The sequence below is a fragment of the Ceratotherium simum genome, chromosome 17 (assembly GCF_057802395.1).
Source record: "Ceratotherium simum simum isolate JZ-2026a chromosome 17, ASM5780239v1, whole genome shotgun sequence".
NCBI classification, from domain to species: Eukaryota; Metazoa; Chordata; class Mammalia; order Perissodactyla; family Rhinocerotidae; genus Ceratotherium; species Ceratotherium simum.
In genome coordinates, this window is record NC_141916.1 from 5545700 (window position 1) to 5689878 (window position 144179).

General features: G+C 40.7%; 1 protein-coding gene across 1 annotated transcript; it reads left to right on the top strand.

The window, feature by feature from the left end:
* Positions 1-5898: 5898 nt before the first annotated feature.
* WIF1 (Wnt inhibitory factor 1) lies at positions 5899-72195 on the top strand. The gene is made up of 10 exons (XM_004429370.3): positions 5899-6361; positions 6837-6976; positions 43901-44009; positions 55234-55374; positions 56276-56371; positions 57343-57438; positions 61466-61561; positions 66989-67084; positions 67583-67678; positions 71346-72195. Exons 1-10 carry the CDS (start codon positions 6214-6216, stop codon positions 71465-71467), a joined length of 1140 nt encoding a protein of 379 aa, XP_004429427.1. The 5' UTR covers positions 5899-6213; the 3' UTR covers positions 71468-72195.
* Positions 72196-144179: the final 71984 nt, after the last annotated feature.

The window sequence follows — 144179 nt, forward strand, 5'->3', positions numbered from 1 at the left end:
CTGTGCCCATCTTCCTCTATTTCGTATATGGGACTCCACCACAGCATGGCTTGATGAGCGGTGTGTAGGTCTGTGCCCGGATTCAAACCTACAAACCCTGGGCAGCTGAAGCGGAGCATGTGAACTTAACCACTACACCACCAGGCTGGCCCCAAGAAGTTCTTAATTTTAATATAGTCCAATTTACCAATTTTTTCTTTTATGGTTAGTGCTTTTTGTGTCCTGATGAAACATCAATTTTTTTATTTCTTAAAACATTTTTTAAAGAAATTTGATGAAATGCAGTTGACATATAATAAACTGCACATATTTAAAGCATATAATTCACTAAACTTTTGGCAGTGATGGATAATGTACATTATCTTAACTTTGATGATAGTTTCATGGTTGAATACATATGTCAGAATATAAATTTTAATAGTTCAATAATATTTCATCCTATGAAAGTATTCTAATTTGTTTTCCATTCCTCTAATGTTGGGCAGTAAAATTGTTTTTCTTTTTTTTCTCTATCATAAAAAATGTATAGCTCTGTTCAATGTCATAGGGATGAAACTGCATGGACAAACAGGAAATAATGGATATGCTTTGTGGAAGACAAGATATGCCAGGTTGCTTGACAATGCCATCCTGAGAGGAGCGAAGAGCAAGAGTGTGCCTGGGAGGCTGAGGAACACTCATGCTGTGTGGAGCCTCAGTAATGAGCTGTCACGTGTTGTGATGTGCAGTTCTTAAGTGATAACGTATGCAAGCTGCATGGCAAGAAGTGCTGGCCTCGGGTGGTGACAGCTGCCTACTTTGGGAAAAACTGACTGAAGCAGGAAAGAAACAACCTTTCTCTCTTCCTAAAAATGTTTTTTAATTACAAGAGTGTCTGCTCATTTTTTTAAAAATCAGGAAATATTTGGACATAAAGTGAAAATCATTCCCTAGTCCCAGTCCCACTCCTCATAGATAACCCCTGGAAATATTTTGGTATGTAACCTTGTAGACATTTTCTATGCAGAGTTTTATATACATATAATCTATATATATATATATAGTTTGTTTTTTAGAAACAGGACCGCATTAAAAATAATGCTTGGCAACTCACTCTTTTTACTTACCTTCTTGGGACTCCCTTTCCACACCAGTTTGCTACAGAGTGCCTGCTCCCCTCCTTCTCCAAACAGCTCAGGGTGCGGCTGACATGCCCCAGTCTCAGTCCCAACACCTGTAGTCCCCAGGGTAGCTCCAGATGAGATCAGGAGGCCGAATTCCCAGTAGAAAGGCAGCGTGCCCAGCACTGACATGATCCCCCCTACAGCAGGCTTTGCCCTTGTTCCTACACAACCACACTTCAGGATGAGGGCTGGCTCCAGACCCCTCAGGCACCTTCCCCCTCCCTGACCCATGGCCTCTCCTCCAGGCCATGAGTAGAAAACTCAGAAGCCCACAGAAGCCCAGCAAGTCAAGTAAATGAGTACAGCAGGCTGGGTAGAAGAGCATTATAACCATAAGAAGTGGAGAGCACCAGCCCTGTTTGAATGACAGCCACTGCTCACACCACTGCTTACACCGTTGCTCACACTACCGCTCACACCACTGCTCACACTATTTCTCACACCACTGTTCACACCACTGCTCACACCACTGCTCACACCACAGCTCCTACCACTATTCACACGATTGCTCACACCACAGCTCCTACCACTACTCACACGATTGCTCACACCACTGTTCACATCACTACTCACACCGTTGCTCACACCACTGCTCACACACTGTTCACACCACTACTCACACCACTTCTCACACCACTGCTCATACTGCTCACACCACTGCTCCCACCACTGCTCCCACCACTGCTCCCACCACTGCTCCCACCACTGCTCACACCACTGCTCACACCACTACTCACACCACTGCTCACACCACTGCTTGCACTCACCACTCACCACTCACACACATCCCCTTCTGAAGAGGGAATATTCCAAGATTCCTAAATGTTCCTTGAAGAAGCGATGAGAAGCCAGAAAAACCCTTGAGAAGCTAGAAATCCAAATTTTTATGAGAAATCTTCTGATTTTCAAATGTCAGTAGCTGAATGTTTTTGAATATATCTAGGTCTTTACTTTTTATTTTTAAAAATAAACTTTATTTTTAGAACAGTTTTAGATTTACAGAAAAATGGTAAAGATAGTGTTGAGAGTTGCCATATACCCCAAACCCAGTTTTCCCTATTATTAACATTTTACGTTAGTATGGTATATTCATCACAATTAATGAGCCACTATTGATACATCATTATTAATAGCATATTCAGATTTCCTTGGTTTTTATCTGATGTCCTTTTTCTGTTCCAGGATCCCCTCCAGGATACCACATTACATTTAGTTGTCATGTGTCCTTAGGCTCTCTTGGCTGTGACAGTTTCTTAGAGTTTACTTGTTTTTGATAATGTTGGCAGTTTTGAGGATTACTGGTCAGGTATTTTGCAGAATGTCCCTCAATTGGTTTTTTTTTTGATATTTTTCAGAAAAACCACAGAGGTAAAGTGCCATTCTCATCACATCATATCAAGGGTACCTGCTGTCAACAGGACTTATCACTGTGCATGTTGACCTTGATCACCAAGATGAGGTCATGTTTGTTAGGTCTCTCCCCTGTAAAGTTACTCTTTTTTCCCTCTTTCCACACTTAACTCTATGAAAGGAAGTCACCATGCACAGCCCACACTTATGGTTGGGGAATTATGCTCCACCTTCTTCAAGACAGTGTCTCCCCATAAATTACTTGGGATTCTTCTCAGCACAATCTTCCATAACCAACTCCTACCTACCTTTTTGGCTTTATCCAGCCACTCCCTCTCTCCCCATCTCTGGGCTCATCACCCTGTAGATCAGTACCTGCGGATCCCGAAGGGCACCATTCTTTCTCTCATCTCGTTGTTCTTGGCTATTGCTACTCTCTTTAGACAGACATGTCTAAATTTAGACCAGACATCCCTGGACTCTCTCCCCTGCATGTTCAATTCCTCTTTAACCTTCAAGACTGCTTCCTCAAGTACCCTGTATCCTAGGAAGTCTTCCCAGAATACAGTCTGCATTAGGGCACTTTCCTCCAAGTCCAAAATACCCTGTGCTATGTCCCCATTATGGCATTCATCCCTCTCTATTGTTCATTCTTAACATTCTCCTCTGTTATACTGAGAGTTTAAGAGGAGAGGCTGTCTTTTTACCTGCCTTTCTGTCCCCTGTGCCTGTACAGTATATACATAAGACACTAAGTCAATGTTTTTTGAATGAATGAATGAATGAATTAAAAAACTTGCAAAATCCCAGCTATGAGATTTCTTCTTTGAATTTCCAGTCCTTCTGTCTTGTCAATTATCACCATATTCTGCCTTTTGTTATGGTTACTTGGGTACTTGTCTTACTCATTGTAATAGCTCCAACAGTCTTCAAGGGCTGCGAGCGTGTTTTGTTTTTCATGTAGTTTTGCAACGTTTTTCACTGCCTTTGTCTTTCCTATAGTTTCTATGACACTCTCTTGCACAAAATAGGTGTCTAATAAATCTTCCTGGAATGAGTGAATGAGTTAATGAACAAATAAATGAAGCTATCTGCAAATGTAATTGATGAGAATGAATTATACAAGGAAAGGAAGGGTAATGGACTGGAAAATAAATATTGTTACATTTTTATTTGAGTAGAGGAATTTAAAAACATGAGTTTGCTCTAAGTGAAAAAGCCACTTTTCTCCTTAACAACAAAAGGGAGAGTAAGCCTGATTCAATTCCTAGATGGACCTTCCTGCCCTGCCCCCCGCCTCCCCAAATACACACTGTTACTCTTGAAAATAGCTGACTGGTGTACAACATAACATAAGTTCACTCCTTCCCTTTAAAAAACAAAGAGCTCAAATCCAAGATTTTTTAAATAACATTTTTCTCTATCATAAAATATAATTTTTCTAGGTGTCCACTGCTGGGGAAAAGTGATCAGAGACCAACTATTCTGGAAGGAAAAAAAATCCTTACAGCAAGATATATTATTACCATTATTATCAACACCAAATTCAACTACTGTGGAAGAACCTTACTCAGAGGAAGTTGAATCAGGAGAGAATTTAGTCCCTCTTTTTCTCTACCAAAAAGTGAATTTCATGAAGGATATTTCTCAATCAGTATTTGATTAGAACAACCTGTAGAGGGCGTCCTTGCACCAAGAGCCATAGGGATTTGAGCAATACTGAGGGAAAAAAATCGTCGATTAAAACCACACTTTCTGGAGTAAAAGAAAATGTCTATTGTGTTGTGAAATTATCTTTAACCGGGAGACAATTGGCATTACAATTGTTTTAAAAACCTGAAGTGTTTTAAGGTTGCCCAATGTATACAAATACATTACATAAATGAATATTCACTGAAATAAAAACTAATGAAATCTTTGAAAAGAGGTTAATATGCTTATTTTAAAGGAGGAATGGCTATGAAGCTCTGGACGCAAACAGACTGAATTAGGATCTACTTCTCAGTGTGAGGTATAGTAGGTAAGAGAATGGGCTTTGAAATCAGAGTGCCTGGGACAGGAAGCTGACTCTGCCACTTACCAGCTGGGCAACCACATCAACTCAATGGACCTTTTTGAGCCTTGTTTCCCCATCAGTAAAATGGGAATAATCATAGTACCTACTTAAAAGAGTTATGAAGATTAAGTAAGCACTTAAAAGTCCTTTTAAAATTAAGACATTGCAAGTTTAAATCAGTCATGGTTAGATGTCTTTTTAAAGTTCAACAGTTGTACAGCCGAAAATATTTCCTAACTGGAAATGAATCTTCTGCTCTCTTTCCTAACTCTTTCCTAACCGAAGGCACGCACATGTTCAGCTTCTCTTCTGTTGTTTTTATCTGTCCTGCTCTCTGGAGGTGTCCACTACTCTACAAAGGACGGAGTCAAACACCACGCCCAGCCCCAGACTGGATCCTTGGGGCATTTGTCGCAGCATCTGGGTGCTAAAGAACAAGGAGGGGTAAACAACCCTTTTCTGAGTCTGAAATCTTTCTAAGTTTTTAAGAAACATTTTGCTTCCGTTTTCTTTGCGCATCCAAGAGACTAGGCAGAGGGCACGTCAAGTCCTTTCTGCTGGGGTCGGGTGGATGTGTTCGACTGCCGCCCACTGCCGGCCGACTACGCTTCCCCCAGGCAAGGCCGGAGCCTTGGTCTCGCCCTAAAGCGCCCGTGATTTCAGGACCAGCGTGGCGCGCCTCCAAATTTCTTGAAACATCAGCAAATATGAACATATTCGCGACTTTGGGAGCTCTAACCCGACAAGGCCAGGCACGCCTGTAATCCGGAGCCCAAGGAACTCTTCCTGGCGCTGCTGGGCTAGCAGGGAGAAGAGCCTCCCCAGCTGTTCAAGCACCTCCCTGGTGTCTGACAAGTGCGCAAGGAGAGCCCTTCGCCGGAGACCAGCCGAGCGCCTGCCCTCAGGCACCACTGGACGGGGGCGTCTCGGGTTTTAAATGCCTGGGAACGCGCCAAAGGTCGGCGTAGCGCGGATCCGAGAGCACAGGCTTTGCAGAGAGAGGAATGACAGTGGCGGAAAGGGAGAAGTGGAGGACCATGCGTCTCCATTTTAGCGCCGGGGTAGACCTGGGAGTTATCATCACCATCATCTGCGCTCACTCAAGCCCTGCCGTGTCAGTTCACCCGTGTCCTTCCACCCACGCCTCGCCTGGCCGGAGGCAGAGGCGAGTGACGTCCCAGGGGACCCATTGAGCGCCCTCCTCCGCACGCGCCCCCTCGGCGCGCGCTGGCCCTCGGCGCCCCGCCCCGCGCCCCCGGCGCCCCCCAGCGGCGGCCGGCCGGCTCGTCCCTCCCCGCTCGCACCTCGCTGGCGCCCGCCCTTCCCGCTCTTCCTCGCCGCCGTATTTAACCCTCCGACTCTTGGCCTCGCCGCGCGTGCTGGCATCTCCTGCCCTGCCAGGCCCGCGTCTCCGCCAGCCCCTCTCCTCCCGTGCCCCCTCCTCGTGCCCAGCCCGCGCGCTCTCCCCCGCCCTTCTCCTCCCGCTCTCCCGGGCTCACTCGCATCCGAGCTCGACGGCTACACGCCCAGCCGTCGAGGCGGGAAGAGCTTGGGCTGAGGGAGAACTTCACGACTGCAGGTTGGGTAGGTGCAGCAGAAGACGTTTCCGCGGCGAGAGCCTCCAGCAAGGGGGTCCGGAGTAGCATGGCCCGGAGAAGCGCCTTCCCTGCCGCCGCGCTCCGGCTCTGGAGCATCCTCCCGTGCCTGCTGGTGCTGCGGGCGGAGGTCGGGCAGCCGCGGGAGGAGAGCCTTTACCTGTGGATCGACGCTCGCCAGGCGAGGGTGCTCATAGGTAAGGCTCCCGCGCGCAGCACCTTCCCCTGCCTCTTCTCACTCTCTCTCCAGCTCTTCCACGAAAGAGGGAGAGATGCGTGCCTTTAAAACTTAATTTCCAGGAAGATTACTCCCTCCCTTTTAATTGGCTGTTTTCCACCTGAAAGCGTATAAACTTCTCTCTCAAGAAACCAAAGCTGCTCTAGTGTTCTGATCGTGCTGTTGCTAGTTGCTACAACCCTACGTTTTTAGGCGGACCCAACATTTGTTAAAACCAGTTAACTCCACGTCTACTCCTTTTCCCTGAAAGCTTGTGCCTGTTGGCATCATTCTTACCACATTCAGAGGAAAATTAGTTGGTATCAAGGCAGGTGCTTTGTGAAAAGAAAAGACTCATACTAATTCTTTGGTGGGTTTGTTTTTGCATGCAATTTCTGATTTGGATTCTCTAAGTCCACCTAGTTTGAGAGTTTTGTTTATTTTTTTAAAACCAGGATTTGAAGAAGATATCTTGATTGTTTCAGAGGGGAAAATGGCCCCTTTTACACATGATTTCAGAAAAGCACAACAGAGAATGCCAGCTATTCCTGTCAATATCCATTCCATGAACTTTACCTGGCAAGCGGCAGGGCAGGTAAGTTCTGTTATCCAGAAGGGGTGGAGAAAATGACCCTTGAATATTTCCGCTGCCTGATGGCAGGTAGAAATAATACTGTATAATGTGTAATCTGGTACATTTTTACAGTTTTTGAGTGATTGCTCATCTGATCTCCAAAGCAAGTAAAGCATTAACTCCCATTTATTTACACATGTCACATAAATTAAGGATTCCCCAAAGAAAAGGGTGAGCAATGTGCCTAAGCTCACTATTTTGATAAGACTAGGTGTCTTCAGGCTGCTGGAAATATAAAGACCTCAAATATCGATATCACTTCTTTCTGTGATCATTGACATTAGAATTTAACATAATATTTAAAAAGACTTTTTTCCATAGTATATACTAACCACTTGTGACATTATAGTTTACAACAAATTTTAAAGTCAATAAGTATTTTTGACATTGTGCATTTGAAAAAATTGGTATATTGACTGTTATTCACTGAAACAGTGTGAATGCTGTATATTTCTGGTAGAAGTTCAGACTCAAAAATGGTCATGTAAGAACGTTTGTAAAATATTGACAGGCTATTGATTTTTTTATGTTACCATTTTGCTTTCGTATGGAAAAAGAGAACTGCAATATATTTTTATGAAGCATTCCTTTGATTTCTTAACACATTAGCATCTTTTGTGTGTTACCTTTCATACACTTTCAGTATTACATAAATGACTTCTATCTTTGGAAAAAAAGGGAGAACAAATGTTATGTGAGTTTAATTTCTTTTGTGCAACTGGAGAATTTACTCTCGAGGACAAATGGTAAGTAAATTCTTGAGCTCATTAGTTGGTAAAAATGTGTCTACTATGAAAATCATTGTAATTATAATTAAAATCACATTTTCAGGTCTTTTTTATTCTAAAATTCCTTAAATGGCTATTTTCATGAAGAATGTGATCCAGAAAACACTTTATTATAAAAAGTAACTATTTCGAATTGAGAAACCACTCTGGTTCCCTTATAGTATGGGCATGACCACTTAGCTGTCTTTTTTCCCTTAGGTCTGTTCTCTCATTTTTCTTTTCTAAACTAGATCAGATCTAGACTCTTCAACACTTCCATTGTCATAAAAAAGTAAACGTTTTGGATTCACCAAAGTTCATAATGGGAAGGTCATCTATTCTAATACCCCCATTTTGCAGATAAGTTCACTGAGGCTCCTATTGCTCTATAGGGAGGTTATTCCTTTTCTTCCTACAATTCCCTCTTCATAGGTACTTTATGGACAATTAATTTTGGAATATTGTGAAATCAGTAATAAATCCATGAAGAGTCTTTTTTTATTTCCTTTTCTTTAACCCTGAATCTATTTGCTTGTGTTTGACCACTTGTCAGATGGGATCAATATTAATTCTGTGCTTTTAAAAAGGAGATCTGCTTTACCTATACTTCTATGGATTCATAAGAACCACTGGGAGGTAGCTTGACTTGCACCCCCAAACCCCCCGGCTGAAAGGGTTTGGTAACTGTAGGAGAAGCAGAAAGGGTCGATAGCTCTTATTTATTTATCTATCAATTTATTTATCTATTTATTTTTCATATGAGTTTGTCTTCTGAAGAATGGAATTTGAAGCAAAAGCTTAAATTCCATATTATCTCCCCTAAATGTTTTATAGCATATCACATGTTTGCAAACATTGGTGTATTGCTGAGTGCAAAATGGATTGCATATCACACAATCTCAGGAATATTTCTTGTAGCAGATTAGAGAAGATGGTGGAATTGGCATGAAGATGAAGCTTCTAGCATCTTTTTCTCTCCTGTTTCAGTGTTGATTACCCATGTAGATTGTCTCATTATGTAGGACAATGAGGTTATCTTGCTCTCTAGCTCAGGCTGCTCTGAGTAGGTTACCACAGGGAACTACGTGAAATCTGGTGTCTGTTTTTCTTAGGGGGGAGAGGAGTGATGGGGTAGGATCCACACAATACCAAACAGCAAGATGTGTTAGAATATTATACAAATTTGACTCAGTAAAGTTATGTGATTCCAGCACCATAATTTTTGAAATGCATGGAAATTTTGAAGATGGGAAAAATAATGACTTCAGTACCGACTGATTATTTTGAAAGGCATCTCTGGCTAAAGCCAAACCACATCAAAACATCTACATGGAAAATGAACAGTTCATTCCATTATCTAGTTATTTCATCCAAATAATATCAAACATTTAGGGATTTCAACACAAGCAAAACACATAGCTGATTAATGAAATTTTAAACTTAATATTCAAGAGTTTTGGCAAGACATGGAGAAAGTTAAAATCACTTTAGTATTGAAGACCTAGTAAAGCAGTAGGTGTTATCTACTTCCAATAAATTACTAGTCCAGTAACCCAAGGTGTTCTTGGCACCCTTTAAAAGAACTTTCATGATCTACTTCAAACAAATGCAAATAAAAATTACAGTGAGATTCGTTTCCCCACATCAAGTTGGTCAAGTTTTTTAAAAGTATTTTTAGTGTATGCAGAATTGTGCATACTCATATGTGGCTGATGCCCATGTTAGCCTTTTTTGCAGGGCAATTTTATGCTGATGGCAAAAAGCTTAATTATATCCTTTGGGAAATTTTGTTTCCAGAGATTCATCCTAAGGAAATAATCATGGATATGAATACACGTTCAGGTGCAAGATTGTTCCTCATTGTGCTATTTATAAAAGTGAAAACGTAGGTAGAACCTATAGCTCCGGCAATAGTGGGAAGAGAATACGGTGAAGCGTTAATAGAATATTCTAGATATCTACTTGATGCCATGGAAAGATGTTCATGACAAATTAAGTCAATAGTCTATATCAGTACATTCTTTTTGATTCCATTATGAAATATGTAGGCAGACACAGGAAAAAACGTCTGATCCTCCAATGTGTCAACATTAGTTACATCTGCATATGTTACGTTTTGGCTTTTCCACAAAGAGTGCATATTGATCTGTAATTTTAAAAATTATTGTACATTAAATATGTGTAAAAAGTTGTACTTGAGAATTTAAAATTGTATAACTGTTCTATATTACAAATAGTTTTCTTCTATTTATTATCCGGTATCATTTTTACACTACACATTACTCAACAAAATGGTAAAACAAGATGGTTTTCACGGCTGATCATAACTGTGAAGCCCAAAGAGTTCACTAATTCTTGTCTAATTCTCACCAGTTTCTTTTGAGTTCTCCAAAAATCTGTTTTGGAAGGCTTTCCTGCCTGAAATCAGATTACCTGACCTCTTCCTACCCCTGAAATCCTCACTTTCCATGGAAAATCCTGCCTCCACTTTATCTCCCATTTAAAATATTCATTTTCTGACATACCCCTTCTCAAGGCTTTCAGATGAGAGAAGAATTTCTACTAAAGAGGCTTAGGCTTAAAAGATTTTTAGTAATTAAGGGAAAATACTCTTTATTACTGTATATAATTTTTAATAGCTGGTATTTTTCAATGAAGCATTCCTTATTCTGATTTTTTGCTAAATTTGAGACAGGTAGGGGCCATGAGCAACCATTCTGGTTTTTTTAACTATGCGCTAATTAAACATCTTATTTGGAAAATAACCCTTTCTAAACCTAATGGCTTTCAAATAAAACTTTAATGAGAAGCTTTCTTAGGCAAATCTGAATTCTAATATTAGGACACCACTGCTGATTGCTGTATGAACCAATTTGGTATAAGGCCAAAAACTTTGATTTATATAGATCGTATAAGTAGATCTTTATTTATAAAGATCATATAGACTTGATCTTAGTAAGTCTAATATATTCTGTCACCTACATAAAGATGCTAAGGTACTGTGGGCCTATAATAGAGCATCTCTTTTTATGTTGGCTTTTTTAAGCAGTGGTGATGGATTTATGCTGAGCCATCTATTCTAGTTTTCCAACCTCCTTGTGACCAAATGCCTGGATTTCTGAGATGGTTGGCAAGGGTTGGGGTGAAATTTGTGTCTATGGAATAGAAATACTCTGGGTGAAGATAACTGGCCAATATTAACTTCAAACCCACCAGCTGGATTCCTAAGCGAGCACTAACCACCTGTACCAACAGGTCCGGATTTATAATAAGCTTTTTATCACGTATAGTGGTCAGAATTCTTATAACCACTGGAAGTCAGTGGTGTAGCTTCATTTTTCTCAATTTCAAGATGTTTAAAAACAAAACTTAAAAGTGTTGGGCTAGCCCCGGTGGCCTAGTGGTTAAGTTTAGCACACTCTGCTTTGGTGACCGGGGTTTGGCTCTCGGGCGCAGACCTACACCACTCGTCTGTCAGTGGCCATGCTGTGGCAGCGGCTCACATACAAAAAGAGGAAGATTGGCAGTGGATGTTAGATCAGGGCGAATATTCCTAAGGAAAAAAAAAAGTGTTGCTGTGGATACAGGAAAGGAAGAGAGAATTCTGTCTGCTGCCCTGGGGAAGTGGGTGGTCATGTGTATATTGTGGAACAATTGACCTTGTTGGGTTAAACTGCAGAAACATGCTCCTTTGTTTCAATGTATGACCATTAAAATGGAAAATACTAGATATGCTGAAGATACAGTGTATCAAGTGAAATATTTTCCAACATGTAAGGTTAATTACAAACACATGCATAATCCTTACCAGCTCCCTATCAATTAAAAAAAAATTCTTGAATTATTGAAAACTGCCAGAAATAATAATAATACAAAATCAAGTATAAGGAAAGCTCAAGAGCTTTGCCTGGATAGTGGTATCTTTGTGAATGATTCCAGTCAGAAGCACTCAAATTCAGCTTTAAATGAGGAAAGTACCATTGGAAAATAGAAAAGTCAGAAACAGGCCATTTTCCTGATAACTGACTCACATTTTTGTGAATTTTAAAAAAAAAAGTAGAATCACTCTACTAACATGTTTCTGTGATATCAACTGGATAATCCAATTGTGTCATTAAAATGCCCCTAAAGCTCCAGACAGCTTGTTTTCGCAGTGCGGTGTTGGATACCATGTAACAGCAGTTCCGCTGAAGTGCCTGCAGTTTGCAGTCTCAGGTTTCCCACTGGACTGGTTGAGTGAAGGAGTCTTGTGTTAAAATGTTTTTCTCCTTGCTTTCTCTCCTTGACAAAAATCAAAGAAAAACAATAGAGGGTGATTTTCATTGAAGTACTTCCTGTCCCCCTTCAAAGGAACTGCCAAATACCCTTGAACACCTCCTCCAACTCTGAAGTTATGGTAACACTTATTACTATTATTATTTAAATCCCCTAATGTGTACCGTCCACATTTTTTCCTAATGGAGTTACGATTGTTTTGGTAATCACAACCCAAGTATTGCATGCCTTCACACTCCTGGGGTTTGCCCTCATACCTTCGCGGTGGTTTTATGTCACTAAATGGAGGAAATGCCTCGTTTTTTGATCCCTGTCCCATGGTTTCAAAGGAAATTTGTGAATATGTTTACATACTGCGGGCATGATTTTTTTAAAGGAGGTACTCATATCAAAAGCACGGCTTTAAACCTTTCATGTTGAGATTCTGCTCTGCTGTGGTATTTTGTATTGTGATGTTGTGGACATGCCACGAGGGATCAAAGAGTAATTCTGTGGAGAGCCCATTTCATTTAGCAAAGCAGGCATGTGCCAGCCATCTGTTGTATCTGCTGATAGAAAACAGCAGTAAGTTTCTCAAACTTTTGCCAGGAAAAAAAAGGCTTTATTGCTTAGAGGAGATGAGTTACAAGGTACCTTGTAAGCCACATCTGGTTCTCTAGCGACTTACATGGCATAAATGTAAACTCCGCTATGTCTTCCTTACACGGCGGTGTAAAGGCACGTAAACAAACCCTTCACCACCGTCCTCCGGGTTTATTCCCGAGGTAAGATGCTCGCACAAATACAAAGCTTTAAAATTGTTGTGGTGAAGCGGAAAGGAATGATTTTCAAGACAGCGTTTTGTTTTGGATTGAGCTCGTTTAATTTAATGTCCCTGATGAATAGGATGGGTGTTGTGCAGCAAAAACTTTGGGGATTAAGAGTTGAGTGCAACTGTCCTTTGTCCTGTAGCCGGATCTCTGGAGGAGGCGTTGTCAGATCAGGGCTTCTTTTGCTGCAGAAATTTAGCCAACTTGCCCCATTTGCCACCCTGGGAGTAACTAGTTTCCGTTCCACAAACCCTTAGGGGATGGGAAGTTGTTCTCCCACGCAGCCTTTCTCTCTGCCTCAGGCACTCAGCCAGTCAACAAACACAGACCCTGAGTTAGTCACAGAGGACACAAAGAGGAATAAACACGGTCCCTGCCCTCAAGGAGCTCATAGTCTAGGAAACAAATATTCATCACACTCATCCAAATGAGGTTAGAAAGTGTAGGACTGACTGAGAGCACAAAGAAGGCCACTCTTTTCCCCGCCTGGGCACGAGGAGGAGGGAACCGGGAGGTCTTCTCTGAGCTCCCCGAGCAGGTGGCATCTCAGTTAATTCCTGCAGGATGGGTAAGCATCCATCAGACCAGCAAGGGAGGAAAACGCCTTCCGAGTGGAGAGCTCAGGATGGTCCAGTGCGTGGCGTCTAAGGGGAAGGCATGTTTTTAGTGATCGTCACGGGCCTGTATCTCATCTGAGAGGTAATGGAAATTCAATGAAGGAGATGTCAAGGTCAAATAATGGAGAAGCGTTCTGGGGGAGGAGAAGAAGGTAGAAACAATTCAGGGAGGTTTCTTTCTTCTCCGCTGCAAAAAGAATGCACCCAATATTTTGCAAGTTTGTCCCAGGGATGTATTAAGTAAATCTTTGGTTTATGTGTTGGGTGGACAGTGGCTTTTCCACAACCAACATTTAGGTCTTCTCTCTTACTAAACCTTTGGAAGAGTTTGTGATGATTAGTCTCAGCTCCAGGTTAAAATTTTTTTAGGTGATTAGGACATGGAACTATATAAAATCACTTTTTGGGGCCGGCCCAGTGGCATGGGGGTTACATGCACGCGCTCCACTTTGGCTGCCCGGAGTTCGCAGGTTCAGATCCCGGGCGCGCACCAAGGCACCGCTCATCAAGCCGTGCTGTGGCAGCGTCCCATATAAAGTAGAGGAAAATGGGCACAGATGTTGGCCCAGGGCCAGTCTTCCTCAGCAAAAAGAGGAGGATTGGCATCAGATGTTAGCTCAGGGCTAATCTTCCTCACACACAAAAAATCACTTTTTGTAAGTGCATAGAACTTTTTAAAAAAATCAATTTAATTTTCTAATGGAACCTAGAACTTTGAACTTAATGTAAAAGGAAGTTTAAATAAGGAAAATACTATGTTAATCTGAAAAAGAATTGACTTAGCATCTATTCTCAGCTCCTATGCTACCTTTCTAAGTATCAAGAAAAGTACAGTAAAAGTATGGAAATTACACTTGGCAGGTGATCCTTCAGTTTAAATAGTGAGAGACTGGACACTGGAAATGGATTTATTTAAAATAAGCTGGCTTCTTCAAGTATTTGGTTTTTCTTTTAAAACTTGTTAGTTCAAACTCTAAAGTCATAGGACAATTTCTGTTCTTCCCTGTTTTTCTCAGATAGACATATGGATGTCTGTCCTTCTGAGCGGTACATTTTGTCTTCTTTTTGGATTTTATGGATGAATCTGATGAAAGAATCTTGGAAATTGCCAGGCATCTTTTGAAACCCATTCACCTGAACAAAATCTCATAGGGCAGCTGTGTGTGTGGGCCTGGGACAAAGGGGCGGGCTCGGGAGGGAGTTCTTAGCTGGCAACATGAGAAAGGAGATGAAGTCAGTCCTTGCTTAGCTGTTTTTGGCCAGAACCGAGGTCGTGCCCTAAGGGCAAACAGGATAAAGAACCAATTCTGTGCCCTTGAGAAAATCAGAAGCTAAGGGGAGAGGCAGATAGATAAACAGGTCGTAGTAGTAACTCCTGGTAAGTGGTGGTGTGGCAGCACTGAGGCCCTCCCAGGAGATAGTGAGAGCACAGAGGAGAAGTAACTCCAGAGCTGAGACTGACTATTGCATTAGCCAAACGAAAACGTGGAAGGGGGAAGGTTTTTAGGGAAAGGAAACAGCTTAGGCAAGGCATCGAGACCGGAAATACGTTGTCTGGGGAGCTGGGACTTCCGTGTAGCTGGAGTACATGCACAAAGCAGGGAGTGGAGCTGCAGGCAGGGGCTGGTTTAGAGGGCTTGTCCAGCGTGTTAAGGTGTCTGGGACTTACTCTACAGGCAATGCTGAGTCAGTCCGTGCAAAAGGATAAAGCCGAGGACAGTAGGGTCAGACTTACATACGTATTTAGATCCTCCTTCAGCCGGATGGAAGACAGCTTTGAAGGGAGTCAACTGCAAGGAGTGAAATCAGGGATAATGAGAAACGAGATCAGGGATGAAGAGAAGGGAAAATGGGTTGGGGAAACATCTAGGAGATAAAAATCTGAAAGTCTTGGTGCTAGGAATCAGGAGTGCCTCATTTCCCCCACTCTCTGCTTCACTAACTTGGCAGTGGCCATGTTAGCCTTTCTGTCCCCCACCCTCAAGCTCACCCTTCCTGCCTCAGGGCCTTTGCACATGAAGTTTCCTCTGCACTCCTGCCAGATTCCTGTGTGGCTTGCTCTCTCATTTCCCCCATGTCCTATCAAATGTCACCTCCTTTTAGAGACTTTCCCTGACTCCTCTCTCTAAAACAATGACCACCCCTCCATCACTCTGGGTCTCTTTCTCTGCTGTATATTTTTCCATGGCATTTAGAATAATAATAATACTTGATTATATTTGATTTTAATTGTTTGACTCTTCCTTCAAATGTAAACTCATGACAACAGGGACTTTGTCCTGTTCCCCACATAACTCCAGGCCTTGGAACAGCTCCTGACACACAATAGGCAGCTGATAATTATTTGTTGAATGAATGAATACATGAGGTAGGTCCCATTACTATTCCCGGTTGATAGATAAAGCAACTGAGACACCGAAACGAAGGAAATAGGTCGTTAAGTGGCAGAGCTGGGATTCAAACCTGGGCAGCTGGGATCCAGAGCCCTTGCTACATAGAGGTATGAACACAGAGTGAGCTCTGGGAACACAGAGGAGGAGCTGAAGAAGTAGGGGAAGGCTTCACCAGAGAAGATACAATGATTAAACTGGGACTTGAAGGATGTGCATGAAGCCATTTAATCAGCTGAGCAGGAATGAGGCAGGAAGAAAGGCCATCCCAGGCAGAGGCAGAGTGCATTCTGGGAAAAGCTCATGGTGCCCGAGACGGGGGCTTGACGTGTGGAAGGGAGACTATTGGGGGCCAGAGAGGGGGGACATGAGGAGATGAGGCTGGACATTTGGTAAGGGTCAGATGGAGGAACTCCAGAACCCATGGAAGGTTCACTTAACCCAATTCTTTTATCTGTGAGAAAACAGTTTGGATTACCTCTAAACTCCTTCCAAAGTCTAAAATACGATTCTGTCTCTTAAGTAAAACCTTGTCAGTCGTTTAACATTAATGGTAATATCTTTATATAAACTACAGTACCTGTCTCTCTCTTTTTTAAAATCAAGGCCAAAAGATTCTTCTTATTTGGAAAAATTGTCTTATTTGTTGTCAAATTTAAAAGATTCACCTCAGAATACTCCCTTATTGATCCTATGTTAATAATAACAGTCTGTGCTTACACAGTGCATACTCTGGGCTGGGCACTGTTCTAATCTCTTTCATCAGATCCTCAAAACAACTCTGAGGTAGGCACTATTATTATCCCCAATTTGTAGATGAGGAAAGGAGGGCATGAAGAAGTCAAATTACTTGCCCAAAACTACACAACAAAGAACACTAATGTACACGTTTATATACTTCAGAGATCTTCCTTTGATAACTTTTGGAATATCTTCTCATTCCAAAAAATAACAATTCAAAGAACATTTATCAATGCTTACTGTGTCCGAGGTTCTGAGAATATAAATTTTAATTGATCTAACTGCCTTCTAGGAATTCACCAGCTGGTGGTGAAGACTGTGGCATCAATAAGGCAATCATAATAATTGTGATAAGTTCTCAAGGCCAACATGTGCTGTTGGACAAGGCTTTTCATTGCATAAGGGAACCTGACCAGAGTGGCAAGTCCAACCCCACCAAGCTGAAATCAGCCCACAGTTCACTTGTCAAGTCTTACAGCCTGACACAGAGCTGCCTCTGCCCAAAGGGGACACTTCTACCCAATTTGCACAGAGCCTTATAAGGGCTAGCTGTGGCCCCCACTAATGCTCTAAGAAAAGTGCTATGGGAGCCTTAAGTTGAGGATTTTACCATTGATCAGGTAAATGTACAATTACTTATATTCTGGAGAAGACATCTCAGAGGAGGTAACATCTAAACCAGGTCACAATAGATGTCCAGTAGGCAGAGAGTAGCCAAGGCAGGTGGGGTGGGATGGGCATTCCAGGTCTACTGAATGACCCATAGGGAGGCACACAGGATTGAGAATCATTGGCGTAGCTGGAGAATGACAATTAGTTCAGAATGCTTAGGGTTTATGGAACGGACCTGAAGAATATAGATCTAAAAAAGTAAGTCAGGAAGATTATGATGACTTCTGTATGCCATAGTTGACTTGTCTTATAGAAAATGGGGAGCCATTTAAAGTTTAGAGGTAGATGATAATGTCATACCTGTATGAAGGATAACGTTAGTGGCAGATGGCGGGTAGATGATGGGGTGCCTGGCTGAGGACTAGAAGCCAATTAGGAAGATATTTAAGACACCACAAGAAGTGACAAGGGTGTGAACTAAGGCAGGCACTGGGGAGAGAGGAAGGAGCAGACTCCAGTGGTATCTCTCAGGGTAATTGACAGGACTTATTGAATGTGTTGTTATGGAAATGAGGGACTGGAGGTTGACTCGGAGATGGTTGGGCAGATAGTTATGTCCTAACTGAAAAATTAATTACAGAGCAAGAGCAAAACAGTTTGAGGTACAAAGATAGTGGGGTCAATTGGAAATTGATGGACAAATTTTCTGCTGAATATTCAGATGACAAAGTCTGGTATACGTTTAAAAACTTGAGTCTAGAGCTAAGACATGAGGTGTAGAATAGAAAGACTGATTTTGGAGACTTCCGATCCTTCTCTTTCTGTCTCTTCCTTCCTTTTGACCTCAACTCAATAAGTATTTAGTGAGGCCCTACCTAATGCCAAAGCTTGTGCTGAATGCTAAAAAAACAAATGTAAATAGTATATGAAGCTTGTCCTCAAGGAGATTACAGTCTAGTGTATAAACAGGAACAAAAATAACAATAACACAATATTAAACGTGTTATAATTGCCATACGAACAGGTGCTTTGAAAGTCCTGAGGAGGGGAGCATTAAGTTTGTTGGGAGACGAGTGAATTATCTGCACAGGGTTCCTGGTGTTCTTCAGGGCATCTCCTGAGACTTGTAAAACTAAGATATGCACATTTCAACAATAGCTCTGCTTAACTGCATGGCTTTTATGGCTTGAGATGATTTGGCCTGATAATTCTGCCTTCCACTTGCCATTATTATTTTTTTTTGGAAGTGAATATGACAAATGTCACTATACCACTAGATGACAGAGCAAGTCGGCTCTCCCAAGTTAAACCTCTAGAACTACTGTTGAGGAAACAGTCTGTAGGACCTGAAGATAGGCCTGACTAAACCTGCATTGCAGGGCTTGCTAGGATGCCTCATTTCCAAGGGGGTATTTCAGTATTCATCATGGATGCACCACTGGGAGGATTCACGTCTGAAGTCAGGTCCAAGTAGGGCATCTTCTACTTAAGGCATCGACCAGATGGATCCCCAATAGACTTGTGGAATTATGCTGGTATTTGGCTTTTGAGTACTTGTGAAGCCATTTGATTCCTATCATTTGTAAATTCGATCAATAGTCCTATTTCCAGTTGGAACTTGATTAGGATTCAAGATTGTGTTTCTATTGCTGTCACTTATAGCAGTAGCCAGCAGATGGCAACGTAAAAGTTACTTCTTCGTGGAATTTTCCACCTCGACATTTTTTTTTCTTTTCTTTTTTTTATTGATGTCTTAATAGTTTATAACATTGTGAAATTTTGCTTGTGCATTTTTGTTTGTCAATCACCATATACACGTCTCCCTTCACCCCTTGTGCCCACCCCCTACCCCCATTGCCCCTGGTAACCACAATACAGTTTTCTCTGTCCATGTGTTGGTTTATATTCCACATATGAGTGAGATCATACGGTGTTTGTCTTTCTCTCTCTGGCTTATTTCACGTAACATAATACCCTCCAGGTCCATCCATGTTGCTGTGAATGGGACAATTTTGTCTTTTTTTATGGCTGAGTAGCATTCCATTGTGTATATATACCACATCTTCTTTATCCAATCATCAGTCATCCACCTTGACGTTTTTTTAAGGCTGTAGAGTGCTCTCTGTCTAACAGAGACTCATTTGTGGGGTACTGTGATCTTTATGTAACACATTTCGATAGACCATTAGTATATTCAGTAAGTTAGAAAATAAATTCTCAAATTCAGTGCCACTGAAAGCATTAAAACTCATCATATGTGTGAGAACTCATCCTAAATAACTAAAAATGTGAATGATTTCCTTATACACCGATTACCTGTTTCTTCCTTTTAAACAATTGCTTGATTTCAGGCAGGAGTCAAGTTCTAAGTTACCTCTCCATGTTCATCCAATTTTTTCTCTGCCTTCTCTGGCTGTATCTGCTATGTCTCTGGCTATATGTGCAAACAGCAGAGTTGGAAGAGGTCCTGGAGCTCATCCACCCCATCAAGCCCAACCTTTCTCTGAAGCATCCATGAACTGTGGTCTCTCAGCCTCTAGCTGAACGTGCTGAGTGACAAGGAACTTATTATGGCAGATTTTTTAATAATTTTGATTGTGTTAATCACAGAAAGTTGTTCTTCATAATGGGCTCAAAGCTGCCTTCCCAGTGTAACTTGAATAACCCAAGAGTCTACCAGTCTCTGGACTCACATTTGGAGAGGCCTACCTTGCATTTATACCCTAAAGTTTGCTGACTTGTCCCCTCCACTGCTGATGGAGGCCCTCTGGTTCATTTACTCCTACTTCTTCCCTAGCAAAGACCAGCTACTTCTGAGTTCTTAGAAGGGCTCTGCACGTGCCATCCTGGAGGGAGATGTCTTGACCTCCCTGATGAGAAGGCTGCTCCTCAGGTCCAGGTGCAGCCTCTCCGTGCGCCATGAGACCCAGTTCCCAAGGGGCCGACCTGGGCTGCATTCTCCACAGGCCTTAGGGCCTCAGAGCAGCTTGGTGTTCTGTGCGGAAGTGGAGAGTCTATCCCTTTCCTCAATCTGGCAGTGAACTTTGTCACTCGGTACCTAAAGCAGATGGCTTAAGACCCTGCCCCCAACTAAAGACACTGACATGAAGTTCCTGCGGCCCATGTTCCCAAAGAAGTTAGGGCTGGTCCTTAGGGCCAAGCCTTAATATCTTTCAGTAGGTATGAGCATCTCTACCTCCTGTCCCCTCACTCCCCAGGCACCTGCATAAACAAACTCCCTGTTAGCAGGTTCCCTGAATCCCATGCACGCCAAGGGGTGCCACAGACCACCAGAGACACAGCCAAATGCAAAGCCCGAGTTGAGGCTCCACTGGCATGGCTCGTCACATCTAATTCCTATCCTTGGTCCTCTCCCTGACCTCTGGAGCTGGTGGGAGTATGTTTTAGCCTCTTTCTGATTGGCAGAGGACAGCTCACAGCCTCTTCAAGTTGTCTTTCCTCTGTGCCGACAACCCCAATTTCTTCAGCCACTTCATGTAAGTGGTCTTGCATTTCTTCAACCTGACTCCTAAATACTTACCAAAAATATAAAATTGTCACAGATTGAATTTACTGGTGCTTTACTCTTCATACTCTGAGGAGAAAAGAGTTCCTTGCTGGAACTGGAGATTAACTTTCTTCTAGAATTGTGAAATCATCTTTTGGTCTATAAACCTTGTGTGATAAACTTAAGGAAGAAGAAGGGAGGGGGCAGAAGAAAAAGGAGGAAGAGGAAAAAGAGGAAAATAGCCAATGCTTATTAAGTGTTTTCTACGTCCAGTCATGTTTCCTCATTATCTAGTTTAATTCTCTCAACAATCCTATGGGATAAGCACTACTAATATTCCCATTTTACAAAAATGGGGACTGGGGCACGAAAGGTTGAACAACTTGCCTAAGGTCACACAACTAATGGGTCGTGGAGTCAGGATTTAAACTCAGGTGGTCGGACTCCAGAATCCATGATGAAATTGCAACTTAAACTCTGAAATCAAGATTATCCTGAATCTGCGGCTTTTATGACTTAGATGTTTTATTGCATGCATGCTGTGTGTTGTGGAGCATGAGTTAGAGAAGAACCCTGACAGTAAGGGGTCACATTGTTAGAGCAGGTTAAAATAACATGGCTTTAGTAAATATTAGGTTGACCCACTTGAAACTGTCATTTTTAGTAGGTCAAAATGCTTGAATTTCCTGTGATTTAACCTAATAATAAGAACTGACATTATTGGACGTTTACAGTGTACCAGCAGCTCTTCTAAGTAATTTACGTGGATTATTCCATTTAATACTGGGACCAATTCTGGAGCTGACGGTACTGTTTTCAGCTCCATTAAACATATGAGAAAACTGAGGAGCAGAGATATTAAGTAACTTGCCCAAGATCATACCTTAGTCACCTGCAGAGCCTGGGTTTGACCCCTGGCAGTTGGATGCCAAAGTAGGCATGTGTATGTGTATATTATTTCATCTCTTATATTATACAAGAGTAGGCCAATCTGTCATCCAAATCGATTTCTAAGGAATCAATTTCATTAAGAGGGTCCTACCTTACAAGGCAAATATCAAATCATCTAACTCAAGGTCTAGTTCAGAAGCCAAATAGAACTAATACAAAATCTACTTGACCCCAGACTGGCTGAATGTCTTGGTTCCCAAAGTTTGATCATTAAACTTACCTGACTTCTTAGATATCTGCAGGCTTGAGTTGGGTTGTCCAGGGTTTGAGGAAACATTTACTCATCAACTGAGGGAGAGAGTGTAATTGGTACAGCTCTCTTGATTTGCACCTTTCTGTATTGCATAAATAGTTTAAAGCATGCTTCATTTATGTTATCTCATCAGGTTCATTCAGTTTTCCCAATAACTGAAAAGTCACGCATTAATGCAACTGTGGATAGCTAAATTTGAGGAAGACCTGTGATAATTCACGGTGAGTGCCCTTTAGCCAAAAGTAAAATAATTCACACCTGATCCTTAATAGCTGTGCATTTTTCTATAATACATAATAGATTTGTGTGTTTGTGACTTTATAGAAACACTTTTGCCTTTCAATAAAAATAAATAAGGGCCCATTTAATAAATACTATTTAAATTATAAGGAAACATTTTCAGTGGAAAATATAAGTGGATTACCATTCCGTTCCACAGTAAGCATAGAAATAATTACCTGTCATCTGTTTTCATACTTGGTATTTCAGATATTTTTTGCCATCAATTCCTTGAAAAACTCTCTGTACCCAAGACTTTTCTAGAATGGCATTTACATGATTGTAGAAAGTTGTTCCTGCAGTATAAAACACTTCAAATTAAGAGAGGCGGTTGAATCTGCCTTTTGAGTGGGACTTGGGGCCAGGACCAGGGTGCTTGTGTGAACCAGGAGTGAGCACCTCCACAAACTTGTGCTCTGGGTGCCTTGCTTGCCTCCTCCTAGTCCAGGCCCTGAACATACTGGAGAACACAATGTGTGATGGTTAATTTTATGTGACTTGACCGGGACACAGGGTGTCCAGACATTTGGTCAAACATTATTCTGTATGTATCTGTGAGGGCATTTTGGATGAGATTAACATTTGAAGGGTAGACTGAGGGCGTTCAGCCCTCCTCAATGTGGGTGGGCCTCATCCAATCAGTTGAAAGGCTGAATAGAATAAAAGGGCTGACCCTCCCAGGAGTAAGAGGAAACTCCTCCTGCCTGCCTTCATATTGAAACATTGGCTCTTCTTGGGTCTTGAGCCTGCCTGCTTTCACACTGGAACTTACACCATCAGCTTTCCTCATTCCCAGGCCTTTCGACTCTGACTGGAACTGCACCACTGTCTCTCCTGGGTCTCCACTTGCTGACTGCAGATCTTGGGACTTGTCAGCCTCCAGAATCACATGAACCAATTCCTTATAATAAACCTCTCTCTCTATCCATCCATCCATCCCTCTATCCTGTTGGTTCCTTTTCTCTGGAGAACTCTGACTAACACACTATGTTTCATGTTTTCTGTCTTAGCTGCCCAACAATGGGATTTCTATCAAAGACAGGCAGGGGCCAGCCCCGTGGCGTAGCGGTTAAGTGCTCGCGCTCCGCTGCTGGCAGCCCGGGTTCGGATCCTGGGCGCACACTGATGCACCGCTTGTCGGGCCATGCTGTGGCGGCGTCCCATATAAAGTTTAGGAAGATCGGCTTGGATGTTAGCTCAGGGCCCATCTTCCTCAGCAAAAAGAGGAGGATTGGCATGGATGTTAGCTCAGGGCTGACTTCCTCACAAACAAAACAAAACAAAACAAAAGACAGGCAAATAGCAGCATGGGCCAAATCTTGATCAACTTCAATTCTTGGGGCCTCTGTTTCTCCAACTACTAAAGAGAAATAATTAATTTACTTTTTATAGAGGCAGCAAAATGGAGTTGCACAGTGTGTACAAAGTACTTGACATGTAGAAGACACTGAAAAAGTAGGGGCTTTTCTCCCTTTTGTATAAATGAGCTCTTAGAGCTAAGTGGGAGCCATGAGGCCAAAGAAAGGTAGTCTGCCAGATGCCAGGCTGGGGAGTCTGCTGGCAGGATGCCCGAATTCCACTGTCAGTGACGGCGTCCCCCTCTCTGAACTCAGAGTGTCACACTGAGGTGGCCTCCGGAGACCTGGCTTCCAGCCCGGCTCCCACACCATCTATCTGCGACCTCAGACAACTATTTCATTTTCTTTCTCGTCTGTAAAATAGAGGGCTTCCTTTCAGGTCTAAAATGTCTGTGATTTATTATTAGTCATTATCATTTCTGCATTGTTCTTGGTTTTGAGTTTGAATTCACATCACAGAAAGAAAAACAACTTGGATAATATGGTTAATTGTAACAAAAGATAAAACAAACTTTGAGCAGAATTAGCTTTTCAAAATACTGTTCACCTGAATAATGCTAATAAAATCTACTAAAATCTATTTTAGGCAACTTTTCTCTAGTTTTCCTGTTAGCTTGGTTTCAGTCCATTCAATCTGACTAATAAACTGACTTTTGGAGTTAAACTCTGAAGCAGGTAGACGGGACAGCTCTATTGCTAATACTTACTCTTCAAGACCTTCTTCCAAGAGTATCTCCTTTTCAAATATTCATAACATTTATTCCTGGCTTGACTCATTACAAAGAACTCAGAAATCAACTCTGAGATTTTGTCTCTGTTACAAATTGAGGTTTTTACATTGCGAATTCTCTCTATAGTAATTATAACTTGTGAAACCCATTGCTCTCTCAGGAACATAAACTGGACTTCATTAGAGTTTGCAGTACTTAATTTCCTGGGTATAACTATTTCTTTTTATGAATCCTTACAGAGTTTTATTTTAAGTTCATTACTTTTTTCCATCATAAACTAGTGCACCCTCTAAAAATTTCTGGAAAATACAGAAAAAGAGAAAGAGAATGGGGGAGGGGAAGTCATGTGTAGCTAACCACCTAAGAAAATGTTCATATTTTGGTGTTTTTCCAGCCAGTGTTTTCCAGTGAAGTAATAATTTGTGTCCTTTGTTGTTTGCTTAAGGGCAATGGGGCGGTTTCCTATGTTATTACTTATTCTAGAAGCATGATTTTTTAACAGCTACACAATATTCTGTGGTTAAACATTCTCCTGTTTAGATTATGTCTTTAGATTGTTTTTCACTCTTATAAATAACGCTGTGAACTGCAACTTGATGCATAAAACTTTTTCTGTATTAGGATTACTTCCTTAGGACTGAGTTCCAAAAGCAGAATTTCTGAGTCAAAATGTCTGATCGTTGCACAGGCTCTTGGCACATACGTTATTGCTGAATGGCTTGTAATGGCTATTCCATACTTCCAATGGAATTGTGCAAGAATGTCCTTTTTAGTATTCTTTTGTGGCTTTTTTTAAACCTCCAAATGAAGCTTTGCAAATGATGCAGACGGTTGTTGATTTGTGCCTGCATTTTTGTTGAGTTCTGACAAGTTTATCTCAGTGGGAATTTCATACTGTAGGGGGCAGTGAGGGATCAGTAAGCGGCTCTCCTCCCTTTCCGTGCCGGGATGTTAAGGTCGGTCAAAGTAAAAGGCTCTGCAAACGGATGTTTATTAATTGTGAAGGTAGGACTCTTCAGATAGATAGCAATTATAAATTATGCCTCTAGTCTACAAATACAGAACTATTGGGTGATTTCCAAAGAATAAAATAGGTAATTCCTTTTTCACGTAACAAGGAAACACATTTTCTAGTAATTTAAAATGAATATGAATAAACATTTATGTGAGTTTCTCTGAATGTTTCATATATATATGTAGGTATATTTATCCAGAAATATTTTAAAATAACAGTGATTGGAACTTTTTTCCATAATACTCTTTAAAATTTTTTAAATATATTAAGTAATTTATTCTCCCAACACTGAATGGTGTTATTTCCTCAGTTTTCATAGGAATGAGGCAGAGTGGGATTAGCAAGGAAATCAACTTAAAGGCTTAGAGAGTTATTGTCAGCAGTGGCTAGAACGTAGCACTTTCTAAGAAGAAGAATGATGTATTTGCTACATTTATCAAAATAAGGGAACTCTAAGCAAATAAATATGCTTTTTTGGGTGCTCCATTAAAGGGGAAGACAAATTAATCTGCTAACCAGAGCTCCCAGAGCTGTACATGCAAATGGGAGAAAGGGAAAGAGTTAATAGAGGTGAGTCTTTAAGAGAAAGTACTCAGGCAGCCAAAGACCTGGTTTTGCTTGAACTAGCAGTCTTGATATCTGAGTAAATACTCTGCATTTCAGCCTTTGAAGTGTCTGGTAACTTCTGCTGATTTTGCTCTCTGTGGAATAAAACGGTTCAGGGGAAAGAAAACAAAAAGCCTGGTAGGTAGACACAAATTACTGTTTATAAACTGCTGGCATCTCTGCTGCAGAGCGTCTTCTGCAGCCACTTCAAAGACAGGAGCCCTCACGTGCTTCTTTGAGCAAAATCTCCCGTGGTGAGCACGTAGCAAACAGAAGGGAAATGGGCAGGTCTGACAGAGGGAAATCATTCTCAACCATCCTGTGGATTGTACTAAGTAGTCTCATCAACTGGTTATCAAAATGTATTCATGCATTTTGAAAACATCAGAAACTGATAAAGGCAAAAGGTGCATCCAAGGATGTCTGTGCACCGAATTTCCAGGTTTGCAAGTGTCTCTGAGAAGGTTGCTCATTAGGTCTGAGATCACTAAGAGCACAGAACTAATATGTTGAGACATTAAGAACTAACTCTCTACGGGCCCGGTTCTCTACCTAGTTATCTATGCAGAATGAACCAGATTCCTCCCAAATCCTTGGGACTCTGTGTTAAACCTTGGAAGAATTTGTCAAGGGCTGCCTCCACTTAGATTCATAAACTCCTAGAAAGGAAGGAATCTTATAGATTCCTTCAACCACCTTATTTTTCGGATGAGAAAACCGAGGACCAGAGATGATGACCGACTTTCTGAGGATCACAGAGGGAGTTACTGACAGAGCTGGCAAAGGAACACCTATCTTCTGACAGCCAGAGCAGAGCTTTCCACTTTGTTTCAGTCTGAAACTTTACGCTGTGAGAAAGTGCAACATCACCACATCGCACTTCCACGGTCCCATAAATGTGGAAGGAAAGAATTACCTACAGTTTTTCTCCCGGAGTGGAGTGTGACGAAGTCTGTTGATCTGTTTTTGTGTTATCCAGTCCAATACACACACACACACACATTAATGTTCCCTTTTGAGGCAGTACCTGGAAGGGCTTGTTACAGGCAACTGCTTGGTTCTGGCTGTGATACATTTCCCCCGGCACAGTGCCCAGGACATGTAGGTATTTGATAGAGGTGGTCCCCCAAATCTCAGCGAAATATCAGTGTTGGGTTTTTCTCTTTGATTTCAACATCAGCATAATGGAGATGGTTGGCAGGGAGGCAGTGTGGTATCATGGAAACCATGCTGGGCCCGTCCTGATGGATGGGCCTTGGAAATACAACTTAAACTCCCTCGCCCTCAGCTTCCCCACATGAGCTCCTAGAATTTTTCCAGCTCTAAAGTGTCACATTCCGTCATTTTACCTTAGAGGGGCTTTGTGAAGACTGACCTGTTTACAAAGCCCTCTGAGATCCCGTATTGTGGAAATTCCAACAGCATCAAAAGGAAGTACAGAAACAGATTTTTCAATGAGAGTTGAAAAGTGTTTAATAGTTAGATAGTATATATATCTTTAAAAATAGCGCTGTTTTTACACAGCTTTGAAAAGTTAGCCTGAGCCTCTGCTAATCTATTTCTAAAAGCCTGGGTACGTAGATGGGCCTTGTCTTTTATCCACTGCCTGTGGAGGAAGAAAGACATTATGTTAGCACAGTGTGTACTGACAGTTAGGTTCTGTTGTCCTCTTAATTCATTTTAGAACATTGACTCTTTCCGGGAGATGAGTTCTTTCCCCCAGAATCCACCAATCCTAGAATTACAACCCCTCTCCCTTTCCTTCCTTCTTCCATTTAATAAACATGATTTTTCCGCATAGTACTACAACTTCTATTACTTTAATTTCCTCTGATAATATCACCCAAAGTGATATGGCACAAACAAAGAAAATTGAGGGAAAACACTAATGACGGAAATACACAAGAGATAATGCCATGGTGATTCTAGAAAAAGCTGATGGGAAGAGTTCTGTGGAAATACTTATTCTCTGGGAGGGAGATAATTTAGAAATAAATGTTATGGAAGGATTTGATTTTTTTAGAACAAAGCAACTTTAAAGGGATTGGGAAGAGTGATACAGAGTAGCATGAAGAAATGATACAGTTTGGGAGTGGAAAAAGTAGACAGTGCATCAATCCAGAGCAGGAGTGGGGAGGAAATCTCGACAGGGAGGCTGCTTGTGAATCCGAGAGTTTTAAGGTCAACAGTAGATTAGCAGAGCCAGAAGGGGTCTCAGCCTCTGACAGGAAGCATGCAGGGCAGATCTTTACCTTCTGCAAGAACTCAGCCATCATCTTTGAAATCCAGAGTTTCAGCAATTTGATGGCCCACACTTCATATCCATCCAGAATCTTCCTTGCTACAGTGAAACCTCATTTCTTTGGTTGTACCTTTAAGGACTTGAGAACAGCAGCCCCGTAGCAGGAATTCATTTACATCAAAATAAAACTGGTTTTCCAGAATGATGTGTAAAAAAAGAAACCCGTCAAGAACTATTGACAACAATGAACTGGGATGGGAAGAGTAATCAATCTGAACACTTAATTTTCAAAAACACTGCTTTGTAAGACTTTTTAAATGGTTTCAATGAACTTTTGGTCTGTTTTTCTGAATCCTTCTTATTCATTCATGTCATTTAAAATAGATACGAGTATTACATCTAATGCATGGCGTGAGGAAAGAATTTTACCCACACTAAGTTTCATAATCAAGTGGACTTTTTCCATATAGTATAAAATTGCTAACTCATATTCAGCTGGTGGTAAACTAGGATTTTCCAGATCTGAATGGCCTAGTGTCAGTTGCCGCATTATACTTTAGCAATTGGCTTTTCACCTCTGCAAATGTTATTCTAGTTTTAATTGTGTCGTATTTTAATTGGTTAAGAACATTTGGCTACTTCTGTCTTCCAGAGTATTAAAACCTGCTTAATGTAAGAAAATCTACAGCTTTTGTGGATGTCTTCACATTTTGTTTATAAAAGTCACTATTAAGAATATCTAATAGATTGGTTTCCAAGACCACTCTGAATGAAACACCACCCAGTGTGTTCACCAGCAGTGATTTTGACCTGGAGGTCAGCTGTCCACTGCTTCCCGTCCTCTCTTCTGAGGAAGGGCATCAGTTTAGTCACTGTTTGCTTCTCGTGCCTCTATGTTGATGTTTAGATTGTTCTTCTGGGTATTAAGAGAGCCGTGGAGATACTGATGCTGACCAGTCTATAATTTCCAGAGCTATCTTTTTTTTTTTGCAAAAAAGAAAAAAGATGAATATAGGAGACCCACTTCTCAGTGCCTTTTAGTTTCCACACATTCACACAAATCATGATTCAGATCATATCCACCTTGCTGATTTTCGTACATCCAGTTTTCCCATTGATCTCTTTCTTTTCCTCTTTATGTAGCCTGTTATTCTCTATCACAACTGGGGACCAAAACCAGCTCACTGATATTTTCTTAAAAAACAGTCCAACTGAGGATATTAAAAGCCTGATCCTTCTCCCCTATGGTGTTACTGGTCATCTCTGATCATCTCTTTTTTGTGTGTGTGCAAGACATTTGAAATCACTTTAGTAAAATAAAGTTGGACAACTGAAATAGATTGGTAATAGTTAGTTATGGTCTCTGCCTTTAAAATTATAATCAAATAGAGGAGATTTGGGGCCAGATATCGCGTTTTGATGTAGATGAGTACAATGAACGCATTGTGAGTCAGTAATGCAAATTTTAATTTGAAAGCTAGTAACATATTTACAAGTGAAGTTCTATATAGTGGCAGTACAGTCACAAAGATTACTTTAGCAGTGCTATTTTGAACTAAGGAATCTAAAAGTATATAAATTTTCTGGAAGTTAGCTTTGGCAACTTTCACATATGTTCCAAAAGAAAAAAAAATTTCATGATCTCAGGTAACAAAACTGAATAAGATGACTCTGGGGGTGCGGGGGTAGTAATAGTTGTGAGGAGGGTCCGAGATGCAAAAATAACTTCTTTGATGGGTCCCCTCTTTATTTATTGCTTTTGGCTTTATATACTCATCTCTCTTTAAAGATCTGATGTTTAGTCCAAAAAGATGGGACTAGTCTTTATTTGGATATCTTTTATTCTGTCGTTAAGTGTTACTTCAATTCAGACTTCTTTGTCCTCTTAGATAGATCAGAAAACTCTGTTGGTTTTTTTGTTGGTTTTTTTGTTTTAACTGCTGTGGCCTTGGGTTTGGGTACTTTTCTTCCCAAATCTTCTCTTGCATGCTTACTTCTTTTTATCCCAAAGTGAAGCCAATTAAGGTATACTAAACACTCACATTTTAAATTTAGTAATAATGTAATTTAGCTTAACCAGAGAGAGAGAGAGAGATAAATATAAATCATAGATAATGTAGATGATGACATAATGGCTTCCTAGTCAGGTCCCAGTCATTTGAGAACTTCACACGAGAGCACACCTTTGCTAAATGAATATATTTTCCACTTATGTTTTTAACAATGATTTGTTGGAAAAGTCTTTTTTTTCCCTGATATATTTTTTAAAGCACACAAGCTATGTAATTAAGTAAAATGTTACTGGCTTTTATTAAATTGCTTTTCACTAATGAGTGTCTATTGGATTTGGGGGAAATATTTATCCTTTTAAGCTTTCCAAAAATCCTGCCTGTTAGTACCCACACCCTAGCTTAGGGGCCTGAAGAGTTCAAGGCTGACAGTAGCTGTGAAAAGTTTCATAGCCTTTTAAGAAAGTTCAACGGCTGTGTTTGGGAAGATATACATGTATTATGCAAGACTGCTAGCTAATGCAGAGATTGTAACATATGGAATTCATAAAGGTCCAATTACAGGACCGTCACTGTTTGCCATGGTTTTAACTTATGTAAGTTATTGATTATACTTTCATGAGATCATAATCAAAAGGTTATTCTTTGGTAATGGTGTGTTAGAAGAGCTTTATCCTGAACTTCAAAGCCGTCCTCTGAGCTCCAAGAACAAAGGCTTGGAAGTCTGAACCAGGGCCAGGATCGGTCTGTGTGAGTTAACGACGTTCCAGGCCATCCGGGAGCCGAATCGACCCATCCACGTGCATGAACTTTCTCTCATCACATCAGATCAACAATCATCAGTAAAAGATGACAGTTGATTCAGCTTTAACGTGCCTTTTTTTAATGAATCAGCTTGACTAACTGCGGTGTCTGCTCACATCTGTCCCATAACCGTTTATTTTAACTGTAAAGTACTGTCATTCACTGTGCTCTTGGAAGAGAGTGATTATCATTAACTAGGTTTACATCTAGGAGGGGGAAGTGCAAATACTAAAGAATTTACAGGAAATAATGCTTAGAAATGAGAAAAAAATAAATAATATACGGTAATTAAAAAGCAATAAAGGAGAGTTCAGATTTGTCCTAATATTCTGGCATGTTTTAAGTGGGCAGAATAGAGAGACTGTGAGGTTGGCCAACATTACAAATGGAAAATATGCTGCCCCCTCTTTGGCTCTTAAAATCCTTATATAGGGATCTAGAGATGAGAATAAAATGGAGGGAGTAAGTTGTGGGGCTCTCTGTGGAAAGAGCACCCCAGCGGAAGGCACAATTAGTGCCAAGTCCCTCAGGTGGGAGTGCACCTGGCTCATTAAGGAAGCAGCAGGGTTGCCAGTGTGGCTGGACCAGAGTAGGTGGGGAGCCATGGGTAGGAGCATCCAGCCAAGAAGTGTTACTCTCTGTGAACTGAAGCTTATTCATTCAATGCAGCTGCCAATATGAAACTGTTTTTTTCTTTTTTAAAAAGCTTTTTATTATGGAAATTTTCAAACATACACAAATATAGACAGAATAGAAAAATGAACACCCATTTAACCATCACCCAGATTCAAGAATTATTAACTCATGGCCAGTCTTGTTTCAACTATACTTCCCACCCACTTCCTCCCTCTCATAGTATTTTGAAATAATCTCAGATATCAGATCATTTTATCTACAGATGTTTTAGTATGTATCTATAAAACATAGGAACTTTAAAAAAAAAACCTCAAAACTATTAAAAATAATTTGCTAATGTAATCAAATATACAGTTCGTGTTCAGATTTCCAACTATCTCATAAATGTCATACGTTTTTAACAGTTTGTTTGAATGAGGATCCAAATAAGATCCACACGTTGTGAGTGGTTGATAGGTCTTGAGGTCTCTTTCAATCTGTAGGTTTCCCCTCCATCTCTCTCTTTTTTTATTCCTTCAAATTTGTGTTGAGGAGACTGGTTTTTTTTTTTTTTATAATTTTATTTATTTATTTTTTCCCCCAAAGCCCCAGTAGATAGCTGTATGTCATAGCTGCACATCCTTCTAGTTGCTGTATGTGGGACGCGGCCTCAGCATGGCCGGAGAAGCGGTGCGTCGGTGCACGCCTGGGATCCGAACCCGGGCTGCCAGCAGTGGAGCACGCGCACTTAACCACTATGCCACGGGGCCAGCCCAGGAGACTGGTTTTTGGCTTGTCGAGTTTCCCACAGCCTGGATTTTCCTGATAACATCTTTGTGGTGTGGTTTTACTTGTTCTTCTAGCCTCTAAATTTCCTGTAAATTAATAGTTCAGTAAGACATTTCTAATTTATTTTAAAGCTAAAGAAATAAGGCAATTGCGATTTTGCCTATATATGCTAAATTGAACTGTAAACCCACATCTGCAACAAGCAGAAAAGGAAAAGATTTTCTTAAACGATTTTCTTTTCTCCCTGTACCCACAGCACATGGCTGATGTCCTTAGCTGGTGGGAACCCCCTTGATCACGTTCCTCCAGCCCCAACACCCAGAAATCCCCAGGCTGCCCCTTTCTACCTATGGGTTCTACCATTGTCTGGAAACTTCTGCTGGTATGCCCCCCCAGTAAGGGACTCGCACATTGATCCTGTTAACAATGACTACCATTTGTTGAATGCTTACTGTCTGCCGACGTTTGCTACCTACCTTACGCACATTTTTTACTTTAATCTTGGCAACAACGCTGTGAAGTGGATGCTGGCCTCCCTTCAGTTCCCCAAGCCGCCCAAGTCCTGTCAGAGCTCATGCACCTGATCTGTCCTCTGTGGAAAATGCCACCCCCTCTTTCACCTGTTGAACTTCTGCTCATTAAGCGGATCTCAGTTCTGTCATTCTTCTCAGGCAAGCCTTTCTTGACCCCCAAGCTAACTTGAATTACATTTTCTCAAAGCACTACCTACTTCTCCTATGAGGCACTTTATCACAGGCTTAACTTTTTAATTATTTGGTTTATGAGCAACTCTCTTGCAGCCTGCAAGCTCCACAAGCACAACTACTAGGTCTGTTTTCACTCATCCTTGGCATCGTAGGCATACACAGTGCCCACTGCCTGGCACACTCAATACGTATGTGTTGATAAATAGGAGGCTAAGACTGCCCAAGGCCAGCTAATAAGCAGTGGAATTGGAATTCAAGCCAAACTGGTCTGACTGTATCCCAGATTTCACCCAAATTCACCCCAGCCTGTGGATGTTATTATTTGGACTGTTAGCTGTCTCTGTGGAGACCAGCACAGGACCAGGTTGGTCTCCTTGAGCATGGCCCCATTATCCCCCATTTCCTGCTGACTTGTGATTGGGTCCCCATGTCTACCTTTCTTTCTTAAGGCTTCACATGTATGCTTGGGCTTCTGTTTTATTTAAAGTCAGAAATTTCATGACTTGGACTGGACATGCTAAGAGGTGATTTACCTAATGTTTTTTAGGATATGACTAATTTGACTTAAAGCTTGTATTCATTTTTTGTAAACAGTTTTTGAGCCACAAAAAATATGTTAGTCATTGGGGATTCAAATAAGAATGAACAAAGTCCCTCCCATAGAGGAGAGTTTAATGGGAAAGATAAGTAAATAGATTGTTACTATCAGTACAATAGTCAAGATAAAGGAGAGGACAGGAAAGAAGCATCTGGAGGAGGAAAGTTTTACCAAAGAGGTGACATTTCACCTGAACCTAGAGAAGTAAGTCAAAGTTTTCTTTGTAGACAAGGGCAGGGAGTGGACATTCCAGCCGTAGAGTAGGGAGGTTTTACCAAAGAGGTGACATTTCACCTGAACCTAGAGAAGTAAGTCAAAGTTTTCTTTGTAGACAAGGGCAGGGAGTGGACATTCCAGCCGTAGAGTAGGGAGCCGTAGTAGGAACCCTCTCAGGGTTCATGAGAGAGCATGGCGGTTCGGTGACTCAAAGCTTGCTGTGGCTGGATCAAAGACTTGTAAGGGAAGACGTGAGAAAAGAGGCTGGTGGGCAGAGCCAGATACAAAGCTGTAGCTAAACTCTTCCTTGTGATTAGAAACCATTAAGGGTTTTAAGTAGGGGCAGTGATGTGAGCTACTTGGTATTTAGCAAGAAAAACTGGATAATAATGTAGATTGGAGGGGATAAATCTGGCGGTCATGAGTTAATAGGAAGATACATTAGGAGACAGACAGGAACGTGGGTGAGAAATGTCTGAATTTTGGTAGTAGCAATGGGAAGGAAAAGAAGGGATAGATTTGAGAAATCAGTGAAGTTTGTGGACGTGGTTAGTGAAAGAAAAGTTGGTCTAGAAAGACTTCCAAGTGTGTGTCTTGGGCGATCAGGTATGTAGTGCTTGCTATCTAAAGAAACAAGTGAACAGATTCATTGGGACGGTAATGAGTTTGGTTCAAACATGTTAAGTCCAAGGGGAGATGTCTGGTAGACAGCTGTTATATGGGATATGAGTCTAGAGCTCAGAAGAAGGGTGAACACTGGAGGTAAAAATTTGGAGGTCACTGAAATATAGGTGTAAATTGAAGTCATGGAAACAGATAAGATACCCCAAGAAGAGCACAGAAGCAAGAAGAGCAGACCAGAAGTTGTTTCCTGGAAACATCAACATTTAAGGCAGTGGTTCTTAACTTTTTTTTGAGTCATGGTCTCCTTTAAGAATGTGATGATAGCTTGGATCTACTCTCCCCAGAAAAATAGTTGTGTACATATGAACACAAAAGCTATGGATTCTCTAGGGGTGCATGGGCCCATATTCAGAACTCTTTGTAAGGTACAGCTATAGAGAGAGAAGCATGTGAAAGTCATTAGATAAAGATTGATCAGAGAAGGAGAAGGAAAATTCAAAGAGATTGTTGAGGGCCGACCCCACGGCTTAGCGGTTAAGTGCGTGTGCTCCTATACTGACGGCCCGGGTTCGGATCCCGGGCACGGAGTGACACACTGCTTGTCCAGCCATGCTGAGGCCGCGTCCCACATACAGCAACTAGAAGGATGTGCAGCTATGACATACAGCTATCTACTGGGGCTTTGGGGGGAAAAAAAGGAGGAGGATTGGCAATAGATGTTAGCTCAGAGCCGGTCTTCCTCAGCAAAATGCGGAGGATTAGCACGGATGTTAGCTCAGAGCTGATCTTCCTCACAAAAAAAATAAGAGAGAGAGAGATTGTTGCTATATATAGATCAAAAAAGAAAGAGAAGTTGATTGTAATACAAAATTTCAGAGAATACAGGAGAGATCAAGATGAAAAAGTATTCAATATGTTTAACAACTTGGAAGTCATCAGCAACCTTTTATGAAAACATTTTAATAATAATGGGAGCACAAGCCATACTGTAGTGAGCTGAGGACTAATGGGCAAGGAAACAGAGGCCGTGAGTATGGACTCCTCTGGAAGCATTGTAATGACGGGAAGGAGGAAAGATAGCCTGGTGGAGATAGGGTTGGGTTTTTAACCTTTTCATCACATTAATATCCATGAGGACAGTTGACAAAATCGAAGGAGCCAGTCTCAGAGGATATGGGAAGGAAGCAAGATTGAATGTGGATATGGCCTATTTATAGGTGGATGGAGGAAAAGTTCAGAGAATTCATATCTAGCAATCTCTGTTTTCTTTGTGAATAGGATATGGTCATCAGTTGAGTGAAGATAGCAGGAATGGGGCAGAGGACTTTGGGGAAACTATGGAATGGTTGTGTGTAGGAGAAGGAAGAGACTAGGGTGTTTAAAAGAATTGCTCAGGGGTACTAGGGGGCAGTTGAAGTTGGCCACATAGATTTAGCCAGTCCTCCGATTATGGATTTTCATCATCATTGGTCTCCAGGAAATTGCTTCAGTTCTGCCTCAGTTTCTCTTTTTCTTAAAGAGGATGAATGGTGCATGTCTGAGTAACAATTTTAAAATAGCAAATATCTAGAGGAGCTTAGAAGATTAAAAAGATTAATTGTGCTATATATTCTAGACAATGGCTTTCTCTGAAGTATAAAAAAATTTATGGTGATGACTGTTATTTGAATCATCTGCTAGTAAGACCAGTTCCCTAAATTTTGGACTTTGAAAATCTGTAACTATGAAGTTATAGACTTTTTTTTTTCTGTTTAGCTCTTAGATAGAACAACTGGTCATTGGAGGATGTCTTGTAACATAGTATTCTGATACATGAAATTGCAATTATATGAACAAAGAAGTCAAATTAAGGTGTATCTTATAACCTTTACCAAAATAGTTTAATGCATTTTTTCAAAACATAAAATTAAGGGGAATAGTCTGTTTTTTCTGGTTTTTATCAAAGAAGTAAGTTAATACTGTCCAGGTGTATTCAATAAAAAATGTATTAAAGAATTTCAGAAAACTACCTGAAGCTAAAACTAAGAAAAATATGACCTAATATTAAGTATTTTGAAAGCCATCACTGAGAATATCTCCTGACATTTCTAAGTCAGTTGAAATTCTTCAAACACTTTTTATCAATAGAATGAAATAAAAACACCACCCTTAGAGAAAACTATACATTATAAAGAACTCTGAAAGAAATGGGACATTAATTTTGCCCCTTTTGAGATAGTTATATGTGCTACCCAAATTTATTTGTACATTTTATAAATGTCATTCTGTCCTAAAAAATGTGATGTGCTGAAATACACCGCCATGTGAATTGCATGGAGATAACAAGGGGATGAGATGCTGATGGAAAAAAAATGCACTGCATGGGGTATAAGGGTAATTACTCATAATAATTCAATAATTAATATTAATAATTCAATAATTATTATTAATTTAATAGTAATTAAATTATCATTAAAGAAATAGCTCTTAGCACAGTTCTCTTTTCCCCCCGTATAAATCAGTACCCAATGATTGCTTCTGAAGCTTTAAGAAAAGAAGTATTCAAATATAAATCTTAAGATGAGAAGAAAAAAATAGGAAAAGTACTTCCTTTCCTTTTTCAGAACTGAAATCTCCCTCTCCCATCTCCTCAAAAATACCTGTACCTACACTGCTGATTTAGTATCCCTTCCACATTGTCCAATAATTATTCTGCCTTAGCAGCTAAGAGAAACTTGTAGCTGTGCCCCCAAGTTCTTCCACACTGTTTCTTTTCCATACCTCTTGTTTTGACTGTCCCTAGTCCCCAAAGTGCCAGCCACATCACTTGTAAGGAAATTTTCTTTCCTCGGTCCCTTAACTTGCCCCACCGAATATTGCCCAGTACTTTCGTTCTTCCCAGTGTCCAATTTTTAGGGTGGCATTGACCGTGACTTTGCAAATGCTTGAATTAGGGCAGGCTCACCATGAAGAGGAGGTACTTGTCCCGGAAGCCTTGGAGTAAAGAGGAACAAAGCTCCAGCAGCCCCGCTGCTGCCTACGTTGCCCTTTCCGTGGAAATTTTGGCAGTCTGGTGAAAGCAGTGTGCTGAACAGGGGCTGTATTTTCTTGAGAGCACACTTAATCTTTATACTGATACCCTTTTTTTCAGTCTTTAGAAGAACTGGAAAAAAACCTTTTCCATTCCCCAACGCTTTGCCTTTCTACTTCCTTGCTACCCCTCCCTTAAAAAATAAAAATTAAAAAAAAACCTAGCTTTTGGTTTTATCTGATACAAAAATAGCAATTTTTGTCTCTATTGCATTGCTTTCCTATCATTAGGAATCTTAAGAGAGAGTGACTAGCCAATGGTTTGTCAGATAGCCTGTCTGTTTCTGGTTTGCATGAGCAGTAGTGGTTCCAAACCCTCGGAGGAAAAAATGGAAAATGTCTTTAGATATTTCAGAGTCATGTGAAGCCAAACCATGTGATCTCCAGCCAGTTTTAGTTTACAAAACTCTCTTGGTCCCGGATGTGTTTACTTGGAGTTTCAGTTTTAATATTACCATTATATTCCAATAACTTCACTCCCTCAACCCAGCCCACTGACTGTGTGGTCTAGGCTAGTGTGTGTAAAAAGGATTACTAGATCAGAAGAACTGGGCTGATAGAGATTCTCTCTTTCAACAATGTGCATTTCAATTGAAGCCAGGAGCGGTGAAATAATAACTGCTCTGCATGAGAAGGTGCTTTTCCTTTTTGCTTTTGAAACAAGTTCTTCTTAGAGCCAGTTTCAAAAGAAGGCAGGAAAAAAGTCATTGTTGATATTGCACAGATATGTCATAGTGACACTGCAATTGCATATTGTAATTTACAGAAAGCAAAATTTATATGTCTATACAATTTTACAAAATTTATAAACTTTTAAATTTATATAAATTACATGTAATTACAATTATATGTATGTAACTTATAGAAGAGACCCAAGTGGGAAACATGAACCAGAAGAGCATTGGACAAAGTAGTGTTTCTTAACTGGATCTTGTCTACACTATCTGCTTACATTCTTTCTGGGAGCTTCATTGCCAAGGTTTTGCCCCCCAGACAAGCATAAAACAGTTACAGACTACACAGATTGGCTGCATATCAAATGTCGATGTTGGTTTGATTGCTCTCTTTTTCAAAAATGTTCTCTATTCTCTATGTACGCTGCGGTGACTGGCCACACAGCAAAGTAAAAGAATCTTTTGACCCATAAAACTATTTAGCAATTGCCAAAACAGAAATGCTACTGCTGCCTGTCAGTAGAATCAGAGGCTAGTGCCATTTCACCACAACAGTGTGTTCTGGAGTGCCTTGGGCTGATGCATCTGGATGCTTCTCAGTAGGTCATTCATCTATTCAGCAAATATTTGTTAAATACTTTGCTTGTGCACAATGCTGAGTGAATCTCCATTAAAGTCTTGGAAAAAAATAATGCCATTCTTAACCACAAAGAATCCAAAAGGTATATGAGAATACATGATATACACACATGAAAAGTTTCATAATAATACATGGCAGTATATGTTTAAGGGCCCAGCTGGTTTAAGTCCTATTGCAGGTCAGTTAGGTGAAAACACTGGAATAGACACGGCTATGGTATGTTCAGAGCAGGCCAGTTGAGCTCCAGAAGAAGATCCCTGTTGGGGAAGAGTAAGAAATAATGGAGGGCCGGCCCCGTGGCTTAGCAGTTAAGTGTGTGCGCTCCGCTGCTGGCGGCCTGGGTTCGGATCCCGGGCGTGCACCGACGCACCGCTTCTCCGGCCATGCTGAGGCCGGGTCCCACATACAGCAACTAGAAGGATGTGCAGCTATGACATACAACTATCTACTGGGGCTTTGGGGGAAAAAAATAAATAAGTCAAATTAAAAAAAAAAAAAGAAATAACGGAAATTTGAAGGCAGACTGTGGAGGACACTTAACAGGCTAAAGAGGCCTTATTCTGGAGATAAGGGGAGACAGGAAAGGATTGTGACATGGCAAAAGTGATGTCTTAATTAGATTTATCGGTTATATTATGGCAGATATTTTAAAGAGGAAGGCAAGAGGAATATTTCAGAAAACATTCTAGTAATGCCAACGGGAGAGAATGAAGGCTGGGTTAGGGTGGAAGCAGTGGGAATGAAAGGAAGGGACAGAATTGAAAGACATTATAAAAAAAGGATACGATTTTGGTGTCTGGCTTTTGGGAGATGAGGTAGAGGGAAGAAACAACAACTCTGAGGTTCGGTACCTTTGTCGTTGGACAAATGATGATACTGTTGACAGATATAAAGAAATCAGGTGAGGAAGCTGGTTTGGGAAGATAATGAATTTGGCTGCATGCACGCAAGCGTGGCCACGAGGCAGTGTGAATAGTTCACGTAGAGCATCATTGCCCAAAAGGAAGTAGTTCAGTCTGTGAAGGTGCGTGAGTTTCATGACAGAATATAAAAGGAGATGAGCTGAGGTCTGAGTCTTAGCGATTTTCTGTGATCATGAGCTGAGAGGAGGTAAGTTAATGAGGAAATGCCAGAAAATCAAGACACAGGAGGAGAATCAGCAGAATGTCACAGAATCCAAGGATAACGAGTCTTGAGTTTGAAGGATGAAATTTTGCAGAGAGGTGACAAGAAAGAATGCTGAGGGAGAATGAGAGATCTGGCAATTTTCGGTCTAGACATTCAGGCGTCAGATTATTTTAAGCATTGGGCTCGCTTGTTTGTTTTGTTTGAGACTTTAACACTGAACTATTTTCCTTTCCTGGTTATTTTAGTAGATTTCTTCTTGCTCTTCACATACAGTGTAGGAGCTATTTTATATCCCTTTAGTAATTCTCATACTTAGTGCCTGGCTAATCTGAACACACTTGTACACTATAATAATAGTAGATGGTGAGAATTAAATGAACGGTAGTGGAGTATAGAAAATGCTCAACAAAAATTATCTGTAAATTTTTAAACCTTAAGGCATCTGTATGTTTTCTATCTATAAACCACTTGACATTTTCTTTGTGACAAATATGATACCGTTATTCGTTTAGTGTTCTCCCATGAGCACGTAGGTCAGCATCGAGATACATGAAGTTAAAAGAGGTTTGAGAGTTATGGTTTTATGAAGAACCTTTGATTCTTAACTCAGAGGCTCCTGCAATTATTGTGCTTATTAGATTAAGTATATACCATAAACCCAGAACTTCAAAGGTAGAAAAGAAATACTGGTTTCTCTCCATTCCTCCCAATGGTTAATGCGATTCTCTGCTTCCTTTCTCTGTGTCTACTGAAAAAAGAGGGCCAGAGTGAAGGCCTTATGAGTCATTCCATTTTGTTGTTTAAATGATGTCTTCATCTCTAAATGATGTCTTCATCTCTTCTGGAAGGAACAACCCTAATATTTAGCCAAGTCTCTTGGAAGCATGTTAAATGGCCTCCAACACTCCTCTCTTGATAATATTTCAGTGTCTTTTATACTGCTCCATGAAAAGAAAATTTACTGCATGGCAAACCAGGCCAGCGAGATTTTTCAGCAACTTAATTTAGAAGTGAATTATTCTCCTGAATAGACCCATTCTTTGAATACAAGGCAGTCTTTTCATGTGTTTCCCAAATACGCACCTACTTACCTTTACCTGAGCTTCCACTGGTATCATTTAATGAAACAAAATATACTTTTTCCTAATGGAGGTTTCATGCTCTCCAATATGCCACCTCCCTATTACAGTTCATCCTCTGAGTTCCTTTTATCTAAGTAATAAATCTACAATTTGTGAAGCTTGTTCCCAAACATTAAAGCTAGCTCTCTTTTCTCTTTGGCATAGAATTTAGGTTTTATTTGCTCCCAAATAAGTTTTTCCATTGAAGAGGTTTGGGACTAAGCATACTTATTATATTATAAATAAAGTAAAAACAGAAAGTCCTGTCTAGAAGTTAGACTGTGACATTGTAAATCTATCACTTATTTCATCAGCCATTTTCTATGACTTTGAGGGAAATATTTTAACCCTTAAGTTAAATGAGTAATATATGTCATCTCTACCTCGTGGTAGAGATGATAATTTATTTGTAGAAATATTTCGATGGTATTGGTGGTTTGGGTAGATCTCTTTATAATAACAAAGTGAAACTTTGAAAGAAGTCGGTGTCAAGATCAGAGACAAAGGGTTGGTCAATTTCTACGTGGTTTTCAAGTTGGAATTTTTAAGAAGGCAATGAAAACAATGCATGGACAAACACCTTTTTAAAAATATATACCAAGTATGAAGGAAATTATATATTTCAGAGATTACAGCATCATTATCGTCTTCAAAAAGAAAGACAAACAAACAAAGATTTTCTCTGGCAACTGTCTTTTGCTAGTAAAATCCAATCAAGGAACTGTTGTGACCAGTACCTGCCCTGTGATACAGTCTTACAATGGCAGTAGAAAAACCATGATTTTACTGATTCTCAAAGAAATCAAAGGGTTACCTTATAACCTCTACTCTGAAATGTGTTATTGATAAGATCATATTATTGGCTGTCCAGAGAAGTCCCCTAGCAGAATCACGTTGGGCAGTCATGCCAACACGAATTATAAACACTCTGACACTGAATATAACGGATTCCGTGTTTCCCAGCCTACTTTATGGGGCCATACTCAACAGCATCAACAGAAGACCCGAAGGATCTGTGAAGTTATGTTTCTGGACTCTGAGTGAAATGCCTTCAGTTCCCTGTTCTTTGAACATTATCAAAAGTTTTTGAAGGAGACATTCAGAAGCTCCTTTAATACTGAATGTTGTTTTCCTGAAGCACAAAGAGACATGTGAGATATTCAAATCAAATTGTTACGTGAGCACTGCCACACTAAAAAGAAGTACAAGAAGAATATTTCATCTATGATCAGAGAATTAGTCATTGGTTTTCCTGCAGGGACAGAAATGGTGTTCTCTTTTTCGAAGGAATTCATTCCAAATTGACTAACCTTTCCTGATGCCACTCCTTTCGTCAGACATCTTGCAGTCCTCTGCCTTCCCTTGGACAGGGTAGGAATTGACTGACTTATGACCCTTATCCTCAAGGCCCTCCTAGTGAATGAATTTAATAAAATTAATTCACGCAACTCGGTTACCCACCTAGGGTGGGTTTTCTGGAACCGCTGCCACAACTCAAAGAAGGGGCTGCAGTGGGCGTTTGGTTAATGAAGGTGCTCCTTTTGGCCTACCAGGAAGTGTTTTTCAACTCACAGCCAGTGTAGACAATGTCCCCATAGCCACTGAGATGACCCCTTTGCCTTATCATCCCCATATGAAGTCCTTAATGCCTAATATATTGATACTGTGACAACGCAGCAAGTTGTATGAATGTCTACCATGTATCTCTTCATAGCTTCCATGTTGGAAAATAAATTTCACATTGCATAGAAGAAAGGCCATATTCTTTTTTAAACCTCTTTCTAACCCCTGTTTATGTAATGAATTTAGATAATTAACCCATCAAAATTCTGGATATCTCTACAGATAACTGCAGAACCACTCAACTTGCCTGACTCTCATTTCGGCATCTGCACTATTGATTGTTCTTTATTCCTAAGCAACAACACGTTGTTTCCTTCACAAACTCTTTCAATACCCCAGTTGAGGATCAGTTAAACATCAAAGCCCCACAGTGAGATTACCCAGCACCACTTTCAGTATTTCATTGCTGTTCAAGTAGCAGAGATCGTTTTTTCAACTAGATTTGGTGGGAAAATGAAAATATTTACCATGTAAAGTTTTATGGCTTATTGTCAAATTGTGCTGGTGGTTTTGCATTTTTAGGCTTTTCTCCCTATAATTAAATTGCGACCTTAAATATAAACCTTTTAAAGGGAATGAGACTGAAAAATAAATGTTAACAGCAAGATCATTAAATTTTGGACTTTAATATCTTCTTTTGCCAGTAGGTTGCTGCTTTAATTATCTCTTGTTTATTAGAGCTTTCCAAATTCTGATCAAAAGACTCATTTCAGATTTGAAAAGAATTAAAGAATGACCCAGGAGGCTGAGATGGACTTTCTAAGGGCTTGTTGATAATTGTTTTGATATCACTTGTTTCCTTAAGAGCATTTTTCTCAATCCTTTTAAGAGACAGCGACAAAATAATATGGTTTAAGCTAAAAGGCTACCTTGTAGATATTTTGGATGCTTGTTATTAAAATTTTTAAAGGATCACTTCCCTCCAAACAGAGTCTAATTCTACAGTTCTAAAATGCAGAAGGGTAAGTTATGCCTACACAATATTTTAGACAACGCGTGCTCCAGAGTTCCTGCAGTGAAAATGTCACTCCCATCAGAGGGATGATGAGTTGGGAAGTGCCTTCTCACTCTCTGTGGTTCCCATGGTGCTGACTGTCAATGCCTTTTGTTGTAGGCAGAATACTTCTATGAATTCCTGTCCTTGCGCTCCCTGGATAAAGGCATCATGGCGGACCCAACCGTCAACGTCCCTCTGCTGGGAACAGTGCCTCACAAGGCATCAGGTGGGTGGTCTTCACCTCAGAGAAAGGTTTACACTTAAAATGTAATGGTGATGGAAATAATATTTAAGATCCAGACGTGACCCATCAGAGGGATTGTGGAATGTTTTCCTGAAGAGATCTGTTGATTTTAGGGCAGCTCAGTTATTATATTCCTATATCTTTGGAGCAAAAGATTAGGATGGGAGTGAAGAAATGGCAGTTTTATAATTTCCTAAAAACTCTAGATAGCTCCAGTTCATAAATGATTTCAGATTTAAAAAAAAGAAAGAGGGGCCGGCCCAGTGGCATAGTGGTTAAGTCCGCACACTCTGCTTTGGCGGCGTGGGGTTTGTGGGTTCAGATCCCAGGCATGGACCTACACACCACTTGTCAAGCCATGCTGTGGCGGCATCCCATATACAAAATAGAGGAAGATGGGCACAGATGTTAGCTCACGCTAATCTTCCTCAGCAAAAAGAGGAAGATTGCAATAGATGTTAGCTCAGGGCCAATCTTCCTTACCAAAAAATATTAAATTAAATTAAATAAAAAAGAAAGAAAGAAAATCACCAGGTGAGATATATTCAGCCAATAAATGTGGATTAATGTAGTGCACACATGTGACAAAGATGCAAAGTAAGTGATTGGGGGCAAATGGGATAAGTCAAGAAAAACCTCCCCCAAATGAGCATTGTATTAAATAAGAATTTGAAGAAGAGAAGAGACATGGAAAAGTGGGAGAAAGGAGTTCAGACTTTCAGTTCTAATCATCCTTGTTTGCTAAGAAAATAATACCGGGGGCCGGCCTGGTGGTGTAAGCGGTTGGGTGCACGCGCTCCACTGCAGCAGCCCGGGGTTCACCGGTTCGGATCCCGGGCACACACCAACGCCCCGCTTGGCAAGCCATGCTGTGGCGGCGTCCCATATAAAGTGGAGGAAGATGGGCATGGATGTTAGCTCAGGGCCAGTCTTCCTCAGCAAAAAAAAAAAAGAGGAGGATTGGCAGATGTTAGCTCAGGGCTGATCTTCCTCACACACACACACAAAAATGAAAATAATAATACTGTATGTGATATTTGTTTAGAACTTTTCATCTTACAAAGTACTCATTCATGCATTATCTAATTTGATTCTGGGAGGGAGTCAAGACCAGCATTACAGCTCCATTTTACAAATTAGAAAATTAAGACATATGAAGTTTGACTTTCCCTAAGTCATATATTACTCATAAGCAGTAGAGCTGAGACTAGAACCCAGGTTTTATGACTTTTAGAAAAGTCCAGTGATCACTTATGTTAACATGTTCAAATATTTCCTTCTAATCTATGAATATGTATTTTGACATAATTGTGGTGATATTATATGTTTGGTTTTGCATCATGATATTTTTGCTCTTAACATTTTAACATGAACATTTTCCCGTGTCATTATGGATTTTTCCAGAAGTTGTTTTTAATGCCCTTATAATATTCCATTTTATGAACATACCATAATTTATTTACTCATTCACTTATTGTGTGTTACTTAGATTGTTTTCAGGGTTTGCATACAAGAAGTATCACAATAAGCCTCCTTTTTAAAGTGATAGATTGTCACTGGGCAGGAGCCCTGTTTGTCTTGCTCACCATGACTGCCAACGCAGGGCCCAGAACAGAGCAGGCATTGGGAAAACACTTGTTGGATTAATGTGTGTACCAAAATCGTGGAACTTATCTCATTATTTTTGTTAAAATATATTCTTAGAAGTAGAATTACTGTGTCAAAGGAAATGAACTATAAACTTTTAAAAAGGCTCTTAGAACAAATTGCCAAAATGCCAAATTACTCTCCACAAAGGCTGTACCCTGGCTAGCAGTGTGGGGAGCGCCCAGCTTACTGGAACCTCATCAACAGAGGTTATTAATCATGTTAACTGCTTTGCTGCCTTAAAAAGTGAAAAGTGCTTTCTCAGTGTTCTTTTAATTTGCTTTTTTTATTCCTATTGAGATAGGACATATTTTCTTGTATCAGACAACGTAAAATGTATACCATGCTCATTTTTATATTGAAATAATAGTGTTCTTTTATTGATTTTCAAAGCTCACTATATATTAAATATTTACCTTTTATAGCAATTTTTAATTTATTATTTATTTATTTTCTTTGAGGGGGGTATGCAGAGGCTTTAAAATTCTATGTGGTCAAAACTATCTTTTCCTTTGTGATTTTTTCCCACTATTTTATGCTTGGAAATTAATTCTTATACTGGAGAACCATTAAGTGATAACTTACACATGCTTCTAGTATTTTATAAGAACTTATTTTGGCAATAGTATGAGGTAGGGCTCTAACCTGAATTATTTTTCTTTTTTTTCTTTTTTTTAATTTTTTGTTTATTGCCGTAACATTGGTTTATAACATTGTAAAAATTTCAGGTGTACATCATTGTACTTCTATTTCTGCATAGATTACATCACGTTCACCACCAAAATACTAATTACAACCCATCACCACGCACATGTACCGAATTATCCCTTTCACCCTCCTCCCTCCCCCCTTCCCCTCTGGTAACCACCAATCCAATCTCGGTCCCTATGTGTTTGTTTATTGTTGTTATTGTCTACTACTTAATGAAGGAAATCATACGGTATTTGACCTTCTCCCTCTGACTTATTTCACTTTGCATTATACCCTCAATTTCCATCCATGTTGTCACAAATGGCTGGATTTCATCGTTTCTTATGGCTGAGTAGTATTCCATTGTGTATATATACCACATCTTCTTTATCCCTTCATCCTTTGATGGGCACTTAGGTTGCTTCCAAGTCTTGGCTATTGTGAATAAGGCTGCAATGAACACAGGGGTGCATGTACCTTTACAAATTGGTGTTTTCAAGTTCTTTGGATAAATACCCAACAGTGGAATAGCTGGATCATGTGGTAGTTCTATCCTTGATTTTTTGAGGAATCTCCATACTGTTTTCCACAGTGGCTGCACCAGTTTGCACTCCCACCAGCAGTGTATGAGAGTTCCCTTCTCTCCACATCCTCTCCAACACATGTTGTTTCCTGTCTTGTTAATTATAGCCATTCTGACGGGGTGAGGTGATATCTCATTGTAGTTTTGATTTGCATTTCCCTGATAGTTAGTGATTTTGAACATCTTTTCATGTGTCTGTTGGCCATCTGTATATCTTCTTTGGAGAAATGTCTGTTCAGGTCTTTTGCCCATTTTTTAATTGGTTTGGTAGTTTTTTTGTTGTTGAGACGCATGAGTTCTTTATATATTTTGGAGATTAAGCCCTTATCAGAAGTATGGTTTGCAAATATCTTCTCCCGATTGTTACGTTGTCTTTTCGTTTTGTTGATGGTTTCCTTTGTTGTGCAGAAGCTTTTTAGTTTGATGTAGTCCCATTTGTTTATTTTTTCTATTGTTTCTCTTGCCCGGTCAGACGTGGTGTTTGAAAAGATGTTGCTAAGACCAATGTCGAAGAGCGTACTGCTTATGTTTTCTTCTAGAAGTTTCACAGTTTCAGGTCTTACATTCAAGTCTTTAATCCATTTGGAGTTAATTTTTGTGTATGGTGTAAGGTAAGGGTCTACTTTCATTTTTTTGCATATGGCTATCCAGTTTTCCCAGCACCATTTGTTGAAGAGACTTTCTTTTCGCCATTGTATGTTCTTGGCTCCTTTGTCAAAGATTAGCTGTCCATAGATGTGTGGGTTTATTTCTGGGCTTTCGATTCTATTCCATTGATCTGTGTGTCTGTTTTTGTGCCAGTACCATGCTGTTTTGGTTACTATAGCTTTGTAGTATATTTTGAAATCAGGGAGTGTGATACCTCCAGCTTTGTTCTTTTTTCTCAGAATTCCTTTAGCTATTCGGGGTCTTTTGTTGTTCTGAATTATTTTTCTGAGTCATCAACTTTTCCAGTGTGAGAGGCTGAATTGATTCAGACTTCCTCTTTATTTCACATGAAGTCCTTCTTCACCCAGGGTTTGTTTTAGGGCTTGCTGTTTGTTCTAATGCTGTAATATTTGTATTTTATAATATTTTAAAATAACTTATAGCATAACCCTGTTTCTCTTTAAAAAAAAATTAGCCTTATTCTTCTAGAGGAATATTAGAATAATTTTATCAGATGTCAACTGAAAATCTCATGAGGAGCTAATTTGAATCTTTGAAAGAACCAGGAAATCAGGCACCCTTACAAAGTCCATTTTCAGGTTGTGGTTATCTGCTGCTTCCAATGGGTCTGCATTGCCACATCCCAGCACTGTTAGAGTTGGGGACTAACTAAGCACAGAGTTTTTCTAATTTCCTGGCATAAAGGCCAATGTGAGTGTAGACAGGAAGAGTGTGAATTTGAGCTTCTCTTAGGTCATCTCAGTGCTGCAGGTCTGACTAGCAGAAGATTTGCTTCCAATCCAGATGGGTTTAGGGGTCCTAGGAAGCCCCTATGAAGGAATGAGGCCTTGAGTTCTGGAGATTCATTCTCCTGGGATCTATAGCCCCAAGGATAAGGATATCCCACTCCAGAGACATGGATATCCCAGTTCTACTCGGATGGCATTGCTGGGGCTTCACTGTATCATGGAGACAAGAAAGACGCTCTGACCACCAAGTTGTTTGAATATAGCCATTACTCAGTCTCATGCCTTGTCACATGGCGTTCCTTTATAGTCAAAGATGATTTTCTATAAAATTTGTCTTGATCATATTTTTTGTTCTCTTTTTTTTTCAGAAGCGATCAGGAATAAAACAAATACATAACATGTCTCTCAATTTCCATTTTATATTTTTGAATTTTTTCCTTTGTCTTTTTCTGATTATTAAAGGAATACGAGCTCATGGTAACCCATTAAAAATGCATGAATTAAAGTAATTACACAGTAACAGTTGCTCAACTTCCAATAAATCTTGAATCTTTGGATTTCTAATTTAATGCTTGTATCCTAAGCTTTATTCACTTTTTGTGTCTAGTAAAAAAAGCTTACTGAAATTCTACTTCTTAGGATATTGAAACAATAAGATTTTGAACATATGATATGAGAATATTTTAATAGATCATATTTAGATAAAATACCATTTTCTAGTAATTTGGAATCTTTATAAATAATAAAATTTAGAGGGAAAAATGGATGATGCTTTGGGCAAGGTGAGATTAAAAAGAACCCGCCTTCTCTGGGACGAGGTGACTTATGCGCGCGCGCACACACATTCTGCATATATAGAGCCCCACCCCCACACACATAGGTTTTTGGAGGCAGATGTAGTGGGTGTTGGCAGAAATGCAGGTGCACAAAGTTTATGGGAATTGTCGCCCATTGCAGGGCGGTTATTCATTAGCCTCATTAGTTCAGTCGCCACAGTAGGAGCAGTGAGGGTACCTTGAATTATTAAAAAGTAACCAAATCAGTGTGTCTTTGCTCCTAAGCATTCAGGTAGCGTTCATTATTCCACTGGGCTATTTTATACCCCCAAGCTGCTAAGCTGTTCTTTTATCCCACAGACTCTTATATGCCCGAACATTGCACGAAAAAAGAAAACTCTTGATGTTTAACAGTTATGAAGTGCCTGCCTTCTGGCATTTGAGGAGAACAGAAACAGGAACTGCAAACTGCAGGTGGTTCAGTAAAATCACTGACAACAAAAAACAGTTTCCACGCAGCCGAAGCCTTGCCTCGCTGAACAGTCTGTCTCTGTCTTACCACGAAGGCGGCAGAGCAGTGGTGTTTCTGCACCAGGCCTTTCGGGACTCCAGTGTCTAGAAATGTCTCGGTCAGTGCCAGTGGCGGAAGGACCCTCTTCTTCTTGGGGACCCCAGTCCTTAGCAGAACGTGAAGCCCAGGGTGGTGCTCGTAGCATACGCTGAGAGGATGAATGGCTGTCAGCTCAGCTGGGAGCACTGAGGACGATTCGTGTTGGATGACTTATAATTGTGTAGCGGTTTACAATCACGTGATGTTGAGGGTGAGCGCTCGCCCGCCTTTCTCATCTCTGCCCCTGTTGTAAGGGGGGTGGCTCGCGTGACCAGGGGCTGAAGCTGCGTGAGCACCATGCCCCTCTCAGAGTGGAAGAGGTATTTAGTCAGAGTCAGTTTGTTGTTTGCTTCTATATGAGTTAGCTTACGTGCAATCAGTTGCACTTCAGTGTGTACTTGAATGCCGTGTGAGCTGTGTTCAGTCTGCTTTCGTTTTTCTGAGTTGTTTTAATTTACCTCGGTTTAGATTATACCATCTAGACTGCACTGGAATCCACAACATCTGGCCCAATTTCATCTAGCTTTTGGTAAAAGTGGCTCTCTACTCATATGCTTATTGTTGCAAAAGCACAATGTAACTTGCACATTCCTATTCTTCCTTGGAAGTAGAGAGTCTGTGCTTTTTCCGCCTTCCATGTCTTTTTCTTTGTGCATGTGTTTTTCTGAGAGCATATTGTTGACGGTTTATTGTCTGTATCTCCCACTGTCTGTGGTGAATTTCCATCTCTTTCTGTGTATGTGTGCGAATGTGCACGTGTATATGTGCAAGTGTGTGCCTGGGTGTGTGAAGGTCTATGAGTGTGTCTCCCCTAAGGTATACTTTGTGTCTATCAATGCCTAGTTTGTGACACACAATATACGAGGTGCTGAGATTACAAAAACAAATAAGATATGGTCCTTGCCTTTGAAAATCTCATCCTTAGCAAAGGATGCAGAATCCTAATTAAATCATTATATTATAATGCAATCATATATAGAGAGGTGTTTGTGAGATATATAAGTGAAATGATTTATGCGGGGGGTGTTAGGGAAGGCTACAGAGAGCAAGTGCTCTTTAATTTTGGTCTTGAAAGGTGAGTGGGAGAACACTGGGCAGAAAAGAGGAGGAAGAACATTCCAAGAGCAGGATGGGTGTGCCGAGTCAGGGCACTGTGGACATGCACATGTTTGGGAACTGAAAGAAATCTCGTTTGGGGGGAGCACAGGTTTCATGAAAGTCAGTTACTGAAGATGAGCCTAACTCAAGTCAGGTTGTTCTTAAAAGCAAAATTCTTTGAAAAAATTTAAAAGGTGTTGGATTATAATTCTTATTATGTGAATGGTCTTACAGATGAAATTTATAAGCAGAAAGGAGGACAAGTAGAGTTTGCACAAAAGGAAATAAAATTTCCATCTCATGTTTTAAAATTGAAAAATAAAGTGTAATTAGTTTAATTTACACATCTTTCATTAATTTTTGCTTTTATTTTAAAAGCTAATTCATTGAAACTCATAAACTAGGTAACTCCTAACTTCTAAACGTGATTTCCTAGTTCCTTTCAAATCATCCTGTATTAGGGTTCAGACCATAATGATGTTTACATCCTTCCTAGTTCAAAAGAGGTGATATGTGGGTAAAACTTTCCCACCTGTGCTAAGGGAGTTTTTGATGCGTTCATTTTGAACTTGAAGTTGAATTTGTCAGATTGGAATTATAAATATATAAGTAAAGTAAGCATGATTTTAAACCTAGAGTGTGTTAGGTCTTTAAAAGATGAAGAAGGAAAATATTTCATATTAATATTAATGTTAATTGAATGTAATTTTAGATTAGTAAAATAATTCTTAGGGATAGCTTTCCTATTTTCTATTACTAAGAAGATGAAGATGCGACATCTTTAGTTATCTCCAAGATTGCCTGCAATTTTTCTGTTAAAAATTATAAAAGACTTTTTCTTTTTTGTGTGTGTGTGTGTGTGAGGAAGATCAGCCCTGAGCTAACATCCATGCTAATCCTCCTCTTTTTGCTGAGGAAGACCGGCTCTGAGCTAACATTTATTGCCAATCCTCCTCCTTTTTTTTTCCCCAAAGCCCCAATAGATAGTTGTACGTCATAGTTGCACATCCTTCTAGTTGCTGTATGTGGGACGCGGCCTCAGCATGGCCTGAGAAGCGGTGCATCGATGCGCGCCCGGGATCCGAACCCAAGCCGCGAGTAGCGGAGCGTGTGCACTTAACTGCTAAGCCACGGGGCCGGCCCCTAAAAGACTTTTTCTCTCTTTTGCATTTGGCATAATTTGGTATAACTCTGCTGTATGCGTGAGCGCTTTGATAAGATATTTTTAAATGAAAGACGTATTTGATGGTGAGTGACAACATTACACTTTTCTTTAAACTTTCAAATAACAGGACTTTTCATACAAAATATTTTCTAAAAAATTACTTTAATAGTTTTATTATTAGTCTTATGGCCAAATGAGGAAACTGAGGCCCAAAGACGTTAACTAAACTAAACCCAAATCAGTGGGTCATAGCAAGTACAGTTCTCTGCCTGATCCGTGTTTCAAGCTTAGATAGTATTCCCAGAGGATACTGATGCACCTGTTGTGAAGTTAAAATGTAGGCAAATTGAAGTTAGATTATAAAAATCAATACCCAAAGAATCTATGAGTTGCAAACCCAAAACAAACACTGCAATTACTTTTGATTCTAATTTAAGTCTGTAGCTTTAAACATATGTCAATGTTTACTTTATTTTTCTAGATTTTCAAATGATTAAAATATTTTATCATAATAAAATATTTTATCATCATAAAATATCTTCAGAATAAATCACCGAAACGCAAGTGCCACAAACAGCAGGGGTTTTATCTGTCTTGTTCACTGAAGTATCCCCAGTGCTTAGAACAGTGACTGACACATAGTAACCACTCAATAAATATTTATTGAATGGATGAACTCTTTGTATTTTGACTCAAATTTGTATTTAACCATTTAAAAGGAAAAATTCATCTTGAAAACCCTAAGGAAAGTTCCTTATGGTGTGTTTTCCTCGTTCAACTTTCTGTTGGATTTTGCATCCTTGTTTTTCTTCCCTGGGGTTGCTCAGAGCCCTATTTTTTAGATCACCACAAGCCAGGGAACTCTGCGCATCTCTTTTTTTTTTTTTTTTTTTTTTTAAAGATTTTATTTATTCAGTTTTTTCCCCCCAAAGCCCCAGTAGATAGTTGTATGTCATAGGTTCACATCCTTCTAGTTGCTGTACGTGGGACTCGGCCTCGCATTGCACGGAGAAGTGGTGCCTCGGGGCACTCCCGGGATCCGAACCCGGGCCGCCAGCATCAGAGCGCGCGCACTTAACCGCTAAGCCACGGAGCCGGCCCTCTGCGCATCTCTTTACTTCTGTTGACTTAAAGGCCATGTTAGCAAATCACACACTTTATGTGAGCACCCCAAACCCTCCAGAAGTGTCCCCTGATGACTGGAGCATGTGAACCTGTCCTCATAATTTAACCAGATTCATAAAGGGTTTGCTTTTAGCACTTCTGAAAACATGGACAAACTAGTAACTGTTCTTTACTGAGTTTTCCGCACATATAATAAGACATTTTTTTGATGTTTAACATTCAAGATATGTTTTGAAATTTGACAATGCTGATAAACAGAAATGAAGATGAGTTTACTTATAAGCATCTTCCCTTCATTCCAAGATTCTGAAAGCTAAAATAAAACTGAAGTGCCTTTTTAAAAGAATTAGGTGGGCTGCAAAGTGGAGGCCAAATAAGGTCCAGGAAAAAAGATACACCTGGAAAATGATAGTTTAGATGATGACACGTGATGAGGAAGATTCTAGAAGTTCTATCTTTAAGTATCCTTTCAGGTTCTTCCATCTTTTTATGTCTCAGGGCGACTATTGGCCTACCCATCCATGCAAAAGATTCATGAGAAAGATAAATAAAATTTTATAATTGAACAAAGTGAAAATGCATTGGAAGAGTTAATAATTGAAAGAAATTACTTGTCAGATCATTCGCTTCCTTCTGAAATGGAAATCCCTACAACGGACTTTTGTGTTTGTAAATTGGCATTTTCATATATAAGATTTCACTGAACCAAGGCTTTCAATAGGGACAGTCTTTCTTTGGAACTTCAGGCACAATTTTGGTTTTCTCTCTCTTTTTGTTTTTGTTAAGATATCTGTATTTCCTTCTCATTGTTTAATTGGTTATTTGCCGTGCTCAGATCTCCAGATTCAGGAGAACCGAAATCCACATTATTTTGAGAATGGCACAGTAAGGAACACTGACAATGCCAAAGCCTTGAGAGGGTTTTGGTTGCCAAGCTCGTTAAGAAGATTGTATGACCAGGTTGTGTGCAATGCCTTATGAAAAAGAGCAGACCGGTTTCCAGCTCTCTTATTATAAACCTAGGGGAATGGTTTATGAAAATTCTAAAGGGAAAAGATTTTTCTTGGCTTAGTATAGTTTTCCCAAGCTTGGCGGTAACCATAACCTGCCATACAGAAACAAAATGAAGCAAAATTTCATGTGTGTACCTATTAACGATATTTCTTCCTATTCGTAAGCAAGAACTAGAGTCTAGCCGATCAGCTAGATCAGTTTTCCCGGGTGGATATGTTATGATAATCCAATGGATTTTAGGAATTTACATAATAGTCTTTTAGCCAATGACTGGAGCCAATTTTTACCCAATGACTTGTGGGCACTCCACAGCTGGTGGCCTCCTCGCCCTCTCTGTACAGCAACATCATTGGTTCCCACTCTTTGCTTAGTCAACACCTACACAACCCAAGTGATCATTAGATTCACACACAAAAAAGTGACTCCTCTTCAGGAACCGAAACCATTAGATATCAGCCTATCATGAGATTATTTCATCACATTGAACTCTCCCCAAGATACAGATGCTTCTTAATGCATATTAACAAATAACCTGAGAAAATATTAACTTCAATAACTCAGCCCAATGATTGGAGTCTAGTCTGAGTTGTAGAATATTTCCAAAGAAAATATTTTGTCACTTTCAAGCACACAGAATAAAAAGAAACCAGAGGGGTATTACTTATAGGGCTTTCTTTAATGTATTCTGAAATGTTGATATTTAGCTCTTTTTGGATTATATGGAGTTTGGTGAAGGTGCCCACAAAGTTGCTTTCCCTAATTAATCAATCTATGCTGCCTATTTTCACCTTTAATTTTCAGAGAAAATCTTTTTTTCAAGATAGTGCCAGCTCAGACTATGAACAAAATATCCCAATTCCATATTAGTAGGGTACAAATTAATGAAGGTCATTCATTTTTTTCTCCACCCAGAATGATGTACAAGTTCTGTGAAGAATGCCCAGATGATGAAAACATAGATCGTAACTCCAGTGGAGACATTAGAATGTCAAATTATGAAATGTGAACATTTTTGCTTTGTTCTTTCTGTCTCTTACCAAGATTTCTGTAAAACTGGAATTGACTGGATAAACTGTTTCTCCACACTTTCTTTTTCTTTAGTTGTTCAAGTTGGTTTCCCATGTCTTGGAAAACAAGACGGAGTAGCAGCATTTGAAGTGAATGTGATTGTAATGAATTCTGAAGGCAACGCCATCCTGCAGACGCCTCAAAATGCTATCTTCTTTAAAACGTGTCAACAAGGTAATCAGTGATGGGGATTCAAGAGAAGCCTCTTAAGGCTTCCAGGTGTGATTTGGGCAAAAAATTATAGATAGATACGTAATTTTTTTGTATAAGTGTACCCATACCAGTGGAGGAGGGGCTGGTATAAACAGGGTCCAGTAATAGTACTAAGACATACTTCCTTTGCTTTGACCCCACTCACAATGTTAGGAACTCCAGTACCCCTTCCAAATGCCCTATCTTCTACCTCTCTCCTTCCCCTCCTCCGACACCATCTTTGGGAGTCCTCACCCTCATAGCAAGGCTGCCAGTCATTACTAGAAACTGCCACCTGTCAAAGCAGCACTGCCCATACGCCCTGCCAAAACTGGGTGCTGCTGACTTGCACAGAGGACAGGGTGCCACCGTCATGCCGCCATCTCTGTCAGGCAAAGACACTCACCACCATGCCCTGGATGCCCATTTAAATGTGAGGCCTGGCTCCTTTCCCATCCTGACACAAGCTTTTCCAGCACAGACTCTAAGCTCTGGAGGCTTTCAGTGCTCTAAAGAGGTACCCAAAGGTCGTTCCACCCTCTGAAAGTGAACACTGAGGGCAATATCATTCATTCTATTTCAGTGTGAATTTAAGGAGGTCCAGTAGATTGATGGGTGGGATGAAGGCAGAACAAAGCTCCTTTGCCTTCTTCCGTGAGCCCCCTACTGTTGGAAGTAGGATTGAGAGAGGCAAATCTTAGTTTGATGAAGACTTAGTGAAGTACCAGTGGTATAGAATGAGGAAGAAGTATCGGTATTCGATAAATTATGATAATTGGTGCACTGGGGAAAAAAGTGGCCGCTAACCTCTTCATGCTCGCTGTTAATTCACCCAACATCATTTCAAACGTGTCTATATAAACCTTGTTTCTCTTTGGTGCAGCTGAATGCCCAGGAGGGTGCCGAAATGGAGGCTTTTGTAATGAAAGACGCGTCTGCGAGTGTCCTGATGGATTCTACGGACCTCACTGTGAGAAAGGTAAAGACAGAGCCAGCGCCCCCTGCTGGCTGCCTAAGGAAATGGATGTCACACATGAGACCCACTTGTATTTTGAGCACATCCCCTGAGATTATTTTTCTGGTCACATTATAAGGGTGAAATCTTAAAAAGCCACAGAAGAGCTATTGGAAAGTATTTCTTCTGGGAGTGGTTTTCTGTTAAATCCAATACGTGGTGATGGGGGCAGAGAGCTTGGCACAATGTCTACGTTCTTCATGGCCACTCACCCCCCACCCCCAAAATTCACTATTATGTACACTATGCTTTGGCATAATCTTATGGAAGTTTTGAAATATTTTTCTTCCACTTAAATTGGTTTTAAAAAACTAGTGTTATGATTGATTTAAAAGTATCTACTCCAATTAAAAGTAGCTTGATACACAATTAAGTCTACACCTGAGTTGAAGTTGCTGTAAGGCAAAAAAAGAGGATGAAAATCATTTGTGTAGTAAGTACATCCATTTCAGTGAAATTACTACTAAGAAAGTTGTATGAAAAGAGATAAACAGGAAAATGTGTATTAACCACAAGATGCTTAAATACTAAGCTTATTTGACCAGAGTAGGCAATATATTTTTCATCTTCAAGAAATAAGAATTTTTATTGTTTGCGTTTGTTTTGGAATTAGAAGATCAAGGAAATAGAGCAGGAAAAAATATTTGCAGTCTTCAGAAGACCACATCTTAGTCAAAATGATGATTCTGGGCAAATTGTAATCAGTGATTCAATGGAACAATTCCAAAATTCTCTTCTATGAAATTGGTTAAAAAATAGCCTGATGTACAGCAAAAAAATAATTCTGAATACAGCACACTTGTATCTCTAAAGAGTGACCATTTTAGAATCAACTACAAAGCTTGACAGTGTAGACCTGTTGTATTATTCACATTTCCACAACAGTCCTGCTCCAAAACCCTATTTGGCTTTAATCAGAGTCCTCTCTCCATTAGCCCTGTGCGCACCTCGATGTATGAATGGTGGGCTCTGTGTCACCCCAGGTTTCTGCATCTGCCCCCCTGGATTCTATGGAGTCAGTTGTGATAAAGGTAACAGTTTCTTTTTAAAAACAAGGTTCTTTTTACTTTTTAAATGTTTGATTAAAAGAAGTATATTTAATATATCATCACTTTTTGTAACAGCTCTGTAAATAAGTTGTGTTATTTAGCTGGCTGCTATCATAACTTTAACCCCAAATTTTAGTGGAGCTTAACACAGTAGAAGTTTCTTTACACTCACAGAATGCTCCAGTGTGGGAACACCTGGTTAGTGGACATGCAGCTCTTCCCCATGCAGTGACTCAGGGGCCCAGGTGCCTTCCATCTGGGGCCTTGCCTAGAGCTTTGGAGTTCTCTGGATCCAGCCAATAAGCAGAGAGAGAGACTGGAGTAGGCAAACTGCTTTGGAAAAAAAAAAAAAAAAAGAAAGCCCTGGTCCAGAAGTGACCCACAAAACTTCTACGCCTATTCCGTGGGTGGGAATTAGCCTCGTGGTCCTACCTAGATGCAGGATGGAGAAATGTCATCCCTGGCTGGACAGCTGTCTCCCACTAACAACTTTATGGGAGGGGAGCATGGATTTTTGTGAACAGCTAGCTGTCCCTGCCACGTAGGGTTTTGGTATGTCCTAAATCAGTTTTATGGGTGAGCTTCTAAGACTGAAATGAACCAACCTGCTCCAAATTGCCTGCCTACAAGTTCACTGACCCACACTTCAATGCTCTGCTCACAGATCACACCCCTGTGAGATCAGGTTCCTTCTTCCTATGATATAGCATCATAGCCCGATTTTACTCTCAGAAAATGGGTTCAAACTGGGCTCTAAAGTATTATTGAAGGATTCATACTCTTTACAAGTACCCATCTATTTTGCCCAGCTCACATCTTTCATGGAAAAAAAAATAATATCCTGCAAAGTGTATATATTGAATGAAATTATCCTTGTGTCAAAAATGCTAATGACATGAGTAGAGAACTGTTTTCTAAAATAAATATATACCTCTAAATAAAACAATTTGTTATTTTTGAGAAGTGTCTCTTTAGTGATAATGCAGTTAGCACCAAATAAGATTGAAATGGGCAAGTTAGAAGTAAAAGCTAAAGGAAAGAGCCCTTAGCATAAGTCAGAATAATAATTTAAGGTTGTCTGCTATTTTATGATACACAAAGTACTTTCATACAATTATCTGGCTTTACTCTCAACAACCTTTTGAGATATGTAGTTTTATCTGTCTCATTCCTAGATAAGCAAAATGAGGTTTATCGAGCGTGGGCAGGTTGAGCCACATTCACATCTTCCGCTGTGCCATGTTGCCACTCAGGCTGCCTGTGTCTCCACGAGTGACTCTGCATCTGGGCAGATAACTTCATCTCTCTGTGGGTCATGCTTTTCTCATCCCTAAACTGGAAATTAAGCTGTTTATCCCTAGTTCCTCACCCCCAAGCTAATGGAGATAATATGTGAGAGCATTTCTGCCTTTTATTTTTAAGTGATCCTTTAAAACTATGCATTGGATTAAAAACAATTTTTAAAATTTGTATTCATAAAGATGAAGCACTAATGACACATAATAATTAACAGCTGGTGAGTAAAATTCTTTGTTATGAAGCTTCTTTTTATTGGTTTAAATTTAGCATTCAGCATCTCTGCTATTTCAAAATTGGGCAATTCTTGAAGCAGAATTATCTCATTATCTCAAAACTATTAGGAAATAGGTCAAATCCTTCAGAGATTTGGATGAAGAACTCACGTATTAAACAGGCTTAAAGAAACCATTTGTGAGGCCTCCTTACATAGATGTGGCTGTTATTGGTGTAGTTTGCACAAGGGAATGTCACTTGCCATGTATTTCTAATGCTGTGGTGTCACGAACGCTGCATGGTCACCACTGAAGGAAAATATCCATGTGTATTCCAGTACATGTGACATTTTGTAATAGTCTACCTTTCAGATGAAAGATTTTCCTACTTGTTAGGTACCAGTAATTTTTTTTAAATTTTTTTGGAAAGTCTGTTGAATTCCGCTTGGTCTCACTGGAGATCTGGGAACATTAAAAAATAATGCTTTTTACTGTCTCCACAAAAAGATGCATTTATTATCCAGGAGGGAGCATAGAGCTTCTGAAAAATGGTTTAATTAGTTGCACGGAGCTAGCCCTCAGCACAACATAGTTGAAGAAACATTAAAGATTAACTCATTGGCTCTTGGGACCTCTGTTGCCAGCTTCAGGAATTGAGTTGTTCAGCATTGGTCTAGCATACCCTCTGTCCCGGTGAAAGTTACTGAGTGTCTCTGGCTCATTTTCCTAGTCAAGATAACACACAACACACATGTAGAGAAGGTTGGTCAGGACGGTCAAATATTATGCAAATACTAAGAGTGTGGCCAAATTCTGTAAGCAGCTTTGTCATATTCTCTTACTTGCAGTTAAGCTCCCAGGTTCGTTGCAGTCTACACGTTAGTAAGGGACGGTGCCCAGGGGGCTCCAGCCAAGCAGGCCCTGATCCTGATGTTTTCTCTTCTCTTCTATCATCTCCAGGAGAAACAGGGACCAGTAGGGAGACAGGACTCTCTCACAAAAACAACTGTCCGCCCTAACAATAGCTAAGTAGCAAGGAGGAAGCCCACGGAGCTGGTTCTCCTAAATCCAAACCATAAATCCTAAATCCTAAATCCTAAACCCAAATGCTGCTGCTCCCCTCTACGTCAAGGGGCTTGTTTTGGGCAAAGCAAGTACAGCATTGCCTTAAGCTGGGAGATACTTATGATTTTAAACAAAAAGCTTTATCATTTAAAAAGCATGATATCATAGAACATTCTAGATGGACTTCCTTTTCACAAAGAAAGCATACACTTATAACTTTTGGATTTCCTTTCTGACTTTCCTACTGGAATCTTCAGCTTTTGTTCATCTGTAGGCAACTTTGGCCTGTTTATGTAGGACAAGAACAAATAGGCCATATGACTGGAATTGCTGAGATTCCAGGCTCTTATTTTAACCTCCTTTATAGAATGAGCCAACTTGTCTATTTTTAGATATTTGTTCTCCCCCGTCCCCATTTCTGTCCTCCTTCTATTTTAGGTCCCAGTGAGCAGTGAAATTCCGGAAGTTGACACCAGGAGAGAGGGTTTAGGATGACTCACACGCAGTATGATTACTACCTGGATAATCTAGTTCACTGGATCCCCAGAGTAATCGATGCAAGTTCTTCATCCCCCTGGCCCCTGCAGCTGCTTCCCCACCTATGGGGTCTCACGAGGGTCGACTGTCTGTCTTTTCCTGAATACAATTACTCTTTCCTCCAAATGTCATAAAAGTCTATTTTTTAAAAATTCCTAGTGGGGCCAGCCTGCTGGCGCAAGCGGTTAAGTGCGCGAGCTCCACTTCGGCGGCCTGGGGTTCGCAGGTTCGGATCCCGGGCACACACCAACGCACCGTTTGTCAAGCCATGCTGTGGTGGCGTCCCATATAAAGTGGAGGAAGATGGGCACGGATGTTAGCTCAGGGCCAATCTTCCTCAAGAATAAAGGGGAGGATTGGCATCGGGTGTTAGCTCAGGGCTAGTCCTCCTCACATACACAAAAAAATTCCTGTTACATAAGATGAATCTCTGTTCTTATTCTGAAAAAAAGTTGCTTTCTCCTTTGTTAGAACCTAATATTTATGACTTCTCTCCCTTTTATCTATTCCAAAGTAAGTTTTCTCATTTTTACTCTTATCTTAAAAAAATATTTTGGGGAGTTTATAGTGTTTTTCTCCTTTTAAGGGCATAGATATTTACAAGAAAATTAAAAAAATAATTTTTTTACACACCGTGCCTTTTTTCACTAAGATATAAACTCCAAAGAATGGGCACTATATACAATGTGTGTGGTGTCCTATTATGTTGTTGGAATCCGCAGATGGCTGAGTGATTGGTTACAATTCTTATATTTGTAAAGCGGCTTACTTGACTAAATAACTAAATGGGCAAGTAGTGGGTGCTTCAGAGTGTCACCTAAGTTTCTGTGAGGTGTTGTGTTCTTTTCAGATTTACCCTCCTGTCTAATGCGATACCTTGTTGTTCATCCTAACAGCCAACTGCTCGACTACCTGCTCTAATGGAGGCACCTGCTTCTACCCTGGGAAGTGTATTTGCCCTCCAGGCCTAGAGGGAGACCAGTGCGAAATAAGTGAGTACTGACCTGGATTCTGTTTGTTTTCTGGGGACCTTAGAGACTCCGTCTAACCCTTCCTTTCATCACTGAGGAATCTGATGCCCAGAGACAATGAATAGCTTGTCTAAGATCTCAGGCCAGTGGTTTCTTTTCACCATATTCAGCTGCCATTCCTTTTCGCTAAAGGTGGGGCAAATAGTGACAGAGCTCAGCTCCCGTGACTCAGAGCAGGTGCTCTCTGACTTGGTGAGGTCTGGGTTTGGGTTATTCTGCAAGGTGTGTTGTTTCTTGTTAGTGATTTCGTCCCCTTCTCATTGTGCAGAGCCCATAGTTTCAGCCTACAAATGTCGACCAGAGCTTTGGGACAGCTGGGGTTTTGTCACCTACCTGCAGGCACAGAGAGTTTTTCTCTCACTGCCACATCTCCTAAACTAGACTGGATCTCATAACCCACCTAAGAGAAAAGGATAGACTCAAGAAAAAGGAGGAAAAAAAGTGCACAGCAATAAAAAAGAACAAACGAATAGCACACACAGCAACATAAACGGATAGTAAAGACGTAAAGTTAAAGGAGCTAGACACAAACAAGTGCATCCTGCATGATTCCATTTTTATGACGTTCAAGAACAGGCAAAGCTAATGGATTATGGTAGAAACCAGAATAGTGGTTGGGGGCACAAAAGAACTTTATGGGGTGCCAAAATGCACTATATCTTGGTTGACGAAGTCTCACATGAGTGTTGATTTATGTAAAAAAAAATAATAATTGAGCTGTAAACCTAAGATGGGCACATGTTATGCCTTCACTATATGTTTGTCATGCTTCAATACAAAAAATTAAAATTTAAGGGTGGAATGTGGTAGATAATCATTGTTCTGGGAATCAGGATATCAAACTGCCTGCCCTGGCTCTGCCACCTACCAGCCGTGTAACGCTCAGCATGTCACTGAAGCTCTCTATTAAATTCAGAAATAAGCCAACCCCGTCCTAGACTGCTTTCGGATCCAGAAGACAGATAACACCAAAGCTCACTCGGGAAGGAGCAAAAGGAATGTGAGCTGAGGGTGCCATGTCCCCGCCTTTCTGGAAGTTCTGGAACATAGCATTTTCATTTCCAGCTGTATTGTATCTATAAAACACCCTTATGTTGGTACAGCCATAGTTTCTGAAGTTGTAGTGGGTTCAAAATTACATAATACTGACTTCCTGTTTTCACTTTCAACCTCTAATTTATTTGTGGGTTTTTATACTTTAATAAGTAGTACATGAAGTAACCAATTTTTATAGAGTTCAAATGAAATATGTCTGAAGTTTCCATAGAACACGTAATTAATTGTCAGGATGTGGTTTCTGTTCTTATTAATTACCCTGCCCTGAAAAAGATATCTCTGAACTAACACCCCTCAGTTTTCTCCCCGTACTTACTCTCCAACTTTGCATACTTAGTTGGTTCATGTTTATGAATCTTTGTTCATGGGCTCATTTCTCCTCCTGTAAGTCCACACTTTCATGCCCTTAGGTTTATGACCTTTCCATTGGCAGAGACAGTATTTTCTGTTCCTAGTTTTTTCCCCCTAAACTGCACCAATAATGTGGGCCTTTGAAAGCTCCAAATTATCCCTGTCACAAGTTATACTCAGATCCTTTCAGGAAATTTCCTGTTTCTATTACAGGAACCACATTACCAGGAAAATATGGAAATGGGTCTTGAGTTGAAAAGGGCCTTAAGTGTAATAGAGACACAAAGTTGAATTATGTGTTCTTATTTTTAAGTTGAGATATAACTCATATACCATAAAATTTACCATTTTAAAGTATATGATTCAGTATATTCACAATTGTATAGCATCACTTCTATCTAATTCCAGAACATGTCATCAACTCCAAAAGAAACCCCGTACCCGTTACCAGTCACCCCTCATTCCCCTCTCCCCAAGACCCTGGAAACCACTAATTACTTTCTGTCTCTTTAGATTTGCCTATTCTGGACATGTCATCTAAATAAAATCATAGACTATATGGCTTTTTGTGTCTGACGACTTTCACTTTGCATGATGTTTTCAAGGTTCGTCCATGTTGTAGCATATATCATTACTTCCTTTTAATTGCTGAATAATATTCCATTGTATGGATATACCAACCACATTTTGTTTATCCATTCATCTGTTGATGGACATTTGGGTTGTTTCCACTTTGAAGCTATTATGAATCATGCTGCTATGAACATTCGTGTATGAGTTTTTGTGGGAACATATGTTTTCAGTTCTCTTGAGTACATACCTAGGAGTGGAGTTGCTGGACCATGTGGTGACTCTATGTTTAATTTTTTGAGGAAATGCCAAACTGTTCTTCAAAGCGCCTGCACCATTTTACGTTTCCACCAGCAATGTTCAAGGGTTCCAATTTCTCCATATCCTTGCCAACGCTATGATTATCTGTCTTTTTTTTTACGAAATATGTATTCTGATGTTATTTATATTTTTATTTCTCCTGGCCTTTACCAGGACTGGTATCTTCTCAAACTTCGTTCTGACTTGATTATGAGACACACCTGCAGGCTAACAAATGCAACCACAGTTAGAGGTCTCTGGACATATGTAGCACACGTTGATCTTGTTATTTAAGGTTCATAGATTTCCCACGAATCTGAATGAACCTCCAGTTAAAAAGACCACACAAATTATTTATATTGTGTTATAAATCGGTTTTTAAAATAACTTAATGGGTTCTTATTATTATGAGTTCTCTGTATAAAAAGTTCTCTGTAAAAAATTTAGAATATTGGATAAAACAATTAAAAATCATCCATAATCCTGAGACCCAGAGATGATGGCTGTTGGCACTTATTGTGAACCGTTTTTATCTTTTTTCTCTGGGAAGCAGAGTCGCAGATTTAAGTGGTCCCACAGTGCTATGGGTGGAGGAGGTTTTGTGTCTTTATACTGTGAATGCCTGCCTGATTGTTCTCACTGGACTCGTCCGCTGGTTGTAGTAAAAATGCTAACTGCTCAAACTTAGTCAGATCTGTTTGTCTTCAGGCAAGACCTAGTCTCTTTCAGGTAAAAATGTGTAATCTCTCAAGTTGACTCAGTTTTCCACTCTCCAGTGGAGAGAATTTGGTTGCAAAATATTTTCAGGAAAAGGAAGTCAAAATTAAAGACACTTGTAGGATTCTGAATTTTAAAACTATCAGATCTTTATGAGGTTTTGGCTTCGTGAGGTTTGCAGTAGGAATGGCCTTCTGGCAGTCACCTGCATCACATGTTATGTGGCAGCCAGGAGAGAAGGTCCTCCTTCCTGGCTGCAGAGAACCAGAGGGTCCTCACTTGCTGCCTGCCAAGAAAACAAAAAGACCCGTGGAGCCTATGAGAAGGTTCTCTCCGCCAGTCATTCTCTGCATTATCCCTGTTACCACGTTCTCCTCTCAAAGAACAGGGGGAAACTTGGGGGCTCACCACATGTTTCACAATAAGTACTCTTTCTTTTCTGCCATATAATTATTGTCCCACATCGCGCTTCCTTGAAAAACCCCAGTGCACTGCAGAGTCCTGTGATCTCATCCAGTTTTGTGCCTGTGAGGGGGTCAGATGTTTCTTTGATGCAAATGGAAATTCAGAGTTAGGTATTCCTTTCCTTTAGGTAAGAGTTGGGATCTTGACCAAATAGTAAATGGTTTTCTTTGTATCCAAACCTAGCAAAAGGGATTTTTTTGGATTTTTAATGGTCAATGAAAATATGGTATTCTATTAGTATTAAGGTTGTTTTAATACCTGTTTCTAGAACACTCCTGCATCCGAAAAACCTAAAGGTCTAATGGATTCCAGGTTTTCAAGAGACTCTAACCTCTCAATCTTATGTCTATATTGTCTCCATGATGACTAAATGCTACTTTGGTCAATATATATGAAGAAAGTCCTTTTGGATAAGTAAAAAGAGAAGTAAAGCTTTTTTAGCAAAATGATTTTCATATGGAATCACTCCATGTTTGTCAAGCATAGTGCTTGCTGGTGAAACATATAGTAGTTCACTTCTTTCAGTGCTTCGTTTGACCATAAAAAGAAGAGGTTAGAGATTGAACGGTGAGTTGTTTTAGGATAAAGATTTCATTTCTTCTTCTTGTGTATCGAGGCCTCTGTAATGAGTGTTTTGCTAAAGTGAAAAAAAGGAAAAGAACAACAACAACAAAATCCAGAATCTTCCATGACCAAAATCTGATGGCTATTTGCTCTCTTTGGAACATCATTATGCCAGTTGCGGGATGTGGTTTAAGCTCTGGGTGAACAGTCCTTTATCTTCTACTTCTTCAAAAAATTCAGCCTTGGGATGGCAAATTCTAGATTGCAGAGGGAGTTCTGGAGTAAGAAAGAAGAAAATTATTATATAATTTTTACATCTAAGGTCCTATTCGAGCCCTAAAATCCTGTGATTCAAAGATCTGTGAAAACATTAGCAATACTCAAGATAAAGGAAAAGAATGATGTTTCATTAGGATCTAAGACATTTCAGAAAAATGCATAGGCCTGGTGTCAGGCCCCTTTTGAGCCGCACCTCGTATCCTTCTCAGCCAACCTTCACTCCAGCCACTGCTGCGACAACCTGTTTGGCACAGGCGTAACTTGACTCACCTCATCTTAGCTACTCCACACTTCTCTTGCTTTCCACCTAGAGACTCCTCTGAGTCCTAAAAAAAATACAGCCTGTACTCACACAGTCGCAGAATGGAAGTGCGAGGAAGTGACCCCATGACCAGTGGGAGGCAGGTGCTGATGAATAAACGCTCCCCTCTCCCTTCTTGCAGACAACGTGCAAGTGCGGTCTATGTGGCTCCTCAGAGGGACCCTGTGGACAGAGGCCGGTTGCCCGCAGTGATGACCAACACACAAACATACTTTTGTGTTGGCTTTCCCTCCTTCCCTGTTTCGCTCTTCCCGTCCCCCCACTCCTATTTCCTAGGATCACTTCCCCGAATAAGCTATTTGCATGCAGGCCCTGCTTTCTGGAGAATCCTAGGCTAACTCAGGTGTCATCAGGTACAGATGTGGGCCTGCTTTCAGAAAAAGTGATATTCACAATCAAAACTCAGAGAAAAGATCATTTGGAGGGTCATTCATATCTTAACTTTTAGTATATCTTAAATTACAAGTGTTTATGAGTCAGTTAAAATATTATTCTGTTTATAAAAAAGTAACGTAAATACAGCATTTGGGTAACACATTTATTGTACAAGATATATATCTGAAATCATAAGTAAAACCACTAGCCTATTTGTTCCAAAAACGAAACCCAAACAGTATCAAAGCCAGAATAGATCTGAAATAAGTGGAAATACTGCCATTTAGAAACATTTATCCTCTCAAAGCCTTGCGACTCCTTTGAAAAATGTGCTTACCTCTGAAGGAAGCGCTGAGTTCCTTGCTTATTTGCATTCTTCTCTGTTTCAGGCAAATGCCCACAGCCCTGTCGAAATGGGGGTAAATGCGTTGGTAAAAGCAAGTGTAAGTGCCCCAAAGGTTACCAAGGAGACCTCTGCTCAAAGCGTAAGTGTTCCTACATGTAATCAGCCTGGGTTACGGGATAATTAAATGAGCCGCTGTCTCTTACTCTGTAACTGCTGTACCTACTGCATGTGGCCAAGGCATCACAATCAACCTTTCTTCACTGACGTGAATGTTTCCTTTAGGTAGACCAGAGATGCTGTATGAAATCCGTACGTGTAAAAACACTTAGACACTTTCACATGCACAACTGAACTTTTTAACTATTAGGAGTTTTCTTAAGGAAAATAAAATTCCATTGCCCAGCAGTTTCAAAGTCCTACTGAGTGTCTTTTGTGAATGAGAAGCATCATTAAGATCCCTCTCAGGACTTTTTCAAAAAGTCCAAAACCAGTTTATAACTGGAGATTGACTTAGAAAAAAAATTAGGGGGTGACGCCAAAACTAAGACTTTCTAAAGAACTGCAGGAAAAGCAGCTGTGTGATTCTGTTGAAAAATGAAAGCCCAGGAAACGTTCTTTTTATCTCCTTTGAATCTAGCTGTCTGCGAGCCTGGCTGCGGTGCGCACGGAACCTGCCGTGAACCCAACCGCTGCCAGTGTCAGGAAGGCTGGCATGGAAGACACTGCAATAAAAGTGAGTGGACCCGCGGCGGGGCCAGCCTCCTTCACCTCTGTTTCTTGGCTCCAAAGGCTAATAGACAACCCGTAACTCAGCCCTGCTTCTATTTCATTAAATGCCTCTTCTCGCCTTTGCTTCCCCCCGCCCCCCACAACTCTCTAAACTTTAGTCTAAGTTTTAGCGTGTTGAGAGGCATGCATCATTGTAAATATCGCCACATCTGTAAAATAGCACCACAAATATTTTCTACGTTGAAATAGTTAATACAGGTTGATTTGATAATACAGTATGTCAACTATGAAAGAAATAGGAAGTGAAAGTAAGATTTAAGTCAGATGTAAAATCAGTATCTACTTGGCTCTGATTTTATCATTCAAGATTTATCAAGACCATCTAAAACAGGAAGAATTTTGATCTTTAAAATCTTTAAATTGTATTGGTTATGGTATATTTTAGACGGGTTTATTGTGAGAGAAAGAAAAAGTCTATGAAGTATGGGAGAGATGTTATAATGGAGTTGCATTTTTTCAAATTTACTGACGACCAAAAATGAACTAGTTATTTAGATAATAAACCATTGGCCTGTTTTACACACAAAATGAAACTTGGTAAATTCAACCATTTTGTTTTGATTGGTCTCTCTGTGCCATGAGCATGAATCGGGCACTGGGGACACCAAACAGAGAAAGAAGTCCCTGCCTCTCGGCGCCCAGGTTCTAGTGGGAGGGACAGTCGATTAGCAGGTGAACAAGATAAGCGGTGCAGTTGCTGTACATCTGAAGCCGGAACTCAGAATCCTAAGCATGGGCCCACTGTCCACTATCCTTTAAGGAAAGGAAGCCTTCAATTATACAACACCCCTCGACCAGATTGTGTTTATCATAGTGTGGTTCCAAAATAATGGACGCAAATTGAACAAATCACATACGCATCAGATGTTTTTCTAGATCGGTGGTCATCCGAAGTGCATGCCAGCTAGTGAGTGTGGAAATGACCAGCTGGGGTGCTGAGGGAAAATATTAGTTCTAAATATTCTTTATATTTTATATTATTTTATTTACACTTGTATAAATATATAAGTACTACATAAATGTTTCTATATCTCAATCTCTAATTTCCTATTTTTGTGCATATTTTATAATGTTCACATTATATTATTCTGATATATATATAATTCATTTATGTGTAGGTATACATGTTTGTTTATTTGTTTATTTTAAGGTAGATTAGCATCTGGTCTAGGCTATACCTCGCCATTAGTTTGAGTCTTTTTCATGGATTTGAGTCTTTTTCACCCGCTGAATTGACTGGATGGTAGATTGAATGGGCTTCAGGTGGTCATAGCTTAAATGCAGCTTCTCTGGAAAACAGCTCCTTTATCCAGGCGGTAATGGTCGAATGGTGTCCCTGCTAGAACGTACTCAGGGGGAAACCTTCTTTGGACTAAAAGATTGATAGAAAACTAACCATTTCTGGAGCCATTTTGGAAAAGAGTAAACCAAACCTTTTATGCCACCTTTAACTCAGGATTCAAACCCTGAGGCTTGTCCCAAAATCAAAGTAACTTTCCAGAAGTCCTCGGGCCTAGGGACAAACTGAGGTCAGGCCCTACAAAGGTCTTCTAAGACTCACGTTTGGGGCCTGATGACCAAGAGTGATGGGAGGAGAGTGCAAGGGGCACTGTTACTGCTGATACGCCCACTCACTCTTCCACAAAGAGGGCAAGTCAGGGGCCGTCGTGTAGTGTAGATGAGCAACTCAGACAGGTCTGCCAGCCCCCAGGAGCATCCCTGCTTGAAGACTATGCTGCTGAAGCTTTTGTCCTCAGTATACCTCCTTCAGGTCAAGGCATTGCATGTCTAGAAGATGCCTTGGTGCTTGATTAAAATCCAAACGTGTTTTCCAGGAGAGGCCACCCAGCCATTTTGTGCGTCAGCTAAGAGAAGCAGACTGAAGCATGGGGTTTATTTTGACTAGAGGGAGATCATGAGGAACTTGGAGGTGCAGAGTTCTGCTAGAACAGACTCCCAGTGGGGTGACACGTTGGGAGGTCCCAGGCACCCAGACGTCTTAGTGGGGAGGAGAATCCTGGAGACAGACTTCTCTGCATCGGCTCCCCCTCAACAGCGGGAGGTTTGGGTGGCGGGGCAGGCAGCAGGGTAGGGATTTACTCCAGCGCTTTGTTGGCTCACGTTTTGGCCATTCCGTGAGCTTCTAACCTACGTACTGACAGTTCAGAGAAACACATTTGGGAGCAAAGTATTCTGTTCTCAGTAGTTATTTAGTGGCATGCTTGCATTTAAAAACCACAAAGAATAAATGAAATGCTGAACTTGACTCTAACGCACAGGAAGATGGAGGCAGATTTTTAAAATGTGATTACTGAGGCCAGCCCACTGGTGTAGCGGTTAAGTTTGCACGCTCTGCTTTAGCGACCCAGGGTTCACAGGTTCGGATCCCCGGCGCGGACCTATGCACTGCTTATCAGGCCTTGCTGTGGTGGCGTCCCATATAAAGTAGAGGAAGATGGGGCTGGCCCCGTGGCTTAGTGGTTAAGTGCGCGCGCTCTGCTACTGGCGGCCTGGGTTCGGATCCTGGGCGTGCACCGACGCACCGCTTCTCAGGCCATGCTGAGGCCACGTCCCACATACAGCAACTAGAAGGATGTGCAGCTATGACATACAACTATCTACTGGGGCTTTGAGGGAAAAAAAGGAGGAGGATTGGCAATAGATGTTAGCTCAGAGCTGGTCTTCCTCAGCAAAAAGAGGAGGATTAGCATGGATGTTAGCTCAGGGCTGATCTGCCTCACAAAAAAATAAATAAATAAATAAAGTAGAGGAAGATGGGCATGGATGTTAGCCCAGGGCTGATCTTCCTCAGCAAAAAGAGGAGGATTGGCAACAGATGTTAGCTCAGAGCTAATCTGCCTCGAAAAATAAATAAATAAATAAAATGTGATTACTATCTCAGATCAGTTCTAGGAAATCAGTAGAAATGAGTCAGTGCCCTGAGCACCTCCAAAGGTTCGCAAGCAGGAGGAAAGGAGATCTCAAGTTGTGTTAACTTAGTGTTACACTCCACTTACAACTGAGCTGGAAATATGAAACTCACAAATCCCCATTGATAAGGAGTCAGTTCAAATCATAACCCTTCTCTAACATGTATAATGGAAGTCCTGAATTCTTAGAAGATTCCTATCTTGCTTAAATGCAAGAGTCACAGCTGATCATGAGATCTATATGAAAAGTTATATTGAATCAGAGCAATATCATCGAGGCTGGTTTTGCAATGCAGGGAAAAGGATCAATATCAAATCCTCTGCAGAAGCACCCCGCATTCGAGACCCCAGTGCTAGATCCCTACCAGCCCTTGGATGGAGAATATCCTTCCATTCAATCACATTCATCCAAACTTTGCATCAAGAGTTTCTGCATGGCCAAAATATATAGTGAGTCAGAGATTCGATGGAAGCCAGATTTCATGAGTTAGTAAAATGGGTTTCTTTTAACAGAGATCTTGAAGCTGTCACATCTCTTCATTCAGGTAGCTTTTTGTGGTCGCTGTGGTCTTTCACTCTGGGTTGAAAAGGGAAAATGGATTTCATTTGAATGGTTAATCATGAGTCTGAAGAGCCTGTTTTTGTAGTTTCTTTTCTTTTAAGCTGTGAATAATTTTGCAGGGTATGGAGCCAGCCTCGCGCACGCCCCGAGGCCGGCAGGCGCCAGGCTTCGGCAGCACACGCCTGCACTTAAAGAGGCCAAGGAGCGGCGGGATCCACCTGAATCCAATTACGTCTGGTGAACACCGGCATCTGAAACGTTTTAAGTTACACCAAGTTCATAGCCTTTGTTAACCTTTCATGTGCTGAATGTTCACATAATCTTCATTACAGTCAAGAATACTGGCCTGAATTTTATTAGCTTCATTATAAATCACTGAGCTGATATTTACTCTTCCTTTTAAGTGTTCTGAGTAAGCCTGTAGCGTGATGGTATAGATTTTCTTGTTTCAGTGCTTTGGGACAGATTTTATATTATGTCAGTTGATCAGGTTAAAATTTTGTGTTTTCAGTGTGTAGTCAGCAGATAATTTCTAAAATTACAATGCATTCATGGTGTCGAGGGGCTGGGGGTACATTAGAGAAGGTAAATGGAGCAAATATGCGTAAATCACAAGGGTTTAGATGAAGCGGTAAATAGTGCTGAAGTTACAGCATTTCAAATTTTGTCATGTCCTTAGATATTTGTCACATTTTTTAATTGCCCTTATTTTTAAACTCTCAATACAATGTTTTGACTTTACCATGAGTCCAGAGAATTCAGTATTCAAAAAAAGAAAGAAAGAACACTGTGGTAGTGACATTTAAACAGTATAATATATTGTAAACACAATAAAATAGGGAATATAATGTATGAACTTTTGGCATTGGCTTGAAGCAATATAATATATTGTAAACAAAACACATCTCTTACATAAACATTTTATACTATTTGTGTGTATAAAATAAAGGTGCTGCTTTAGTTTTTGGAGTGTTGTATGGAGTTGTCTTTGCACGTGGTATCTTATGGAAATCAAGTTGGTTGCAATTGAGTGGTAGTTGAAACTTTGCAGCACCATAAAACAGAGAAGATACTCCATTCTCGGAGCCTGTCTTAGCTCTCGTGCCTCATCTCTCCCTCCCAGATCCCTGTCTCTACTGCAGCCATGCCATGCGACACTCTGATGTCACTGCCTGCAAAGCTCCTTTTTATGTCAGCTGTCAGCTTAGTTGTCATTTCTTTCGAGAGGTCTTCTCTAACTAGAATGTGTTAAACATCCCATTAGTAGAAGACTTTCTAAGACTTTCTAAAGGTGTCAGAATGTTGCAAATGAAAAGTGCTACCATTTGTTAGAAACCTGCTGGTTATATGTGTTATCTGCCAATCCTGTGAGGCAGGTACCATTATGCCCTTTTACAGATGGAGATAGGAAGCATTTTACCTAAGATCATGCATAATAGGGACAGGTTTCAATCCATGTCATCTGACTCTGAAGACTTAACACTCTGCTATTCTTCCTCTTTCCTTTTTCTTAGCAAATACAGTAGAACACAAAACTCCACAAGTCCTAGGTAGCAACTTTCCAACATATTTTATTCTCCTCATTCTCCCAAGGGAATGTTGACTTTATCTGATAGACAGTCTAAAGCCCTACACGTTTTCTTAAGCCAGGGAGTGGCAGTGATCAGTTGTGTCATTTAGGGAATTGATCAAGGGAGAGGCTGGAAGCAGAACGAATGCATCTTGTGCTGGTGCTGGACCACAGCAGTCTTCCTTCTCCCACCAGCCAGAGCCCAGAGTGTCAGCCTGTGGTCACAAAGACTTGGCAAAGCAGGCTAGGAGCCAGGGAGATAACCCTGGGATCCTAAATATGAGAACTAACTTATTTATTTAAGACTTCTTTTAAGTACAAATCCAGATGCATGATAATGAGAATCTAAGACAGTGGCAGAAAGTTAAGTATGGGCATAGGATCATAATAATAATAGCTAACACTTCTATAGAGCTTAGTTTATTCTAAGCACTTTACTTGTATTAACTCATAGATGACAAATAGAATGTGGGAAGTGAGACTGAAGGCAGGGCAACAAAATTCAATAGTCTAGGTCGGTCTTCTCCAGACCATTTTGATTGCATACCCCAGCAGAAATTTTTGAGGAGATAGTCCTATATGTGACTATTATTTATTTACATGTATAACTACCAATATATGCATTAGAAAAGCCAGAAATGTTCAAAGGAAGAGATAAACATACAAACAGAAGGTCTAGTATTTTCTTCTCTTACCCAAAAGGTGGTTTGATGTACACCCTGGAGAACACACCCCCATAGGAGACTTCAGGTAAATGGAGAGATAGTAGGATCTGAAATGCCTTTAGTGTCAGAGAGGAGAGGTTCGGACTCGTGAGAGATTTCAGATCTAAGCAAGGGCCGAGATCACCGATTGAATGTAGGGGTTAGGAAGAGAGAGCAATCTGGACAGCGATGCTAATGACTAGGGAAGAACAAGTGTAGGCAGCTGGGAGGGTTTCCAGAGACGTAGAGTTTTGTTCTGAAGATCTTGAGTTTAACACGTCTTTGCAACATCTTGGCGGAAATGCCCAGTAGGCACTTGGAAATACAGTTAGGAGGTTAGGCCAATAATTTGTTAATTACTAGTCATATTATAAATGAATAATACTAATTACATATTGAACTACTTTTAATACAAATGTACATAATAGCTTTATTTGGTGAAGTACAGTATGATTCACTTGTGTTTTGGTGTGTTTTTAGATTCTATATGCAGTTAACATCCTTTGCTGCTTACTTAAGTATATGTTTATTTATCTAACATTATGGCCTTTACTATCTGACAGATTGATTCAGCACCTCCTCCCTGCTTCCCCCCAAATGTTTATGAGTCTTCATCCAAAAAATACCCTTTGGTGACTTTTAAGTTATGTAGAATCACAGCAATGGGAGCCAGCTCTTGAATCACAGGCCAGTAATATGGGATAGGAAATAATTGTTACTTTTCTGAAGTTACCATAGAAGAGGAGGAAGGGGAGGAAGAAGAAAAAGGAGAAGGAGGAGGAGGAGGGAGAGAAGGAGGAGAATATTTATGTAAAATACCTCTAAACAATCATTTGAAAGTTAAATAGTAAGGAGTTAAGGCAGTCTGAGAAGATGTGTACCATTTGGCAAGATAATATAAGTAGGAAAAATGAGACAGAAGGAAATAAGGTTAGACAATAAAATGGATCCAGGAGTGAGGTTAAGACAAAAGGCATCTAAGGACTCCTGCACACGTGTGAGAGCTGGATGTTAGTTAGCTCTAACACATCTGTGAGAGAGGGATGGTACAGTTGGCTCTGACACATCTGTGAGCAATGGACAGTATAGTTAGCTCTAATACATCTGTGAGCAATGGGCAGTACAGTTAGCTCTAACACACCTGTGAGAGATGGACAGTACAGTTGGCTCTAAAACACCTAGTGAGAAATGGGCGGTACAGTTAGCTCTAACACACCTGTGAGAGATGGACGGTACAGTTAGCTCTAACACACCTGTGAGAGATGGATGGTACAGTTAGCTCTAACGCATGTGATAGATGGACAGTACAGTTAGCTCTGACACACCTGTGAGAGATGGACGGTACAGTTAGCTCTAACGCATGCGATAGATGGACGGTACAGTTAGCCCTAACGCATGTGATAGATGGATGGTACAGTTAGCTCTAACGCATGTGACAGATGGACGGTACAGTTAGCCCTAACGCATGTGATAGGTGGATGATACAGTTAGCTCTAACGCATGTGATAGATGGACAGTACAGTTCGCTCTAACACATCTGTGAGAGATGGACCGTGCAGTTAGCTCTACCACATGTAATAGATGGACGGTACAGTTGGCTCTAAGCTCTGCTCCAACCACCTCAAAGAGGAAGCCATGGCTCATTACAAGTCCCAAAGACCATAAACACAAAACTAGTTGCTCAGGAGAAGTTAAACTATCAAAGGAACTTACATTAGGGCTGGATTAAGACACGTAGGTCTGTGGGAAAGCTACTTTTTGGCATCCCTTCAAGCTGATGGTCTTTTAAATATGTCTTCTACATCTGTTTACGGAGGAATTACACAAACGAGAGGTTAAGGAAAAGAGAGGGTTGCTGACACAAGTCAGCTTCTCATCCCCTCTCCCAGACAATTTGTCTCTGCCCCTAAAATTCTATGCCCCATCCAGCAAACAGAAGCTCTCTAGTTAAATTCAGCCAAACTACTCAGAGGGAAGTTTATTTAGCATGTGGTTACTTGAGCATGCTCCTTGAAATTCTTAACACCTCCCCAAGTGGCTTCTCAAAGGATTCCCTTCAGCCATATACAGTGCTCCTCCCAAAAGGAGTTTGGGAAAAAAACTAGATTTTTTTCCCATTTCCAGCCATGTCCAGTGAGCCTTATGACACAGTTTTAGCCCGATGTGCTAGGCATAGCCCCAGAGGAGCTAGCCTTTACGCCAGCACTAATTGAGAGCAGAGAGAAACGTTTCTTGTGGGTCCTCGTGAAGAGGCCCGAGTGCCATGTAATACACAACGCTCTTGGCGATACAGACAGAGTAACAACAGAGGGGACTGGTTTTTTCCATGCTCTTCAAGAAGGCACACATCACCACAATAACATGTAGATAATAAAAGTATTTCTAACAAAGTGGGGGAGAGGAAGGGGATATCATGAAGTGAGTAATTTTTAAATTGAGTAAATGATAAACATTGCCATTTCAGAAGAATTTCCTGAGGCAAAAAGAAAGAAACAAAGGAAGGAAGGAAGGGGGGTGGGGAAGGAAAGAAAGGAAGAAAGAGACAGAGGGAAAGGGAGCGAGAGAGAGAGAGAGAGAGAGAGAGAGAGAGAAAGTAATAAAGAAAACAAATGACTATCCAAAGACAGGAGTCTCGTCAGCATAATTTTTAGGTAGTTTATGCAAGTGGTGCAAATATAAAAGTTTAATAAGCATATTGAATAAATGTCCTCCATATGGCTCAACATGAAAAAGTAGAAACCATATACAGGAAACTGACATCATAAAATATTCAAGTGTTCAGTAAGATTTTTAAAATTCTCATATAAACTCCAAAAGTAAAGTGATTTTGCACCTGTTTACTGGTTTGTTGTCAATAAGAATATGAAAATTACAAATGGAAAATGATTTTTATTAAGCTTTGGCATTGCAGGACTTTTCCTTGGTAACCCATTTCCCTTCCCAATCATGTTTGGTTTGCACAACTGTTGAAATTCCCTGGCATTTCTTGCAAGTCCAAACGAACGGAAAGCTACTCTGGGATGACAATCCGTAAAGTCCGCAGGAGGATCACTGAAAGTTGACTCACTACAGAGTCGATATCAGCTTCCTGCTCCAGTGGACTCAACGCTGGACAGTCCAGCCCTGAGCATGGTCCTGAGGCTGGCTCTGGGGCCACGGCTGGGACAGAAGAGCAAGAGGAGAGCAGGGAGCCTGGACCAGCTATAATCCAGGCCAATGACCTGCTGTGTAATTTGAGGCACCCAGAGCAAAAGGTAAATGTGGGCCGCTTGTTCAAAAAGTATGAAGACTATCAAGATGGTGACAACAGGGCATTAAACCAAGCCTAGGGTTCTTCTTAGTGCAGGGCCCTGGGCAGCTGCACAGTTCACACAGGTGTGCAGCAAGCTCATAGGTCCATGTACAAGGGAGTTTAGGTAAAATGCAAAGCATCTGCCTCTCCTTAGGCGCCAGACAAATGAGCTCTTCCTTGCCTTTCCCTCTCTCCACTTCACCTCATGGCTGACTGTAAGAACTGGGCCTTAAGAATGGAAGAATCATTAGCCATCAAACCAGTTAAGTCAGTGACAATTTACTGAATTTCTCCTGTATTAATATTGCAAACACAAAAATAGGAAAGAAAGTAGAAAGCAAATTAAGGGGACAAAATTTATTTTGTCAAGTAAAATTCTTTGAACCAGTTGAGTTCTTTGAACCTCAGTTCCTGCTTAAGAAAGAAAGAATTTGTAGCTTTAAGTTTATAGCTCACAAGGGAAAGATATTTCTCAGAATTCTGTGAATTCTCAGAATCCTTTTTAACCAAAAAGATAATCTTGGGTTATTCCAACTTATAACTGCTGTTCTTTATTAGAAGACAGAAAGGCAGAAACGTGGCTGGAGTTAGGATCTTAAGCCTGTGGTAGAGATTAAGTTCATCTCCACCATGGAAGCTTGCTTCAATGAAGAACCTTATGACATGCTCCAGAAACTCCAAAGACGAATGTCCCCCAAGCCTGAATTAGTCTTGCCTCACTTCAAGAAAACACCCAAAACTAAAAAGCAAATCTGTGATTATTTTCTACTTTGTAAAGATGAATATTCACTCAGAGTTTGCATTTGAGCCTACAACGTAACACTTGAGGAAGGAGCAGAGCCTGCCTCTGCAGCAGCAAAGCCAAGCGCGGGCGTGTACTCCATTGGGCACCTTGTTGAATGATGAATCCTTGCCTTGTGTCATAAAAGCTCAACTCCAAGTATCCTGCTGGAATTTTAAAGCTGCTTTGCTTTTCAGTCATTTGGATATTCTGCCCGGGCTTGTTTATTTGAATTACGTACTACCTTGTCTCTCAACCAAAACCAGACTGAGAAGGCAGCTTCAGAGTAATGAGCCGAGGTGAGCCTTAAGGCTGCAGCCGTCCTGGCTCCACATTTAAGCCACCCTTGAAATGATGATCTGAATACAGGTTATTCCATAACAACTTGGCTAAAAATGTACTAAAGGAAATTACTACGGTGGCTGTGCCTTTAGAGGAAAAAAATGACCTTTGAAATAGACCATCAGGTTGAAATTGAAGCAAGTTGTGGCTTCTTTGGCTTTGCCAAGTGTCCACACTTTTACGTGTGTGCCAACCCGAGATCAACATCCTATGGAGGTGCATTATCAAGAGTCCTAGCAGCATGAGCAGTAGGAGAACCAATAAGGCCGCTTTCCAGGAATGAACATTGGCCCGACACAAAAGTAGCATTCCAAAATTTTTAGAGAACCTTTCTGTGGAAATTTTGGTTCACAGCGTCTCTGTGAAAGGGTTGTTAATTCAAAGGAGAAACTGAGGCTAGGACTTGCTGAAGATCCCAAAACAATTTAGAAGCAATAATAACTAACTGTAGTGTGGGGATTCCAAAATCGTGTCTTGAAGAACACTAGTTGCTCGAGATGTTAATAGGAGTTATATGAAAACAGGATTCTGGGGTCCAATAAGTCTAAGAGATGGGGAGTGACACTAAATTAGGGAGTTGTCTTTACAGTAGCACTGCTTGGAGTCTTTACCACGCTACTGTGTGTTGTACATCTCCAAGAGGGGATTGACATGCAGCCTTCCCCAAGCTTCTTTGATCAAACAGACCTTTTTTCCCGAAAACATTTCCCAAGAATAAAATTTTACACAGCACACTTTGGGGAGCCCAGCCCTAGAATAGATTGAAGTCTCTGAAGTCGGGTCTTCTCTACCCCCTTTTTTCCTTCAGAATTTTTAATGTTATCCTATCTGTTTGAAACTAATTCAAGGAAACTGAAACTTGTAACTTACAACACAAAGAACTTCCGGTTTAAATCGTAAATGTTGGTTTTAGGTAATTTGCTTATTTTTCCCCTATGTATTCCAGAATAAATCAATCTGTTATATTCAGCTTTATTCATTTAAAGGAGAATTTAAAAACACTTTAATTATTGTAAGTACTTTTAAACTTTAGATATGATTTATGGAATTAGTTTCATCAACAAAAGGATAAATGGATTATAATGGATTAATTTTCTAGGTATTTAAGTAACATCCAACATTTAGGGAGCCCATGTGGATTATCTAGCCAAAGCTCTTCTGTAAGTCCGCTGCCTTTGGACTGTGTTTATGGTGATTCATCAATTCTTGATCTCCACATTGCCTCTTAAATATTACTCAACTTTAAATCAGAGATGGAGGTGGTGGGCAGAGAACGAAAGGTCACCATCTGAAGCCTAAGAGGGAGCATACCGTACCGGGAACAGCAGCAGACCGGGAATGAAGAGACCCAAGCTTCAACTCTGCCATTCTCTAGCTGGTGGTTCTTACCTAAGATCCCCAAAATGAGGCATCTTAAGCTAGATGTTACCATACCCATCCCCTCTCTGGGCCCTTTTTATTCCCAAGCCCAAAGTGGTGTGAATGCATCAAGCACTCTGATCAAGAGATGGAGAGGCTACTATTGCCTTCATTTGCTACCAATTCATTGCTGTTCCTGGGAGCCTAGGCGCTTAAATTTGAGTCTCTTTTAACTGTAGTTAATCATCCCTGGGGACAAGATAGGATCCTACGTTAGTGCCAGAGCTTCTCTAGGATACTAAGGAAAAATAGCTAATTTCAGCCTTTATAGAGCTCACTAGTCAAAACAATAGAGGTAGCAGTTAGTAATTAGCTAGTACTTATACACCTTTGCTGCATGCTAGGCTTTCTGTTTTTTACATACATTAATTTAAATGAGCCAGAGTCAGTTTACACCAGCTCACGGGAAAACGTCAGTTGTTAAATTTTTTGGAAATTTATGAACCAGTTGTTAAACTCAACCATTAATAAAAATTAAATTATATAAACACAATTAAATAAATTATTTAAAAAACAAGGTTAGCAAATACTCAAAACTAACCTCTTCCTAATTATTTTACTACATTTTACAATTATCTGCATTCCTGAGGTTATTTATATCTATTATATCCGTATTAGAGGAAATATTATAACACGGCATGCTGCTGTGTGTCTCTTGCCAACCCCACATTCAGTGATGCTACTCTGATGGCTTAAAATTGTCCATGGAGGGAGTATTTACACCACAGAAATTGGCAAATGCTGCAAATCAAGAGAGCCAGTTGTTAAACCTCTACTGTTTAATCCTCACAAAAATCTTATGAGGTGAGTGCAATTATTATTTCCATTATACAGATAAGGGATCGGACACATAAAAAGCTTAAGTGATGTGCCCAGAGCCACACAGCTCTTAGTGGCAGAGTCAGTATTTGAACACAGGTAGTCTGGTTCCAGAAACTTGTACTCCTGATGATTACAGGTAATAACATTTGTTTGAATACAACAGAAAATAAAGTATATCAAGGAATGGCAGGTATGTAATTTCTTTCCAGATGGAAAGACAAACATGTCCGCAGTATAGTAAGGGCAGTCAAATAAGTTGAAAAGGAATGACTAAATGAGTAAAGGAATGCATTTCACTCACAAGAGAGGCTTACCCCGAAGGAACTGGAAACCTCCCTGTCTCCTGGATCCAGATATGCTGTGTTTTAGCTTTTACTCTTGCTCCATTCTGCTACTATTTTAAGCAATTGTATTAGTTTCCTGTTGCTTCTGTAACAAATTACCACAAACTTGGTGGCTTAAAACAACAGAAGTTTATTCTCACAGTTCTGGAGGCCAGAAGTCCAAAATCAGTTGCAGAGAGCTGAAATCAGGTGTTGTCAGGGCCATACTCCCTCCGGAAGATCTAGGGAAGGATCTGTTCTTTGCCTCTTCCAGCTTGAGGTAGCTGTCGGCATTCCTTGGCTTGTGGCCACTTCTCTCTCTGCTCGGTGTGCACATGGCTTTGTCCTCTGCGTGTCTGTGTGCAATCTCCCTCTGCCCCTATCCCCTTATAATGACACTTGTGATAGCATTTAAGACCCACCTGGATACTCCAGGATGAGCTCCTCCTCTCAAGATCCTTAACTTAATCACTTCTTTTGCCATATAAGGTAATATTCACAGGTTCCAGGAATTATGACATGGCTATACCTTTGGAGCCACCATTCAGCCCACCATTCAGCCCATTACAATCATCATTAATGGCCACAAACTTACTCTATGCTGAGAGTTAGGATTACACAGGGCTACAGGCAGGATTGCTGTCCGCAAGAAGCCTACAGCCCCCGGAGGGTGACAGGCCTCTACAAAGAAGTCAATCCCAGGGAATGCAAAATGGTGTAGCTGATGTAGAAACAGTGTGGCAGTTTCTTAAAATGTTAGATATAGACTTACCATATGATGTAGCAATTCCACTCTTTTGTATAAACCCAAGAAGAAACTGAAATATATATTTACACAAAGACTTGTACATGAATGTTCATAGCAGCATTATTCATAATAGCCAAAAAGTGGAAACAGCCCAAATGTCCATCAACTGGTACATGATAAACACAATGTGGTATATCCAAACAATGGGACTCTATTCAGCAATAAAAAGGAATGAAATACTGATACATGCTACAACACGGATGAACTTCATGCTAGGTGAAAGAAGCCAAGCTCAAAAGATCACATTTTATATGACTCCATTTATATTAAATGTCCAGAAAAGGCAGATCTAGAGACAGAAAGCAGATGAATGGTGGGGCCTGGGGAGTGGGAAGAAGAGGTTGACTGCCAATAGACATGAGGGGCCTTACTGGGGCAATGGAACTGTTTCAAGACCAGACTTGGGTGATGGTTGCACAATTCAGTAAACTTACTAAAAATCGTTGAATTGTACACTTAAAATGGGTGACTTTCATGGTATGCAAATTATACTTCAATAGTTATTTTTATAAAATCGAATACTAGCACAAGGCCATATATGCTAAGGGTAAAGTGAGTGATAGAAAGGTTGAGGAGAGGATATGCGTGTGAACGTGTGCGTGGGCACATGAGTGTGTGTTTTGCTCAGACCTAAGATTTTTATTATATTTTGAATTCTACTAGTAAAGAAAATTATCAGACAAAGCATGGTCTTGAGCTGGTGGACAAGCACGGGTGGGAGAGGACCCGCCCAAGGGTGCAGTGGGAAAGTTCAGGTTCAGGTCTGGCCTCTGTGGCCCACAGTGTCATTGTTTTCTCTGTCCCTTTCGTGGCCCTCCTGCTCGCTCTCCCTTGGCCTGCTCCCTAAAGGCCCAGGGGTCTTGTGGCCCAGTGGACTTCCTGAGCCTAGCTTGGCCCAAAGATGAGCGGCAGCAGAACATGTCACCCCTCTCTACTCCCACATGCATAGCTCTCAGCCAGGCTTGCTGGGGTCTCCTCCATCAGATGAGAGGGCTCTGGGAGACGGGACCTGCTTAGTCTGCAGTGGCCTAGCCCAAGCCTTCCAAAGCAGAATGATAACACCTTTCCGTGTCCCTTTGGATCCACCTTACAATATTTCCTATGGGTTTTCTGTCAGGAAGGTTGACAGGAAGCTCTGGGCTCGTTGTTTAGCTCTGATATGTTATTAACATCGTTGAAAACATTTCTTAAAATGATGACTTTCCATGTATTTAGGAATCAACCACAGACTCTAATCTAACCTCAGCTTAACCACCATACACCAGGGGTACACATAAATGACAGAAAATTTACTTGTAATAAGTAAAAACAAATGAACCCTCATCTTTGAGAGTTTGGAACCTTTCAACTTAACACGAAACAGAGTGGAGACAGGCATGGTATCCTCTTGTTCTCTCACACATCTCTGTGTCAGAGGGTCTTGTATAAAGCAGATTCAAAATAGATGCTTATCAATGGATTCATTCAAAAGAACCAATAACTACATTCCCTTTTTCTAAAGTTCCAGACTCACATAATCACCAGCCAACTCCTCTTTGGAAATCCAACAGAAAAAAATCATTCATTGAAAAACTAACAATGGGTTCCTTTGGGAGACAACCCCTCTGAGAGGAGGTGTGTATCTTGCTCCAGCTGGTACTTGCACATGTAAGTGATTTCTTAAATCACTCTAGACATAAGCAAAAATGCCATTGGCTTTGACCTTTCTGCTAAGGTAACAAGGAAATGGCCTTGGAGATAAACTCTAGAAATTTTTCTTTCATATACTATTAGTGATTTTTTGCTTAATCTCTGAAAGACCTTAGGACAGACTTTAGAAATTAGGTACCTACTGTCAAATTACAGTCTAACAGGATTACAAGTTACTCTTGGGTCCAAGTCACATGTTTACAAAGATGTGAAGGCTGTCATTTGGGGAAATATAGTTCGTAACATATACTCTGATAATAACTTCTCTGGGGCCCCAAACTATGAGGGTAACTACTTCATAAGGTTGATGAGGGAATAACATGTCATGTGCAGAGACAGGCAAACACAAAGTAGTACCCAACAAATGATTGTGGTAATGGTGGTCATCGCTCTGAATATAAACAAAAAGAGGAAAGATAAATAGGCAATAATCATTTGAAAGATAAATGCAGATTTAAACCAAAATGGGATACCATTTTTCAGCCACTCCAACACAGAACTAAGTGTTAGAAAAAATGTGAAGCAACGGGAAGCCCCTTCACTGGCAGTAGGGATAGAAATTGATACAACCCAGTTGAAAAGGAGATTCACATAATCTTGAAAAGTTGAACACACACATCTTCCATGACCCAGGATTCCACTCCTGGGTACATACTCCAGAGAGATTGTGTATATAATGCCTCAGGAGTCATGAGCAAGAATGTTTGTAGCAGTGTTGTTTATAATACCAAAGAGTAAGAAACAACCCAACTGTCCATTGACTGGACACTGGATAAATATATGGCAGTATATATACACAAGAGAGTACTAGACAACCATAGAAATCAAACACTGGTGAGTTTTAGAAACACAAAGGTGAAGTGCAGAAGACTATACACAGTATGACTCCATTTTCAAAAGAGACAAAACTACATAATATGCCATTTGGGGACACAAAAAAGCAATGGTTTCTTGGTGAAGATGCTGAGGAATGGGACTGGGAGGCACTCACTGGGATTTCAAAAGAATCAGTGATGTCCTATTTCTAAAGCTGGGTGGTGGGTTGAAGAGTGTTTATTTTATTTCTCTAAACATATTCTCTTTTATGCACAAATTATTCGTAATAAAAATGAAAAGAAATCCTATTATTCACAACAGAAAAATCAATAAAGAATTTGATCACGTGATCCCCAAAAGAAGAAATGTCAATGACTAATAAACTGATTTTTAAATCTTCAAATTTACTAGTAATCAAATAGTTGTAAAAATTTTTATTGTAAATTTTTTAAATGAGTAGCATTTTTCATCAATCAGATTGGCAGTTATTTTTAAAATAATACTTAATGCACATGTTAATGCAATGAGATGTGCATAGTTACACTCTGCTGCTAAAAGTGTAAATCAGAACAACTTTTCTAAAAAGCAACTTAACAATACATATCAGGGAGCCTCAATATTTGTTTTTTTGACTCATTATCAGAAAATCACAAGAGATTCAGTCAAAGATTTAGATTCAATATACAGCATTGTTCACAATAGCCAAAAATGCAAAACATCTATCGAGTCATTTGGCAAATATTTATTGAGCATCTACTATGTGCTAGATAGTGTTTGGGGCACCTGCAAAACATGGGTGAACAAAATTGACAAAAAATCTCCACCCTCGTGAAATTTACATTATAGTGGGAAGAATAGATAACAAACAGTAAACTTGGTAAACAACTAAAGTAAAATAGTACATGAGAAAGTAATAGATGATGTGAAATAAAAGAAAAAGCAGAGCAAGATAATGGAGAACTGGAGGGAGACAAGCCAGGAAGGAACAGGCTCATTAAGATGACACTTGAGCAAAGATTCGAAGGAGCTGAGAAATCCGGGTGGTGGGTCCTTGGGCATTCCAGGCAGATGGAACAGCTGGTGCAAAGGTCAGGGGCACAGGCCTGCCTGGCAATTAGAAACACAGCAGGGAGCCCAGTGTGTCTGCAGTGGCCAGGGTTGGGAGCCCTGTCAGGGTTTGTATGATGTGACTTGTACTTTTAAAGGATCCAAATGTTCATATGATAGGGAAATAACTAAATAAATTACAGTAAATCCTGCACTTGTTCACAGTAGAAGCTCAGAAAATATTTAGAGAACAAATGAATATAATAGAATATTATACAACCATTAAAAGTTATAACTTCAAAGAATATTCAGTGACGTGGAAAAATGCTTATCATACACATTAAGTGAAAAAAATCTGATTAAAAATTACATGTAAGTTATGGCTCCAATTTTGTATAGATAGATGTTAGATATATAGATAGATTAGATAGATAGCTAATAGAAGTAGACAAAAACTAAGAAAATACCGTCAAATATGAAATGGTTTTAAGTAAATGGTAAAATCATAGGTGTTTTTATAGTATTCATTGTATTTTTATTTCTGAATTTTCTATAATAATAATGTATTACTTTTATAATCAGAACAAAACAATAAACGCAATTTTTTAAAAACCTACCATAACCCATGGTATTCTTTATGACTTCTATGGTGAATGTCAGGATATACGTCCACTGATCAAAATTACTAGGTTTTTTCTGGGTTCCCAGAAAAATGAAAGGTATTTTGATATTTACTGGCTGAATTTAGCAGCCGGCAACCTGCAGTTTATCAGTGTGGCTGTCACCAGTAGTTCAATAAATCCATTGGCATCACTACAGAAGAATTTCTAATGCGATCATGGAAACAATTTGGCTGGTAGAAAACAAATGATTAAAAACTCATTATGTTATCTACACAGGCAGGAGAAGAATTGCCTAATTGAACCATGAAAGTCACTACAAAAGACCAAAATAATTACAGTGTAAATGGATACCCCAAATAAGGGAATCATTTGATTTTAATGATACCTTGAGAGAAAATTACGGGCGCAAGGTGAGTTTGCCAGAACCACGTAAAACAGCTTATTAGCACCCTCATTGGATTCAATCGACTGCTCATTTGGATCTGAGATGACCCATCCGTGTCCCGGGAGCTCCTTCTTGTTAATTTCATTTTGGTGCCTGGGTCTGATGTCTTTAAATGTCTGAGACTCATTCAGGCATGCCAGAGGACAGGTTTCCCATGAGACACATCTCCTTTTAAGTTCCTACAAGGCTCAGTTTGTAGCAGGATTTCAGCCTTCTGTAGCCAAGAACATGTTGAACCACCGGAAAAATGTGGTAAGTATTTGGTCCATGAGGCATATGGAATGATGAACAAAAAAGAGTCCTTAACCAAAAGTGAGATTCCCACGAAACATTTGAAAAGCTCCCGGAAACTTGCTTTCCCTCCCTGAAGGGAAGGTTCTGTGTCCACTATTTTCTGAGGAGCTGGAGGGTGTCCTTGTACAACCGAATCTTCAAATCCAAAACGTCTTAACCGAGCAATGGTGGCTGCAGAATTAAATTGTTGCTCATTTATTTAATTATGTAACAAATATTCACTGAGCTTCTACCATGTGCCAAGTTTAAAGATGAATTATTCCCTGCATTAGGAAGTGACTCGTTTAGGAGGCAAAGCAGGTAATTTGCTAGCCTTCTGTGGGACAGAGTTGCTGTGGGAACACGGGGAAGAGACGTGAGCTCGGGTGGGGAGTGGTGGTTAAGTTTCCTTCTACAGGAAATGCCTCCAGTTCATTCCTAAACAAGTTAGACAGGTGGAAAAGGGGGGAATGGGATGATTTTTATAGTATCTGACATAAAACATTCCGGAACTAAGCCTGATACTGCTGGTTTTTATTGTTATTGCTGTTGTTTTGTTTTTATGAAAAGAGTTTTTTCCTCTAATTATAAATGTAATATGTGCTTAGAGTGAATTCTTGTATGTCACTGGTTTGAGATAATAAGTCTTACACTCCAAGGTCTTAATCTGGGTTTTTACCCTGTGAGTAGGATCATCTCACAGTTTTTTCAAACAGCCGGGATACTTACAGGTGAGGTTAATTGAAACAGAAAGCAGCAAGGTTTTATATTAAATTCCCTCTTTTGAATAAAAAGGCAATGAATCCTCTTCCTGCAGAGCTAAAGGTGAGTTTTTGGAGCTACTATGATCATATTACCAATAGAGATCCAGGAATTTCAAATCCTTCCCTGACCACTTCCTTCCTCGTTGCAGGATTTCCATCCTTGTAGGAAATAATAGACAAACTGGAACAAAATCCCACCTTATTAACATCTATGCAAGTCCCAATACCCCAGTGTAGGGTTTGTTTGGATGTGGAAGTTTAAATAGGACTTCTTGTTTTCTTTCTCCATTCTCTCCAAAATCTAAATAACATTCAAGTGTGATTTTCAGAAGAAAGAAACTGAGACGAAGATAGAGAATGAGGGAGAGAGAGAAAGAGAGAGAAATGATAACTTCTGTAAAGCAATTGTCATCTAGATTACTCAGCCAGCTGTTCAAAAAAGAAGTACTAGGGTATCGGTAGCTGCTGTAACCAACAAACCCACAAATTTAGAGATGTATCCAATATAAGTTAATTTCTGGTGGGTGTCCACCTGGTGGGTGGGCAGCTTCTCTCCACACAGTGACTCAGGGACTCAGGCTCCTTCCGTCTTCTCACTTTGCCTCTAGGCTTTGATATTTTTTCTATCATAGTCCACTAGTGGTATATTTATTTATATTAATTTGATTAGTCTTTTAGATAATGGAGGGAAGAGGTTTAGCTAATGAGAGAGTCTCTTCATTATTGAGAGGAGTCAACGTGATAGAGTGGAAAGGACACAGGTTGAGAGGAATAAAGGACATTAATCCCTGATGTTTCCCAAGCACCGACTCTGTGCCAAGCTCTATTCTGAGTGCTTTGCCCTCATTAACTCGTTCAGTCCTTGAAAACTCCTGAATACAGGCAGGCGGCTTCAGAACCTATGCTCCTAACCACTACAGGTTATTCTTTCTCTAAATGAGTTTGAATTCAGGATCTACCCTTTAAAATCCATGCATACTTGCGCAAGTTCCTTAATTTCTCAGAGCCTGTCTCCCAGTCTATAAAATTGGTTGTTATACAAGATTAAATAATTTGACGTCAATAACATCATCATAGATGCTCAGAAAATATTCATTCATTCAAAGAATATTTTGTAAGCTCCATGTGCAAAGCGCTGTGCTAAGCACTAGGATTGCAAGTGGTGAATAAGCCTGATAAAATTCCTGCCCTCAAGGAGCCTAAATTCTAATAGAAAATACAGCCATTACATAAGCAATTGTAGGGGGGCCAGCCCAGTGGTGTAGTGGTGATGTTCACTTGCTCCGCCGTGGTGGCCTGGGGTTCACAGGTTCAGATCTTGTGGTAGACCTACACACCACTCATCAAAGTCATGCTGTGTTGGCATCCCATGTACAAAATAGAGGAAGATTGGCATAGATGTTAGCTCAGGGCCAATCTTCCTCACCGAAAATAAAAAAAGCAATTGTATGACCAATTAACTATAACTGAGTAAGCTCTATATAACAAGTCCAGGGGGATGGACTCAACCTAACCTTGTCAGGGGTGGGAGGATGCATAGCAATGCTTAAGTGAAGTCCAGAAAAAGGGTTAGGAATCCCAGTTTTATTTATGTCTAGGCTTATAGGAATAGAAACTAATAAGCACTAACAAAGTCACTACTGTTAACTATTCTTCTACCTGTGTTTTTCCATGGCTGTTATTATTCATTGCTAGATTTCTCATTATATCGTTTCTGAATCTTAATCAGGATTACATTCCCAATTATTTTAAATGCAGAGAGGTTTACAGAAAACAGTGGGATCCTCTGGCTGACCAGCACAAGCCTTCAGGAGGACTTCTGCTGTGAAAGACGTGTGGGAGAAGCATTGATAATGGCATTGCAACCGATGTTTTGTCTTAGAACCCTGGATTGAGCATCTCAAATAGGAAGTAAGAGGCCCAAAAGCCGGCCCCAAACTCCTGGGGAGTGCCTTCAGGTGGGTAGGGTCTTTCCAAGGTAGAAAAAGATGAAGGGCCTTGGGAAAAGCAGGGGAGGGAATGTGGGTGTGATGGGACGTGCCACAGGAATGCCCTCCAGGCCAGCCCTGGGGGTAATGGAAATAGAATCCCACCCTCTTCCTCACTCCACCCTTCTCCCAGTGTAGACAGGTTCTTGGGTGTGATCAGGATCTCTCTGCTTGAAGGAAGGGTAGCCACTTGGGTCCTGTGACTCTCCTGATTGGGGGTTACAAGTTAGAGGCAGAGTCTTCTGCTGTAACTGAACTCGTTACCCACATCTTCACTCCTCCTCAGCAGAGATGGATTGGCCAGGCTTACTGGAAATCGTAATAATACTCACATATAAACACTTTTCTGAGTACTATAATAAAAAGAATCAGACATTTCTCCTTACTGGTCTGAAAGGATATCTCTTTCTCAGTTATAAGTCAAAAGATATGGGTGAACCCTCTAAATAGAGTATAATAAGCTCTTAGAACAATTATGCTGAACACATTTTTATGGGCCAAAATTTAGAAGAAAGCTTTCCTTCTCCCTATTCCCCTCGCCTTCCTCTCTCTTTCCTTCCTTTCCTGAAAAATTCAGTCCTAAAGCCGTTAGGTAGGGCAGACCAAGGCGGGCTTCCACACTGGCAGTGGGGAGAGGGAAGAGAGCTGCAGGGCTCAGAGCAGAGTGTTGGAGACCAGGTGGAATGAGAAGGGGTCCACACATGGAGGCAGCGACCCTGGGGTGTCAGAGCCGAATGGGGTGAGGAGGGTATCCACGTGAGGGGCAGTCCCGCACAGAGTCAGAACCCATATGAAGGGCAGGCAGCGCAGGTGGCCAGAGACGGAGCCGGTGAGGAGGGCGCCTAATGGGAGGTGGTTCCACATGGATGTCAAAGCCCAAAGGGTAAGGAAAGGTGACACAGAGCGGCCACCCCGCAGAGGAGGCGGGAGCCCCAGCAGGTGTGAGGGTCCAGAGGGCGACCATACAGAGGAGGAGATGGCACTGGAGAAGAGGCATCAGTTATGTTCAAGGAGATAGATCAAATAAGCGAATATGTTAAAGATAATGGAGCCAAGTTTCTCATTGTCAGAGAAGGAAGCTACACATATGAACCCTGTGATGTTGGTGTTGGACCAGAATCAGAGGTATGGATGTGAATTCATAGGTTTCCATATACAAAGCTATTTATAGAAATAAAGATTGTGTGCCTGTATGTGTGTGCGTGAGTGCGTGTGTGTTGCTCCTTGGAGAAATGGCTCATGCCTTGGCTACAGCAGGGAAAGTACAAGATGAGCCTGGAGTATCTTATGCCAGGAAACAAAAAAGTACTCAAAGAATGATGAAGACGTGGCAAAAGGACACAGAGGCCAACTTGAAAGGGGTCCACCGACCAAACTGAAGGACAATTAAATTAGAGCATCTAAAGAAAAATGCTAGCAATGCATTGTAACCCACTAACTAAATAGGAAGGAAACCATGTGTCTATACAGACTTAAGTAATAAATGAATAAATTGAAAGTTTGATGCTGATTGAGATATTTACATAGTTTCAAATTACCTCCCCCCCAAATACTTGTAAGTAACTATACAGTGGAGAAACCAGGCACATACCACCTTAGTCAAGTAATCAAAGTGAACATGACCAGTCAAGGGACAAATTAAAATCCTGTGCATCTGATAGGATGCAATGAGAGGAACACAGCCTCACTGCTGTGATCTCACTGCCGAAAATGAATAACCAAAATCTAATCATGAGAAAACAGCAGAGAAACCCAAACTGAGGGACAGTCTACTAAATAACTGGCCTATAATCTTTTAAAGCGGGACGGTCATGAAAGTCAAGGAGAGATTGAAGAACCGCTGCCGACAGAAGGAAACCAGAGGCATGAGAACTACATGCAATGCGTGATTCTGGACTGGAGCTTTCCACCATCAAGGGAATTACAGAGGCAGGCGGTGGAACTACAGTGGAGATGGAAGTTTGGATGGTAATGACATATCTCTGTCAATTTCCTGACTGACGGTTGCTCTTGGCTCTGCAGGAGAAAGTCCTTGGTGTGTGCAATGCATACTAAAGTGTTCAGAGATGAGGGGCATCAGGTCGGCAACTTACTCTCAAATGGTTCAGAAAAAATGTTTTTATCCCAAACTTGCAAACTTTCTGTAAGTTTGTGATTGTTTAAAAAAAATTGAGGGTATTTTTTTTTTCCAGGACAAACACGTCCTCTGATGACAGCAGAATACTTGCCAGCAGGGCTCTCTTGGGAATCAGGCTGTCTGGCTGTTCTGTGCACCGTGGGTGGACAGAATCTCCTGGGGCAGTTCTGTTGGCTCTTCTGAGAGCAGCTGGGCCTTTGTACTTGAAGTTCGGTTTTCTGTCCACCATGGAGCTCTTGTCCCAGTTGATTTACAGTTGTTATTAGCATGGTTTCTCCAGGCTTGAAAATCCCTCCTATGCTTAAGAGAACTTAAAAAGCAAAAGACCAGGCACCTGTCCACTGCATTTCCTTGCCTAAGGAGCACTGAGACGTTGGCACCAGCTGACACCTGTGAGCTGTGTGGGTGCAGCGGCTCAGGGGTCAGAAGCGGACACTTCTAAAGAACGACAAATGTTTGGTGCCAGGATTCCAGAGGAAAGCGAGTCCTTTTTTTTTTCACTGAACAAATATTTATTAAGCACTTATTATGAGCCAGACATTGCGCTCAAAGCAGGGGATACAGCTGTGAATAAAAACACAACCCCTCTCCTCCAGTAGCGCACACCTAGGACACTCTTTAAAGACAATGTTTTTTAATTGAACTGTAACATGTACACACAAAAGCACATAAATCATACTTGTAGTGCTCGGTGAATTGTCATAAACCAAACACACCCGTATAACCAGCAGCCAAATTGAGAAAGAGAACCTTGCCAGGACCCAGAAGCCTCATTGTCCTAAAGTAAAAATAATCAATGTGCCAGAGCAGCATATTTTGGGATGGTATGTTGTGAACTTGCACTATATAGGAAATATTTTACGTAAATTTTCTCTTTTAAAGAGAATTTTGAGGAAGTTGCCAGAAGGGATGACTAAGGGTTATGTCCATGGGGAGGAATGAGATAAATTTAAAGCTATAGAAGGTTAAATTTTAGGGCATTTCCCAAACTTGGAGCGTTCTGAAAGACCATCCAACCCAATGCAGTCATTTTACAGATTAGAAAGCAGGCCCAGAGATGCTCTCTGATTTGCCTGAGGTGGTACAAGTAGTCAGTGGCAGGAACCCACATCTGCAGTCTCCCAATACAGTGCTCTTTCCCTTGTGATTTTTCTTGTAAATTAGAAAAACACACAAACCAACTTCATCTTAGGGTCCTGCTTAAGTGGCAAGCTCTGGCAAGTTGAGAAACTAAGAAATACAGTACTATTTGCAAAAGCATTCATCAGAACTTACTCCAGCCTTCAGCAAGCACAAAACGAAGAACCTTCTCCCTTGCTACCTTAAATTGTGAGCAGCACATTTAGGGAGGTTTCCCTAATGTACTTGCAGAAGTGTTGACACTTTTCTGAAGAGTCCAGTCTCTTTGTCTTCCTGTGGTTCATTTGAAATTCATTACCCTCTTTCATGCCCTGTGATTCCTTTCTCTCCCTCCCCCTTCTCTACTCTCCAACCCACCCCAGTCCCCTGTCAAACTAGAAGGATCTTAAAGGGAAATATCACAGTCACTAAGGACTTTTCAGCATCACCAAGATTGATCCCAGATGGAGTTTACAAAGATGACGAGCGAGGCTGCAGCTCTGTGGTCTCCACAGGTCTCCAATGTGGGAAGATGACTCCTTTTCTCCGCATTCCCCACCCCTGAGATAAGCTCAGCCTGCTAGAACCTAGACTTTCTACTCCCCTGGCTTCAACTGAGCTTCCAGCCGTGCTTTCTCCATTTCTTCACCTCTGTTTCAAGTGCAACAAGATTCAGTGGTTTGAAAGGCTTAAAAAAATATATTTCATCTGATCCCGTGCCTACAGAATTCATGTTCCAATTTACCTTTGAGCTCTTGCCTATTCTTACTAATTCAATTGTTCCTTTCATGTCCATAAATTATATTTGGGTTTTTTTTTCTTTCCTCTAGTTTATATAGTTTCCAGGATGGAATAAATCTCATCTCAGGCTGTAGTTACAGCTCCAGCACTAATCGGTCATTTGTTTCCAAAATGTTTGAAGAGGTGTTTCACCAAGTACTTCCCCTTCAAGCTGGCTTCTCAGAACATCAGTGAAGATTTCCAGAAGCTTCTTTTGCTAGCCGTGCATTGATCTGGACTCTGAATGTTTCCCTAATGTGATGCACTACGAGGAGGCAGGGAGGCACAAAAGAGTCAGCACAGGAAATTCTGGGTTAGGATGGCAACCAGCTATCCCCTCCAACCTTATCCCTACAGCATTGATTGGTTGGTTGCTGGAGCATCTTGTCCTCATCTATGAAATGGCGGCTATTAGTAATGACTTGAGTTTGTTTCTTTTAAAGGAAGAAATGACTTACTGTTTGGTTTCTTCCCATGGTCTTTGTTGGGTCGGCTGTGTTTAGAGAAGCTAGGAAAGCCTGGCTGAAGAAGGAAGATCTGTCTGGCTCTACTAATTGCTCACCCCATTACCTGAGCATTACAGTTCATGCCAACGCCACACCGTTGAAGAGCTAGCCAGAACTGGGCATGATAGAAGAGGACACATAAAAGCAATTCTGCTCTAGTAAACTTCTTCATGGCATTCAAGGGGAGAAAAGACAAACAACTCAAAATACAACCTTAAAATGTGCTCAGCAAGAGACAAACTGCCCACTGGGGACTTGTGGAAATTTGTTCTGTTGCAAAGTTCAATTATACACTGAAGTGCAGAGTTACCGAAGGCAGGCCGGTGGAGGATAGGCCCTCTCGCCCCATAGAAGGCAGCTCTGAAAAAGATTTATCACGTTTCTGATGCACTTGCCACATGGTAAGGACTTACTTTAATTTCATGAATTCTTTCCCTCCCCACCACATACAAAAAAATTTGTAATTGTGGTGATGGGAAAATGTCTGTAACAATTTTAACATATGTGAGATTACCCAAGAGGTGTATCATATTTAGATGGTTTCAGAATTTCATTAATCCACCTTCTAGGAATGTGATATTTTGCGGATTGTACTTGTATACAGTACAAAGACAGACAGCTAATTCTTAACAGACACTGAAGAGCAGTCATTCTTTTTCCAACAAGCCCCTCACACTTCTCTAGTTATTCAAACACAGAAAAGTAACTTATGGACGCTCCACTCCTGGCTTCTTATCCAGATCCCCTTCGGAAAACAAGGACTTTTTGCTTGAATCAAATTTACATAAGATGAGATCCGGGGCCAGACACTATAATAACTGATTGGGCAGGAGTGGCATCTGTTCACTTCTTTTTGTTAGATTTGCTATAAAAAACTTCAATTTCAAAGATATAAAATATATATCAATGAGTTGAAGTGTCTCTGCAGGGCAGGCCAGGCAAATCCTGCACTGAATTTCCAGGGATGACCATTTACAGCAGTCTCCTTTACTTAAATATGAAATAAAAATGCCACTCTTTTTTAGGCAAAAACATCTGTTAACCACGAGCCCCTGTGCTTTGGCTGCAAGTGCCGTTGTTACCCTGCGGACTTCTTTCTCGCCTGGAGTACGATCTCTGAGTGTCTCACTGAATCAAGGCACAACGCTGAATGAAGTATCTTATCGCTCCGTCCTGGCTGATTGAGGCTCCGCCAACAAAACAAGCACAGACCTGACTGTAAACTGGAAATGTTTCACCATAACTCGGGACTCAGTGCAGCCCTCATCTGGAATTTAGAGATATGTAGAACTGCACAAGGGAATTTAGCTCATCACCTGGTCACTAGACAGAACCAGGCTCAATTAATCCCCCAAAAGTTTTAAAAATTAAACAAAAATGAATCAATAATTATTGAGTGCCTCCAGGGCCAGCAAAAAAGAAGTAAACACATCCTGGCTAAAGGAGCTAGTTTGATGGTTACCGAGCTCTATAAAATGATTACAGACGATTGCATGGTCCTGCTCCACTCTACTCTCCAAAGCTCTCTTACTGTGCTCACTACTGTTCCTTTTCCCTGTCTCCCAGAATGCTCATCTCCAGATGTCCAAATGGCCACTTAGGCACCTCCGTCAAACCTTTGCTCAATCTCACCTTCTGAAGGGCCCCGCCCTGACACTCACTTAAAAGTGCAGCCTGCCCTCCAGCCCACACTCCCCATCCCACCTCCTGGCCCTTCTTTTTCTTCTCCAGTAACATTTACGACCTTCTAATACACTATATCATTTACTCACTTTCTATGTCTACTTGTTCTTTTTTCCTCCACTAGACTGTGAGCTTCACAAAGACAGAAATCTTTGTTTTGATCCCTGGTATATCCTGAGTGCATAGAAAAGTGTGTAGTAGGCTGTAGGTATCTCGTAAAGATTTGCTGAATGTATAAGCAATGGCCCAAGGAAGCAGAAGGCCATCTCAAAGATGATCATAAATGAGGGAAGAATGTCTCTTAGAAGCTCTCATCCAACAAAAAGAAGTAGCTCCTCCCTTTCTGGACAAAGCTTTTAAGACAGAAAGAGAGCAAGGCAAAGAGGTCAGACTGGAGGGACTGGCTCTCCCCTCGGGCTGACACCCCCTGGGAGAGAAGGACTGGGGGGCTGTAAGAACCCCAAGAAGGGCTAGTGAAGACATCCTAGCACAATTCTCAGGGCATCGCTAAGGGAAAGGACCCTCTCCGCTCACATACTTCTTAGGCTCCCCCTGTGCCCAAGGAAGGAGAGAGGGAAGGTATGAGAAACTCTGAAAAATAAGGCAAGTACCCAAAAGACACTGAGTTTGACCAAAAGTGGCTATTTTAAACTATTTTAAATATGAATTACTTTTATTGATTGATAATTTTAAGGGTTTCCCCATCATCAGCAGGAATGAGACCTATCATAAAAATAAAGGAAACTAATTTAATTTTTGGCACATCTGAGTTGTAAGGTGTAAAGTCAACCCTGCTGCGTTTGCTTATGTCTGTCTCCACAGCTAGACATTAAGCATCCTGAAGAAAGGCCCCATATCTATTCTGTTCACTGCTGTACTCCTAGCCTCTAGCACAGTTGAGTGGATTGGTGGTTGATTGAACGAATGAATCAATAAATTCATTCCATATGGGCTCTGGAGTCAAACCGCCTGAATTCAAATCCTTGCTCTGCCAGAAACAGAATGCACAGTGGAATCAACAAGATCATGTCTTCATCCTGTTGTGGCAGGATCATTTATTGTGATACTAATTTGTATTTTGTCATCATCATATTTTTCCCTACCCCATTCTAAGCATCTAGACTTTCATGACTCTGAGCCTCAAGGGAGGTTTAGGTTGAAAGACAGGAAGATTGAAAGGAAGGCCAGCCAGCCTGGCGAGTGATGAGGATGCATCTCTTTGGTGGTATTCCAAGTAGATGGCAAGTTCTCAGAGAAAGAATGGACTACATGGCCTAGTGACCCCCTATTTCAAGGGACCATGAAGATCTGGATGGTGAAAATATCAGTAGCAATGACAGGCTGAAGATTAGGATATGACATAAAAAATGACATTTTCCATTTTCCGTGCACCACATAAGATTCTTATACAACCCTGGGGAAGGTGTGTGGGGCCCACTTGACTGAGCATAAATTTCCTCTTGACCTAGTATAGTGGAGGGGAAGAGTGTTGCTTATGAGTCAGACTTGATTTCATATGAAGAAAACAAAGACACGTGACCTCCTTGCATACCAGCATTTATGGAGAAGGATTCACATCACTACACTATTATTTAACAAACTTACAATTCTAGAAATATACTGACCCCAAAGTTCCTCCAAAGACCTTCTCCACAAATGATTCCACATGTCTGTTGGAAGTTGGGTGAAGGGAGTACCAGATTAAACTTAACCTCTTTCTGAAGTCAACACAACATATTCCTGGGAGAAGTCTGGCCAGAGCTCAGAAGGTGTTAGCAGTGCCCCTCCAGGCACCCATGGTCAGTATTTAGGAGTTTGATGGTCCTCAGGTTGGGCTCCTGGGGTGGAGTCTCCAGTTAGCTAGGTGAATGATTCCCAAATAGGTCTGCTCTCCAAAGAGTTTAGGAAGACATTTTCCACTGTTGACAGCTTCTTTCACATTTATTTGTTTTTTAGGCTTTAAGCCTAACTCCTATAGTCATGCCCCCATGAATATAAATTTTAGAGTTTAACTGAAAATTACATTAAACTTTTTTTTTAAAAAGTCACTCTTTGAATAGAAATGAATTTTACCTTCTTCCCAGGGCTTAAATGGGCATAAAGATTTTTTGTTGTTGTTGTTGTTTTGGTGAGGTAGATTGGCCCTGAGCTAACATCTGTTGCCAATCTTCCTCTTTTTGCTTGAGGAAGATTGTCCCTGAGCTAACATCTGCTCCGATATTCCTCTATTTTGTATGTGAGATGCCGCCGCAGCATGGCTCGGTGAGCGGTGTATAGGTCTGCACCTGGTATCCGAACCCACGAACCCCAGGCCACCGAAGCGAAACATGCGAACTTAACCACTATGCCACCGGGCCAGCCCCGTGAAGATTTTTTTTTTAATTATAGAAGTGCTTTACACATGGCCTAAGACCAAACCTAGAAAACATGTTTCCTTTCCCTTCAATTAATAATTACTAGAGTCTGATCAGTCTTTTAAAAGATAGTTCCTGTCTCCTCTCACCAATCCTTTTCAACATTGTACTGGAAGTTCTAGCTAATGCAATAAGATAAGAAAAGGATACAAATGAAATATAGATTAGGAAGGAAGAAATAAAATTGTTTTTGTTCACAGATGACATAATCATCTATGTAGAAAATACAAAAGAATCAATAAAAAAAACCTCCTGGAACTAATAAGCAACTATAGCAAGGTTACAAGATACAAGGTTAACATACAAAAGTCAATTGCTTTCCTATATACCATCAAAGAACAAGTGGAATTTGAAATTAAAAATATAATACCATTTACATTAGTACCCCCCAAAAATTAAATACTTAGGTGTAAATCAACAAAATATGTACAAGATCTATATGAGGAAAACTACAAAACTCTGAAGAACAAAATCAAAGAAGAACTAAATAAATGGAGAGATATTCCACGTTCCTGGATAGGAAGACTCAATATTGTTAAGATGTCAGTTCTTCCCAACTTGATCTATAGAGTCAATGAAACATCAATCAAAATTCTAGCAAGTTATTTTGTAGACATTGACAAACTGATTCTAAAGTTTATATGGTGAGAGGCAAAAGACCCAGAAGAGCCAAGACAATATTGAAGAAGAAGAACAAGGTGAGAGGACTGACACTACTTGACTTCAAGACTTACTATAAAGCTACAGTAATCAAGATGGTGTGGTATTGGTGTAATAGACAAATAGATCAATGGAACAAAATAGAGAGCCCAGAAATAGATCCATATAAATACAGACAACTGATCTTTGACAAAGGAGAAAAGGTAATACAATGGAGCAAAGATAGTCTTGTCAACAAATGGTACTGGAACAACTGGATATCCATATGCAAAAAAATGAATCAGGCACAGACCTTACACCCATCACAAAAATTACCTCAAAATGGATCATAGACCTAAACGTAAACCATAAGACTATAAAACTCCTAGAAGATAAAGTAGGAGAAAACCTAGATGACCTTAAGTATGTTGATGGCTTTTTAGATACAACATTAAGGCATAATCCATGAAAAAAATGATTGATAAGCTGGACTCATTAAAATTAAAAACTTCTGCTCTGTGAAACACAATGTCAAGAGAATGAGAAGGCGAACCACAGAATGGGAGAAAATATTTGCAAAAGACATATCTGATAATGGAGTATTACGCAAAATACACAAAGAACTCTTAAAACTCAACAATAAGAAACCAAACAACCCAATTGAAAAATGGGCTAAAGGTCTTAGACACCTCACCAAAGAAGAAAAACAGATGGCAAATAAGAATATGAAAATATGCTCTACATCATATATCATCAGAGAAATGCAAAATAAAACCACAGTAAGATACCACTACACATCTATTAGAATGACCAAAATCTGGAACACTGACAACACCAAATGCTGACAAGGATGTGGAACAACAGGAGCTCTCATTCATTGCTGGTGGGAATGCAAAGTGGTACAAGCACTTTTGAAGACAGTTTGGCAGTTTCTTATAAAACTAAACATACTCTTACCATATGATCCAGCAATCACACTTCTTGGTATTTACCCAAAGGTAAATGTTATGTTTATACAAAAACCTGCATACAGATGTTTATAGGCGCTTTCTTCATAATTGCCAAAACTTGGAAGCAACTAAGATGTTCTTCAGTAGGTAAATGGATGAATAAACTGGTACATCCAGGGCCGGCCCCGTGGCTTGGTGGTTAAGTGAGCGCGCTCCGCTGCTGGCGACCCGGGTTCGGATCCCGGGCGCACACCGACGCGCTGCTTCTCTGGCCATGCTGAGGCCACGTCCCACATACAGCAACTAGAAGGATGTGCAGCTATGACATACAACTATCTACTGGGGCTTTGGGGGGAAAAAATAAATAAATAAAATCTTTAAAAAAAAAAAAAAAACTGGTACATCCAGACAATGGAATATTATTCAGCACTAAACAGAAATGAGCTATCAAGCCATGAAAAGACAAGGAGGAAACTTAAATGCATATTACCAGGTGAAAGAAGCCAATCTTAAAAGTCTACATGCTGCAGGATTCCAACTATATGACATTCTGGAAAAGGCAAAACTATGGAGACTGTAAAAAATCAGTGGTTGCCAGGGGTCAGCAGGGTGGGGGTGTGGGGAGGGGTAGATTGATAGAGCACAGAGGATTTTTAGGGCAGAAAGTACTCTGTATGATACTATAATGATGGATACATGTCATTTGTCCAAACCCACTAAATGTACAACTCCAAGAGTGAACTCTAGTGTAAGCTATGGACTTTAGGTGATCATGATGTGTCAATGTAGGTTCATCGATTGTAACAAATGTACCATTCAAGTGGGGATGTTGATAATGAGGGAGGCTATGCATGTGTGGGGGCAGTGGGTATATGAGAAATCTCTGTACCTTCTCCTCAATTTTTCTCTGAATGCAGAACTGCTCTAAAAAATAAAATCCTAATTAAAAAAATTAAACACAGCCAATAAAAAATACTTTTTTTTAAAAAAAAACTCCCTTCTTACAGTCCCTTTTTCTTTACTTTTTCCTCATTATATGTGTGTTTGCATATGAAATGCCACCAAATATGAGAACAACTCCTTCACCTATATAAGTGCAGTGAAAGTGATGATTTCCTTTTTAGGTTTTGTTGTTTGTTTGTTTCTTTTCTTTCTTTCTTTACTTTATTTACTATTCTTCATTCATAAAGCACTCACATTTAATTAACAGAATACTTAAGTTTCAAAATATTGAACAGAGCTACAGCTCATAGGTAGATATGTAACAGGACATTTGGAATAGGCTGCCTTCTTCCTCTAAATATATCTATTTGCTTTTTATAGTATGCAAGTGAACTTTTGTTCTGAAACTTGTCTTGGAACAGAAGTTTGGGAGGAGGTCATCAGAAGACTGCGCAAAAGATTAGAGCCCCCAAAGAAGTGGATAATAGAAAGGGCAGTTTGGTGGCTGCTTCCCATTCAGCCCCATGGACTGAGTTTGAGGCCCAGTGGTTAGGGAGAGAAGAGGGCAAGAAAGTGATGCGGCAGTTCAGGAAAAACCTTGTTATGTCTCTGTACACAGCAGAGTTGTTTGGGGATCCCAGTGACAGGTGACAGAACCTAGCACCTCTTGGGGACCAACAGGATTGAAAGCACGGAGCATTGGGAGTCAGCCCTTGGGCAAAAATATTGACACCTCATGATGCTAGGTGAGCATAAAGCCTCTTCAAATGACTTTTTGAGCGGCAGAGAAGCATCCCTTTGGAAATCCCCAAAAATAACTGATTTGGGGGAAATGTGAGCGGGTGCTATTGAGTCAGCAATCATTTGTATCATATATATAATACTTATACATTCATATATAATAAATGAGCAGCATTTTATTCAGTGAACTTAAAAGGATGTATACCAGAAATAATGAGGAGCTGTTTTGATGACAAGGAAAGCATTAATAATTTCATTTCAAGGGAAGGAATGAAATCGTAGAGGTTCTCGCAACACACAACAAGCCCAGAACAAGACCTAGAATCCACTTCAGATCTCCTGTAACTCTGCTCCCCATTTGGTGCACTATTCCACACTTTCTTTCTGTTGGACACGTTTTTCCCCTGACGTCTAGAATGGGCTTTCTCATTGCAGCCTCCAAAAGAGCATTTCTGGGCTTGCTATGAAAAAGAAATAAACAAAAAACCTGAGAAAGTACATCCAAGGACGTTTATAGCAGTTTTTTTTTTAAATGGCAGAAAACTAGTAACCCTGAGTAGTCATGAATAAGGGAAAATTTTAATACATTGGGTATACAATTAGATCTATAGTCATTAATCATTAATACACGATATATTATATAATTATATATGAGAATTGCAGAGTAATGTATGTAGTTTTTGTAAAACATAAAACAGTAACAAAAAGTCCTCCCTAGGGCTCCACATACTGGTATGAGCACAGAGAAAAGCATAGAAAGAATACACACCAAGCTATTAATAAAATCTCCAATGGATGGGCACAGAAAAGACGGAAATTTTTAATTTATTCTTTATATATTTTTGCATTGTTTTACTGGTTGCAATGGGTAAACGTTATTTTGGTAATTTTTTTGTCTTTAAAAATGCATGCACTTGATTAAAAACGGAGCCACGGTGTTAACTCCTCCAGAGCTCAATTGCCACATGAGGCGTCCTGAGAATTCACATATCTCTTTAGAACGTTAACTGTAACTCGCACTGCAAATGCTTTGCAATGCTACCTGCTTGGGATGACTTAACATGATGAAAGCTTTCTGTTAAAAAATGTCCTTTTGGAAAGTTGCCACCACCGATGAAAGAGTTTGAAACACAACAGGAGAAATACGACTAATCAGAGTCTTACTGTGTCTGTGCATTTGCTTCCTGGGTGTGTTGGGATTTAGCGTTTCAAGTAGGAACTGGAGTTTGTTTTTGTTTCTTTTAATAACAACTTTTACAGGGAACAAGTAAGGGTAGGTCTAGGGCAAGCTGATATTTTAAGGGAAAGGGAAAAATCCTAGCCAGTCAAAGCTATGAGTCAAAGCTATGAGTCAAATAACAATGACTAACTGTCATGTTTTTGGCAAGAATTTCTTGAGCACTTCCAGTATGTCAGGCCTTAGGCTTGATGCTGATAATGTAGAGGAATAAAGATACAGCCTTTGCCTTCAAGAAGCTCATAACTGAGTGGAAGAGACAGACAAGTCCTTTATTTGTCCTTGATCAAATAGTCGTGAATACCATCGGCTCCCTGGCCAGCTCCCTTTCTCCCTCTCCTTGGCAACCACTCCAAGTCTCAACACAACTTCCTCAAGTTCTTTTCATCTAACTCCTACCTTCCTCTCTCTCAGCAACTAGCCTACTTTATACTTAATGAAAGAAAATGAGTGATCAGGGATATAATTTCCTCGACATCTCACCCCACAATCTACAAGCATCTCCACCCACTCATCTTTATTTCTTTTCGTCTAGTCTCAGAGATGAAGTCTTCTCCTTGTGTTTAAGGCCAGCCTGCTTCTGGATCTTGATCTTTCAGTGACCTGCCACCCTCTCTCCTATATATTTAATTTGTCCTTCTCTGCCAGCTCCTTCTCTTTAGCCAATATGTAGGTCTAAGTTTCTTTCATCCTAAAATTATCCAACCTAAATCTTACATTTTTTTCCCCAGTTTTTGCATTGTATTTTCCTTCCCTCTATATTAGTTAGTATAGGCTAGCTTACATCACAATAACAAATAACCCCCCAAATTCAGTGACCTAATATAAAAATATAAAAAAGCTAACTTCTTACTAATGCTACCTAGGCTTCTTTTACATGTAGCACACCCACTCAGGGACACAGGCTGATGGAGCCTCTGCCATCTGGAACATCAACAGTCACCCTGGCAGGAGATTGGAGAATTATGGACCAGCTGCTACATGCTTCCATTCTATTCATATTTCACTAAGCCAGAGGAAGTCACATGGTCCCAATTTAAAGAAGAGGAACCTAAATTTCAAAGAGGTCAAGTGACTTGCCTATGATCACATATCAAGTATGGGATGGAAATCTCTCTCAAATCAGTTGGCTTGATGCCAAATCCGTTATACTTTCTACAATATTACAATGAAAAAAATTCGTTCATTTAACTGCTTTTCTTATTATGTAAATCACAGCTTTCAATATTTAAAATGATTTAACAGTTTTGCCTTACCCTGAATGAACCAGGTATAAATATAAGGCGCCAACTGACAACAGTGGATTAAAAATGTTCTCTTCCATTACAGCTCCACACGTGTCAATCTTGACCTAAAGAGATACTATTGAATGAGGACAAAGTTACTCCAGTTTTAGAGCCTGTATTTGGTCTAGCCTATTTGTGACTATGTCTTAGCAGTGCTGAGAATAACAGGGGCGATAGTGAAAGTCTACTTAATTAATGTTCTCTACTCTGTAAATGTTTGGAGAAGGAAGAAAGGAAGTGAAGAATGGAAGAAGATGGGAAAGGAGGGAAGAAAGAAGGGAAGGAAGAAGGAAGGGAGGAAGGGAGGGAGGGAGGGAGGAAGGAAGGAAGGAAAGAAGGAAGGAAGGAAAGAAGGAAGGAAAGAGAGAGAAGAAGGGAAGTTTTTATCCAAGTCACTGAGACTGTTAGGGGACAAAATGTTGTCACTTGTAAACAATCAAACCACATCCTCAAGCTTGAAATAAGAGATTCATTAGTATGCAGTTAACCTACACTATTTTTAAAGAGCTGTAAGATTATCAAAAAATTAACAAAAAGTAGCCCATTCATTCAACAAGTTGAGAAAGGAATATGTAGCATTTGGCAACATGGAACTCTATGATGATCTTGAAGACGGCAGCTTCGGCAGAATAGTGGAAATGGAGGAAGACCGAAGTAAACTGAAAGGAGAACGCTCAGGAGGAAGGGCGTGCCTAAAAGAACAAAATCTCAAATGAGTGGGACACTCAGGAATGAGGAGAATAGTTTGATGACACTGATGATGTTGTGTTGGGAGGTCTTTTGTTTGTTTTTGTTGTGTGTGTTGTTTTTTGCCGTTGTGGGGTTTTTGTTTTTGTTTTTGATGCCTTCAAGTCATCACGTGGTCTAACAGTAACAAGAAGTTACGTTCAAGTTTGTCCACTGAGCAACTGAGTAGAGCCTCTTATGTAATCTGCATCCTATCCATCTTTCCTGGAAAATTTCCTGGAAAAATCTAACATCATGGAAATTTGTGTTGGAGCTCAAACATGGGAACCAATGTGGAATTTGAATAGCAACTATTTTCTGTATCTGTAAACCACTGACAAAAGTCATTTGATCTCTCGGGGGGTCTTAATTTTCTCATCTGAACAAGGTCATCAATATTGGCTCTTTCAGCTCTATCTTTTGTTAAAATTTACTGGGTTAAACATTTCTGGTTGGTTGATATCAACCACACCAGATACCAGTTGGTAAGATGCATTTTTCATGTCTAATCAGTTTTGTGATTTTTTTCCCAAAGATGCCAATGAAACGAAATACCTGGAAATACAGGTTATTTCTCTTCACTGAGGCATCTTTTTCTTTTACCTAACCTGGGCTTCTATTTTCTACCTGGGCTGGTCAGAGCTCAATCATTTTCACGTGAACTGAGATACTTGCAGCATGAAACTGATAGGAAGAGAAATCCAAAATATGTTCTTTCTAGAGAAATATAAAACATTGAATCAGCAATGATGAAATTAAGCAAGCTGGATATCACAGAGCTTTTTTTCTAAGCAATGCTCAGTTTCTCTGAACTCTCACTCAGGGTTTTTGATCTATACAACAAAGCAGAATGTACTGAGACAATTCAGGATTTTATACAATGATAATTTGCTTAATCCTGTTGGGAAATAAAAGTAAATTGTAACTGCCAATTCCTGTACCCATCGTTGATACAATGGGAACCCATTACCAGATAGATTAAGACAAGGATGATTGAATTTAAGAAAAAGTCACAAACAATTGTTCTCATATCCTGGCATTATAAATTAAAACAATCTTTCTGGTTGGCAATAAGTATCAAAAGCCTTTAACATGTTTATGTATTTTAATGTAGTAATTTCATTCGGTAATTTTATCCTAAGGAAATAATCATGGCACAGACCAAAATTTAGCTTCAAAGACGTTCACTGAAAAAACTGCTGATAACTGCAAAAATTGGCAACAGTTTTAATATTAAGTCATAAAAATACTGATTAAATAGATTTTGATGTATGGAGTATTACTTTAAGCCTCTTGGATTTCTCTTCTAAATACCTTTTTTTTCGTTGTCTCATCTCTTTGTCTTTTTGTTCTGCTTTTGGGAAGACTTCCTCAACCTCACCTTCCAACTCTCCTGTTGAATTTTTTATTTGTACTGTCAGATATTTTATTTGTAAAAGCTTGTTCTTATTCTCTGATTATTCTTTTGTAAATAGTGTTCTTGTCTTGTTTCAAGGGTACAATATCTTCTCATCTCTCTTGGATATTAATTTTGGGGCTTGTTTTGTTTTGTTTTGTTTTCTTCTGCTCCCTTCACTGTCTCTATTTCGTCTGTGCTTCTCTTTTCTGTTTATTTGCTTTGGATTCTGGCTTTCACACAAAAGACTTTCCTCACATAACTGATGATCCTTGGTTGAAAATTCATATTTAAACACTGATTAGAAGCTCTCTGTGTGTGGAGACAGAGCTCATCAGCTGGTAGATTTCATTGAGGGGTCATTGGGTGGCCCCTGGTCATATGTGTAAATTCTTTCCCAAGGGCAGGTCAGATTTCCCTCCAACATCCTGTTTAGAGGTTTAAGCCTGGCTGTTATTGTCCTGGGAACCAAGTTGGGGGCTCAGAATTTTATCATTAACCTTGATGACTTTTAATTGTTCCCTATTTTTAGGATGATTCCTCATCACTCCTGGTAGCCAACGTGCCTGGTGTGCCTGAGTCCAAAGACCTCTTGAGAAAGTAAACGTCCTACCTTATGCCAAGGTGGGGGAGGAATAGTTGTTTGGAGGCATGTGGTAGAGAAGATGATCTAGGGTCCTAAACACTCTTTTTTAAAGACTTTGAACCACGCACCTCCACCTTCACTGGAATGTGACAGCTCTGATTCCACAGGGGATTTGGCAGGAGGAGTCAGCTTGCTTTGAGTTGGCTTCCCCACTTCGGGCTTAGTTTTCAGCCTTTTCTGGTTTGCTAAATGAGTTATTGTATCAGTTAGCTACTGTTATGTAACAAACTACCCCAAATTCAGTGGCTTAATACAGCAATCATTTACGATTGCTCATGAGTCTACGAACCAGCCTCATGGTTCTTCTGCTTTCACTTGGGCTCCCTCAGGCATCTGCAGCCAGGTGCAAGCCTGGAGGACAATTTTGCTGATCTTGGCTGAGCTCACTCACATCCCTGCAGTCTTGACTGGGACAACTGGGCTCACTCAGTTTGGCCCACATGTTCTCTCATCCTTCATCAGATCAGCCTAGGATTGCTCATGGCAGAAGCAGAAGTTCCTAGATTCAGAGCAGAAACACACAGGACTTTTGAGGTCTGGGCTGGAACTGGGAAAATTTCACTCTGTCTCTTTCTATTGGTCAAAGCAAATGACAAGGCCAGTTCACATTCAAGAGACGGGAAAATAGACTACCTCTTGATGGAAGGATCTGCAAAGTCACATTGCGATGGGCATAGATAAAGGAAATAAAGAAGGACTGTAGTTATTTTTGTAATCAATCCACCACAGTTACCTTGGATTGATCAGTTTTTCAGTACCCCAGATGTTGACTTCTCTTGCCAGCAATTGTTTCTGTTCTCACTTTTCATTACTGTGGCTTGTGCCTCTTTATTCATTCATACAACCAACATTTACGGACCCACTAGTATATCAGGCACTGTCCTAGGTGCTGAGAATACAGACATAAATAAGATAGTCAAAATCGCTGCCCTCCACTCATGGGGTTTTTGTTCTGGTGGAAGGAGATAGACAATAAACAAAATACATAAGTAAATTTTATGATTTGCTGAAAGTTTATAAATCCTATGGAGAAAAATAAGTCGAGAAGGTGAAAGGGGCATGCTGAGAGTGTGCGTTCTTGAATAGGATCATTGTCATTCTGTGAGGCTTGGGGAGAAAGTGGAAGTAACTGTATGTGTTCAGTCTGCAAAGTTGAATCTGCAGTTGCCCCAGCGAACTATCATAATCCATTAAAAATTATGTTATGGGAGACTATTTGACTTCCAGTCAAGATATGTTAGAAATCTACGCTTTAAGGAACCCTCCTCTACTCTCATCACATAGCACAATAGATAAGAAGAGAAAATAGAGACAGCCTAGCCACATTCAAATAGAAAATCATCGTCTTGTAAACCATAGACAGAACAGAAATGCAAACCAGAAAGTAGGATGAAGCTATAGATAGTCTGGGATCTGAGCCAGGTTCACTGATCAAATCCAGAGACTGGAGTATGGTTTCCCGCCCTTAAAAAAGACTGAAAATGCTTCAGTTAACCACTTCCTGAGACCATGCCTTTCTTATGCCCACTATCAATGAGGGTGGGAGAATGTGCCCACTGTCAGTGATGGCAGGAGAATGCAGATAAAACCCCAACTGCAGGACCAGGTTGCCCCTGTGCTTGGTGATAAGATTTAGTCTCTCTTTAGCATCACCACATGGCTGGAGCCCAAGCCGCCAACCCAAGACCTGGTTCTGTATTAAGGATCCCTGGAGTATTGGATGGAGGCAACCACGAGATGACTACTGGGGTGAGGCGGGCCCAGAGAGAAAGAGCGGGAGACCAAGTAATAAAAAGAAAAAGGAAAATTCCAATTCAAGACAGGCTTATATACCAAAATTCCAAAACATATGAGAAAAACTAGGAAAAATAGCCAATAAAATCTACAATCAAGAGACAAAATCAATCCAGGCAAAATAAAATTGAATTATGTAAAAACAACTTTAATATAAGAATGTCTATGGCCCTCAAAGAGATAAAAGAAGTCATAATAACTATAAAAAGAATAAAGAATTATGAAGCAAAAACAGCCAGAAATGAAATCAGAACAAATGGATAAGAAAAAGAAAAATTAGAAATAAAATGAAATATATGGTCATAGAAATAAGCCATTCTACAGATAACATAAATTCTGGGCTGGACAGAGATGAAGAAAGAAAAATAAATTGGGTGATAGTACTGAGAAATTTACACAGAGAACAACAAAAGGAGAAATAAATATTAAAGAGTGATTGAGAGACATAGAGTATGGATTGAGAGGTACCAACTTCTGTCTCATAAGAATTCTAGAATAAGTCCATCAAGCAAGCAACACATATTTATTGAGCACCCGTTATATGCCAGAGCCTGTTCTAAGCACTTGGGTACAGGGAAAGCAGGAAGAACCCCCTGCCCTCAAAGAGCTTAGGTGCCAGCAGGAGGAGACAGACCAACGGGGCGTCAGGATCCCTCCAGGAAATAAATGGTGCACTCAGAAAGGGAGAACGCACATAGTTCAATGACTCTTTATCCAGTGTGTTACAGCACCCCTAGGCTAGCAACAGGTATGTAATACCTAATATGATGTAAATGCTACGTAAATAGTTGTTATACTGCATTGTTTAGGGAATAATGACAAGGAAACAAAAGTCTTTCCACATTCAGTACAGACGCAACCATCGTAGGCCTTTCCATCCCCGGTTGGTTGAATCTGTGGAGGCGCAATCTGCAGATGGAGGGCCCATTGCAATAAACATAAGAAATGAGTAAATTACTTAATAAGTTAGAAGGTATAGAACAGAGAACGTAGGATTCTGAGTATTAGGGAAGAGACAGGAGAAAGACTTAAGTTTTAAATAATGTTTTCAGGGTTTTGCTCAAATTGTAAGAAAGTCACATTTGAGAAAAGACCTGAAAGAGGAGAATGAATTAGCCCTCTGTGTATATGGGGAAATAGTAGTCCAGCAGCAGGAACAGCTTGGGCAAAGACCCTGAAATAAGAGAATGCCTGACATGCTCAAAATCAGTGTGCCTGGAGTAGCATGAGAGGCGGGGAGTGGAGTAGGAAATGAGGGGAGAGGTAGAATTGGGAACCAAATCGTGTAGGTCCTCGTAGGCCACAGATTTGGGCTTTGTATTAGTTTGCTAGAGCTGTCATAACAAAGTACCACACACGGGGTGGCTTAAACAGAAGAAATTTATTTTCTCATAGTTCCAAAGTTTAGGAGTCCAAGATCAAGGTGTCAACAGTGTTGGTGTCTTCTGAGGCCTCTCTCCTTGGCTTGCAGGTGGCTGCTTTCTTGCTGTGTGTTCACATGGTCATCACTCAGTCTGTGTGTTATCTGAATTTTAATCACCTCTTCTTTTAAGGACACCAGTCATATTGGATTAGGGCCCACCCATATCATTCCATTTTTACCTTAATTTTTAAAGGCCCTATCTCCAAATACAGACACACTCTGAGATATGAGGGATGAGGGGCTAGGAGTTCAACATATGAATTGGGGGGGCATAATTCAGACCATAATATAAATGGTCTGAATATGGGGGGCCACTGGGTGGTTTTGAACAGAGCAGTGGCATAATTTAATTTATGGTTTGTTCTTTTCTTGTGTGAGGAAGATCAGCCCTGAGCTAACACCTGTTGCCAATCTTCCTCTTTTTGCTTGAGGAAGATTGGCCCTGAGCTAACACCTGTGCCAATCTTCCCCTATTTTGTATGTGGGTTGCCACCACAGCATGGCTTGATGAATGGTGTGTAGGTCCACGCCCAGGATCCAAACCCGTGAACCCCGGGCCGCCGAAGTGGAGTGTGCCAAACTTAACCACTATGCCACCAGGCAGGCCCCTGATTTATGTTTTAAATGTCCACTCTGGCTGCTGTTTGGAGCTTAGGCTGAAGTGGGATGAAGATAAGACTAGAAGCAAAGAGACTGGTTAGGAGGCTATTTCACTAATTCAGGTGGAAAGTGATGGTGACTAAGTCCAGAGTAGCACTGGAGGTGATGAGAAGAGTCAGGATATATTTCCAAGGTAGAATCAATGGATTTCCTGATGATTCAGATGTGGAACATGAGAAGAAGGGTGGCATCAAGGATGATGGCAAGGCTTTCGGCCTGAGGAATTGGAAGAACAGAGCTGCTACAACTGACACTGGGAAGGCCACAAGAGGAATAACTTTATGGGGAAAGACAAAAGTTTGATTTGAAGCATATAAAGTCTGAGATGCCTACTAGACGTTCAAAAGGCTATGCCAATAAGCTTTTGGATATAGAGGTCTGGAGTTCAGGAAGGAGGTCTGGGTTAGAGGTAGAAATGTGAGTCAGTAGATCATAAGTGGTATTTAAAGCCATGAGACCAGCTGAGGTCGGCAAGAGACTGACTATAGAAGGGAGAAGAGCCCAAGGGTTGAGCCCTGGATCATGCCAACATTAAGAGTTGGAATAAAAGAAAGAACCTGCAAAGGAAACGGAGAAGCAGCAGCCTGTGAAGTCCAAAGGAAATGAAGAGAGTGTTGGATTCTTGAAACCAAGTGAAGAAAGTTTGTCAAGGAAAAGTAGAAGCCACTGTGTCAGATGCCACTGAAATTCAATGTTCAGATCATTGTTAATCTAAGCAAGACCATTTGATATTGTTCCAAAGCTCTTGAATGTTCTACTCTATTTATTCACTTTTTTCTCTGTGTTTCAGTTTGAGTAATTTCTATTGGCCATTTTCAAGCTCACTAATTCCTTCCTCAGCTGTTTGGGACGAGGGAGAGAACATCTCAGTTGTTCTGCTTGATCCTTGGTCTCAGGAAGACACTGTGTCCCCTGGATCTCCAGGGTAGGCCCATCTCAGTGATCCTACCCTACTGTCAGCTATGGGTCTGGGACCAGATCAAGCCCCGCCCCCTCAGGAGTAGAGGGTTTTTGCATTCCCCTTCTCACAGTTACACTAGGTTTCACCAGTGCCCTAAGAGCAACAGTGTAGTGATTTAGGGATTTGTTCCACATGAGAGGGGAGAAGGACTATACCCTTCCCACAGTGGCAGCTGGTCCTCTCCCCCAGGTCTGCACCAGGTGGGGGGCTTTCTCAGGATTCTCACCAATCTTCTTTGTAAGCACTTTTTTGGCGAGGTCCATGGAGAAGAGTCCCAACATGGCTGTGAATTCCCCCAGTGTCTTTGACCCCTGGGGTTACATATTTTCTAGCTAGCCCACATTCAGCCTTTAGCAATTTGTTAAAAATCTTAGCCAAATTCTACTTACCAGAGGGTCTGCCCTGTAAACAAGTGAATGAATCTCATGGCTCCTTGGAGGCAGCCATCTTTCTTTAGATCTGAGGTGAACTGGTGGTCTTGTGACCTTAGTCTGATGGTTCTGAAAAACTGCAAATATGCATATTGGCATTTTCTGTGGTTGTGAGAGTGATAATGATGCTCTTTCCAGCTTCCTACATGGAATTGAGCAGTCCTGTTTCATCAATCTTGAACTGTGTGACTTCAGGCAAGTCATTTATTCTCTCTGGACCTCAGTCATATGAACAGTATGCTAGAAAATCCCTAATGTCCATTCCAGCCTGCACGTTGCATGGCTTCAATAAACAAAACAGCTTCTAGAGAAGCCACAGTTTTAGACTTACTTCGTTGCTCCCTCTCACAGCTGCATCACTAACTATACAGAAAGTAATAGGATATAAGAGAATGCAAACTCAAACTCCATATAATAATTTCTATCCGCAGTAGATCTAAAATCATAATCTGTCTGACTTTCTAGATCACACTCTATTCATTAGCTCCAAGACAGCAAAGCAGTTTCAGTTCAATGAGTAGCACAGGGATTCTGGAACTCATTTTTCCCTTAGTTAATTGTCATCTCTAATATTTATTGTCTTTCATGCTGAACTTTGTGGCTCCTTTAACACATTCTTGGATGGTTCCACGACTCTCGTGTTTCCCTCATCCCATGATCTTTGGCAACTTCAAAAAGCCTAGCGGTTGTTCCTGCCGGAAAGAGTTTGCATCTGCCGGGTTCTATTGCTCAGATCGTGGCGTGCTTTATCTTGAGGGTGGCTGCCGGAAAAGCATGAAGCACAAAAGTTTCATGCACCAAATCCACCAACTTCACAGCCTCTCTGAGTCCATCATCACAAGGGGAAGTCTAAAAGGTAGTCTTTGCCTCCTTGGATATTCCAACTTGAACAAAAAGAGTTTTTAAATCCACAAATCAATCTAGCTGGAAAACAGCCTCACACAGTTCCCAAACAGTTGACTGTTGTGTGGAAATATACACATGGCACTGATGAATCCTGGGCCTGGCATCTCCTGCAAGTCTACTACAAATGAGTGCTGGATTTTACAGACCAGAATTGGCTGCTACATAGAAGCCAGGATCCTGGGCCCTGGAGAGCTTTGCCTCGTGCCTGTCCAGCTGCTCTTTTTTCTATTTATCTTTATGTCTTCCTCAAGCTCCTTCTCTTTTGTAATTGATGACTTTGCAGGCTTAACATTTATCCAGGAGAATTAACAGATAACCCAAGACAATGATTTCATTGCTATGGACTCAAAACACTGCCATTACACTGGAGAATACAGAATTTTATGGTTTCTCCTTTCTAGATTCCATTCCAATGAAGCGTGAGATCCAACGGTTGCTAGATGGCAGGAAGTTGAACTGGGCTCAGGGCTTTGGACAGAGTGACTGCTTGTTGGCAGAGCTTTGCTACCTAGAGAATGAGGGGGCCACACACTTTCCCTTTAGAGGGGCCTCAGTGAAGACAAATTTTATAACATGCCTTGACACTCAACTGGTTTGGCTTTTCCTCTCAATCAGTCCATTATGTGCAGAAACAATGTTTTCTTTCTTTTGATTTACATGACTTGTTTAAGATTTGTAAATTTCCTGGACCAAAACTTTATGACATATTTAAGCTTTTTATTTCTTTTCTATGCCATCTCCACCTCTTCAACGTCCACTCTTCCCTCTTCCCAAATTTACATCTGGCATGCTGAAGATGGTGGCTCTCCAATGCTGGGGCCCCTGTAACGTTCATAGGAAATGCTTGAGACTAGAAGGAGATCAGTGAATCATTGAGAGACCAATAAACTTCATTTCAACTTAGGATGGGGTAGTAAACACTTAGTTCAGTGGGATCTGAAACGTAGATTCTGGAATGTACCCCCTTTCACGTGACCCTTCAATAGTCCCCATATGCTCATGATACGGCCAGAGCGAATGGGAGGAGAAGGATCAGATCTCACACACCTTTCCCAACAGAAGTGCAGGAAGTGCGGTTGCTCCACGGGAACCCTCAATCCTGAAAGCAGGTGCGGAGTGGAGCCCTTGTTAGGGTGAGGAGAAAAGAGGAGAGGGAAGGAGCAAAAGAAAAATAAAAGGAAGAAAGCATTTTTCAGTACCTTCTCTGTGCCTGACACTGCAACACATTGACCTTCGTCACTGGGAGCTGAAGCTGGACTCAGAAGTCAGGCTTCCCGGCTCAAACCCGGGCTCTGCCTCTCCTCAGCCCCGACGACTTGGGCAAGCTACCTAACCACTTTGTGCCTCGGGTGCCTCACCTTACAGGGTTGATGTGAGGATTAAATGAGGTAATACCAGATAAGAGCCTGGAACAGTGCCTGGTAGAGTAAACAACGAGTACATGCTGCTATTCTTGCCAAATCATCACATTTAGTCAAATGATTTATCACAGAATCAAGAAAGAAAGTGCTTCCATCCAGGACATGGGCCAGTCGTTCATTCACTTATTCAATAAATATTTATTGGAAGCCTCCTACCAGACAGTCTCTCTTCTAGGTGCTGGGGACACAGCAGTGAACTAAACAGACCAAGCTCTTTGTCATAAGCAGCTTTCAATCTAATGCTCTAGGCAACTTGCCCCTTGAAAGGGAAATGCTTATATATTCTTTGGAAATGAGAGAGTTTTGTGCAAAAGGGAGGGAGACTGAAGATCTAAGTTTGAGAGTCAACGTACGATGAAAGCATTCAGTCATTTATGAAGCAGAGTAGTTAAGTAACTTGACCAAGGGCACACAGCTAATAGGTTGCTTTTTCAACTATAGCTCCTGATTCACAAAGAGCCTGCTGAAATATCTACTGAAATGTCTGATAGGTGGCTTATCTCAGTGGTGGCACCCTGACATGACTGTCCAGTGATTTCTAGCCTAGAGCTCTCTCTGGTGCTGTCCTCATTTTAGGCCTTTAAGACCTGGTTCTTCTGCTTTCCTGCTGGTGGCATGAGTCACCCCACATCCTTGCAGTCTTCCTTCCCCCCGTTTAGGTTAGCAAGAATTGTTTTCTGTTACTCATGACCAAAATCCTCATCAACTCAAAAAGTATCCAGGTCTCTCCACACCTTACAGGAGTGAGGGGGAGACCTGAGATGCAACCAGAGGTAGAAATACGAAGTCTTTATAGGTTTTAAAAAGAACGCTCAATTTTATCCAAAGAAAAACAGAAAACCACTAAATAGCTTTAAGCATGAGTGTATTAGTCAGGATTCTCCTGAGAAACAGAACCAATAGGAGATAATAGATAGACAGATAAATAGACAGACAGATAGTTAGATAGATGATAGATAGATAGATAGATAGATAGATGATAGATAGTTAGATAGATGATTGAGAGAGAGAGAGATTATAAGGAATTGGCTCATGAAGTGAAGGAGGGTGAAAAGTCCCCAAGTCTGTCAATCTGCCACCTGCAAGCTGAAGACCCAAGAAGCCAATGTGTAGTTCTAGTCTGAGTCTGAAGGCCTGAACCAGGAGCATCAATGATGTAAGTCCTATACCAAGGGCAAGAGAAGACTAATATCCCAGCTCAGCAGTCAGACAGAGAGAGCAAATCATCTCTTGCTCAGCCTTTTTGTTCTATTCAGGCCCTCATTGGATTGGATGAGGGTCACCCACATTAGGGAGAGCAATCTTTACTCAGTCTATCAATTCCAAATGCTAATCTCATCCAGAAACACCTGCACATATACACCCAGAAATAATGTTTAACCATCTATCTGGGCACTCTGTGGCCCTGTCAAGTCGATATATAAAATGAACCATCACAGTGAGGGAGACACCAAAGATGATTTCAGAATTTCTCTTCGGAAGTATTTATTGGTGACAATCTGGTTCAGAAGGAGGGTCAGTCTTTGAGCTCAATTTGCAGAGCAAACACTCATTAGGTTGTTTCTTTGCTACAGCTCTGGGGATGATTTAAGAAGGAGCTAGAGGTCTCCAGAATACACCCATGGTGGCTGCCATGAAAACGCAACTCTCAGGTTGCCTCTGTGGGGGCAGTAATTGACCCATGACCCAAAGTGTTATGCTCTGGACCTATTACCCTGTCCACCCTGAGGCCACATTTGCCACGGTTGCTCCCAGCTGATGACAGAGTATAGCAGGGATACTAATGCAGATTCATTCCTGCAAGACATGGGGCATGATGGAATTTTGACTCACAGACTTGTCAGCCAGGTAGAAACTTTCTTAGAACTGCACTGCAGTCTGAGGGTCTTCCTTCCCAAACTTCCTTCCTTCCCTTCCTCTCTCCTTCAGAGGGATCAGGCCAGTATCTCTGTCTGAACATTCTCCCCATCTCTCTCAGCTCCCTCTCTTTTTCCCCTGGTAAATCCCTTGCACACCTAATCCTGTCTTGTCATATGCATCTCAGAAGATGCAAACTAACATAACTCAAAGACATAATCAGATTGCCATTTTGGAAAGATCTCTCTGGAGACTATGTGAGAATGGATTGAAGGTGTGTCCAAGTGGATCTGGGAAGACTAGGTAAGAGGTAATATCAATGAGCCAGGCAAGAGTTAGTGGTGGCTTGTACCAGGGTGGTGTCAGCCCAGGTTCACATTAAGCACAACAGATACCAAATTTAATGAGGGATTTCAAGTTTCAGATCCCTCCTGCTTATTTCTGGAGATGGGGCTCTTCACATCCTACCAGAGTATCTCAAGATCTAAAAGAAGCAGAAAGTATATTTGGAGAGCTTCCATACCTGCACCTAAACCAACTTTCCTTGATGGAAACAAGCACTGACTCCATGGAATTTGGGATGGCTTCCCTCAGCTAGTTTAAAAATAGTCTACAATTCAGATCATGCTCAAGTTCCTAGCATTATGAGATTTTTCAATGATAGAGATTATAGCATTGCTATTTGTGCCACTATAATCAGAGAGGGGTGAGCATTTCCATTGCTAACATTATATTTCCAGAGCTATAAAATTTATAACTTGCTAAAATGTGACACGCAAAGTTAGCCACAAAAATTTTCTAAATTTCCCACAAAGGCTCCATCACTCTATTCTTAAAAAGCAAGAATGGAAATGTAAGTAAAAGCTAGTTTAGAATTCATTCAGCTTAAAATGGTGACTTCTATTATACAATCAAACTTGGTGAATGAAAATCTTCATGTGAAGAAGCAAGGATTTTCTATAGGTATTCCATCAGAGAGTCACTAAAAAATATATTTCCTGGACTTCTAGAAAACCCAATTGCTGCTCAATTTGGGGTTTCCCAAAAGATCATTGAAAAGAGTCCTTTATACAGGCCTTTATTTTCTTTCTGGGGGAAGAAAATCCATTTGAAAAGCCATTGCCATCTCTGATTCTTAAAGATAATGGAGTTGCTGAATTTAATCTCCAAAAAATGGGAAAGGAGGGCAAAAATCTTTACACCCAATATCCCATACTACTGCTACTGAGTTATTGCTGATTCATGTCAGAGAGTGGACTTAAGCAAGTGAGCCTGCTATTTAAGTCTTCTTTCACATTCAAGAGGCAGCGAGCGTCTTAACTGATATTGCTGTAGCTGAATGAGCTGCAAATATATTTTAAAGCTCACTTTCCCCATGAATGGGAAGCCATTCGACTAAAAACTTCAGTGGTGCCTTGGTTACACAGCAGGGGAAATCTCTCAGACTTGAAGCACCAAAGCCAAGGACTCTGGAGGCAGCAGGATGGTGGTGTGGGGGCTTCCACCTGCAGAGGTAGAATGAGTGTTTGTCATTTCCTCAAATTCCTTAAGACCACCCACAGGCATGAAGGATGGTGAACAAAGCCTGAGGAACGGAGGCTATCTCCAAAAAGTGCTTCCTGGGAGATTTAAGGGACAATAAGAAAATAATTTGTTGGTTTGTAAATCAGCTGACATGGCTTTTGATCATTCAGATGGGGCAGGTCTGCCTGGAAGGGATCAATCTTTTTTTGTTCCAAAGCCTAACACAAACAGATACAAATCAAAGGAGGTGTTCTTTCAATAAAGGAAATTCCAGAAAGGACGCCTAGGCTTAATTAAAATATAACCCTTTGTTTCAAGGGCTCTTCTTTCCCTTGCAAAAGGAATTGCACTCTCTGAAGAAGCATGTGCCAGGACTGGTGAGAGAGAATTCTTCAACAAGTAAGGATCTGTCTCCATTCAGGGCAACATCTTGGGGAAGCCTTGAGAGGAATCGTGCCTGGAGTCCCGTCTGACTTCACTCATCATCGCAGTCCTTCATCATAACATAATGAGTGTTATTACTTCCTCATGTGGCCTGTGGGCTTTGTTAATTAAAGAATGGAAAGGTAAGTAGTTCCAACCTTTTGCTTTTAATTAATCAAAAGATGTGTTTTCCATCTTCAAGTTGCTGGGCAGCAAGTAAAGTATTTAGTCTGCCTTCCAATATCCAAAAGAGTTGAGTGAAAATACTCAGCTGCTGGTCTGAGATTGTGTAGACAACACAGGAGAGGACTGGCTGTCTTTTTCTTTTCTTTCTAAATTTTAAATCAATTGTATTGACCAGACTGCTGCCTAAAATATAATAGTATTTAAAGAAAAATAAAAAGTTGTCCCATACCATCTCATCAATATAAATAAAACCTTCTTAAAGACAAGGTCCACATCTTAAACTTTTGTGGGTACTTTCACAGTACTAGGTAATCAGGAAGCACTCAACACAAGAAAATAACTGGAAAGAACATTTATTGAGTGCCTATTATGCCAAAACTCACGTTCTGGTTATCATATTATGCTGCCTTCCTGTTCACTTGACTTACTGAAACTTCTAGCGTTAAGATCATTCCTCCACATTAAAACAGTCTCTATACTTTACATAGGAATATATTACCTGGAAGGAAAACACATCAACCCATTAACAAGCATCACACCTTAGCAAAGGCAGGACCTCTGAAAAAGTGCAGGGCACTGGTATATTTCCTTTTGGGCGGAAGATAGGAAAAGCCTGGAGCAGTGGTGGCACATAGGGTTTTTTTTGCGGAGGCGGGGGGCTGAGCTAACGTCTGTGCCAATCTGCCTCTATTTTGTGTGTGGGATGCCTCCACAGCATGGCTGATGAGTGGAGTAGGTCTGCACCTGGTATCTGAACCCGTGAACCCAGGCCACTGAAGTGGAGTGTGCGGAACTTTAACCACTCGGCCACGGGGCCGGCCCCAACGAACAGGTTTTATCTAGTGTGCCAGCCCTCCACAGTTGGTGTTGGCTGCTGCCTAGAGCTCTGTTTTGGGAAGGAGTCTGGAGGCAGAGAGTCTAAGCACCACAGGAAAGAGAATTGCCATCTCCTAGTGATATCTGCCTTGCTGGCAGTTTGCTAGTGTAGAGTGAAGAGCTATGGAGCCCTGCTGGAAAGCCTGCCCCGCTAAGTTACTGAGAAAGAAGTAGGGGCATAAAGCGAAAATCGTCCCCTCTCTTAGTAAAAACCCATGTCTCTTCAGTTTATCTCTGCAAGAGACTCTCTTGGGGCAGCTGTGGCAGAAGACCAGAAAACCTCAGCTAGTCACTCTTCATCCAGGTTCACTGTCCCTTTGGGAACGTCTCACACCACGACGGCCAGTGAGCAGTCAGGCCATGTTCCTGTCCACTTAATAAATACCTGGTTCACATGTAGACATGTGACCCTTCCCTCAACAGCCTGTAGCACAGGTGAACCAGGTTGGTTTATTTAAAGATGACATCTCTGGGGCCAGCCTGGTGGCACAGTGGTTAAGTGTGTGTGCTATGCTGTGGCGACCCAAGGTTTGCAGGTTCAGATCCCGGGTGCGCACTGACGCATCACTTATCAAGCCATGCTGTGGCGGTGTCCATATAAAGTAGAGGAAGATGGGCACAGATGTTAGCCCACGGCCAATCTTCCTCAGCGAGAGAAAAAAAAAAAGAGGAGGATTGGCATCAGATGTTAGCTCAGGGCTGATATGCCTCACAAAAAAAAAAAAAGACGACGTCTCTGAGAGGAGCTAGATGTTGATAAGTATATAGAACAGAGACTTCTTTTTTTTTTTTGTGAGGAAGATCAGCCCTGAGCTAACACCTGTGCTAATCCTCCTCTTTTTGCTGAGGAAGACCGGCTCTGAGCTAACATCTATTGCCCATCCTCCTCCTTTTTTTTTTTCCCCCAAAGCCCCGGTAGATAGTTGTATGTCATAGTTGCACATCCTTCTAGTTGCTGTATGTGGGATGCGGCCTCAGCATGGCCGGAGAAGCGGTGCATCGGTGCGTGCCCGGGATCCAAACCCAGGCCATCAATAGCGGAGTGCACACACTTAACCACTAAGCCACGGGGCCGGCCCCTAGAGCAGAGACTTCTTAAAACTTTTGTGTCTTTGGCACTTTGGTGAAGTCTGTGGAACCTCTTGTCAGAAAATGTTTTTAATATTCTTTTTATTTATTTATTTATTTAATTATTATTTTTTTTTTGTAAGGAAGATTAGCCCTGAGCTAACATCAGTTGCCAATCCTCCCCTTTTTGCTGAGGAAGATTGGCCCTGGGCTAACATCTGTGCCCATCTTCCTCTAGTTTATATGGGACTTCGCCACAGCATGGCTTGACAAACGATGCATTGGTCTACACCTGGGATCCGAACCTGCGAACCCTGGGCCACCGAAGCAGAGCCTGGGAACTTAACCACTACACCACTGGGCAGGCCCCAAGAAAATGTTTTTAAATGTAAAAAATAAAGGATTACAAAAGAAATCTGTTATACTGAAATATAGTTAGCAAAACATTAAAATAAAACAAATGTGATCTAGTAATATATGAGTTCTTTATTAACACATTAAATAACAAGACAGTACACTTAAAGTATAGGCAAGCTAAAGGTAAATTTTATTTTGTAACGACATTGCAGTGTGAAGGCTGTTGGTCTTAATTAAATATGGAACATTAAATTTTGGGGAAGTCCTTATCTTACCTCCTCCCGTGTATTGATAAGGGAATACTAGGAAGCAACATAGATGTCTGGATCACCAGGGTGAGGACACCCAACCTGAGCATTTGGTGGCTGAATGACCATTAGGCAGAGAGCCGCCCAATTGTTGGCCAGCTCTGTCACCTAAACATCTGTCGATAGGAAGATTTTGATTCTGTGCAATCTACCAGTAGATTTTATAATAATCACAATTTCAAAGTAGTGATGAGCATAAATAATAGAGATAACTGAAATTATAATGTGATATCAAAATATTTGTGATTTCTATTGGTGAAAAAGCCATTGATAGCGCCTAAACTTCTGAGGTTTGTTGCTGTGGTGGAATTAATAGCCCCAATTTTTCACCCCTTCTGTATTCATGTTTTCTTTGTGACTTTGCAATGCCTCACACAAAATGCAGAGTGTACCTCCCACCCTAGGCTTTGGACTCAGCCATATGGCTTTGGCCAAAGGAATACGGGCAGGAATGACCATGTGCCAGTTCTGAGCCTGGGCCTTAAGGACCCTCATGTGTTTCCACTGCTATTGGTGCATTCTCCATCACCATGGGGAGAACCTGCCCAGATGGGCCCACTGGTCTAAGGAGAAGGAAAGACACTTGGCACAGAACTGCCTCGCCAACCTACAAAACTACAGCAAAAGGCAGAATCAACCAGCTAGCCCACTCTAGATTAGACAACCCACAAATGCATGAGGAAGCCTAACTAAGATCAGAAGAGCTATTCCAGCTGACCTACCAATGCATGAGAAATAAACTCTTCCTGTTGTATGCCACTGTGTTTTGTGATTGTTGTACAGCAACAGCTGACTGACACACTGTATTTACAATTTAAGGAAAGGCTAAAGTTCAGTTAGATCCTGTGCAGTCTGGTTAGAGGTTAATAAACATCAAGGTGCAATGTTTCCTAACTCAAGTTCATGAACCCTTCTAAAGCACAAACAGGGCCACAGCTTAATTTTAAGGATCCACTAAGATAATTGAGATTCTAGAGAGGTGTCAAAATAATATTACTGAAACCTGAGCAAGACATCAGAATAAGCATAGCCATAATCCTAAAAAAGGGAGAAATAATAGTATGACACCAAAAACTAATTAAACCTATGTCGTTGATATTTTATAGTAGGTTTAAATTTATTTACAAAAATTTATAAATTATTTATATGTGTTCACATTTTTGTTATATATATGTTAAATAAATTAAGCATTAAACAAAGTATAAATAATTGTGGCTATTGCTGTCCACATTAAAAATAAAAACAAACACAAAAACTCTGACCATTAACAATCTATCACTATTCCTTTTCTCTGAATCTCAGCCCAATTCTTTTCAGTCCTCCTCCTTCTGAACACTGACACAGTGGGGTTGGGGGAGACCTTCCCACCCCAAGTCTAACACTCACCTCCTTTTTGTTCCAGAAGGAATGAACGGGAACAACCATTCCTTTTAATTAAAATCTTACCCCCAATTCACAAGGATATCATCTCACTCTCATGTCCAGGAAAAGACTCACAATAGACCACAGCACCATTTCTAAAGTCTGGTTACCTGCTTTCAACATCACCATGTGTGATTATTAGTTTTATGTGTCAACTTGACTGGCTACAGGGTTCCCAGTTTAACATTATTTCTGGGTGTGTCAGGGTGTTTCGGATGAGATTAGCATTTGAATCAGTGGACTCAGGAAAGTAGATTGTCCTCCCCAACGTGGGTGAGCATTAGCCAATTCATTGAGGATGGGAATAGAACAAAATGTGGAAGAAGGAGGAACTCACCCCATTTGCTCTTTTCTCTTGCCTCGCTGATTGAGTTGGGACATTTCATTGCATCTTCTCTGACCCTCAGAGAGTGGGATCTACACGTTAGGCTACTCTGGCTTTCAGGCCTTCAGACTCATACTGAATTACACCACCAGCTTTCCCGGGTCTCCAACTGGCAGGCAGCAGATCATGGGACTTCTTAGTTTCCATAATTGTGTGAGCCAATCCCTCGCAATATATATGTATATACATATACTTACATCCACTTCCTACTGGCTCTGTTTCTCTGGAGATCCTTAACTAATATACCATGTATGGAGCACCAAAAAAATGGTCCACTCAGCTCCATACTAAGATCAACACAGTTCTTTTCATTTCCATCAGTTTAATTTGATGCAAAGATCAGGCCTCTACATGAGCAAATGCTTGAACCAAAAGACATACATGTCCTAAGAGTAATCAACAATTTTTAGGAATAGGACAGCTTAAATCCAAGTTTAGGGGTAGAAATTATGTAACTCTTCGGGGTCCCTCTACAAGCACATTCAATAATATTACCCAAAAGAAATTTTAACATCTTGCCCAAACTTCCCTTGCTCTTACTCAAATAAAAACACTGGAAAAAAATAGAAACATCATCTTAAAAGTATCCATGAAGCAGCAAGAAAGTAAGTTATATTTAGGCCAAAAACAAAGTGAAGGGGCCGGCCCAGTGGCGTAGTGGTTAAATTCATGCGCTCCACTTTGGCGGCCTGGGGCCCGTGGGCTGAGATCCCAGGTGTACACCTATGCACTGCTTATCAAGCCATGCTGTGGCACGTGTCCCACATATAAAGTAGAAGAGGATGGGCACAGATGTTAGCCCAGGGCCAATCTTCCTCAGCAAAAAGAGGAAGATTGGCAACAGATGTTAGCTCAGGACTAATCTTCCTCACCAAAAAAAACACGAAGTGACATTGGAAATCCAGAAATTTAAGGAGAGCACAGTAGACAACTTTCACCCTGAAAACATTTACCAAATCAGCTTATCTTGAGTATTAGTTGTCAAAGCCCCATTGAGCATAAGATACAGGAAGCAAGTCCTAGAGCCTTCCCAAGGTGGATCATATAATGGGACACCTTGTTCACAAAGCTCAGATCCCAAAAGCCTGCACTCTCAGTGTAAGGATAAAATATAAACAATAAGCCCTACTCCAAAGCACTGAAGGGAAAATTGCCATCAAACATTGGTATTAAATAGAGGGGGGCCGGCCCTGTGGCTTGGTGGTTAAGTGCGCGCGCTGCAATGCTGGTGGCCCGGGTTCGGATCCCGGGTGCGCATCGAGGCACCACTTCTCCGTCCATCCTGAGGCCGAGTCCCACATACAGCAACTAGAAGGATGTTCAGCTATGACATACAACTATCTACTGGGGCTTTGGGGGGAAAAATAAAATAAATAAAATCTTTAAATAGAGGGGAAAAAAGAAAAGAAATTCCCTTTGAGAAATCATCCCTTGAAGCCAGTCCTCATGTATAATTGAGCCCAAATTACATGAACTGAATGGTCTAAAGAACCTCAAAGTAAGAACTTACATGGGGACCAGACTCTGAGTGCCCTGAAGTATGTGATAGAAACAAATGCAAATCCACATTGGAAGAGCCTCAGAGAATTTTATCCTAGAAAAATGGGCAGCTCTCAGTTAAAACACACACACACACATACACACACACACACAAAGGAACTATGAACAAGAGCCAAAAGAAACCACAAGCAACAGAATCAAATCCTCAAGGACTTCAGAAACTGGAATCACAATAAGAAATAGGTATGTTTAATATATTTCCACAAATAGAAGAGAGTCTGGGTAATGTGATTAAGCAGCAAGCAGATTTTAAAAAGAACAAAACAGAACTTCTGGAGGTAAAAAATATAGTAGTTGAAATTAAAAATTCAATAAATGGTCTCAGTGGCATATAAGACATAGATAGAGAAAGAATTAATGAATTGGAAAACAGAGCCAAAGAAATTATCTAAAATTCAGCCTACAGAGAAAAGTGATAGGAAAGATTAAAAAAGAGAAAGATACATAGAAGATAGAATGAGAAAACAATTTTCAAAATATGGAAAGAAAAGATCCTAGCACTTCCTGTCATTCAGATATGTAGGCAAGATAAAAAATATTCTCAGCCATTCAAGGTCTCAGAATAATGGTCAGACTAAGACTCACATTGAAAAAAATGTTTTGGATGAACTACTTTAAAAAGAGAAAAAATCCAAGAGATGCTATATGAGATACATGAAGTAAGGGTATTTAAATATCTTAGTTAAGAAAAAAAAAGAGGGATATTCTACTGAGGACTTCAAAGGATACACAAATGCTTGTTTTTCACAAATTTTAAAAGGAATTTAAAATTTGCAATGAAACAACCACTGTACACACTACAAAGTGTTATACCCAAAATTTTAACATACTGGAGACCAACATTAGGCCATTGATTGACTCCAGAATAAGTAAATATTATGAATTTTAACTATAAGATAAACTTATAGTATGGTGGATAGATGATGATGATGATAGATAGATAGATAGATAGATAGATAGATAGATAGATAGATAGATAGATAGATAGATGATAGATAGGTAGATAGGTAGATAATAGACAGATGATAGATAGATATCTTGTTAGAGTTTTTTGTTACTTAAAAACAGTAAAGTTTGAAGAAAGAAAAAATATATATACATAATAATCCCTAAACTTCTAGATAATATCGAAATGATGAGATCAGGGTGGAGAAAGGCAGGGAGAGAGTTTTAAGAGCATAAGTATATGTAGACTTCTCATCTTGTTGAGGGAATGTATAGATGTCCACTTTCTTAAGTAAATAGGATTCAAAGGAAACATAGAAAAAGTGGAACAAATTGAAATATTATGCAAAACAATAGAAACAGATCCAATATATCTGTAATTACAAAACTGTAAATGGACTCAAGTGTCAGATTGGAGTTTGTGTGTGTGTGTGTGTGTGCACATGCACTGTTTAGAAGAGATATATCTTGTCTCCATACTAGAAAACATAACTTGTTCTCTCTGATCCTTATTATGCATGCAAATGTAGGCAAGTACTTTCATCTTTCCGTACCTCAGTTTTCTCATAATTTGGAAAATGGTGTATCAGTTAGGATACCTTTATCTACAAGTATTAGAACCCCCAACTCAAAAAAGAATTAAAGAATGAGAATGTTTCTAATCACGCACAAAAGTCCAAAGATAGGAGTCACTTTAGTGTGTCTGCTTTGCCCTCAATGATCCTCTTATGATCATAAGATAGCTCCCTCACTTTCAAGCATCCTGTGCAGACCAACCATGAACAAGGCAGAAGAAGGGTTGTCTCCTGGGGTCTCTTTTAAAGGATAAAGAAATCTTCTCAGAATATTCCCAGCAGCCTTCTCATCACCTTTTATTAACTAAAATTTTTTTTATTGATATCTTAATAGTTTATAACATTGTGAAATTTTGGTTGTACATTTTTGTTTGTCAATCACCATATACTTGTCTCCCTTCACCCCTTGTGCCCACCCCCCACCCCCATTGCCCCTGGTAACCACAATACAGTTTTCTCTGTCCTGTGTTCGTTTATATTCCACATATGAGTGAGATCATACAGTGTTTGTCTTTCTCTTTCTCGCTTATTTCACTTAACATAATACTCTCCAGGTCCACCCATGTTGTTGCAAATGGAATGATTTTGTCTTTTTTTATGGCTGAGTAGTATTCCATTGTATATATATACCACATCTTCTTGATCCAATCATCAGTCAAGGAACACTGGGGTTGCTTCCACTTCTTGGCTATAATGAATAATGCTGCAATGAACATAGGAGTGCATAAGCCTCTTTGGATTGTTGATTTCAGGTTCGTTGGATAGATTTCCAGTAGTGGGATAGCTGGATCATAGGGTATTTCTATTTTTAATTTTTTGAGGAATCTCCATACCATTTTCCATAGAGGTTGCACCAGTTTGCATTCCCATCAGTTGTGTATGAGGGTTCCTGTTTTTCCACATCCTCTCCAACATTTGTTATTTTTTGTCTTGGTGATTATAGCCATTCCAACGGGCGTGAGATGATATCTTAGTGTTGTTTTGATTTGCATTTCCCTGATGATTAGTGATGTTGAACATCTTTTCATGTGCCTATTGGCCATCTGTATATCTTCTTTGGAGAAGAGTCTGTTCATTTCTTCTGCTCATTTTTTGATCCGGTTGCTTGCTTTTTTGTTGTTCAGTTGTGAGTTCTTTATAAATTATGGAGATTAACCCCTTGTTTATTGACTAGAATTTTATCTCTTGTTCATATCTAAATAACCCATGTCAAGGCCAATGGGAAAACAATGACCTGTCAGGATTACCCCTGGTGCTCAGGGAGGGGACATGTGAAGGACTTAAGTCACATGAAGGAGGTAAAGACTCCAAAAAAGAGAAGCTCTATCAGCAAGAATGAAAAGGAGAGAAATAGTTGTTACCTAAGCAACCAACGAGGTCTGTTACAAATGGCAATAGGACTATCTTTCTCACAGAGTTGATGCGAAGATAATATTTGAAAGTTCCTAGAAAGTGTCTGACCCGAAGAAGGCATTTCATGAATAATTTTCTTCCCTCCATTTTCCCTTTCTTTCTTTCTTTTCCTCCAGTTACAGTCTGAGCTTCTTTTTCTCTCCCCCATTTAGTGGTTTAAGGAATTAAAACTATAGTATGTTAACCAGCAGCGTGGGAAAAGCCCCACGGTGCTCACCCCACCCCTGTGCTGACAAACTGTAGGTTCCCCCCAAAAGCCACAAGGCTAATGTCCAACTGCCTTCTGGGCATTCCAGCTGGGAGAACATTTCAACAGCATAGAAGATCTAATTAGCAGCAGCCTGGGCCTCATGAGCATTCTTTACACTGCTCCCCAAGTATTCATCCTGCACAGTCAATTTGGATGCAGGCTCTGATAACTACAGCTTTTCCATGTTTAGTCATCATCATAATTGACACTTAAACATTTTGTAGGTTTGTTGTATGATTAAAGTGACTACACATGCAGTTAGCTCAGAGTTTCAAATCAGAGCCCTGTAATTCCCATGCACATACATAATTTTAAGGAGAGACTGGCAGTTAACACTGTGAAATAATGATTTAAAATACTAAGTATATCAAACTACAGCAAAGTAAAGAATCTTATTATTTCCTTTTGCCTAGTGGACTTCTGTAAACTAACTGTATATGTTTGGGAGGTTGGTTTTACTAACATAATAATAACTAGTAGTAGTTACCAGTTATTGAAAGCTTGCCAGAAGCCAAATACTCTTCTCTTGCTTTACATTTATTAATTAATTGTAAATTAATTTAATTTAAGTGAATTTATTTAATTGAAATGAAGAAACTGAGACACCAGGATTAAGTAACTTACTCAAGATCGCAAGTGTTAAAGCCAGAATTCAAACCCAAGCAGTCTTCCTCCAAAGCCCACTCTCTTAACCATGTTCTAATGAAAACCCTATGGTTTATGAAAGCGTGAGTTAGATTTGCTAATACTCGGAGCATAAAGTGAACTAACTGGTGGAGATCTAATAAAGGCACACCCAACCTCTCTTTCCCTCGTCCACTCACCGCACCTGGGGAACTATTTAGTGTCTCTCCCCCCTGTCATAACATGCTCTCTCCACCCTTTCTTCTCTTTCCCTGACTCCAGCTCAATTCACCATTTTTAGAGCGCACGTACACACACACACACACACACACACACACACACACACCAAGTACTGTCCTACTTTGACCCAATGGCTCCTGCTCAAAGCTTACCTCACATCTCTTGTACCCTTTGGCCCGACCATCCTCTCTCAGCATGCAGCTGGAGGGGACAAAGCCTCTGAGGTAACTGCTGGGTCGCATGTATTACAGGAGATTCACTTTTCAAGAAACAGCTGCTAGAAAGGCAAGCATACTCACCCCACCCTTCCAAACCAGAGCTGAGCTGAGCTAACGTTTGTCTATATTAACTTCAGGGAGCTAGAAGCTTGGTGTGGGATTCTGTTCCCACCTCCACCACCCCGATGGCCCAGCACTACTTCTGCCATTTTTCCAACCTGGAATGTTTCCCTACCTCTTCTCTATTCATGCCCTGTCTTCACTTCCAAATTGTGTACAATATTTCATTTCTCGAGGAGAATTGAAAAAATGAACCTGAATATTGTCCTGCATTAAGGCTCAGGGAAGGAATAGAAATTCAGGAGCCCCTTTGGAGACTTATATCACTGAGTCACTGATGTATACAATTATAGGCTACCCCAGGTAACAAAATCATTAAAATGGGCCACCTTATCACACAAGCTTACCCTCCAACACTATCTTACTGCACCGTGCATCACTCACTTAAACATCACTAAAGCAAGTGATGTTCTAAACAGTTCTGGGTGTGGCAATACATTTTTAAAAATTAATCATCCCAATGCTATGTGAAAGAATGGCCTTTCTATACTTAAAAGACTCTACTGAACTATGGATAGAGGTGAACGAGTTTGTAGTTGCTGCTAGAACCAAGTTGGTCTGCAGAAGAAAGGCCGGTTGTGGGGCAGAGAGAAGGTGCTATAGATCCCAGTGTGAAGAAACCTGAGCAGAAATACCAGATGAGGCCAGGAGGAAGGGCAAAGATGAACCTCTATTTGACTTCAGGGCTTCAGAGACCGAAAAAGAGGAGGGTGTAACAGGACTTTTTGAAGTGAAGTAATATCGGAGTGAAATAATTTGGAGTGAAATAACATTGAACTGTGCAATGTCAATTACCCTCATCCCTTACAAAATATTCAGTAGAATTAACATTGCTGGCTTGTTGTCTTTTTGGGTTTCTTTTGTTTTGTTTTGTTTTGTTTTTTTGAGGAAGACCAGCCCTGAGTTAACATCCGATGCCAATCCTCCTCTTTTTTGCTGAGGAAGATTGGCCCTGGGCTAACATCTGTGCCCATCTTCCTCCACTTTATATGGGACGCTGCCACAGCATGGCCTGACAAGCGGTGCATCTGTGCACGTCCATGATCCAAACCTGTGAACCCCGGGCCACCAAAGCGGAGCGTGCACACTTAACCACTACACCACCAGGCCGGCCTGGGCTTGTGTTTTGATAGTAGAAAATTCTTTAAGATGATTAAAAAGAACTGTTAATATCTGCTTCCAAATCAAAAAAGGGTGAGAACAGGGATACACCTCAGGGACAGATGATGTATTGGTTGCATGTGTAATAATAACTTTCATCTCTTTGAAGATTAATCCTCCATTCCTTACTTGACATTCATTTCCTTCTATCTATCTCCACTACACCTTTATTCTCTCTTCATTTTAGCAACAATCACACTTAAGGACAATTTATTTATTTATGCGTGCCATTCTTTTCCCTACTCACATACGCGTGCATTTGTGTGCACCCACACTCAAACATCATTCTGGGCTTCTTAAGGGTAAGAAAATTGTCTTATTAATTCTGGTGTGCTGAATCCCTAGCATCTTGCCTGGAACAGAGTAGACATTCAAAGTGTGTTTACTCAAAAATACAAAAATAAAAATTTTAAAGAAAGAAAGAAACTGAATTTGAATAAAGCTTTTAACTCCACACAAAGGATTTCCACAACCAGATAGATTGATCTTGAATATGCTTTTGTCACTCATGTTAAATGTAATTACCTGCATTTAAATGATCTCCCATTTAATCTTTTTGGGGCCAGAAAAACACCTTCTATATTTATAATGCTTTTCAAGCCTACAAACACAATCATCAGTCTGAAAATCTTGCAGACTGATTCCAAATATGACTATAAATGTGTTGGACCCTCCAGATCAGGAGAAATCATCCATTTTACTGAAGCATCGATAAAACAGATTCCAGAATCCAAATAGGACTGTTTGGGAATGGTAGAGACTGCAAGCTGTCCCTCTGTACATATTCACCTGCTCTTCACTTCAGCGCCAGAGCACATCACCACCACCACATTAGCAGGGCGCGTAGCCTCTAGTTAGACGCTGCAGTCCCCACGGGCCTTGCACCTAGTTGTGGCAATTTGACCATATTATCACTAGCATGATATGAGCAGAAGGGATGTGTGCAACTTCTGCATCATTTTCTTATAAGGAAAGTGCTTGATCCCGCTTCCTCTGTCTCCCTTCCTTCTGACTAGAATGGAATGATGTGGAGCAAAGAAGCAGGATTCAGCCACGAAGACAAGGGGAACATCTCAGAGCAGAGATTTTCACCTATTTTGCACTGTGGACCTCTTAGGCAATCTGGTAAAACCTATGGAACCCTTCTCGGAATGTTTATAAATGCATAAAATAAAACACACAATGTTAAAGAGAAAAATATATTTCTCAAAATTATGTTTAAAAAGTTTTAATATAATAAGTATATTTATTAACCTATTAAATAGCAAGCACTAGAGGCAGATCTACTGTTAATAGTGATGTGGCATTATATTATAAGATATTTGCAACAAATGAATACGATATAAAATCATCTGTAATGTCTATTGGTAGAAAATTCATCAGTACTGCCAATATCGTTCTTGTTTGTTACCTACATTCAAAAGTGAAAGAAATACTAAATACCATTTAGAGGTGAGTGAAAATAAAGCCTTCACGTTTTCCATCCAAATTCAACAGATTCCCTAAATTTTATCATGGTCTCCCAAGGGTCCAGGGGTCTAAAGTTAAAACCTTTGCTCTGGGGAATTGTGGAGAAGTAAGATAAAGGATGATCTCGTGGAGCAGAGCCACCTACTTGCCATGGATTGCCAACCTACCTCTTGACTGTTACATGAGAAAAAAACAAACTTTTATCTTACTGCTGTATTTTAGAGTCTCTCTGTTACAGCGGCTTAGTCTGTACTCGAACCTAGTGGGATATCATAGTCCATCAGGGAACTGTCCTTTATTGAGGCCAGATATCTTGAAGTCTAAAAAATTCAGTTTTCCGCTGCTGGGGAAAAATGAGTAAAGAAACCAGGAGGGGTAGAGAAGAGAGTCACCCAGAGCAGCAGGTCTCTCATCGCTTAGTCGGTTACAAATGCTTAGTCACACGGACATTCTCACTCTGACGACTCTTCAGTCAATACTACCAGTTTCCTGCGGCCTCTGAAAAACACAGCATCAGTCATTTCAACTCAGAGAAGTTTGGATGCCTCCTGTGTTTGAAGTGGCTGGAACTACATCAAACAATAGTGATGAAGAATGCTTCTGAAGGATTTAGTCTAACTGGCTCTTAGTATTTCTGAGGAAGGACAGAAAAAGAGGAAAGCTTCCTCCAGCCATTGCTGTGATTGCTCACAAGTTTTCCACTTACTATACAAATTTAAATCTCAGCCCATTACATGAAACCAAATTAAGGCAGGAAACACTTGATCTGAAAAATTCTTTGCCATTCTCCAGAAAGGGCTTATACAAAAGAATCAAAGAAACAAGTCAACAAAGTTTTAGTTGCTATTAAAAGATCACCAGAAAACCAGGCGTGATAGGATCCTGGAAAGGTTTTCATCACGCTGCTTGGCAGCCCTCATTCTCAAGTCCCAGAGGAACAACTGGTTTTGTGTAAAAATGTTACAAAAGATTAGCCAGAGGCGACAGCAATGTCGAGCGTTTTGCAAACACTACATGCCATTCTAAGTCAAAGGAACACAGATAAGAAAGGTAGGATTTACAAAGTAACTTCCCATTGAATTCTGACTTTTTCTAGAAGACTATGAAAAGTTCTGTCCTCTTTGTTTTAAGATAAATGCTGAAAACTGAGGGAGGAGACTTACAGAAACCATATTGATGATAATAATAAAAGCTTCTAACATTGATCAAGTTTGTATAAAGTGGGCATTATTTCTTCCTTAAATGTTTGGGAGGATTCACAGTGAAGTCTTCTGGGCCTGGGATTTTCTTTTGTGGAAAGGTTTTTCATTTTGAATATAATTTCCTTAACAGATATAGGACTTAGTAATTTTCTATTTCTTTTTTGTTAAATTTGTTAATTTGTGTTTTTCAAGGAGTTTGTTCACTTCATCTGTCATTGAATTTATTGGCATACATTGACCATAATATTCCCTTGTTATCATTTTAATGTCTGTAGATCTCTAATAATGCCTCTTTTTCACTCCTGATAAATAAATGGTAAGCAATAGGATATATTGGAGCATATGAGAAAGCCCTTTGGTGTGAAACTAATTCGGCCTGAACTTGTTTTTCCAAAAGGGGCCTGTGGCCTCTGAACATTTATTGTATATCTGCTTTAAGCAATCAACATGTCCCAAAGAGAAGAACAGATGCCCTTAAGATAAGGACGCAACTTCCCCTACATTGGCATTTCCTTAAGGATAAGCATTTCTCCCTAGGCTAGGATTTGATTGCTGTGCTCATCCTGTGACCACCCAACTCGAGACAACAGACCTGCCACCAGCCATGCCCATGGAGACAGCAGACCTGCTACCTGCTGTGTCCATCAATCGCTATGCTGACAGGGCAATCTGACAGGGCAACCTCATGACTGCTGTAAAAGGGACATTGCAATCATATGTGATACATGCTCTTTCACATAGAGCATGTGATACATGCTCTAACCGCTCTGTACACCCCATTTCTTTAGTGCCCTTCCTTCCTTGGGGAAGAAAGGCCTTGGGCTATATGGTCCTCTAATTTAGCTCATAAATAAACTCACCCCAATTTTGATTTATAGACTGATTATGGATTATTTGCATCGACACTCCTAACATTGGTAATTTGTGTTTTCTCTCTTTTGTTTTGATCAGTATTTTTAAAGGTTTATACATTTTATCAATTGTTTCAATGAATCAAATTTTAGCTTTGTTGATGCTCTTCATTTTTCTCTATCATTGATTTCTGTTCTTTATTATTTTCTTCTTTCTACTTACTTTGTATTTAATTTGCCTTTCTTTTAGTAGCTCCTTAAGGTGGAAGATGAGAGCATTGATTTTAAACCTTTTTTAATTTTCTAATGCAAGCCTTTAAAGTTATAAATTTCTCTTTAAGCGCTACTGTTACCAAAAGCAAAGTGGGTTCACCTCCTGGCAAGTTAAATCAGACTCTCCACCAGAAGTAGTTGTCACACAAAGTAAAGTATATTTGCAGCAAATAGGAGACCACGTGGAATCATTTCCAAAGTCATGGCTCTCCCCGAACAAAGGGAAGCAGGGTTCTTTTATTTCAGATGTGGAATGAATATTCAAAGGGGAGAGGTGGGTATTCGTTTGCACAGGGTCAGTTGGAAAACATGCTTCCACATATACTGCAGGTTACAGTAATAAGGCCTAAGCTCCTCCTGGAGAGATCTTAGCATTAAAAATAAGACAAAGGTCATGGGCATAGCTCTTGTGGTGAGGCTTGGTCTGGTTCAGGGTGGTTGGTGATTGCATCTCCTTAACACAACAAAAGGAAAACAAAACAATTTGGAAAAGAAATTAAATGCTTCTGAACCCACCCTTGAGTTCCTCGGGGAAATTAGGCGTTGACACGACTTTGCTAAATCCCACAAATTCTGATATATATTTTCCTTATAATTCAGTTCAAAATATTTTCTCCTTTTCCTTGTGCTTCCTTCTTTGAAGCATGTTATTTAATTTCCACATATTTGAGGATTTTTCTCAATATCTTTTTGCTATTGTTTTCCATTGTGTTCCAAGAACATACTCTGTACTGTACAAGTTCTGTCTTTTGAATTCTGTTGAGACTTCTTTTTATGGTGCAGCATGAGTTCTATCTTGGTAAATATTGTAAGTGCACTTGATAAGAATGAGTATTCTTTTTTTTTTTTTTAAAGATTTTATTTATTTATTTTTTCCCCCCAAAGCCCCAGTAGATAGCCGTGTGTCATAGCTGCACATCCTTCTAGTTGCTGTATGTGGGACGCGGCCTCAGCATGGCCGGAGAAGCAGCGCGCCGGTGGGAGCCCGGGATCCGAACCCGGGTCGCCAGCAGTGGAGCGCGCCCACTCAACCACCAAGCCACGGGGCCGGCCCAAGAATGAGTATTCTGCATTAGTTTCGTGTAGTGTTATGTAAATGTCAATTAAGTTAATATGGTTGATAGGGTGTTTCAGATTTTCTACAGCCTGTCTAATTATTTTGTCTACTTAATCTACCAATTTCTGAGAGAGGAGTGTATTAAGACCTCCAACTGTAATTGTGGTTTTGTCTATTGCTCCCTTTATTTCTATCCGTTTTTGCTTCCTATATTTTGAGGTTCATACATACACATTTAGAATTATTGTCCTCTTGATGATTTTCCCTTTTATCATTATGAAATGTCCCTCTTTCATTTGGTAATGTTTCTTGCCTTAAAGTCTACTTTATCTGGTATTAATATAGATACATCAGTTGTCTGTCTTCAAGTTCATCAATCCTCACTTCTGCAGTGTTCAATCTAATGTTAAGCCCATCTAATGAGTGTTTGATTCAGACATTATATTTTTCAGTTCTAGAATTTCTATTTTGTTCTTTTTCAGAGTTTTCCATATCTCTTCTGAAATACCCAATATTTTCACCCACTATATCCATCTTTTCCTGTAAATTTTTAAAACATATATGTAGTAGGTATTTTAAAGTTCTGTCTATTAATTCTAATAACTGGGTCTGTTTCTATTGACTATCTTTTCTTTTGATTATAGATTCCATTTTCCTGTATATTAGCATGCTTCATAATTCTTTTTTTATATTCCAGACATTGTATAAAAAGAACAGTGATGACTGAAATATAATATTTAGTTTTGTTCTACTTTGTTTTGTTTCCCAGTGAATACAAGACCTTTTCTCTGACAGTTAGTATGAGGAGCTGGTCATTCGTATTTCTTTTAGAGTCAAGTTGGAGCTGGGTCTGGGTTACAGCTTTAATTAGATTGAAATCACCTGTGATTACCCCAACTCCCAACCTCCTGAGTCATAGCCTTTTGTATGTTTTCAGTAGCTGAGCTGCGAAAAGATTGGCTGCAGATGCAGATATTTTTGGAATATTTTGAATTTTTGAATTCATCTCCAGGCAGGGGTCTGGAATCCAAACACCACAGGAAGACAGAGGACTAAGCAATTTCTCTCTGATTATCAGCCCTTCCTCCACTGTTACTTTCTTAGCAAAACTCATGGTGGGGGAGGGTCAGAGGAGAGGAAAGAATTGCTGATCCCAGCATTTGGGGCTTTTCAGACTCTAATTTATCCTGACAGCCTCACTTGGTCCAAGGACCAGCTGATTGCCCTTTGACCCTGTAAATTTCCTCTATCTCTTTATCAGACCTACCCACAGCCAGATGAGGAAGCTGCCCCAGGTATAGAAGCTGCCTTGGCTCTCTGCTCACTTACAAAGGACTTTTTCTCTCTGGAATTCAGTTAATCAAGGATTCCTCATGTGAACACCACCCCTCCCTGGCCCCATAGAAAACTATTTTTTTCTAGATTTTTCGTGTTGTTTCAATGGGAGAGAAGGTCTTTCACGTCCTTCTCTATTCACCCTAGAAGCAGAAATCACCACAAAGCCTGAGTTCTTAAGCATTATTTTAAACTGTTTCCCAAACATGAAAAAATAAAAGATTGGAAAATCAGATTTGTTAAGGACAACAAAGGGAATACAATATATTCACAAGAGAAGGTTGAAGGATTAGTAAATTTAAAGTAAATTAAGAAGTTTGGATAGGTGATATTACTTTAAGCATGAACAAGAAGTACTATATGAATTATTTCAATTTTATTATACAAAAAGTCCTCTTGCCGGCTGGCCCAGGGGCGTAGAGGTTAAGTCTGCACACTCTGCTTCTGTGGCCTGGAGTTCGCAGGTTCGGATCCTGGGGGCGCACTGATGCACCGCTTGTCAAGTCATGCTGTGGCGGCGTCCCATATAAAGTAAGGAAGATGGGCATGGATGTTAGCCCAGGGCCAGTCTTCCTCAGCAAAAAGAGGAGGATTGGCAATGAATGTTAGCTCAGGGCTAATCTTCCTCACACATACACAAAAAAAGTCCTCTTGGCCTACCAAGCATGCTTCTATCCTGCCATGGGGAGCAATTCCACCCACAGCTTTCCACAGGTCCACATAGCCATTTTCTTTCTGCAGTATTCAAACCCAGTTTAAAAGGGTAACTTGTAGATGGCACTAATCTGCTTTTTTACCTAGAAAACAATAGTTTTATATAAATTCTACCCTGTTTTCTGAAATTTTTCTCCAGTTAAGATTCTAGTAATGAACTTCAATAAAATGCTTTGGCATATATGAGTGACTGGCAATTTTGACACAAAAGAATAACACTTTCATGTCTTTATAGCCACTACACTCTTCCAGAGGTGTATTAGTCTGCTAGGGCTGCCATAATAAAATATCACAGGCAGTGGTTTAAACAACAGAAACTTATTTTCTCACAGATCTGGAAGCTAGAAGTCCAAGATCAAGGTCCCACCCAATACAGTTGCCTTCTCGCTATGTCCTCACACAGACTTTCTTCCATGTGTGTTCATGGGGAGAGAGAGCAAGTTCTCTGGTGTCTCTTCTTATAAGGACACTATTCCTATTGGATCAGGGCCCCACCCTTATGACCTCATTTAACCTTAGTTGCTTCCTTAAAGGTCCCATCTCCAAATTCAGCCACACTGAGGGTTAGAGATTCAACATATAAATTTTGGGAGGACGCAAACATCCAGTCCATAACAGAAAGTATTTGGATATTACGTTGTTTGGTTCTTGATGTAATTCTTTCCCTTTTTTTTCCTGTAATCTTTCTCTTTCTCTCTTTCATACAGCATCCACACTCACATACGCCTTCACACAGTGTTTTACAGAAGATCGCTATCATTAAGATAATTAAAGTTAAAAGCAGAGGCTAACCACATTGTAATATATGAAATGTCAAGATGTGGTTTGTGGCATACACTTTCATCTCAGGAAACATAGATTTATGCTGTTTCAGAAATGACTTGTGGTTCAATTACTATAAAACAGAATTTTGACAGAAGGCTTTTGTTTTCACCCTGAAATATACTATGGGTCAGTTCAGTCCAGGGGAAACAAAACTACTAGCCCTCGCCTTCAACGTAACTCATCCTGCTCCTGAAAGATACGGTCTCACCAAATATTCCTGGAACATCCTCCATATTAATTCCAACCCATTTCAACAAAGCAGTATTTTTGTCAAAACCCCAGGAGAAGTCGTAATAAGAAAATCTGCCTTCAGTGTAGCCTGCTTCCCATCTCGCACTGCCCCCTACCCTGCTTTATAGGGTAAGGATCTATCTAGCAAGAGAGTGTAATATGTGGCAAAAAGTGTTCACTTTGGAAACAGATGTGGGTTAGAATTCTTGTCACTTATTAACTGTGTGACCTTAGACAAGGTATTTAAGGCTTTAATGCCCCAGTTTCCTCATTCATGATCAAATATTTATTGAGCAATAATTATATGTCAGACACTCAACTAGGCACTGAAACTATGACAGTGAAAATACTTGTAAAGTCCCCACTGTCCCAGAGCTCAAAAGTGGGTACTAATAAGAATTTCAGCAGGGTTTCTTTTTAAGGATTAGATAAGAGCTTCTCAGTTCCAGCTGCACATTAGAATCCCTCAGGGAGCTTTTAAAAAACACTCCTGCCTATAGCCACCTACCGTCCTTGGACCAGTTACTTCAGAATCTCTGCGGAGGAGACCTAGACACTGGTATTTCTTTAAAGCTTCCCAGGGAGTGCTAATGTGCAACCAGAGTGGAAAACCACTGAATTCCGTGAAGCTATGGCATGGAGTAAGAAGTCAATAAATTGTAGGATTACCTTTAAAAACTCATGATACCACAGGATGTAGACAAATTCAAAGTAACAGCATTGAACAGGAAAATAACACTGAAACTAATACAAATCTTTTACTCAGTCAAAAAAACCAAAGAGGGAAGAGAGAGCAATAAGAGATGAGGCCAAAAAGGTCCCAGGATACAGTCAACTAATATTTGACAAGGGAGCCAAGAATACCCGATGGAGGAAAGACAGTCTCTTGGATAAATGGTGCTGGGAAAACTGAAAATTTATATGCAAAAGAATGAAACTAGACCCCTATCTTATGCCACTCATAAAAATTAACTCAAAATGGATTAAAGACTTAAATGTAAGACCTGAAACCGTAAAACTCCTAGAAGAAGAAAGCATAAGGTAAAATCTCTTTGACATTGTCTTGGCAGTAATTTTTTGGATGTGACACCTAAAGCACAAGCAACAAAATAAAAAATCCACAAGTGGGACCACATCAAACTAAAAAGCTTCTGCACAGCAAAATAAACCATCAACAAAGTGAAAAGACAACCTACAGAACGGGAAAAAGTATTTGCAAACCACACATCTGATAAGGGTTAATATCCAAAATACATAAGGAACTCATAAACTTGAATAGCAAAAAAAATAAAAATAAAAATAAAAAATCCTATTTAAAAATGGGTAATGGATCTGAATAGACAGTTTTCCAAAGAAGATATTCAATGGCCAACAGGTACATGAACAGGTGCTTACCATCACTAAACATCAGGGAAATGGAAATCAAAACCACAATGAGATATCACCTCACACCTGTTAGAATGGCTGTTATCAAAAAGACAAGAGATAGCAGGAGGTGGTAAAGATGTGGAGAAAAGAGAACCTTTGTTAACCGTTGGTGGGAATGTAATTTGGTACAACCACTATGGAAAATAGTACGGAGGTTCCTCAAATAATTAAAAATTGAAATACCATATGATCCAGCAATTCCACTTCTGGGTATATATCCAAAGGAAATGAAATCTCTATTACAAAGAGATACCTGCACCCCCATGTTCATTGCAGCATTATTCACAATAGCCAAGACATGAAAACAACCTAAGTGTCCATTGATGGATGAACGGATAAAGAAAATGTGGTGTATATACATACAGTGGAATATTGTTCAGCCATAAAAAAGAAGGAAATCCTGCCATTTGCAACAATGCCGATGGACCTTGAGGGCATTATGCTAAGTGAAATAAGTCAGACAGAGAAATACTGTATGACCTCAACTTATATGTGGAATTAAAAAAAAAAAAAACTCATAGATACAGAGAACAGATTGGTGGCTGCCAGAGGCGGGGGTAGTGGAATGGGTGAAATGGGTAAAAGTGGTCAAAAGCCACAAATTTCTAGTTATAAGATAAATGAGTCCTGGGGATGTAAGGTGTGGCACAGTGACTAGAGTTAACAATACTGTATTATTTATTTGAAAGTTGCTAAGAGAGTAAATCCTGAAAGTTCTTATCACAAGAAAAAGATTGTAACTCTGTGAGGTGATGGATACTAACTAACCTTATTGTGGTGATCATTTCCCAGTATATACAAATATTAATCATTATATCGTGCACCTTAACTGTATACAATGTTATATGTCAAGTATGTTGCAACACAACTGGGGAGAAGAAAAGAGTCCCAGCATGGAGGTGGGGAGGGGGGCACAGATCATGTAGGAGTCGTGTGATCTGACACATTTCACAGGACTCACTGTGGCTGCTGTTTTGGGAATACACTGGAGAGAGCAGGGACAGAAGCCCGGAGACCGGTTAGGAGGCTCGTGCAGTGATCCAGGTGGGAGGTGATGGTGGCCTGCACCAGGGCGGCAGCGGGGAGACACTGAGAATTAGTCAGATGGCGATGTCTCTTGAAGGGAGAAACAACAGGATTTTCTGGCATATTGGATGTAAGATGTGAGAGGAGGAGAGTCAAGGATGACTCCAAGGATCCTGGACTGAGCCAATGAAAGAATTCAGTAGCCATTAACTGAGACGGGGAAGTCACCTAACTGTTATCATTGGTGAGTATGCTATTCCCATATGAAGGAAAACCAATCGATAGACGAATTCTAGTTCACACGAAGTGTTAGTGAGTAAGTTTTCGTCTCCTGTTTATTAACAAACCTTATTGCATCTACAATGAGCTAGGCTTTGTGGTGGGTACTCGGAATCCAAAGAGGTAGTGACTCAACCCAAGAGATTTAAAGAGACAGAATGAAACCTGAATGGGGACTGGGAGGCATCAGAAGAAAACTGCCCTTGGGGAGATCTGCTTCGAGGCAAGCAATCCTGCTCTTATTTTCTAAAACTCATTAAGTACCCACCCTCTTCCTACCTGTGTGGTCTTGGGCACATTTAAATTTTCTGGACCATAGTTTTCTAGTTAATCTATCAAGGATAATGGATAGTCAGTGATTACTCATTTCTTCCCTCCCCAGTACTTGTATATTGTAAATTGCCCAAGGTATAAAATTCAGGGAGAGCCTTGCCTTGTTTTTCTGTAAAGGAAATGATGGGAAATTCAGTCTGACTCCCCAGATACTCTGTGTGGATGAATCGACACTTGAGTACTTCTGAGAAGTCTCTTCTGACATGGGAGCTAAGTCCCTGCCCCCACCTTGGTCCCGGCCGGGGTCCTGCTCAAGTTCGTACGTCAAGTCCACTGCAGAAGCGGAGGCTCCCGACACCTGCGGAACTGAGGGCTGTGCACAGCTCTGGCTCTACACGTTCACATACGGAAGGAATGTCTGCTGCCAGATCCCCTGTGTCAAGACACAGCCATGAGCTGAAGGAGTGGGCCTCCGTGTGGGGCAGCAGGTGCCTACCCTCCTGAGTGCCAAGGCCCCACAAAAGCCTGAATCAGAATCCACGGTGTAGCCAGAGTTGCCCGATTCCTCCTTCGCTCCACGATCAGGAAGGGCACCAGGTCCTTGTGAGCCTCGGAGGACCAGGGTCTACTGCAGCCCACATGACAGCTAGGGGGGCGGCACCTCCTCCTCCTGGCAGACTCAGAGACCCACCTGCAGCCCCCAAGTCAAAGCTGGGTATGGCCGGTCCTATGGCATAGTGGTTAAGTGTGCACGCTCTGCTGCTGGCGGCCTGGGTTCAGATCCCGAGCACACACAGATGCACTGCTTGTCAGGCCATGCTGTGGTGGCGTCCCATATAAAGTGGAGGAAGATAGGCACAGATGTTAGCCCAGGGCCAGTCTTCCTCAGCAAAAATAAAAAAAAGAGGATTGGCATGGATGTTAGCTCAGGGCTAATCTTCCTCACACACACACAAAAAAAAAAGCTGGGGAGAGGGCATGGGGGTCTGTTTAAATAACACACTCCTCCCAGGGCCTAATCACAGTGGTTGCCCCCAGGAGCAGAAGGACAAGTGTGGGATTCTTTCCTGCGTTTAAACTAAGATTGAGCATCTACCACGGGCCTGCAGCTGTTTTAGGTCCTGGAGATACTGTAGAAAACAAAAAATGCAAAAACCTCACCCTCATGGAGCTAATTTTCTATCGGGGGACACAGACAATAGATAACATGTGGCTTTAATGCCATAAAGGTTAGACAGTTATAAATACTAAGTGATAAATGTCTGTCACACAATATTGCACTTGCCTGTTTCCTTATCTGTCTCTTTCACTAGAAGGGGAGCAACTTGAGGGCACGACTCAAGCTTGATCCTGACTCAGGGCCTTTGCACTTACTGTTCCCTCAGCCAGATCACTTGTCCCCACACTACACATAGCTCTTTCCCTCACTTCACCAAAGTCTCTGCTAAAACGGGGCTCCCACAGAGAAGCCTTCTCTGGTCAGTCTTTCTAGAGGCACCATCCACCGAGGTCACCAGCCCCTTCCTCCGCCTTGTTTTTCCTTATAGCATCTGCCACTGCTCTAGGTTACAGTATAGATGTGTTGGCTTATTCTCCCTCTCCCCAGTGCGGAGTCTGCTCCCAGGGGGAAGGGGCATTCTCTCTCTGGTTTCTCATGTACCCCAGCACCTAGAGTAACACCTGACACAGAGCGGGGGTGATTTGCTGACTGGCTGGAGGTCTGAGCACTCTGCCCAACCACGTGCCTCGCAGGGCACCAATACATGTCCTAGTGAGCACGTGTGTACGTGTGTGTGCGCACAACAAGCGAAACGATGACCTGTGTGGGGCCAGTGTCAGCACAGCCACACAACGATCACCAGAGAAAGATGAGGGGAGGCAGCGTGCAGGGGTGGGGGTGTGAGACCAGAGCACGGGAGGCGCTGCTCTGACCCCACATGCAAGGGTGAGAATGAGAAGAGAGGGCACAGACCTGGCCTGAGGCCATTCTTGCTTCCTGTGCCTTTACGCCAGGACTCGGAAATAAAGGGGGATGGAGACAACCAGAGTGGACACGTGTACTTTGAGATAAGACCCCAGGTCTGAGACCAGTTGAATGTTCCAGGCAGGGAAGAAACAGGCTCACCAAACAAAGGTTGCTCTGGGGCTCCAGCTTTCCTCGGGTTCAAACCCAGCATCGACTCCTATTCAGAACTACGCGGTCCACTCTCCTCCACTCTGCTCCGAACACGGGCTTCAGGGTCACCAGGAACCTCAGAGCGGAAACTCGCGGAGGGCAGGGCTCGGGCTGGGGCTCCCTCTGCACAGCAGGGCTCGCCAAAGACTGCGTGGAAAGAACTACCTTTTATTTTTTTGGTCATTAAAAAAAAATAACACAGGCTCCTTTGTACATATTTTCAAAAAACACAGAACGGAATTGTTTTAAAAAATCTCTCATGATCTACCACCCAGGAATACCACTGTTAACATTTTGGTGTATTTCCCTCGAGTCTTTGTTTTTAGACAATTAGGATCACATTGAATATATAATTTTCAATTCTGCTCTTTTCATTTCATATTCTCTCCCAAGCTTTTTCTCACACCACTATAAATTCTTCAGAATCTTCAGTGTCGCCGCTGCAGGAGAGTCCATCATGTACTAATTCGGCCTATTGTTGGACGATGACTTTCCTTGAGGTTTTGAAGGATCTGGGCTCTGTGCTGACCGAGAGGAGGGCCGGGGTGGAGCAAAAGGCACCGGGGCACCCTCCCCACTGGGAACCCTGGGAACCAGGAGAACAGCTGTGACGGTCATGGCTCAAGGAAACCGAGAAGCCGTCTTGGAATTTCACCACGTGGAGCTCCAGTATCTGCTAAGATTGATCTTGATCTGCTGTTTGCAGACTCCAGTCAGATCTAGGAGTGAACCAGGTACAGAAACCAGGTACAGTGATGTAGAAAGTGTTGGGATGACAGATCAAGAAAGTGAGCAGGGAAGCCATAGTCCAGCCACCCTGAGGGCCACCACGCAGAGTTATGAGATCTGCACTTTTCTAGTAGCTTGAGGTACTGCACCAACTCCAACTCTAGAGGCGTTCTTTGTGTGTGTGAGAACCGATTTGGATTTCGTGTGCCCTGGAGCACTGGGGCGCCACAGGTGGAGAGCCCCATGCAGCTGCCTTCAGGGGGAAAGGTCAGCCCAGGTGGCCTGAAGCTCTTCTCTCTCGTCTTCATGCTTTGCTAGTTAATAGTAGTAATATCTCCTGCACTGTTGACACTGTTCTGTTGTGTGGGGTTTTTGTTTTGTATTAAAAGCTTGTATTTGCTAAGCCTGCAGCTGTTTTTTGTACAGCCTGGGAGCTAAGAATGATTTTTACCTTTTTAAGAGATTTTAAAGAAAATAAAAGAAGCTAGACATCTATGAAATCATCACTTGTATGCTTCAAAATATCTTACAATTTTATTTGTCAATTATACCTCAATGAAGCTGAAAAAGAAATAAATAGCATTTTTTTGGCAAATAAAAAAAAAAACAGAAGACCATGAGATAGAGACCATAAGTGTCCCACAAAGCATAAAGTAGTTACTATTTGGCTCTTTACAGAAAAAGTTTCCTGACCCTCAAGCTAGGGGATAAATAAACTCCAAATTTCAGTGGCCTTGCACAATACAGGTTTTTTTCCTCCTCGCTATGTAATAGTCCAATGTAGGTGTTCCTGGCTGATAGGAGGCTTCACTCCATATAGTGATTCAGGGACCCAGGCTTTTTGTGGACCCCACCAGCCCCTAAAGTCTCAGTGGACTCTGTATCCAGTGGAATCCTGGAGAAAAGTACATTGGAAAGTGCACATCTGCTTCTTAAAACATCAGCCCAGAAGTGATACACACTGGCTGTCGCTTTTATTGGCAAGAAGCAGTCACGTGGTCACACATGGGGCACAGGGGCTGGGAAAGGTCGTCTGTGCGGGCCTCACCTTCCGCACTGCATTTCAGA

Excerpts from the sequence above, each read along its gene's own strand:
- WIF1 (XM_004429370.3), top strand. The coding sequence starts at position 6,214 with ATGGCCCGGAGAAGCGCCTTCCCTGCCGCCGCGCTCCGGCTCTGGAGC. Across the intron at positions 44,010-55,233 it reads AGTGCCTCACAAGGCATCAG|TTGTTCAAGTTGGTTTCCCA; the intron begins GTGGGTGGTCTT and ends CTTTTTCTTTAG. Across the intron at positions 67,679-71,345 it reads TGGAAGACACTGCAATAAAA|GGTATGGAGCCAGCCTCGCG; the intron begins GTGAGTGGACCC and ends ATAATTTTGCAG.